This window comes from Dipteris shenzhenensis, chromosome 1, assembly GCF_047967505.1.
Source record: "Dipteris shenzhenensis isolate YYH24624 ecotype China chromosome 1, Dip_SZ_1.0, whole genome shotgun sequence".
NCBI classification, from domain to species: domain Eukaryota; kingdom Viridiplantae; phylum Streptophyta; class Polypodiopsida; order Gleicheniales; family Dipteridaceae; genus Dipteris; species Dipteris shenzhenensis.
In genome coordinates, this window is record NC_141596.1 from 55,354,755 (window position 1) to 55,493,972 (window position 139,218).

At 41.1% G+C, this 139,218-nt stretch overlaps 3 protein-coding genes across 5 annotated transcripts; 2 read left to right on the plus strand and 1 right to left on the minus strand.

Annotated features, from left to right (window-relative positions):
- The first annotated feature begins 16,122 nt into the window (after window positions 1–16,122).
- LOC147906062 (uncharacterized) lies at window positions 16,123–18,023 on the plus strand. The gene is made up of 4 exons (XM_087376373.1): window positions 16,123–16,378; window positions 16,672–16,953; window positions 17,046–17,109; window positions 17,211–18,023. The coding sequence occupies exons 2-4, from the start codon at window positions 16,814–16,816 to the stop codon at window positions 17,472–17,474; spliced, it is 468 nt and encodes a 155-aa protein (XP_087232499.1). The 5' UTR covers window positions 16,123–16,378; window positions 16,672–16,813; the 3' UTR covers window positions 17,475–18,023.
- A 34,739-nt stretch (window positions 18,024–52,762) lies between these two features.
- Window positions 52,763–100,174, plus strand: LOC147906063 (uncharacterized). 2 transcript variants are annotated; one of them, XM_087376382.1, is made up of 11 exons: window positions 52,941–54,040; window positions 54,841–54,935; window positions 55,200–55,321; window positions 57,976–58,085; window positions 58,711–59,427; window positions 60,150–60,398; window positions 63,912–64,069; window positions 78,105–78,184; window positions 90,393–90,540; window positions 99,194–99,340; window positions 99,476–100,174. In XM_087376382.1, the coding sequence occupies exons 1-11, from the start codon at window positions 53,776–53,778 to the stop codon at window positions 99,506–99,508; spliced, it is 2,124 nt and encodes a 707-aa protein (XP_087232508.1). In that variant the 5' UTR covers window positions 52,941–53,775; the 3' UTR covers window positions 99,509–100,174. The 2 variants fall into 2 exon arrangements, 1 of the variants encoding a protein (XP_087232508.1); XR_015541242.1 differs by lacking the exons at window positions 99,194–99,340; window positions 99,476–100,174 and having other exon boundaries at window positions 52,763–54,040; window positions 63,912–64,064; window positions 90,393–90,422.
- Window positions 100,175–114,442: 14,268 nt separating this feature from the next.
- LOC147906064 (Glycosyl hydrolase superfamily protein) lies at window positions 114,443–121,083 on the minus strand. 2 transcript variants are annotated; one of them, XM_087376393.1, is made up of 9 exons: window positions 120,518–121,083; window positions 120,359–120,432; window positions 120,178–120,258; window positions 119,855–119,936; window positions 119,492–119,592; window positions 119,235–119,322; window positions 118,344–118,740; window positions 117,942–118,187; window positions 114,443–114,698 (listed from the first exon to the last, which is right to left on the minus strand). In XM_087376393.1, exons 1-8 carry the CDS (start codon window positions 120,764–120,766, stop codon window positions 117,943–117,945), a joined length of 1,317 nt encoding a protein of 438 aa, XP_087232519.1. In that variant the 5' UTR covers window positions 120,767–121,083; the 3' UTR covers window positions 114,443–114,698; window position 117,942. The 2 variants fall into 2 exon arrangements, with proteins under 2 accessions (XP_087232519.1, XP_087232522.1); XM_087376396.1 differs by lacking the exon at window positions 114,443–114,698 and adding an exon at window positions 114,842–114,912.
- Between the last annotated feature and the right edge of the window lie 18,135 nt (window positions 121,084–139,218).

Consider the following 139,218-nt stretch of genomic DNA (forward strand, 5'->3'; position numbering starts at 1 on the left):
TCGTTTTGATTTGTTTTGTGTAGTTGTATGTTGAAGATGATTCCTTCCTTGCAAGGTCTGGTGGGAGTAGGGAGAGAGGTCTTGGCCAGCTTGCTAGACTCTCTCACTATATCAAGATGCTCTCTTCTGCAAAAATATTAATTTATCACTGGAATTTTAAGCAAGGATGGAAAGATAGCTATTTAATTCTTCAAAGATTTGTCAGAGTTTTTGGGAGGTGATCAAATCAACCAGTAGAAGGACAAGATAATTCTTGTAAAAAAAATCTATACTTACAATATTTTTGGTTACTATCCTGGCAAGATCTATTCTAGGGCAAGATATTATCTTACTTACACTGCCTATGCCCTTGAAAGTGGCATTAGAAGCCCTCTCAACTTGGATGTTCATGGAAAACACAATCTTCTTAGGTTTAGAGAGCCAGCTTTGGCACATGAATCCATTTAACATGAAGAAGACAATCCAATTCAACAGTAAGAGAGGAAGCATTCAAAAGATGAAAAGGTAGAGGTGCAAGGTAGTCCCCTTGATGAGGTTTTAAAAGATGTCACCAATTAAACTTGCAAGGAGGGACTTGACTCTTAACTAGAGAAAAATTAGTTAAGTACAGTGCAAAACTTGCATCATAGAGTCACTATTTTGACTATAGTGAGTGTACATTGTATTGTTAGTAAGTTTTCAAACTATTGCAAAGTGTAGCTACTGATTTTGAATCCTATATCATCAATGACCATTGATAGTAGTTGTATTGAATTTCAAACACTTGCATCATATAGCCATTGATTCAGTCTAGGGACTTAAATGTACAGGTATTGAATTTGCAAATTTTGCATAAGGTAGTCACACTCTATTGAATTGTACATTGTACATTTTGTTACAAAGTTTTTAAACTCTATCTATCCACTTGTGCTTCACAAAAGTCTTTAAATGTCTCCATTCGCATGTCTTTGTGCAACCGTTGAGTTATCTAGGATTTTCCTTCTTCTTTCTTTTTGGGCCATCTTGAATGCTAGTTTGACTTGTGATGTCGTCACATTTTTCTTACATTGCAACCTTTGTAGCATACCTCGATAGAACCATTAGAAAACTTCTTTGAGTTTGTTTGCCTTCTATGCTCCTCCGAAATGTTGTGTATGTCGGAAAAATGTATTTCATGCTGTGTAATGAGACTTATCCATTCCTTGAGTGGACCAAATTGCAAGGCATCCATATTTTTTGACAGAATATAGAAGATGGTTGTAAATAAGAATGCATTTGCAATAAACAAGAAGTCACATTGTGTTGTTAGAAGATAGTATAAGGAAATGCCAATAAGAAAAGAATGAAATTTTATTGCCATGTAATGTTGTAAGCTATCCAAGCTTCTTTCATTGATTTTCCAAAAGTCTTGAGTTCCTGTTCCAATGCACGGTGGTCATACTTGGTCCAAGTCTATTTGTCAAAAAGTATGAAAAGCTTGTCTAAGGATTTCCATACTTCTACTGTAATAGTTCATGCAATTTTGTATGCTTTATGATCTTTGATTGCATTGTGTACGTGCCTCCAAATCCATACTACACTCTTAAAACACGACTTGATTGTTGTCTGCCTAGTTTTCTTTTGCTCTATGATGGCTGTGATAAAAACCTTCTAGATTTCTCTCCACCAATAGATGGCTTGATGGGCACTTTCATTCCATTTTTTGATTTTTAAAGATCGCTTGTGATATGAATATATCCTCCATGGCGACCAATGTCCGACAATATATTTTCCATTGCTTGAAGTGCCTCCTTCCTACTCTTTTTAGGATGAAGCTTCCACGCAAAACTAATGTGTAACTTTTCAATGATCCGACATAAAGCGTGTAATGTGCATATACGTACATTGCATAAGGGGATATCAAGAATGGCTTTGAAATTTGGGTCAACCTTATCTCTGTTAGGTGCTTTCCTCCACCATTTAAGATCCATGATATGTTGGCTCCTTGTAGTAAAGGCATGGATATTTTGAATTACCTCCTTTGCCTATGTTGAACATACACTTGAGGATCTTAAGGTCACCTGTTGTATGCCAATCAACTTGAAAATCACCTTTGCCATCAATGTGTAGATATCCTCCTTGAACTTGATCTTTAATCATTGCAGGTATTTCTGTGTGGCGGAATATCCAATCAAGAGTTTGGTGGTCCTCTTTCTTAACCTACCATTGAAAATGCAATTGAAGAACCAAACATTAATAAATAAATTATACTTCTCAAAAACCACTTTCAATCCAAGTGTGTGCTTACCTCAAATGCACTTAGCCACCAAATGTTCTTTTTTGATTGCACATTGAAGTGTTTTGCGTTTGCTATTTTAATTGAGGGATCAACAGCTCGATTCATTAGAGTGATGGTCACTCATTCAATCTTTTTCTCCTTGACAATTTCACATTTGTCCAGCTTTATAACAAATTTCACAAGTCCTTGGCACTCTTCAAATGTCATACCATAAAACTCAACCATTCTCCTTTGCATGTGTTGAAGATTGACAAAAATATTTTTTAAAGAATTATATACAGTGGTTCCCTTGTAACTTTCATACACTCCTCCAATATGCATACAATTTCCAATATAATCACCTACTTGTTGGTTGAGTAGGCCTCTTAATTTCCACACTTCTGCAGGCTTTGGTGAGAGCACACATTTTATTTTCTGATCTTTCAAGGTTGTTGATATTGCATTGAAAATGGAAGTGTAATCTTTTCCTCTCACTTTACTCTCATTGAGTGCCCCTTGGATTATGTTCACATCAACTTTGATGCTATCTACAAACTACTGCACAACATTGTGTTTGATTGCTTTAAACTTTTTCTCCTCTGGCATACTTTTTGCAATTATAGCTGATAGTAAACCTTTCATTTGTTTTACTGGAGGGGCATTCAGATCAACATTGCTCAAGAATTTTCCTACAACAAACACAAACAAAAGAGTTGTTCTAAGCTCAATTACCATTATCATCGAGTAAGCATTGTCTTTGTGTTGCATTCAAAATCATAAAAGCAAAAGGAAACTTACCTTGCTTCCTAAACTCTATGCTTGCATCCTCTACTGCCAACTTTTAGTTTTGCAAGGTTGTGATTTGAGTCTATCTCCTAAGGGTGTGGCTTTTGTTCTGGATTTCCTCAACATCTCCTTTGTCTTTGTGTGTTCTTCAGTTTCTTTCTATATTTGCTCTTTCAATTTAGAGCTTTTTGATAGCTGTTACAATTTCATTGCCATCTCTTGTTGGTATAGGCCTTTGTACATTTTCACATGAGCAGATTGAGTTTTGACATATCCAAGTAGGCCCTTATGCCATCACCCACAAACTTCAATAGAGTTGTTGTCGGATTGAAAAATGGAGGAATAGACTTTTTGATTGGACATTTTGGGTAAATGCCTCCATCACACCATAAATTGATATGCTATAAGCCTTCTATCCTCATGTTCTCTCTTTGCGCGCGCACCTACTTGAAGACCCTTCTGTCATTTTTTCATAGGTGCATACTCTTCTTCTAAATCAATATGGAGATGGTAAAGTCTCTTCTTGTTGGATTGTTCTTCATTGGCATGGTTGCATGTTGCCATTTTTTTGAGCAATGTTATCCCATTGCTTCACACCCTTGTCAGCTTTTTATTAAACAAAGTGTTAGCAATGGTCTTTTTTCCACAAAAAATTCATCTTAATCTTATGTGGGGATGTTTATAAATTGGAAAAGAAAAGATCCTTAAAGGTTAGTTATGAAATTTTGACCACGAAATCTTGCAGCCTACATAAGTGAACAACGACAAGTCCATGCCTACCACCATAAGTTCATGTTTATCTTTCGTGTGGATGTTTTAAATTTTGAAAAACAAAAATTCTTAAACATGAATTATGGGATCATGGCATGGAAATCTACTGCTTGCATGAGTCAGAACTGGGTGAGATCCCCTGTAAAGAGAGTATATGATAGGATCCTTTAATGGCAGTTCATTTTTGTAGATTTTGGAGCAAAAAAAAAAGAGGAAATTGCAAATTTCTTACAAGTACCCAAAATGAGTTCCCTTTTTCCCTAATGTACACCTTTAGTATTGAGACGAGGTGGCAAATACATGATTCTCTCTTTTGTGTCCATGTTAATTGCAATCCCATGTTTAGAGATTATGTGTCCAAAGACAACTCCATGTATGATTTCAAGTGGTTCACGGATTTGTTATAGTCTTTACATTTTATCAATACTTCCTCAATTGGTCTACCTACTTGAATGCCTAGATAAGTCATCTCCAAAAAGACTTCTTTGATTTCATTGAGGGATGCCTTGTGTACGTGACCCAATCTAACGTGGTCAAGGCATTGCATTACTTGAATGGCATGAATTTCTTTGTAAATATTCAAAATTCCAATGCAAACACTACCTTTGCTTGATCTTCTAGGGCTACTTGCACTGTATTGTGACCACTAATCCTATCCAAGAATCTGTAAACTATTAGTTCTACTACCGTTTCGAAGATCATTTCTTTTATCTATAGGGGATAGTAATCTCTGACTATGGTAGCATTTACATCTTTGAGATTCACACATATTCTTAGCTTCTTTTTCTTCTTAGATACAATGCAAGTCTGGGACATAGAATCAGCCTCTAACAATTTATGTTGCTCTTCACATACCACAATCCCATATCTTGGGTTTGTCTATCATTAGCACTTGGAGAATTGCCAAGTCATTTTTGTGGCTTTGACTTTCCGATGTGGCATTGCTAGCATTTGTTGCCAAACTCTACACCAGAACTTTCAATTATACCCTCTTTTGGATAAATTGCCGATCCAATGTTGGTCATGAATATTGGGACAATTGAATTTGTGTCCTCATCCCAAAGCAATGGCTCTAGCTACATGATTTGTACATCCAGTTTTGGCAGCATAGACTATATAGGCTTGCCATTGTCATTTGTGGGAAAACACTTGTTTATAATTATTGATGTCACTCTAGTGTCACTTTGTATAGGCTTAAGTTCCTTCATGGTCATAGAATGCACGTCTGTCACATGGCTATGGTAGATGTGGTAGCATCAATATGTTGGGGTATGCCTTCAATTGGACACTGAACCAACCAGTAGGACATAAGTAAAATCTTTATCCCTGGAGTAAAGGGCAAGCCACTGAGAGAATGCTGGAATTTTTAGACCAAAAACATTGAACCTGGCATGTACTGGGGGGTCTAGACAAGCAGTTTGACCGTGTGTTTTGAAGGCTTGGTTTACACCTTATAATGAGGTGGAATTGCTACATATAGGTGGCCCACTTGACATGCTCAAGTTGCCAATGCAACTCTTGAGTGTTCAGATATTTCAAAGGCTGATTGATCAGTAAAAGGGTAACGACCTCTTTACCAAGTGCATGCTGCTGGACCATTACTGTCTTCCAAAGGGGAGAATCACAATTCATGAAGCCCTTGCCTTGTTCTAAAAAATATCTTCCATGTGTCATCATCCTTGATCTTGACTTGATGGTATCCACTTTTGAGTTGAAGATGCTAGCTCCTTGCAATTGATCCAAGAGATCATCATTCTTGGAAAGAGATATACTAACCATAATGTGCACTTTGATGAAAACACTCATTGAAAGATGCTCTCCTGAACCCAAATTGATGGATTGAATAGAAGAATAGGCAAGAAATGCAACACTATTACTTAAGAAAGGGAATGGAGGGAGGAAAACCTCAATATAGGCTAGAACTCAACTATGGGTGGCAACCTAGGTGAACACAGACGAGTTATACACCACAATGACTCATCTATTATAGTAGGATCTCTAAGGATGACATAGCCAAATAGTAGAATAGCTCCAATACATAAAAACCTAGGGGATATGAATAAAAGATGGCAATGTTGCCTTATTAAAATTGCAAGTACTATGAAATCATGGACCCAATGATGGATCCACATCAGGATGATAAGGCCATCTCATACCAATATGTAGAGGATGGCATGTGAAGAACTTTGAGTGAGTCCAATAACTCAGCTCTTGTACGACCATCCACAATGGAAAAAGATTAACCATGTGCTTTATGTTGCAAGGGTATGGTCACATTTCATATGTCAGTCCTATCACCAAACTTTATAGACATGTCTTCAACGTCTCCTTCTATTGTGGGATGCTTTCTACATATTAAATTCATCCTTTGAGAATTTCCCATGGTGTAGGAGAGTTTCTTAGTAGGATTCCATTCAAGGATGATACTAGGCAACTAACTAACATGGCTAAGGTAACTCTTCGAGTTGGTGCTATGTACACTAGGGTCCATCACCCTTTGGTTGGGTGGAGGGGTTCAAGCACTATTTCTATGCTTGGTGGTAGTAGTTCCTTGGCATCCTCCTCTACTTTTCTATCTTACCTTAAACTATACTTGTTCTCTTTTCACCATTGTCTTAATGCTTGGTATTTGTCTTTCTTTGGTTTAGCATTTGGGTGGGCTTCACCTTCACCTTTCAACTCAATGTTAGGAGTTTATGTTCTTACTCTTTTCTAATTTCTTGGGGATGGTTGAATGGAGAAGAAAAGGGATGATTTAATAAAATTGAGATGATAAGTACTTTAGGGGTAGTGGTAACAAATAGTAGGGGGGGATAAGGACTAGTAGACTTGTCATAAGGAATACTAGGAGGGGGATCAGAAATAGTTGAGTGATAAGGAATAGTAGGAGGGGGATCAGAAATAGTTGAGTGATAAGGAATAGTATAGTCATGATGAGGAATAGTAGGAGGAGGTAAAGGAATAGTAGAGTGGTGATGAGGATTAGTAGAGAGGTGGTAAGGGATAGTAGGGGGGGATGAGGACGAGTAGAGAGTTGATAAGGATTAGTAGATTGTTAGATTGGTTGTAAGGAATACAAGGTAGGGGATAAGGATTTGTGCAGAGGGCGGCAAGGAATTTAAGGAAGGGAACAAGGAATTTCAGAAGGGTGTTAAGTGATCATAAGGATTTGTGGTTGGTATACAACATCTCTCATCAGCTCTAATTTGTGATGGGTGTGTTGAAATCTTGTGGTTGGTATGCAACATCCCTAATCAACTCTAAATTTTGATGGGTGTGTTGAAATCCCAAGGTGGTCACTATGTAAAAATCTGCTCAGTTCAAACTTCTGAGTCTATTCATCGAGTCAGCCTAGAGATACCTATAGTGAGCATATCATTGTTGCATGCACAACTAAGGTTGTTTATACATGATCCTTAGTTAGTAAACACCCTAAGCTTGCCAGCCCCAGCTCCCTTCATGTTCTACTTATACATCAAAGAATTTCACACAAGGCATGTTAGATGAGAGGCTATAAGTGCCATGCCCCCATCCATCGAATGATCATCCACCAAGCCATACCATGTGGAAAATTTCATCTGTCTCATAAACACATGCACCTTATCCATTTAGTGCCATGTCCCCATCCATCGAATGACCATCCAGGTCATACAATGTGGTTTTATTCAAAAATTTCCTCCATCTCATAAACACGTGCATCTTATCCTCAACTAAGCATCTGTTTGTGGAGACAGAGAGCTCTTAGGCCACATTGTCTTGCAAAGTTGTTACTTTGAGGGGGTTGCTGCCTCATAGCTTGGGAGGGAGACCTATTGAGCATCTTCTGTGGAGATTGAGGTAGCACACATGCCACACTCTTGAAAAGGGATGCATTGTAGAAAGAGAAGGGGCTAGTGCCTTGTAACTTGGAAGGGCAACCCAAATGATTGATTACCAAATAAGAAGGTTTGTGTTAACCATAGAGGTCATGAGAACTGGCCTTGTTTCCAAAAAAAGTGTGAGAATCAGCATGAGAATTCTATGCTCTTGAGAAGAAACAACCACAGGAATCAAGAGACTCAAACTATGGCCTCAAAGCTGGGGAAACAATAGTAGTTGCTTTGTTACATTTAGGAGTCCAAGTTAATAGATGAAGCTCCACCTACTTAGGGTCCATAATTACGAAGGCAACCCAAAAGAGAAGCTAATTAAAGGAAATCAAGACCAATCATTAGCTAGTAACGAGCAGCTCAATTAAATTATAGAACTTTATGGGAAAGTTTAGCTGTAAGCGTGGAGCTACACTTTATGAATGCAAGAAATGGCAATTGAGTTCACTTCACAAAGATGAGGACTGAAGAGCTATGAGTCATAAGTATGGTTGGACCTCTAAGGCTCCATGTGCAGTGAAAGAGATACACATCAAATGTATTTGACTTCAAAAATTAGTGGGAATCCAAAGATCTATTTGGTGAGTCAATTAAGGCTTTTAATGCCTTCATGCATTCCTTATACGGATCACTTAAATTAGCATAAGATCTTTCATGCCATACCACATGCACCATATTGATCACATCACATGGCACCTTATGTTTGTTCATAGTATTTTTTAAAATTCATTTTAACTGCAAAACATTCTTTTTAATCGTTTCTAAGAGTATTGAAATCCACTAAATAAAAAGTTGATAAAATATGGCTTAAATAATATAGAAAAAATATTAAGTGAAAGCGATTCACAGAGGTTGTTAGAATGGTTATGGGCATATTTGACTCAATGATGGAAGGAATAGCATCATGTTACTCAGATGTTTTCTTTGAAGACATAAATATTTGTGGAATGGATTCTAGTGCTCAAACAATTAAGGTGGAGACTATGACATCTTCTTTTGTTAATTATTCTTGCCTTTCTCTAACCAGCATGTGAAGATGGAATGATTAGCATAGAATGCTTTTATCTCTATATTCTCTATCCACTAGCAAGTAACTATGCATCTTGTATTGCATATCTAATGTCGTATTGTAGATGGCATTTGTGCCAGTTCTTGCAATGAATCTTTGCTAGAACATTGCATAGGATAAGAAAGTTACTCTAACTACAAGATCTTTTAACAACTTGGCTATGGCTTGGGATCATGTGCTTGAGAAGAGATCCATATACACAATCATAAGGGAGGTGCATATCTCTTGGAATAGGGTTGCAAACTTCTTGGAAAGGTGAAGGTAGAAGGGAAGAATATCCAACAAACTTCAAAAAGACATCGAGCCAAAGCAACTCTACTAGCTCTATGGAGAGGCCTAATCAACATAGATGGATTTCAAGTATTACGCATGTTTGGAGGAATTGTAAAACATATGAGCTGTGTTATCTTTGGATTCATCGTTTTATGATGACTTCACATGCCTTCCATGACTATGCCTTTGTTTTGATAGATTTTGTTGTTCTTATGATCCTCAAGATGCCATAAACCATCATCTCCTCCAATCAAGACAAGAAAATCGCCAAAAATTTAAAAAAAAAGCAAGCCTAGGAGACTTTCAGGTACTTACCAACGTGGTTGTTTGCGTCATTTTGTGATTATGAGTTGCTCGATGTAGCATGCATAAACTACTTAGAAATGAACCAGATTGATAATAATGATGAGGTTTGTCATGGAGTGCATTTTTTGGGATGATCAAAAGAATATTTTGAATTAGCTCCATGGCTATCACCAAAATCAAAGAATGGATCTTTATTACATTAGCTAGAGGACTTACACCATTGCAAGTTTTTAAAGAGCACATTCTCTTGGTTAAGAGAAAGAAGGAAAAATATCTTGAATGTGCTTTAGGTTAATGACACATTCTAGTATCATCATCAATGATGTTGTTATTGTGTGCAACAAAAATGCGCTTCCACCTTTCTATATGTGGAAATAAATATTTCTCATGGAAGGGCTTACTTTGGACATCCAAACTCCATGGTAGTCGGAGATGCATCACAAGTATGGCAACAATGGCCTGCTCACTATGGGTGCCACATTTGAAACAAAAAAATACAAGGTAGGGCATTCTTTGCTTAATTCTACTTATTTCATGTTGTGCATTGATTTTGATTACTTATTATGTTTGATTTTGCTATAGTTCCACTTGCACTTCATTTTGATTTTGAATTCCCATTTCTATGGGATCTCCATTGCATTCGTCTCATTGTTTCCTCCTTTGTTATAAAGGATACAATTGCCTAGTTGACACAATTTTACAATCCTATTTTGGATCACAAGAAAATATGGGATTCCAACACTAATTTCTTTGCCCATTTTCACCACCAATTTCTATTTCATCCACCAATTTAATTGCCCATTTTGGCATTAGCCTCGATGATGTCCCTTCTTAGTCATGTTGACCATGGGATGCATAATTTGGCTAAGAATTTGTAGATTGCCTAGGGGATGCTCCCCCACTTTATTAATTAATCATACTCACACTATCTAGCATGTCATCAAATATTTCACATTTTGTGGATTTATGCAATTATGCATCTATTGTCAATGACTTGCTTGCTTACTCTTCCATCCATTCTTGCTAACCATGATGGCAAGTACCTTCTTTTACTTTCTCATTAAACACCACATTACAAGAAGCAAAAACATTATGTGAGTTACAAGATTGTACAACTTATGCGCTCCTTACCATACCCAACCATAATGCACTTGTCATTCTTATCAAGCTTGCCTCTCGTGTTGAAGCCAAAGATCTTGAGATGTTGAACACTTGACTTATGTCAAGTCGAAGCTTTTTCTAGTGCCATAGCATGTAAGGCATTAGTAAGGGAGTTGTTAAAAACTAAATTATTGTGCTTGTCAAGCATGTCTACATCAAGCTACTTGCACACTAAACAATGGTACAATTCTTCCTTTCTACTATGTTTTATTGTTGTGTCTTAGGCAATAGAAGTTCTATGCATATTCCCTACTATTTGCAAAACTCATTATGAGACATGTTGTGCTCCATTGTTGGATTGAAGCCATTTGATTTGACAACCTGATTGAGTTTCTACTTAGCCTTGAATATCCAAACCTTTCAAGACGTTTAGGCCTCTGCTTAGAGTAGAAAAATGCTTTTTTAGTGTAGTCATCAATAAATTTGACAAAGTATTTGCTATCATTGAGTGACGGTCTCTTAGCTCTTATGGCCTGATTCTTAGGAAAGGATGCTCTTTGTTGTTTGCCATAAAGGCATCCTTCACAAAAATCTCCCTCTTAATAGATGGGAATCCATTGACCATGTTCTCACATTCAAGAAATTGCATAGATTTAAGTGTGAAGTGTCCATAGCTCTAGTGCCAGAGTTGAGAGTGTGCAAGCCTGCATCCTCTCTATATAGGAGGTATGATTGGCAACTTTCCATTCTTAATCCATGTCCAATGGTTCCTTACTTGGGTAAAAAGATCCCCTTATTTTTATAAAAAAGAACTCTAATCTTCTCATCAACACATTGTAGAATCGGTAATAGATACATGGCAAGTCTTGTGACATAAAGCACATATTAAATGGACTTAAGCTAATTGTTTCAAAGCTGAATTTATATATCACTAGTCCCTCTGATTCAAAGTGAATGATTATGTCCAAGATAAACATTTGGAGCACTCTTGATGGTTATATAGAAAGTATCGGGAAAGGCAATTCTACGTGGGCTCATTCTTATAGAAAGGAATAGAAATACATGTCTTATGCATTACTACATATTTATATCCTACTGCATTACAATATCTCAACTTTGCGATGTTATCCAAATTAATATGATGCTCAACAAATCTCAACAAGAGATCGTTGGAAGACACAGTAGTCATATGAAGAGATAGTTGGAAGACACGCTACTCATATAAGTTTCAAGTTTCAAGTTCTAAGTACCTTTCGGTAGTTCCATACTATAACTCTTGAAAGGGTTTTATTTGTATGCTTTTTGTCACTTTGTGTAAAAGATACATCGTGTAGCTATAGAAGGTCAAATGAGCTACTTGGATGGGTGTTACAACAAACTATTCTTAACTCAAGCCCTTTTTAGAGAAGGCTAATGTTCTAAAATTGAGTACAAACTTGTTGATAAAGTAAGACGAGTATTGAATCCATGCTTTGCATGGGTAGAGATACACGACCATCCTCAACCACTCCCTACTTGAAGGTTGATGTTCCCTCAGCCAACCAGTAGAAAGCATTTGCTTCAGGGAGTCATGCTCCCATCGTTCAATCAGTTTCTTATGTGAATGGTCTGATAACTGGTTGTGGCTTAAGAGTAATGCAAGAGGTTGCAAGAGATCCACTTTGTGCATTGGAAGAGGACCATCATCTCAACATCAAGCATCAAGCGCTTTGTGCAAAAGCATGCATATGATCACTCCATTCAGCTCCTTTTGTAAATGTGACTCTATTCTTCTAGAGATTATACTATTAGTTTAGTGGAAAAGTTTCTAGTAATCCGGCAATGGTGGTTTATAAATTAAATGCCGCAAGGTAGGCCTCATTCTCCCCTACACCTTGAATGATTTCATGCTAGCTTCTTTAGTCAATGCTAGATTCAGGAATCCAATTTGGTTCTTTTGTCTACATCTAATGAAGGTCTCGTTTCTCTACTTTGCTGGAATCAAGGAAACATACTAACCAAAAATTAAATCAGAAATAGCCAAGGCTGAAACAAATGCATGTTTTAAACACTCGAAACCTTTTTTGGCACATGCATTGATCGTCGTCCTCTTTAAGATTTCATTTCGTTTTGATGTGCATTGTCAATTATTAGGAACTTGGATTGGCTTGTGAAATTTTGGCTGATTCTGAACCCAAGGCTTTGAGACCTTCCATCTCCTCCTTTCATTCTATGAACCTTCCATATCCTCCTTCCTCCCAAAGCTGCCTCTTGTCTTTCCACCTCCTCCCCACTCAAAGCTTGCCTCTTGTCTTTCCATCTCCTCCTAGCTCTCAAAGCCTCCATGCAGTAGCTCTATCTCAGGCTCTTGTTCTCTAAGCTGCCATATGTCCTCATTTTCTTTTCCTCGTGTCTATGGTTAATAGGTTAAAGACGAAGCAAAAAAACTAGGAATCCTAAAGTTAGATTAACTTTAAGTCTTAGCGACATTAGTTCTAGAATTTATGTCCATATTGATAATCCTATAGAGTGAAGGTATTGCAATGCCATAGAATTTGAGTATCATCCTTTAGATTTGGGTATTTATGATGACATTTAAGCATATATGGGATGTGCAAAACACCATGATGACACAACTAGATAGAATGATGAATTGCATGAATCTAATTATGGTCCAACCTTGGAAATGAAAAAAACATTGATTGCATTCCAATTTGTTTATTGGATTTTTAAACTCTTCACTATTTAAAGACAATTATGATTAGATATTTAGCTACTATCATACTATCTAAAGCATGAATGACAAAATTGCATAAATTAATGCTCACATACTTTTAGTCCAAGCTTGGAAATGAAAACAACATTGATTGCATAGTAATCTATTATTTACTTCTTGAACTCTTCATTGTTTTAAGATAATTATGATTAGATATTTAGCTACCATCATATTATGAAAGCACTCACTAGAATCATGCATGGCTTAATCTTCCACTCAAATATAAACAATCCATTTCTCATAAGAATCTTCAACTTTTCTAATGAAAAAAACTAGAAGATAGAAAGAGGTTAATGTTAATATCTTACATCTATTTGATCTCAAGCAAGTAGCACATGGTTAATGTGCAACACAAACTTATGAATCATATACTACATCAAAATTAAAGAGCTAGAAATTGTTTTAAAGGGTCTTGTATCAAATGCATTTGCATAGATTTTCCTTTGATATGAGGTTGTAAACTAACAAACCAAACCAATACAAGATTAGACATTAGCAATAAGGACACCAATCAGAGATCGATAGATAGATAGATAGATAGAGAGAGAGAGAGAGAGAGAGAGAGAGAGAGAGAGAGAGAGAGAGAAGAAAGGTGGAGGCGAAAGAGGGCTATACAGAGTCACTTCAAGCAAGTGGCATCCAAGATGTAGTTTAGGGTACTTGCACATAATGTTAATTTTGGAAAGGGTTAGTATTGAGGGAAATAATTTTCCTTCCCAACATCTTACTTACTCCAAAACGTGGTATTTAGATGTCCAAAGACTTTTTATATATGTGGTGCAAAGAGCTTCTATCTTGGACTTTGAATTATTGACAAGATTTTTAGATAGCACATGTCAAGTTGACACTTTTTTGATATCTTTGTAAGATAGAAGGCCATGGATTTTACTAAATATCAATTGCCAATTACAAAATGTTCTTTTATAACATTCCCTTGGTTTGATTAACTAGGGAATCAATAATTTCATTCGTGCATACTTTAAGATTTTGAATAACTATAGTATTATTTTAATCTCAACCCCTTATTAGCAACACATGAAGGTGTTGAGGGGCCTATTTGATGTGGAAAGTCAATTATTGAGGGAGCCCTTCAAAAGCCTACCAATGCAAGTTGGCAACATAGTAATATATGTGCTTAGACCACGATCACTTATACTAGGCATTTGCTTCCCAACGTCTTACTTAATCCAAATGTGGGAACATAATTTATATATGTCTTGCAAAAACTTTCTATTTTGGACAAATATTGAAGCTCAATCACACACAAGATTTCTAGGTTTTGACGTCAAGTTAGCATGTCCTTGGTATCTTTCGAAGATTTTCTAAGATGTAGGATCATGGATTATAGTAAATGCCAATTGCCTCTACAAATGCTATTTCATAACATTTCCTTGGTCTTATTTAATTACGGGACCAATCATTTTCTTTGTACACACTCTAATATTTTTTGATGGTTTTTGAGTATTTTAATCTCAAACCCCTTATTAAGCAAGTGTTGAGGGGCCCTCCAAAAGCCTACATATGCAAGTTGGCAGCATAATATTGTGTGCATAGAGCACACGGTCTTGCAAATTCTTTTAAAAATTGGAAAGCCATAAGAGCATCTGCTCCCTCCAAGTAGGATTGGGCTCTTCCTATCCTTTGCACATGCACTTGCACTGCTTGTGTTAGTCTTTTTTAGCTTTCTAAAAGGGGTGCTTTAGATCTAGTATGAAACCCATGCTTCTTCCAATAGCTCTAGGTTAGTGAAGATTGGGAGTCCATAGGTAGCACAATGGGGATGTGGTGCATAGCCTAAAAGAAAGTTGCCTCCATTTTTTTTGGCACTTTCTACAATGTAATGATTGTATAGTATCAGGGAAGGTGAGCACGGGGTGAGCACCAATTAATAGTTTAGGAGATGCAAAGCTTGGATAGCTTTGCTTGGTGAGGCTTAGTGATGCGCTTATGAGACGGGTTGGATCTCCCCACCAAAATGGACAAACACTATTGGGTTTTGGAACTCGGATACAGCACATCAATGGGTGTGACCACCTTTGCGCTCGCAAGCTCCTCTAATGTGCAACTCCAACTTTGTATGTGTGCAAAGTGTACAATTTAGAAATTGCTATTAGTTCTTTATAAATATTGCCATGGCTTGACTCCCATTGCATGTGTGCACCTCTTCTCAACTTGTGCTGTTGAACTTCCTTTATCTCAGGTGAATTCAGCAAGCAAGTGTTGGTTAATCTTACTTACAAAGCCACATGCACCCAAAAATTACCTACTTTTGCTGGTGGAGGCCACAAGGTTGGAATAAAGCTCTTGGTGACCTTGAAAATTGTTAGGAAAGACTCTGGCAAAACGCGATGGGTGACCCATCTTGAAGTGGCTATTGACATTGTCCTATGGCGGTGCGGTGTTGGTGTAGCCTGGGAGAACAAAGGAGCCGATGAACATATGCGTTTGTTGTTGTGGCCAACAACCTCAGGCTTCAACCAGGGGTGCTCAACCCAATCGAGCCCTTGGAAGCAATTCAGGTAAATTTGGTAATGCATTCAACGTCAAGAGTAGTAGCAGATTCAGTAGGGCCACAAGTGCCGGTAGTAAGATTACTCACACTGGGTGGTGTTGTCAGCTGCCAATCGAATCGCAGGAACCATCTCCCGGAACACTTCCAACCCTCTCCCTTCAATATCGCAAACTTCGGTCACAGGAAAGCACCATAAAGCTTTTATCCCTATTAGCTAGGAGGTCCGCGTGCTGACGGATCTCTATCTTCCCAGACAACCGCAGGCATCAACGAGGGGTGCGCTCAACCCAAGGGGAGCTCGTGTAGTTTAAGGGAAGTCAACGCCAGGGAAAAGTTCTAAACCACGTGTGACACGTGGCGAGGGCTGATTGGAGAGGGGGCTATCAGATCTCCGACAGATTCCTCTTCTCCTCCATTGATTCTTGTTTTTGCCTCATCCTTTTTTTTCTGTGAGCTGGCCACCATCTTCATCTTCACAGCTTTGCATATTTTGTCCTTTGAATGTAACCAGCCTGCAGCAGGCCTCTAACAAAACAGGTTTTTGTAGATCAGTCCATTCCCTTTCTTGCCTCGATCTGCGTGCTACCGTCCTCGCAGCAGGCCTCTCCTTTAACCCCACGCTCCGCCTTCAGCTTTGAGCTGTTCCTCGTGGCCGTGCTCTCGCGAGATCTGTTGCTGGATTGGGCCTCTGAGGACGCAGGTATGTCTCCTACAGGATTTGTGCTGATGGATCGGAAGCTGAGAGAGAGAGAGAGAGAGAGAGAGAGAGAGAGAGAGAGAGAGCTCTTTGGCGATGGACAGTAGAGCTTTAGAAAGAGAGAGAGAGGGAGAGAGAGAGAGAGAGAGAGAGCGTCTTTGGCGGTGGACAGTGGAGCTTCAGAGAGAGAGAGAGAGAGACTTGTCTTTGTTTCTTTTGGTATTTCGGCCATGGACATCCACAGCTTTGACATGCGAAATTCGAGCTCTTCACGTTTTTGGTATTTGTTTCCACAGGGCTTTTCGAACTGTAAGCAGAGCACTGCCCCGGTTTCCATTTAGATTAGGCTGCCCATCTCTCAAACTGGATTCCTGCGTGAGAAACCTCGGGTTTGTGCAGCACGTCGCTGCCCTCAGCTCGAAGGAGCCTCGAGCAGAGATGAGTGACTGTGGAAATCTTAGAGCTGCGCTTCAAGCTGAAGTTTGCGAAGAAAAAGTAGTTTGCCCAAAACCTCGGAGGGTTGCGGTCGTGACTTTCTCCACACCTGAAGTTCTCAAGCCCGTCCGACAGCGACGAAGGTACTCGTCTCGTCCCTGACGTCCCTGTTATACTCTGCTCTACTACAGCCGATGGTTGATTTGAGTCTTACAGAACTTGGTTTGGTTCGCAGTATGTCCCCTGCGGGAGTGGAAGGTGAGGAGAGCCACGAGATCTTGGAGATTTTCCTCAGCAAGGTGCGCTTGATGCTATTGTGGAACGGCTCTTGGATGCGCTTTCCTCATCTTGCTCAGATCTGAGCTGCGCTCATCTTTGTTTTGCATTTCTGTGCTTCCAGAATTCATGCGCTGAGGCCTCAAGTTTTGGATGCTCTCCCCCTTACTTTTCCGGCTCACCTCCGAGTCGAACAGGCAATCCCCTTGTGCGGGATGCAGAGTTTTCTCATGTGAGGCGTCTTCCTTCTCCATCAGTGGCTCCTCAGCCCAAAGGGCCATCTTTTCGAGCAAGCCCATCTGTGAGGGTGGAGGGATTCGACTGCTCTGGGCGCGGATTCGAGTGTACAGGGCGAGATGCGCGGTGCCGAGTGCCCGCCTTTGCCTAAGGAGAGAAACTGACTACTACAAATTAACGTCAAGGCCATAACTGGTAAAGTGTGCAGTTTGGATACCTGTGGCCTTATTGTAGATTTATGTATCGAAGAGTGTGAAGCTGTTCTGTCATCTTTGTGGATCCAATCCCTTTACTTGATCTAACCTCAGAAAGACTGAGAGAGAGAATTTTTTTGTTGATCCTCTGTGACTGTAGCGTCTGTATAATTTATGATCTCTTCAGTTCATCTTCTCCCTAATCCTGGGTCCAAAGGCAGTGATCTAGCCCTCAGAGAGAATTTTTTTTGTTGAGCCTTTGTGAGTGTAGTGTCTGTCTAATTTATGATCTCTTCAGTTCATCTTCTCCCTAATTCTGGGTCCAAAAGCACTGGAAAACCTGAGCTCCAGACCCAAATTCTTACGGCCAATTCTTGTACAGATGTGAAGCTTTGTATGGATAACTACTTTTCAACATTTGCAGCAATTCCTGCGCCCCTTTGGGCTGCAGTTTGTAAAAGAGTTTGTCTCTTTGAAGGAAATCTAATATTATGTAGCTTTGTAAAGTCCTGAATTTTCAGTTATTTGAAAGTCTTACTGAAGTCAAACCTTCTGAAACTGTATCTGGTTTTGTTACTTGGGTTCAGCTTTTTCTGCAAAATTAAGAGCAGTGGGTTAGGATATACCCCCTTTATTTGGTTGGGATATTATACTCCCATTCTGTGGTAAGTGTGAAAAATGAGTTTCATATTGCCTTTATGGCTACCTACAATGACTTCCGGAGTAGGCTAGGACAGCCATAGGAACCATCATTGCTACAACCTTCTCTCTCTTGAAATATTCATTTGATGAGTGCATTAAAATCACATTAGGCAATGTTTTCCAATAGAGGACACACAAGGGGAGAATGGCTAAACCTGGATGTGGTAATATTGACTAGATTAGCTCATTAGGCAATGCACCCACATCCGAAATTGTAAGATTGGATAAGTTACATATAAATGCTTCACTCAAATTTGACTCTTGGAACACAATGCATGTGTAAAGAGCTATTGCTTAGTTGTATCTTTATGATTTTATATGTCTATCGTCGGACCTCATAAGATCCTTGTCTCTTCCATGGTGTCAAAATACAAGGGTTATGGGCTCTTTAGATTGTCTGGGCTCATTTCTCGCTTTGAGGTTTGATTAGCCCGAATAGCTTGAATGAAGAGAATTTGGACTACCTTTCGATTGCCTTCTCCTTCAGTGCTAGCCTTCTTCATGGCTGAGTGTGTCCATCTCTGGATTGCCGACAAAAACTCAGTACGAAGACTTTGTAAAAATGGATGCTCAAGTATGTGTGGGTGTGTGGGTTTGTATGTGTGAGTATATGTTTATACTATTGTTCAACCCCACTATTGGGTGCTGATGAGGTCAGTGGGGATGTTATAGTAGCTAGTCCTTGCTATGTGTGATGGAGTTTATGGTTTTCAACCTTATGAGCGACTATCATGAGATTAAAAGTGCACTGTATTGTGTTTTTAGAGGATGAGTTTGGGCATGTTCCTCGACTCATCTAGGTATAGGCTTTGAGGTTTGAACAACTCCCAATGTTGGAGGAGTGGTGCACTTGTAAGGGAGGTAGTACCTTAATTGGCTCAAGCAATAGATTGACGGAAAAAGGCGGTAGGAGAAAAAATGGTGGCTCCTTCTAGTCTCTTTGTGTAGAGGTGTCTATGTGGAAGTAATCCATGATTTGGGGGGGGGGGGGTGCCAATGTGCTATAAATTTCGAATAGCTCTACCATGGGACGTGATGTAACTCAAATTGTCTTCTTAAATGAGGTGAAATTTCCTTTTGAAGAGTTACTTGTACGAGGGTATTTTTTTGGGAAGGTCAAGGCAACTAGAATATGTGGAAAGCATCATTGGTTGTTTGAGGCACCCAGCATCAAAAGGCACAGACTAGAGTAGCTAGTAAGTCTCTCGCTAACCCCAACATGCTAATGGTGGACCTTGCAAAGTAGTGCCCACATATTGGGAGTGAGGTCAATTACAAAAATATTTGGCCTTCCAAAATATCAAGAACGTGAAAGCATCCTTCATTGCCAAAAGGAGCTATCATAATCTTGCTATTTGCATGTTGTTGTCTTCACCATTATGAATGTGCACAACTTGCATGTTGTTGTCTTCATCATTATGGGGTTGTGTTGGACATTACTACTTGAAAGCTCAGGATTCAAGGGAGCCTATTTATTGAATGGGAGGTTGGAGAAGGGACATGTATCTCGTAATCACAACATAGTCACAACATGGCATGGCCTTGGTAGTAATAAATACAAGAGTTTGATCTCGAATAATTTGGTATAAATGCAAAAGTGAAATATAGTGGAGGTGGTCCTTTTTTTTTTTTTGGGGGGGGGGGTTTCGGGGGCCTCTTTATGTTTTCCCTTTTTATGTTTCCTACTTGGGGAACAACACATCCCTGCCCTGCCTTCCCCAAAAAACCGATGGAAGGTAAAGATTTGTCTAAATTGAGTATTATAGGCCATAAAGAACTTGCCATAGTATATATTTCCCTAAAAGTTTAGATGAAAATATATGCATTATGGGTGGCCTAGCTGATACATCCAACATGTGAGGTCCAGCCGCATAAGAGAGGGGATTTGTGAAAGGTATGAGGGTTATAGATTTTACAAAAGCATTGCTCCATGTTGGCGTTAGTTTTTATTGCCATCTTTCCCATATTGCACTCTCATCCACGTGCAACCTCACATGCTAGACCACTACATCAGAGGACAATGCATATCTGTGCACATAGGGAAATGAACATTCGTCAAACCACTCTCTCTTGTTCATGCTATGAAAAAATGTGGAGAACAACCATTATGCTGATGTGGCAAATGTGAATTAATGGGTGGGTGCTCAATACAATTGCTCAAGAATTAAAAGGAAAGAATGTGAATTATCATTCCATTAAGTAGTAAACAAAAACCACATTAGGTCTTACAAATAGACTTCTTGTTTGCAGGATATCATGATTTGTGGCATCATCATTCAATGTGTGCATAAGGACATTAGCAAATGTTCGAGAGCCTCTAGAATCATCAAAAAGTTTGAGAGCCTAGTGTAGCCCATGTGCTTCAAATTTCGAAATCCCTCATGCAAATTCAAGAACTGCTTCATGCTTGATTTGTGCCTTGGGCTCAGAATCAAAATAGTTGGGAGACGTCGTGGCCACATGTACCTCTCCATCATTTATTCTACATGCGGGTTGCAGGGCGCAACATCTCGCCTGGACCTAGCTTGGACATGTCCTCGTCGTTCAAACCGTGGAGGGAGCTCAACGTTGATGGATGTCGGTTCTCTAGGCGAGCTAGTAATGGAGAAGATCGGAAGGGTGATGTAGTTGGTGTCAAAGGTGGGGCTCAAATAAGATGAGCCATCTTCTTCTTGGATCCAGTTTTATGGTCTAGGTCGGCAAGCTACATTGGTTGGCCTATGGGAGCTTGATGGATAGGTGCTTGGCTTTGCTATGAAGGCACTGAGAGGTTCCTGTTCCTCAGTCAACGAGAGGGCCAAGGGTAGATGGTGTTGATGTCAAGTGGGGCATCTATGTAAAGATGCCATTGGTCTTTCAACTACTCTCTCGTTGATGTGTACCACATCGAGATGGATAATCCCGAACTTGTGTTAAACCTGCTTTTGTTTATGATGTCCCTTAGTCCATATCTCATGTTGTCCTCTGTGGATCAAGAGTAGGTAGATCGATATGGATTGGTTTTCCATGAGCATGATTGCAAGGGGTTTCTCAAGGTGTCGGTAGCAGCTATAAGAAATAATATGGTAGGGTGTAGGATTACTAAAACAAGGAGGTAGGTGAGAAGAATGCACTTGATTTGAGATCACCTAGACCTCGATCTATATGGTCTTACCTAGGGTTGGGGTTGGATTCATGTGCACATGATGAATGTGAATGCTTTCCTTCTCAAAATGGGCCCTTAAAATATCGCAGGACGAGGTTAAGGCTCTAGATAGTCACCCACAACGATGCACAAAAGGTGTTGGGCCTCCATGATCTCCTATACCTCAAGGGGATTCTCGGTTTGCTCGAGTTGTTGAGGCCTAGGGGACTTGGCCTGCTTGAGTTCTGATTCATAGGATTCTTAGATACTGAGGTCATCATTCTGGTAGGAGAACTCCTTAGCCACCACAACAGTTTGTGTTGGGCCTTTGGTGGTATTAGTAGAGCTTGAGATGGGGCAATGTGCAAAAGGTCCCTGAGGAGATGGTGTTGCCACACAATGTTGAATCAAGATCTTGAGCTTTGCGCACCCGTGGCAACATTTGGATCCTCAAGGTTATTCTAATGAGGCATGTCCTAGGGTGTTTATCTGGGATTCGTAGAGAGTTGCTCATCCATGCCTAGAGCTCGATGAGCATCTTTCACTTGTCTGCCCACACTATTTGCAAAGTATTGAGTTGGGCTCTCAAGAGATCATGCACTTGAGTTAGAGCATCACATTAGGTGTCGATGGATGAGCCGCTACCTTAGCTTCAACCTGCTTGATGCCTTATTCTCAGGTTTGCATGACCTCAGCTTCAACTTGCTTAATGCACTTATTCTGAGGTTTGCAGAACCTCAATATTTTGCAATCTTGACTTCAAGTTGTTGCTACCAATTGTCATAAGCTGAGTGTTGCTCTTGTTGATCCTCACAATCCAAGCAAAGGCAAGTTAGCTCCTCAGTGAGCTCATTGAGTTTGAGCTCAAGCTTGGCTTCACAATGTTTGTCTCAGACATCGTAGAAGTGAAAAACTTGGACATGGACAGTCTTGGAGGCTTTCTGTCCATGCTTCTTGCATTTGGTTATTATTATGCGCTTAACTCAAAAAATGAGAATACTTTTGGCAGAACATTGGGGGGGGTCTTTGATTGGTATGTCAGTGATAGTCTACATTTCTATTGATTGTGTTGACTCATAAGGTAGAGCTGAAGATACTCTTGTGATGCAACAATCTCGGGCTCAGAGAGTGGAGTTGGGCCAATGTAGAACTATTTGTACACAAAACTCACACTAATAGACTTGTTTAGGCCTCGTTTTATGGAATTGTGGTTGAATGGGTGCTCTTTGTTGATCATGCTACTCAAGACTAACCTTAGGCTCTCGACTACTCCATTGGAGTTTTTGTTTTTTTCTTTAGCAGAGTTCGACAAGATGTTTGGGATGAGAGGAGTCCTTGAAATAGAGGGTTAGTTGGATGTTGAGGGTAGTGGAACAAGGGACCAATGAATTCCTTGACCAACTAGCTTTTGCTATAGCACACAAACATGTTGCTCCTAAGTGGATATGCCCATAGTGCATGCGCAAGTAGATTGTAACGTGATCTTGCTTTTCTTGGTTTGTGGTCTCATGGCCACAGGAGAGAGCGAGGGATAGTGTAAGCAATTTGTGGCATGATTGCTGACAACTTTAGAGCTACATGTGTGAGGGATTTACTAGTTGGGTACCTATTAGTGAGTGACAGTGGTATGTGGGGAACATCATAAAACTTCACTCTACTATCTTTAATTTCAGAATCACAAATTGGCTAGTTGGACTATACTATTAGTTCCATCAACTTGAATGGGCCATCAAGCTTCAAGTTTGGATTTTTGGGGCCACCTTGGGCATTATAGAGAAGAACTAACATCGCTTTGGTGAAGTGCTTCGGGACCATGTGGTGGCCATGCTGCACTTTGCATCAGCATTAAATCACTTGCAAGACCCATGTTGCTTATGCATGGAGTTCATGTGGTGGTAACCTTGTAGCCAGTGTGATAGGTCCAAAGAGATGCAGTTAATTGAACTCCCAATTAGTGTGGTTTCCATTCATCATTTTTGTAAAGATGGATTGCAAATTGCTTGGACTAGCCCATTGCAATTAGAATAAGAGGTGGTGGCGACTTGATGCCTAACCATGATCAAACCATAATTTCAAATACTTAGCTCATGAAGTGTGTGCCTTGATCAGACACCAAATTTGTAGATGATATGCTTGAAGATGAACTTTGTAATGCTATGGGGGGATGAGTTGTCTCAAAGGGCCTTGGACTTAAGCTCATTTCATGGCATAGTCGATGGCAACAATGATGTACTTCTTTTTGGTGGATTGGGCCACTCATTTGAAATGTCCCATAAAATCTAAGCTCCACCACCGGAACCCTTCCAATGACAAAGCTCGATTTCGAGTGACATATTGCCTTAGGGAAGAGGTCATCCACTCCTTTGACATTATATCATAGTTTATGATGAATCAATGGGCATCTTAGAAGAGGATGTTCCAACATAATTTGACTTGCAAGATTTTTCATGTAGGCAGCTTGGCTCCAAAATGGATGCTTCCTAGTCCTTGATGAGCACCACCATTTGTGCCTTGATCATACAACTAGGCTATACCAAGGGCCTCACACTACTAGGTGGTGCTATAGTTGCATTATCATTCCACTAGAATAGTAAATAGTGTAGTTCAAGTTCCACCTGGTTACACACATTGGCATCCCTAGACACGTCTACATGCACATGGAAGATGGTATGCCATCTAGGCTATTGAAGATGGTTGAAGAATTGGCATTGTGCTTGCTTGATCTTTGTTCAGCTCCAACTCAAGCCTTAAACCATTAGAACTTCATATCCTTTTTGGTAACCTCATATAGAGGTGTAGCTACTTGAGCAAAACTTTTGATGAACCTATGATAGTGGCTAATAAAACCAATAAATGAGCAGAGCTAATGTAAGTTGCTTTTCTCTCACATTCACAAGATTGCTTCAAGCTTGGACTGGTTAGTCATTATTTCTTCTTACGAGAAAAAATGAATAAGTAAGATGCCAAAATTGACACAAAAGAGGCATTTATGCATTAGTTATCGATTCCGATAAGATGTGGAAACTTGCCTACTAGAACTTACCATTCTATCTATGGGAGAAATCGACCTATTTTTTGGATAAAGGTTCTTCTGCTCAATAATTTGCTCAGCTCAATGGGCCTACTTGAGCTCAGTTGGTGACCGAATTCCAAAATCCAGGCTATGAAACCTCCTCACTTCAACACATAAAAGGATTATTCCTAGAGTATAGAGATCTATTTTCATGGGACTACATAGATCTTTGCAACATGCCATGTGAGATCTACCAATATCGAATTCCCTTGATAGCTAATGCAAAGGTGATACACCTAAAATGTTACCATATGAATTGAAATTGTGCCAAGCAAGTTAAAACCAAGCTAGATTAGTTGTTCAAAGATGGAGCTTCCTCTATTCCACTGATAGAATTGATTGGTTGTTTCCCATAGTCATGGTCTCGAAGAAGAATGACAAACTTTGGTGTGTGTGGATTGCTAGAAACTAAAAACTCTGAGTATATCGAGTCCATTCTTGATTTGGTTCACATATAGCATCTTAGACTAAGTATATATTTTTTAGATTTATTCATTTATAGATGTCTGTAATGGGTACAACTAAATCTCAATTGCTAAGGAGAAGTAGCAAAAGACAAGCCTTCAACACAAAATGGGGTGCCTATGCTTGCAAGGTCATGCCATTGGGATTACAAAATGCACCTTCTAAGCTCCAATGGTTTATGAATGATACCTTCAAGGATTATCTAACCAGACTCCTTGCTACCTATTTGGATGAATTTTTATGTTTATACAAATCAAAACAACTACTTACATTGTTTGAAGAAGGTCATCAATAGCTTTTGAAAAGTAGACATCTCACTAAACCCTACTTCTTGGACTCGAAGAGCCATTTGTTTCAATGTATGGGAAAAGTGTAACTATCGCAAAAGCTATGCTTGCCACTACATGAAAAAATGATGCTTTCTCCCTTGATCACCAGGGGCATGTTGTTGATTTCCAAGGCAAGCAATTGAAGTCATTCTACTTGTGATCAGCCTCACTTTTGGCTTCACTTATCTCCAGTTGTGTTTACTCATCATTTACCTGCATTTTGAAAAGTCAAAAACTGTGGCTTTTTTGGTTCGAAGTCGTAGAACTCACGCGATTTCCTTCTACCCTAATGGTATCTTTCGGTTTGGTTACCCTATGTTTCATGTGCTCAATTTTCTCTTCTTCTCTTACAAATGAAGAGTTGTGACAATTAATAATGTGCAAATGGGTTTTTGTAGTTTGCCTCTATGCTAATGGCACCTATGGGTTTGCTTATCCTATGCTTGGTCTGCTCAGCTTTCTCTCTCCTCTCGCTTGACATGGAGAATTGTGATAACTAGCAGTATGCTTTGTCTTTTACTCTGGGACATGGAGACTTGTTATAATGAAGAAAATGGAAATGGGTTCAGTTCATATCAGTAGATGGAATGTGTTGCTGTCGATTCACTTTGTAAAGAATAACCTTTTTTTATCAACAAATATAAACTTTTGCTTAGCTCTACTATTGCCCTTCTGGGAATCTTGTAATTAGCTTTTTGATTTAATATAAGAAACTTTTATTGAGCTACTACCCTTGTGGGAATCTTGTAATCGTCTTTTTGAATTAATACAAGGAAGATTTTTTTGAGAGGTTTCTCACTTTATAGTTGGTATCATTATAGAATTCTCTTTTCCTTATATTTAAACTCGCATGAGTTGAGAAAAACCCTTGTGATTAATTTGGAACATTTTTTTTTGGAGTTGTTTCTCATTTTATATTTTGTGTGACTATATAAACAACTTTTATTTATCTTTTTGTTTGCACTAGTTTAGAAGAATTAGTAACTATATGCTAAGCAAAAAATTTATAAATAAATTTGATTTCTTTAAGAAATTTGTTTTGACAGACCCATGGTATTGACTTTGGAAGTTGTGCTTGTAATAGTCATGAGGTATTCATCAGCCTATGCTTTGCTTATAATAGTCATGAGTATTCACAGTATATGCTTTCACAAGAGTGCCAAATTGATTGCAGCTCTTGGTTCACATTTGTTAGCTACGTGATGTGTATGCGTCCTTTGATAATCCATCTGTAGGTGCATCAATTTTCTATGAGCCAATAGCTGGGTTCATGATCTTTTCATTTTTGAGCTGATTTGACTCTATAGCTTTTGGGTTCTGAGCTCATCCTGCCATGTTTGTCTTTCTCTTCAAACTGCCAATTGTCAAAAGAAAAATGGAGAGAATTGAAAACTGTCATTTTGGAGCCTCCCTTTGATTTAGATGTACATCTTATGGACTGAGTTCTTTCTATCTTAAAGACATTGCTCTTGATTAGATTGCTTATTTCGCAGTATACCCATATTTGATTAAACTGTGTTAAAGTTACTTAGAGAATTACTTGCAAAAAAATGTTGACCATCAAGTAAATAATTTCATTCCATGTGGACTATGCCTTTTGGCAACTATATCTTGTTAATAGTGATTTGTTCATAGTGCTAACATACTTAGCAAAGAATAGTTTGTTTGCAGCACATATTTGATTGATGGCACACTCAAGAATATTGGAAGGTCTTGAGAATAGCAAGGATAAGGCCCTTTGGCATTCATTGTTTTTAGAAAACCTTCAGATGCTAGATAGAACGATGGTATTGGAATCTTTTAGGAAATTGAAATCTCAAACCTATTCATTCACTAGATTGGAAAGCTTATGGGAATGTTGACGCAATGGATGATAACGATCACAACATACAAAAACTTTCAAAAAAGTCACAGTGGTACCTATCCTTCAAATCCTCTCCTAAGCAAATCAAAAGGCATTGTTAGTATAGAGATGTTCCCACACAATCTTCTATTTTTTCCTCTTGAAAATGCTGGTGAGACAAGTAGATAGTGGGTACACTAGCTTCTAGAAGAAGAGTGCTTGTTGTGAGAACTGTTCACTCTAAGATTAGTGTTCCTCCTCACATGCTCATGCCTTAATTCAAGCTGCTTTTCCAGAGAAAACATTTACATACAAGCAGATTCGAGGCAAGTTTTATAAATTACATTGAAAGAGGAAGGAAATATAGTTTCTTCTCATTAAGCTCAGCATTAGATGAAAATAAATCGAGTTAGAAACCAAAGATACGAGAATGCTATTTTAGACACACCCTCATAATCATATGTTTAGAAGACAATTACAAGGGATAAGTGAGATTGTTGTTTCAACATGTCATTCTCTTATGAATACTACTACCATAGATTCTAATTTGGGTCCAAAATGGGTTTGTAAAAGATGTGCATCAAGCTTAAAATCTTCCCATGACTATTTGCGGCCTCAAAATTCACATTGAATGCCCCAATTGAATTGGTCCAAAGACTTAAATCAATCAAGGTGCGATTGGTTTCCATATGTATTCCATTTGTATAGATTCATGAGCTAAACTATGAGGACCAATATGGTCTACGTGGTATTGTGATTAATGTGATGGCACATGTTGAAAAAGCATAGAAAATTCTACCAAGTTTTTGGACAATGAGGCATGCCTTCTGGTTGGCATTAAGCAAAGACTTGCATGCAAGCATTCTTACATGAGTGGAGTTTTGTGACCAGTATTGACAATGAAGGCATTGTGTTATATAATTCAAACACCACTATACTTCAAAAATTAGCATAATTCTCAACAATGCCTAGGTTCAACATTCTAGTGATCTACAAGCAGTAGTCTAGAATGATATTCCTAGTCTACAAATAATCCAAGATGAAGCAATTCCAAGAAGTCTAGCAACAAATGAAGATGACCTTGGTGAAGCTTCCAAAGCGGACACTGCTACATGGACTATTTGCATCGCAGTAAGTTGTTGACCATAATGGCTCAATTATACATGTTGCACCATCCGAAGACTACTCGCCACTATGTTTATTTAAAGATGCCTTTTGTGAAGAAATGTCTTTTCCAACTTATTCTTCATTAAAAAAAAAACATACTCTTAGCTAAGAAGAGCTACCAAGAAATTGCAAAATGGAAACTTATTAATGAGTCAAAATAAGATTCAACCAAACGGCAAGCTACAAGGCCAACAGCTCCATGCAAAGGATATTTGAGGTGACAGAAACATCTAGAAGTTTCTCAAATTAAGGATTGGATATAAGGGTTTTAATGCATTGCGAACATCAAAAGATTACAAAGAGAAGTTGAAAATTTCACAATGATTCATGTGGTGAGAGATAATGGCCAAGCTTGATTGAGTGTTTGCAAAAGCTTAACCCTAACAATGTCACATTGAGAGTGAGCCAACATACTTGCGACATCTCTTTCAATACGAACCTATTACTATGGCCAAGTACTACATGCACTAGTTTAATGTAATCAAATAAGAATTGAAAAGGAATGACACAATTGTTGGTAAGCTCTTTGACTTCTCCTTGTCATAGACTTCTAGCCCAAGTATTTGTGGCAGCAAATGAAGTTCAATCATAGAGGCAACCAGCATAACCATGGTCTTTTATGGATCAAAGAAGCTCCTATTCTTCTAAATTCAGACACATCAACCATAATCATGTTTATTGACGAATACATATCTATTGATAATGACCTGTTACCCTCATCATTATGTGATGGCACAAACACATGATCATCACTGTGGCTGCAAGAAATTATGGAGAGAATGCAAATATGACTTTCCTAAGCCACCAATACACAAAACATGGATCTTAGAGACCCAATTGATCTAGACCTTGAGGAGACAAATTCTAAAACTCAGCTACTAGTAAAGACAATCAACAAACAAATCCATGATCTCAGTTGAGGCACAATGATTTTGTTCAACTAGTGATTGGTATCTCTTAAGATAGCAAAAGCTACATACATCCAAGCATTAACATACTCTATCAGCAAGCCAACTGTATTCATGGACAAAGAGCCGAAGGACATCTACACAAACAATTTCAACTAAAGCTTATCTTGTCTCTTGCATGCAAATATTGATATACATTTGACTTTGAATCCACATGTTGTAGCTGCATATTGCACTTCTTATATCACAAAAGTAGAGACCATAGAAAGCAGAGCACTAAAAGAAGCCTTTGACTATTGTATCAAAAATAACCTCAATACATTTGAGCAATTAATTATGAAGAAGAGAGAACATTGCTACAAAAATGCAAAGCATTTTTGCAAGCCTTGCATGACCATGATACAAATGTCTCCGTTAAAGATACCATCCAAAAGTATTCGGAGTGCCAAGCGGCATTAGAGGATCTCTTCCTGGTCGAATACACATCACAATACAAAACAACCAAAGGTAGACAAATGAAACTAAGAGGGGTCAAATCATATGCTTTGTGAACTTTCAACATAAGAACCATCTACAACTCCACCATGAAAATTGCTTACTATACCTACCATTTAGAGATTCTAAGGCTATTGTGTCTAGGTATAGCAGATGCCACGATGCTTACAAAGAGAACTTGAGCACTATCAAGCAAAAGAATGAGAAATTCACCAAATCAATTATTCCAAACACAGGAAGTAATGACATGATAGAATTAAGAAGTAATGGAACAAGCACAACATCAACCTATGACATTGCTCTTGACATTCTAGCACATTGTTATACAAATTTATCCCAAATGGGGATTATCATGCTGACATAATGAAGCTCAACTTCCAGTAGCACATGCTTCACGCGACAACATTTTGCTGCACAAGAGAGTGGAAGAAAGCAACAAAATACATATATTCCTAATCGATGGTGTTGGCACTGGTAAAAAATTTCTCTTGTAGATTATTGTGCAAGGGCTCACTTGTCACTACTCACAGATGGTCATGAGCGACACAAAAAGCCCCCTAGCATTACTTATGGCACATATATACAAAACTGATTTCAACATAGGTGCCACAACAACCCACTCAGCTTTACACCTTCCCTTGCTTTTGCTCAGAGCCCAACAAACCTCATAGGTAAAAAAATAGATAATCTTAGTATATTATACATAAATTTGAAGCTAGTCATATTTGATGAGGCATCGCTGATTGGGCAAAGAATGTTGAATATCATCGACACTAGAATATGCATACCTTAGTATTTGCATGGTTGAGTAATAGAGCAATAAAATTGAAATCCAAAACCCATACTTTGAAGGGACCATATGATGAAATCCTAATAAAAAATATCATAACATGAATCAAAGTCAACCTTCATAAATAACTGTCTTGGCTTATTTCTTTGGCATATTCAACCTCCTCCCACATTTTAATTATGGCATCCAAAATCTGTCTCCCTTTAGTGAAACCTTTATGCTTTTCTTGAATCCACAATTATATTTTGTCCTTTAACTGATTTAGCAAATATATTTTAGTTGTAGCTCAAGATAATCAAGGGTCCCTAATGATTAAAGAGGTCCTAGCCACCTTCCTAGAATAAGTTTTATCACTCCACAATTCCCGTGGATTGGTAACAAATTTAGCTATTGCTCTCATTCCAGTCCTTTAACAACTATAGTCCTAGCAAACTCTATAAGTTTTGTGAAACTCACGATCCATTCCATCAATTGCTAGGGTCTTACCATCTGCCATGGCATTAATAGTTTGTATGATTTTTTAAAGTAAGAGGCTTATCGATCTCTTGAGCCTCAAAAATGGACATGGCTTTGAGGTTTCAATAAATCTTTTTTGTCCCAACAATTCAACAAAATTCCTATATATTTTTAATCCTCATCTTGAATTTCAACTTCATTTAGTTTTGTACTTCCTAGACCTGTTCTTTCTTAAAATCAAGGCTGGTAAGCATTCCCTTATTGTTCTATCCACTTTGCCGATCCGCCAATCTCTCATATACTTTCTCGCCGAAGGACCACTCCATCTTAGTATGTGAATGGAATACAACTTTCTATTGTCCACATGTTAATCTATTTTGCAATTCTAACTTTGAATCCTTAACCTCTTGAATTGCAATAGTCATAGAAGAGGGTTGTAATGATGGTAACCCCTTACCATGCCTTGTGGCTTTAATCCCATTTGTTAAATTCCTCGCATTTGTTGCTATAATGGATAGATGCTTATTTACAATTTTTAGACATATGTTTATTTACAATTTTTAGACATATGCTTATTTACAAATTTTGGTTTTGGAAAGTTTTGGTTGAGGTGGGCTTAGCACTAGGAAATCTTTTGTGATGACTTTGAAATTCTCCTCTTGATTGCTTCAATTAGTTCAGTAATTATATTCTTTTTAAAGGTCGTGTCCTCATCTTCCTTTGCAACTAAAGGGAGATATTTAGGTGGGTCTTGAGTAGTTGCACTTACAGATGGACCAACATTAAACTCTTCAACATCAATTTGGTCCTATTTGAGCAAATATGGCTTTCTACCATACTGGCTTTTCCATTTGCATTTTACCTTTTCAAGGGAAAGATCAACATCTACTAATGAACTATGTATCCAATGAACATTCTCTCCATTGTTATCCTCTTCCTTCCCCTCTTGTAGTTGTGGTAAAGTCTAGAATCTATTTTTGAGTTTGATGGCATCATTGTTCCTATTTTTGGGTGTTCCTCTAAGTCTGTCATTATTAGTCTCTATTAGAGGAGATTAGAGTATTCCCACTCGTGACCTTTTCTAGATCCTTGTTAATGTGTGTTGTTCAAATTCTTTGTGCTAACCATAGCGACATAAGCATTGTTTTCATCAACATCATAGCTCAAAATTTACGCCTTATCTTATACAAGTCTCCACACTTGTTTGGCAATTTCTAGTCTCACTAACCTAAGCTTTGTTCTCACCTTTTTTTATGGATAATATTTGAGCAAATGCCCTATTCTAGCATAAAAGAGACAATAATTTGAGGAATTCCTTCACATGACAGGTTGGAATATAGCAAACTTTATTTTCATGGAATAGATAACAAGTGTTTGTAGTAGTTCCACACCTATTGGGATAGTTCTCCACACCTATTGGGATAGTTCTCCTTTTCTAGAACACACCGTCTCGAGCTTTCTTCTCATCGTTTTTAAAGAAATGCCCTATTCTAGCACAATAAATAAAAGAATTTAGGACATTCCTTTAGAGGATAGGTTGGAATATGGGAAATGTTGAATAGATGACAATTGTCTTAGTAATTCCTTATCTAGTTCCATCTTGACACATACTCGAGGATTCACCTAAGGATTAAGATAGGGCTCCTTTTGGAGTACTCTACTACCTAAAGACTGACACTATATTTCAGCTTGGCTACAAAGAGCTAGTGGAAAATCAAGCAATTCAACCCATATTGGGGCTTTGGTCGATTGAGATGCATTATAGAAAAATAGCAAAGACCATATTTTTAAGTAAGCAGTTGGTTTCGGATCATCAGTGGCTCCTAGCTCCTAGCTACATGAGCCATCTCATCTTCCATAGGTAGGAAAATAATATGCCATTTTCTAAGGAATCTAATATTGACAATGTGCATACCTTTCCTCATCCAAAATTTCTTTGGCCAACTCTCAATGTAAGTTGTTAAATCTGCACTTACCACGACTATATGCGACTCCTCAGTCATATTGAAGTTGAGCTACTGAGTTAGCTCTCAAACCAAGTGCTCAAAACCAAGCCCAATGATCGTGATCTTCAGCTTGATTAATTCTAATTCACTAGTCACATCTTTAGTGAATTGACCTAGATATAGATTTTATTGTTAGGCTAGGTTTCCATCCTTTATCTTCTACTTAAGGTTGGCAGTCACTTGGAATATGACGAACTAGCTTAGCATCTCGTATTAACAAAATCTAATGCTTGAAAATCTTGGGTCGTAACAAAAATGTACTTACAGAAATATCATGACTCCAATCACAAGCAAAGCGAAAATGTTTGCAAAGAGATATATCAGCATGCAAAAATTCACACACAATTATTGAATCTTTGAATATCATTTCATTCACTGCACACAAGGATGATATTCTATAAAGCAACAATCTCATGTCTATTGATATCTTTTCTCTCCAAGAAACAGGTACTACACAATCAACAATTTCTCTTTTGCAAAACTTCACTGCGCTATCTTTGTTTTTGGCAATCATGGAATTTGACTTCTATATAGACTGACACAACATATGATGAGCAGTGTAATAGTAGCAAATGCTGGTTTTTAGTTAATATGTGCCAACTTTGAGAATAACCCTTTAATAAGATTTTAAAAATTGGCTTATACAAGGCAACTAAAACGAGCCTGACTACTTCTTGAAGATGCTCTTGGATAGCTAGATACTACAAAGCCACTAGTCGTCCTTGGTGATCTTAGCATCAATCAACAAATCTCAATGCAAGGATACAACAACCTTGCAACACTCCTTTAGTGTGTATCATAATCCCAGATCATTGGTCATCCAACAACAACGTACCTATCAATGTTGGACCACATTTGGACCAATATCTACACACTTGGCATTCTAGTAGTAACCACTTTTTGTATTACCTTGAGAGCACATACATACTACTTCCAAATAACATAAACTAGACTCCTAAAAGAATAGCAATTTTTGCCAGCAAATATCTCCACTGACAAACCATCATAAATCCCCTTCACATGCACTAGCAAACCAATAGAAATCCCTTTCAAATGCACTCATCCTTATCAAACAATGCCTCCAATGGTCTCGGCTCATAGTAGAAGCATTGGTAACCAAGCTCTGTCTACAAACAAATTACTCAATATTTTTACTACCACATACATGCAGATAGCTCATCCCACAAAAAAGTAAGCAACCAAGAGACCTTTTTTGTTTGCATAATGCTTCAACAATAACTGGATAATAACAAGCAAATTATTGAGAACGATGTGATGACATTTCTTTGGTTAACTTGGCTCATTTATACTACCTTAAAGGCACATAGTGTATGATAGAGAATATCTTAAAGAACTACTCCCTGAATCAACAATGCATTCCCTTGGTAACCTTAAATGCAAAGGGCTAAAGTTTTGGTTGAGGAGGACGAGATTATTCTTTTGTTGTATGCAAATTAATACCTTGAACAATTCTTAAACACCCAAAGTGTTGATGCTTTGATATATCCATACACTACCTCTTTCTTCCCATTGGCTGCCCTCATGTAAGGCTATTGACAATTTGTTCGAAAGCTTTCATGTATAACATCACCTATTTTAGGTTTATTTAGCACATTTTAGGTGTATTCATGATGTAGGGATGTTTCTAATAATATTTTCTTTTTATGTCTCCACATAGGCGACCTGGGGGATACCTCAAGAGGCATGCAGCAACCATTTCTCAAGGTGTCAAGCATGAAGGAACAATATTTGGATGCACATGTCAATTTGTAGTATAGGCTACGCCACCACAACAATGAGGTTGGTAATTTTGCTATTAACTCTTTTTTCCTAATATTTTGTAGTCACATGTATAATTAGAATGAAATGTGTAAATAATAATATTACTCAGAAGTTTGAAATTTGAATTTTTGCACTTATTAGAATAGTATCTATTATTTCTATTTTCGCTTTCCTTAAGTGAATGTCATTAAGCCAAAGCTCCATAGTCTTTAGTCATTGTCAATTGTGATAATTCTCTAAGCTTAAATGCAATAAATTATAATAGCAAAACAAAGACATCAAAGCACATAAATTAGTATTTGTATTGTCACCTACAAAGATGCATGCTCATAAGACAACATCATGCACTCGTATGTACTTGTGGGTAGCAATTTTTATTTTACCATGTTAAACAAAGTAATTATTTTTTAAACAATACAATGAATGTTATAAAATGTTACCTCCTCTTGTAACATTGTTTAATGTTGTCTACGTAGGAAGCTCAAAACTATCTAGGGCACATGAAGGCCATGCATCTATCACAAAACAACAAGTGTTAGTTGATATACATACATTATTTGAATGGAATATAACAACTAATTTCCTGATATAGTGCAAGACTACACTTAGAGCAAGAAAGGCTCCAACTTGGTGGAGCACCGCCATGCTCAAGGTCATTCTTGTAAATATCCATACACTTTCTGACAATTGTGTCGATGGTATTGCTTCTATCCTCATGACTTTCACTTGGTGCTTGCAAAGATTATCTTGCTCCCCCATTCACATGTACAGCATGCCCATTCATAGTTCACATTAAAAATGCCATAGTAATGATAATAGGTCTAACTCTTGACATGGGCCTTATTGTGAGTATTATCCAAGAAAGAAACATTAGAGTTGGGAATAAGCTGAACCAACCTAACCACATTTTTCACAACTTGTTGAACTGCATAGACATGGATTTGCAGCTCATGTTGTTAAGTGCACCCGTAATGATTAGAAATCATGTATACTTTATAACACCTATACCCTATTGAATTGCAAATTCTGATGGAGAGGAGGTCTTATCGGAGAGCAACAAAGAAAGCGAGAACACCAAAATTGTGGGTGCTAACTCACCCAGATCAATGTAAGTTCTTATTATGTATGTATGGTACAAAGGGGTATATACTAGGCCATTGGCCTTTACCCCAACAACCTCCCACTTAAAGGCCAATGCGCCTTTAAAGGAGAAGATGGGCATCCTAATGTCATCCGACACCCATCAATACTCTGCAATGTGCAAACCGCTCTAAGAAAAGACTCTTTGTAAGAAGATTTGTAGGGTTCTCATCTGTATGAACCTTGACAAGCTTGATGCGCTGATGAAGTGATACTTCACATCAATATGCTTTGTCTTCGCATGGAAGACAGGATTCCGTGCCAACTGGATGGCACTCTGACTATCACAGTGCAAAACTGGAATCTCTCCTGCAATGCTCAAGTCTCCCACTAGACGAGTAAGCCATATAGCTTCCTTGCATGCCTCAGTGGCTGAAACATACTCTGCCTCAGTGGTAGACAAAGCCGTACATGGTTGCAAATGAGAGACCCATGAAACTGCACCTCCAATGAATGAGAAAACATATCCTGTAGTAGATCTCCTGGTGTCTACATTCCCTACAAAATTAGCATCTGCATATCCAACAACAGATGTGTCCTTCCTCCCAAAGAAAATGCACATGTTCTTTGTACCATTCAAGTATCTCACGATACCTTTCATTGCTTCCCAATGCTTCTTGCCAAGATTTGCCATATACCTGCTAACAGCTCCCACTGCAAAAGCAATATCTAGATGTGTAGCAACCATGGCATACATCAAGCTTCCTACTGCGGATGCATAAGGTATCTTTGCCATTTCAACCCGCTCCTCATCTGCTGTCCGCTTGGCTGAGTTTCACATATGGAGGCAACGGAGTACTTATGGACTTCCCCCTCTCCATATTGAAACGCTCAAGTACCTTGCTAATGTACTCTTTCTGTGACAAATGAAGGAGTTTCTTGTTCCTATCTCGAACAATCCTCATGCCAAGTATGTGACTGGCATCACCCAAATCCTTCATGTCAAAGGTCTCATGCAACCTTTTTTTCAAGGCATCCACATCCAAAGTAGATTCTCCAGCAATAAGCATGTCATCAACATATAAAATCAAAATAAGAAGGCTGCCATCTGATGCCTTCTTTGTGTAGAGGCAATGATCTGTCTCACTCCATGTGTACCCTTGGGATCGCATAAATGCATCAAACTTATGGTACCACTCCCTAGGAGCCTGCTTTAGCCCATAAGGACTTTTCTGAAGCTTGCATACCATCCGTTCTTTGCCCTGCACAACAAACCCCTCTGGCTAATGCATATAGATGTTCTCATGAAGATCTCCATGTAGAAAAGCTATTTTTACATCCATTTGGACAAGCTCCATGTCCTCTCTAGCAACCAATGCAAGCACTATATGAAGGGTAGTCATCTTCACCACTGGGGAAAAGATCTCATCAAAGTCAATACCCTTCTCTGGCTTAAAAGCATTGGCTACCAACCTTGCCTTATACTTAGGCAATGTATCTGCTGGAGACATCTTCAGCTTGTAAACCCATTTGCATGGCAATGCATGCTTTCCTTTGGGTAAATAAACCAAATCCCAAGTAGCATTCTTCATCAAAGAATCCATCTTTGACTGCATAGCCTTCTCCCACTTATGCTTGTCATTCCTAGACATAGCATCCTCAAAGCATGAAGGCTCACCATAATCTGTCAACATGACATAATCTAGAGATGGAGCATATCTCTGTGGAGGTCATAAGACTTTAGTGGAATGTCTCAACATTGCATAACCTGAGGTTGTCCACCTAGATGTGGCTCTCCCACCTCATGATCTATGGGCTGTCCATGCCCCATCATGTGGAACAGGTTGTGCATGCCTCTCATATGGTGGTTGTCCATCCTCTTGAAACACCACTCTGCGTATCTCAACAGTCTTTTTTGGCTTCTTGTACATCTTGTCCTCATTAAAGATAATATCATGGCTGCGTACTATCTTCCTGGCCTCTGGATCCCACAATCGATATCCCATCTCACCTGAATCACCATATCCAAGAAAAATGCACTTCCTTGACTTTGGATCAAGCTTGTTGCGTTTTTCCTTAGGGATATAAACATAAGCTTCACATCCAAATACACGAAGATGCCCATAAGATGGTGGCTTGCCTGACCAGACCTCTTCTGGCACTTTCCCATCTAGTGCCTTGCTAGGTGATCTTTTGATAAGATGTACTGCTGTCTTGATAGACTCATCCCAAAAGCCATGAGGTAGACCGGCATTAGAAAGCATGCTTATATTCCTTTCTTGAATAGTTATATTCATCTTCTCAGCAACCCCATTCTGAGAAGGATTCTCAGGAGTAGTCAACTTCCGCTTGATGCCACATAGCTCATAAAAATTCTTAAATGCATGAGAGGTATACTCTCCTCCGTTATCAGTGCGCAAGCATTTGAGCTTCTTGCCCGACTAATTTTCAGCAAATGCTAAGAACTTTTGAAATGCATCAAAGACATCACTCTTCTTCCAAAGAGGATAGACCTACACTTTCCGTGTAGCGTCATCAATGAAAGTAGCAAAGTAAGAAGCACCACCCAATGAGACAGTAGGCATAGGTCCACACACATCACTGTGAACCAACTCCAATGGTTCAAGCCTCTTCTTGCCCAAAGATTTTTTATGTGAAGACCGTGTTTGCTTCCCATACATGCAATGCTCACACATGCTAAAATCTGAAAAATTAAACACGGGAACATACTGCAAACCAAAAAGTATCTTCATTCCTGTCATGCTCATGTGTCCCAAACCGATGATGCCACAAAGAGATGGATGGCTAGTCGGTCACATTGATTACATTATCTCTTATGCCTGACACATGCATTGAGTACAACATTCCATGCTTGGAACCTCTAGCAATCACAAGTGACCCTTTGCTAATTTTCCATGTATTGTTGCCAAAAAACACAAGATAGCCATCATCATCAAGCTGTCCTGTACTTATCAAGCTCTTTTTCAAATTTGGAACATGCCTAACATTCTTGGGTACAAATGTAGAACCATTAGGAAGAAACAAGTGGATATCTCCCACTCCAACAATATCACATGGATAATCATTTCCAAGTCTCACGGTTTCTTTCCTTCCTGCATCATAAATGGTAAACCACTCCTTATGTGGAGTGACATGAAAAGATGCTCCTGAGTCTAATATCCAATTCTATGACAATGCATTATCACTAGTCACAAGAAAAGCATGCTCAAACATAGAGGCACAAAGAATGTCACCCTCATCACTATTGTTACTTATGGCATTCACTTCCTTTATATTGACCGTGGATTTCTCTTCCTTCTTGGGCTTCACATTAGCTTTGCCTTTGCCTTTATCGCTCTTCTATTTGTAGCAATCCTTTTTTAAATGGCCTTTCTTCCCACAATAGAAGCATTCCAAATCCTTTTTGGCATGAGATTTTCCTCTAGATTTGCTTCTAGACTTGCTTGTATTTCTGTCGTGGTATTTCCCCCTGGAATATGACCTCCCTCTCACATTGAGAGCACTTGAACTTTTAGTTCCAGCATTGTTCTTTCTATTTACCTCCTCAGTGAGAAGGCTACTCTCAACATCACTACTTGTCAGGCCTCCTGCACGTGCTGAATTGTGTATAGTAGTCCTAAAAGTGTCCCAACTTTCAGGGAGGGTGACCAATAAGAACATTGCCTTAACTGAGTCATCAAAGGCAATTTTTTGAGCTAAAGTTGACTAAAAGTTGTGTTAAACTCATTTAAATGGCTAGATGTGGAAGTCCCTTCTTCCATGCGAAGATCTATGAGTTTCTTCAGCCAATACACTTGACAAGCGGCACTCTGCTTCTCATGAAGATCATGCAACTTTGTCCACACCCCATAGGCACCACCTGCAGTATCTTTCACATTGAAATACACCGATTTTGAAAGTGTGAGCATGATCATGGAGCATGCAAGCTCATCCAATTCCTTCCACTCTTCATCATCTTTCCAATCCTCTGGCTTTATGCCTTTGCATTTTATAGGCTTTACTTGCTTCTTCTGCACCAGAACATTGTAGATTTGCTCCTTCCAATAGGAGAAGTTTGTGCCATCCAACTTCTCAATGTTAAACAATGCATTCTCTGATGCCGAAGCCATCACAATGGATGACAGAACAACAAGGATACACTGCGCCAATGTACCAAACTCAAGCCCAAAAAATAGCAACTGCAATGACAACAGCCACACTGTCACTGTCACAAATACATGTTCTGCTGTAAGTGACCTCAGGGCATCCCAAAACTAGCCAATAGCTTTTGCACAATAGCTTCGATGCAAAAAGTGTAAACAGAAGAAATGTAGCTTGTAAAAAACTCTACAACTTCTCAGTTTACAGCAAGTCCAAAATCCTTACAGATTTCCTTATATCTACTGTTGGAATCCACCACCTGCAAACTTTTACTGCTGTGATAATAGTCTGCAACAGTTTTGGCCTGTTTTGAACTGTCAATATCTTCCCAACCGTAACTTGGTTCCTTTGCTGTAAACACAAAAGTTGTAGACAACCAATAGATCTACAAACTTTTAGTTTATTGTAAGTCTAAATTCATTATGGATTTTTTGATATTCACTACTGAAAGCAACCCCCTGCTCACTTTTTCTAGCTGCTGTCAAAACTGTAAATCATGGGCATACTAGGCATCATAACTTTTTCTCTAAATCTCGAATTGAAACGCTTTCAAAAACAAGATTGTAGATTGTCCAAAAAACTAAAACTTCTTAGTTCAACTCAGAAGACAATTCCTCATGGATTCTCTGATATTCACTTCTGAATATAGCTACCTGCTCACTTTTTACCGCTATCACAAGACTACAAATTGCCAATCACCAACTTCTCCTGAAGCATTTGAGGCATAAACTCCAATGAAATAGCCCAACAATTCTGAAAATTGTTGTCCAAAAAATTCCCTTAGTGGGAAGAGTATTGCACTCACAAAAAATAATCCCTTCTTGGGATACAAGACAGCTTCAGAAAAAACACTGCTCACTTATGCTCACTTTCTCAGCTAAACAAAGGCTCAAAATGCATCAATTGTAAGCAGTCACTTTCAGCCAACCTTTGGCTTGATATGCATCAACTTGAAGGCATAAACCCAACTGAAATCTGAATGTACGAGCCGCCTTTGATCAACTGGAGTCCGCCACAAGCAAAAGACGTTTTTGCTTTCGGGCCCCAAAAAAGCAACTTCTAGTGGCTGGAATTGCAGAGCAGCAGGTCGTTTTTTACCGTAGATGGATAATATTCCTTCTCTCCCGCTCAAACAAGGTAATAGATTGCCGGAACAGTCGAGGCAACTTGATATATATGGCTGAAACAATAAAAACGAGCTAGTATATGTCAAAATACAGCTCCCAGGGGCAGCCCACGGGCAATAGGAGACTCCACGCAACAAGTTCGGGCTCTTGGCATAGCAGCACCGCAATGCTACACTCTCCTTGTTGGCTTCGCTCAACCAAGCTCTGATACCAGTTGATGGAGCGGAGGTCTTATCGGAGAAAAACAAAGAAAGGGAGAACACCAAAATTGTGGGTGCTAACTCACCCAGATCAAGGTAAGCTCTTATTATGTATGTATGGTACAAAGGGGTATATACTAGGCCATCTTTACCCCAACAAATTCCTCACTGCCACTATGTCATTTTTTAATCTTGGTAATGGAAGGAGTATCATATATGATTTTTGGCTTAGTAATGAAAGGGGTCTCCTATTAGATTTAGCCATAGCTTCTCCATGCATCATAAAAACCATTACAAAAATACTTCATAGCTTAAAGCACATCCTCAAATTAATTGTTTACATGATTTTTAAAATACTTTCACAACCCAACGTTAATTAGCTTAGAAATCAAGTATTATGCTTCATTCATGAGGAGCTCAATTGCATAGATAACTTGAAACACCATAATGATTCTTTATTTTCAAAATGTCAATGGTTAGATATGCATTTGTAGTTCAATATATCAATGTTTAGACATGGATTTGTAGTTTATTTTCAATTTGTCAATGGTTAGACCATCTTGTTAAGTGCGCACATGATAATTACAATGTCATTTTTTTGACTTGGTAATGGAAGGAGTCTCCTATTGGATTTAGCCAATAGCTTCTCCGTGCATCTAAAAATAGTTTAAAAAATATTCATAGCTTCAAGCACATCCACAAATTAATTGATTGCATGATTTTTGAAATGCCTTTCATAACCCAACATTAATTAGGTTAGAAATCAAGAACTACACTTGAATCATGAATATATTGAAGGTACATGGGATACTCTCATTGGTATATATCTAACTTGTTACCATTGGTTTTCTAAATTTTTTTGTTGTTAATTGGAATACAATTCTAGTTACCTACTTATTCCTTTGTGGATCTTGTGTGATGAAGCATTGATTCCACCAATAGGTCTTTTGGAAATTGTCTTACATATTCTCTAAATGTGTTGGCAACACAAAAAATCCACCCATCCAAAATCTAGCATTAAATTTTGGTTAATGCTATCAAATTTCTCACTATTAGCACATAATTCATGACAAAGTGATCCACAAACAATGCATGTGCAATAAAGGTTAAAACATAGAGGCATTGTATCTTAACAATATAATATTAATATTCATGTCGTGCCCTTACCTTACCTTCGCGCATGGAGGAGGAACCATGGAGTACCCTCTATCTACAAGTATTTCCTTGATTCAACAAAAACTGTCCACCCATAACTCAGAAAATACCTAGTTTTCATGTTTTGTCTCCTTTTTTATCGGGGAAAGGTATTTATAGAGAATACATTGGGGTTTTAGTTTCATTGCTACATGCATGTGAAGGGGTGCCCTTGAAGTCACACTCTAAGACTTTGCAAGCTAATATCTTTTCAACCAAAACCATAAATGGGGTCATGTAGTATATCAAATCAAATGAAATTTACACATTTATGGTACTTAATGCTTCTTCATCAGATTCCTAGATCTCTTGTCCTATATCATAACCTAGAAAACATCCACTCAACCTATGATTTGACATATGGTATGTTGTATGACATAGTTTACTACCTATAAACCATCTCAACTTAGGATTTGACATATGGCATGTTGCATGTTGTGCCTTGTATATAAATACTAGGTTAGGAGGATGCTTTATAGCTAATAAACTAAAACATTAACTATTATAAGAGATTTAAATTCAATGAACAAGACAATATCGTAAATGTGTAAAAATTATCATGCTATTTGATTTGATATTTACATAATTTTATTTTAAGTTGTAGTTGAAAAAGTATGAACTTATAAATTATTGGAGTAGCCTAATTGATGGTATGCCTCTCTTTCTAAGAATTTGTAGTTACTTGAAATCCATAGTCTTGGAATGAACTCCAAATCAGCTCATGTAAAATAACAAAGTAAAATCATATGTTTTCTCCTTGGATTACTAGATCTATGGTAATTTTTGATATTACATATGTTTAAACCATATTCTCAACCTTGTATTTGGAATTTGGCACATTGCAGGCTTATATATATATATATATATATATATATATATATACGAGGTTGAGAATATGGTAATTTTTTATATTACATGAGGTTGAGAATATGTTTAAAGCATATTCTCAACCTCGTATATATATAAATTACCATATATATACATATATACATATATATATATAGATAGAATAGAACAAGTGGATATTTTATGTGTTCTTTAGTGGATTCCTGCAACTCACATTCTATTCTTCGTTGGATCCCTCTATTATTATTAACCACTAAGATGAGGCACACCAACTTTTCTCTTAGCTAAGGCATTGTCACTTATGGGATTCTAAGAATATGTACTCACCTCATTGATTTTGCTAGTTTGAGGGTTGGTTTGGATTTTAATTTATGCGAAACTTAATAAAGAATGTGAAAACTATAATTTTTCTAATATTTTGTGGTCCATGGTTTACTATCATGCCAAGCTAAGGGCACACTGGCATTTCCTCACCTCAATCATTGATAGTAATAGTTTCCTAGGTTTATTAACAATGTGAGAGATCTTTGATATAAAGTAATTTGATCTTTTGCCTTACTAATGTGTGTGATGACTACAAGATTTTTTATTCATAGCATATTTTCAAATTGATGCTTCAAATAGCGTTGACGCCAATAATAGCCATCTTGAACTCTTCAAAATGATAAATTTATGACTTTGTTACATGAATTATCGTAAGTATTAAAGAAAACCGTTAGAGCAAGCTCCACACGGGAATACGGGATACACCATGCAATGCATGAAAAGCTCAAGAGTCAAAAAGAAAGGATTGGGGCTAATAGTGCCATCTCAATTTGGTAGTAACCTTCGAGGAAAAGGGAGAACCCCTCCAAACTCGAAGAAATACAATCCTCCTAGAAGAGGCTGCCCGTGAAGGGCCCTGCATGCTAGCCCATATGGCTATCAAAGTGTGAACCGTGTCACTCCAAATACCCATGAACACCTATGATGGGTGTATCTGGGTGTCATCCAAGGCCTCTGTGCATGTGGCTCTCCAAATGTGCCAAGAGGAAATGTTAGCCAAAATCTCCCAAGAGGTGTCCACTGAAACATGTGAAGCTCTGAAAGGAATATGTGGTACATCTTGAAGAGAGCAGGGCTCTATCACCTAACGTCGGATCAAGAGTGCCCAAGAAGAAGGCTCACCCTGATAAAACACCTGGGACCCAATAAGGAATAACCATGCGACCGAGCCCCAAGTCATGAAGAAAGGGGAAGCATGAAAAATGCTGAGTATCCGAGCAACTCCTTTCCAAACAATTCTCGCTTGATTGCAGTCCCAAAGGCAATGTCGCACTAACTCCTCGACAGAATGACAGCGAGGGCAAGTGGGATCAGCCCCAAATCGTGATCTCCACAGGTTCACTGCAATCTCTCCATGAATAGAAAGCCAAAAGAAAAAAGTGATCTTTCTATTTTTGAGGGATTTCCAGAGTCTCCTCCACAAATTCCTATGCAAATCTGCGGTGATGAAGAAGCTATCCCAATGGGGGGCTCTGGAGAAAATCCAACCTCTACTGCTTAGTTGAAATCTCCTGGCATTACCAACCGTGAAACAAAAGAAGGGAATCCCCCTCTCTCGGTGCCCATGATCTATCTACTTCGACTCTCATGGGTCCCACTACAAGCACCTGATAGGTGCACCTCCATATAACCACAACCTCCAGGATCCCAGGGCCAAGAGTAGAGGAGGTCTAAGTACCGCTGCAAGCCCGCTCCATGGTCCACAAAACTAGCAATCCTAACAAGTTGAAAGGCAACCTCTAGAAGAATATCATCCATGGATCGAGAGAGTATACCTCCATCCCCAACGTCAAAGACTAGAGCATATTTCCTGAGATCTCGAAGAGCGATCACCTGTAGAGGAACTGCTGTCCTCGAAAAAGCTCCCATCCAAGTGGTGGAAGTAATAGGCATCTCAACTGTCCATTCCACTTGGATGGCTGCATCTATATCTACTGAATCCTCCGTGCTACCCCTCTGAGGTGACTCACAAACTGAAGTCTTTGATCCTCAGGTAGCCTGATAAAAGCCTTCCAAGTGCCTACTGTGCAGGCGGGGCCGCTCTCCCATCTAGATCACTGCATATAATGGGAAGTGCTCAGTGGTCTGCCATGCTCATCCAATATACTATCGTTCTAAATGATCGACTGCCTATCAATCTCTTCAAGGGTAGAGGGCGGAACCCTTTGAAGAGTGTTCCTGAAGCTCCCCCAAGCTTTTAGGATGGCAGTCATGAGAGGAGAGGCAGGAGACCTGAGAGAGGCGAAAGTAAAAATCGAGCGAGGGCTGTCCACCCAATCATCTCCCAAGGTAGGTGTGCAAGCCTGAATGCGTCCAAAAAAGAAATCCTTCCAAGGTTCCTGCCCAGGCATGAGTCCCCTCACCACCACCTTACAAAGCAATGCCCTGCACTGCAAGTCTAGGTCAATGATATTAAGGTCCCCTTTCCATGTAGGGAGAATAATAGTCTCCCAGGCCACCCTCACTGCAACATCTGCCGTGCCATCAAGTCCACTCCATAAAAAATTCATGACTGGTCTAATGAGCTGAGTGATGCAATCCCTAGACCGGCACCAACAAGAACACACAAACCAGGTGGGGGCCAAGAGAACCTGGTTCACTACCACAACTCTAGAGGCAAGTTCGAGTTTGGCTGAGCTCCAAAAAAGGAGCTTTTTTCTTATACTTTCTAGTACTGGGGCAAACTACTGTGCTGCAGAGATGCCCAATCCTACCTGGCATCCCAAATATCTGACAGGAACACCCCTCTGAATCTACGAAAAGCCAATGTCAACTCCCCAACCTGGAGTGTCCTCATCACTGATCCAAAAACCTAAGGATTTATGCCAATTAATGTGTGCCCCTGCAGCTGAGCAAAAAATATCCAAGGCTGTCCGGAAAGAATCAAGTGACTGCGAAGAGGCCTCAATAAAAATAGCAGTGTCATCAACCAACTCACAGTCAAGAAGCTCCTGCTCGTGTCTCAAGGGCAATCTCAACCCATAAAGCTCAGCCTGAGATCTAAGGAAGATACTCATAGCTTATGCCACAAAAACAAAGAGGAAGGGGGCTAAAGGACATCCCTGACGAACTGATCTAGAAATCTGAAACCTGTCACCCCTTACCCCTCCAATCAAAACCTAGCTGTGGGCTGATCTGTAAAGGGAGGCCACCCCTCTAATCCATGTATCTGAAAATCCAAATCGTAAAAGAGTGCCCTCAAGAAAACCCCAATCTACTCTGTCATAGGCTTTCTCAAAGTCCAGGAATAGAACTGCCAGCCTTTGCCGGCTCTGCATAGCCCACTCTGTGGCTTCCCAAAAGGAAAAGGTATTATCAAATATGCTCCTGCCATGCACGAAGCCTGTTTGAGTATCATGGATGAGGTCTGGAATAAGGGGCTGCAATCGGATGCTGATCGCCTTGGCAAGGATTTTGTATAGAGTTCCCAAAAGAGTGATGGGTCTCCAATGAAATACAAAATTCATATTGCCTCCTTTCGGGATAAGGTGTATGAGTCCCTCGGTCAGTGATCAGGCATCTCACCCGAGTCCCAAATGCCCTGCAAGGCTGAAGTAATATGATCACCTATCATATCCCAAAAGGCTGTAAAAAAAGGAGTAAGGCCATCGGAACCAGGGCATTTGCCCTTATGAAGGACGGAGAGAGCACTCTTGAACTTTGTGTTGGAAAAGCGTGCATCAAGCGAGCATATCATCTCTGGTGTGACCAACACAGATAAACTCTGCCAAATTTCCTCTAGCCACATCTCTGGCCTGTGTGTCAGGATCTGCGGAAAGAAGAGAGGCATAGAAATCTGCCGCTAAGTGCATGATGGTATTCAGATGAGACTGCAAAACGCCGTCAGAGTCAATAAGCTGCCTGACACTCTCTCTACTATGTCTGGGACCAAGTGTAGAGAAAGAGTGTTTATTGACTCTCCCTCCCATCTGTATCCAAAAGGACTCCCGTGCATGGAAGGCATACTCTGCTCTCTAATCAAGCAAAGTCTGCAAGTGAGCCCTTACCGTAGCAAGGTGCTCCTATACCCAAGCATCTGATGGTCGTTTCTGCTCCTCCCTTTGCAAGGCTGCCAACTGTCGACGGATACCAATCTCTCGTCTGAGTACCTCACCTCGCCGAGCACTAGCAACGGAGTGATAAAAGTCGCTGATACTGGCAAGTGCTGTGGCCACATGTGAAGGACCGACCACCCCCCTACATGTGAGAAACCCAGATCTCCAAGACTGCCTCTGTGAGAGTCTCATCCGTGTATAAGGCATCGGAGATCCTGATACTGTGAGACCGTCCTCTCAGATGGGGCTCTGAGATGGACAAAACTATCGAAAAATTGTCAGAAGTGGAAACACCATGTGCAATGCAAACTATCCCCCCTCTATCAAGAGCCCAATCATCCACATAGAATCTGTCAATCCGAGTATGGATAGGCATCTGCACCCTATGTTTCGACCATGAAAACAAAAGTGACTGAGACTGAACATGAAAAGCATCATCTGACCAAACATCTCTGCCACTGAATCTGAACAAGAAGGCATCCCAAGTTGCTCTCGAGGGAATGAATACCTTCTCTGCCCCGTTGCTTATCAGAAGGTGCCTCAACCATGTTGAAGTTACCTCCAATAATCCACGAATTTGCAATGTCAGCCCACGAGAGCAACTCTTTCCAAAATAGAACACGGTCCCCTCTGTTGTTCGGAGCATAGAGGTTGAGGAAACCAACCTTACGTCCGTCAATCAGCAGTAAAACCAACTGGGCTCTAGAGGGGGTTATGGTACCATGTCCAATGATTAGAGGGAGAATGGAATCTGAAATTGATATGCATGTACCTCCTTTGGTTCCCAAGGCAGGAAGCCAAAAAGTTCGACCTGAAAGCAGCTTACCTGCAATCTCTCACATCCAATTTGTGTTCCTGAAGAAAAAGAATGTCTAGGGAACACCTGAAACACCTGGATGGAGCTGATTCCTAATCAATTGTCTGCGATGGCGATGAGGGACGCCGCCCAATCCCTGTATATTCCAAGTGGCTATCCTCATCGGCGGGAGGAAGCAAGTTAGAATACCTTACCCGACCTAGTGGCAAAAAAAGAACCCTCCACCGGAGCTGACCTCTTGCCATACACACGAGGTCCAAGGGGAGGAAAGTCCACAGGTGATGAGAGAGAGAAAGATCTCTCAAAAGGGATGCCGATAACTGGCTCTCCAAAAGTGGAAGGTACAAAATCATCATCTAGGAGGTCAGAGAGGTTCTCCAAATCAGAAAAGGAGTTCTGCTGAGCCAGTCCTGCGAAGGAGGTACGAAGGATTCCTATCGAAGCAAGGAGAGAATGTAAGATCCCCTTCCCTCTATCCATAGAAAGAGGCACCTGTACTGAGTCCTGATCAAGAAGTGTTGCGGATGAGGTGCCAACAACCTGGGCTACTGAGGAAGGTACAGCCTGATCCTAGGGTAGAGTCGAACAAGGCTCCTGAACACTAGTCTCCTCTCGAGGCTCCAAGGGGATAGCCTCCGAAGCGATGGAGGTGTGATCTGAAGTAGAGGGCCTAACCACGACTGGAACCCACCGTGGGCCAGAGGTGGTGCAGGGTGCAGGAGGGACTCGAGTAGCCTTAGGAGGGGGGGAGCCCATGTCTGAGGCGGTGCCTGTGGAGCGGTAGGTCCTGCTCTTGCTCTCTGTCATAAGCTAGTACGAGCTGGTTGCTTTCTTGGCCTCTTTTTCTTCTTTGGAAAATCTTTGGCGAAGTGCCCCGAGGATCTGCAAATCCTGCACTGGTCCTGCCGACCTGCAACCTCAAATCTCTAGCGGAAGCCATCGAGTCGCTGTAGCATGATGTGGTCATCTGAAATATTAGGGTCTTGGACAATGACCCTAACCCTGGGTACCCCATTCATCCTGACCGCCTCAATAGCCGAAGAGGGCTCGCTAGGAAGACGGGGGATCTCTACTACCACACAAAACCTCTCGCCAATAACTGAAAGAAGCCGATGATAAACTCAGGGGAGACCAAGGAACCTGATGAAAACAGAAACTCCCTGCTTGTCCTCTTTAACTGGGTCAAAGCCCAATTGAAAAGAGAAACAAAAAAATCCTCCTGTAGCCTAGAAATAGAAACCCAACCTGTTTTAGGTCTCTCGTGACATCCGGGGAATCTAGGCACACTTGAAAGAAATCCCGTCCCAACAACCGAACATCCTTAAGGTAGGGGGCGAGCTCTTGGGAAAGCGCCGCAAGCATCCAATCTCTAGCTTGTGACCTGGAGGAACGAGAGCCATGGATGCGTGCAAAGAGAGTCGTGGAACACTCATGCTCCAAATCCTTTTGCAACTGCTACAACTCGTCTTTTAAGAAAGTGACGGTTCTCACGGTCGGTATGGGCGGTAACGGATTGACTGAGTGGGAACCCATTCGTCAATCGAGGTGGGAAAGGCCGATTCAAACACAAAGAACGCCGTCCGCTTTCCTAAAGCCCAGGAGACCCCTAAAGGAGAATAGGGTACGCCAGATGAAGGGAGAGGGTGAAAGGAAGGTGGGAGAGAGAGGAATGAGCAAGGAGAGGAGTCAGCAAAGAGAGAGAGGAGGTAGCAAGAGTAGAGAAGGAAGGGAGACAAGGGAAGGATAGAGAAGAGGAGGAGTGGAGGAGAGAGGGGGAGGGGAGCAAAGAAAGAGCGAGGGGGGAGGGGGGGGAGGCAGGGGGAGCAGCAGCTAGGGGGGAGGAGGCAGTGCGCGGGGGGGACTGTAGTAGCGAGGGAGGGGAGTTGGGGGGGGAGGTGGGGGGAGGGGAAGCAAGGAGGGGAGGGAGGAGACAGGGGAGCAGCAAGTAGGGGGGAGGGGAGGGAGGAAACAGCACACGGGGGGGCTGTAATAGCGAGGGAGGGGAGTCGGGGGGGAGCAGCAATCCATTCGAGTGAAAATGTGTATTGATCGTGAAATTTATTAAGCTTAAAAAAGATTTTGGGTTTGGTTTCAAACGGATTTCAGCTAGCATTTGTTGACATACTTTATACTATTGATAATGATAAAGATAACAAGCACCATGCTTCTTCCCTAAATATATTTCTCTAAAGAAAACATCTAGAGATGATCACTTCATAGACTTTCCATGTCTTAGTTGGTCTTGTCGTTCCATGCAAGCTTGATGTTCTCCTCAAATTTATGGCATTATCTCTAGTCTTCCTACACAAATAGCATGAGTTCAGAAAGAGGCTGACCACCACTTTTTGAGTGAACTAGACTTCATCTGACAGACGAACCTTAACGTAGTTGGGGATATCCTGGCTTCTATCCCATAAGAGCGATGCTCTTTTAGGGCCAAACAACCTTCTCACTGAATCTGGAACCACCAAAACTTTGCCCAAAGCATTAGCGACTGCATCCAAACTAGACCCTAGCCAAGAAGGCATGGCAAGAAAATCCACCAACACAGGGAATTCCCTATACATAAATTCCTCGATGCTGAAACTAGGACTGCACGAGAAGATAGGCACCACTGCGCCAGAAAACATATGAGGGTTTTCCAAAATATCATTACGGAGTTCTTCAGAAACAGAGCAAACCAAAAAAAAAACCCTTACTCAGAGATCCAGCTTCAGTCGGGATCCTGCACTCTAGAGCCAGGAATTCCCTAAGTTCACTAAAGGTGGGTACTCGACCGATAAAGAACATGTAAACGCCTCCATTTGCCAACATCTAGAGTTCTTTCTTGATCGGATCAAATTCCACTCCGCATTCCACCATGTGACAGACTCCACTCTCTCGCATACCTGTTTAAGATGGGTGAGCCTCCCTTCTAGCCACGTCTGCGCATAGTAAGTCCCAAGCTTCGTCATGTGATAAAGGAGAGAAGTCACTACGTAGTTTCCTCGGCAGGGTCCCTGCATAAGACGGAGGCTTTTGAGATTCTTTCCTAGGCTCTGGGAGCCCTTCTTTGCCCTCATCTTGAACAGATCCATCGCCTATGGCCTTGCCCCGCACAGACTCCGAGAGAGGTTGGCATACCACCCCGCCAACCTCAATTAAGCCTCCGTTCATCAAATCGTCCTCGTCTGGATCTAGACAAGACTCCTCACACCTTCGCCTCTTCACACTTGTCGTGCATGCACATGCTGGAATGAATGGAAGATCAACTGCCCCTCAACTCTTTGTCACTTTATCCATAGTAATGACTATAGGTTGTAGTGGTTCTTCACGCCTTATTTAACTTCTATTGTAGAATGTGCTAAGGGTTTATGGGTTCAGGATGCATCCAACCCAAGTTTTGTATCTCCATCCATTGGGGGTCTCCCGTAAGCATATTCTCTCTATTTTTTGATTAGAGCTTCTAGTTTGAACTAAGAGGTTATTAGAGTCTATCCCCATGCACCCGAAACGCAAGAGGCTCCTAGCTCGAAATCATGGATAGCCAGTGCTCTTGGTCGTGCTGAACATCGGCTGAACACTAGATGCATGCTAATTTTGGTGAGCAACTCCCGGAGTGGGAGTTTCTGGGTGCCAAGTGGGTGGCCCTAGTTGCCTCTTGGAATGAATGGCTTTCTCAGATATCCAGATTCCAATCTTGATGCAATGGGTTGGTGGGTTCATGCATGGGGACTTGCTAATGGATAGAGATCAAGCAAGTATCGATCCTTGGTGCACGCCTCTATCGTTCAGCTTAGTGCATCAATTTCATTTCTGAACGGCTTCTCTTCCTAAATGGAATGACAATCCTATTTGAGCACTCTCCCTCTCTCAACTCTCTTAGGTTGGTGGGCTCAGACAGGGCTAGTAGCCAAGTCCCCTTTTCGTGGATGGAATCATGTATTGCTAGAGATGTGTCGTAACTGTGACGTGGGGTCCTCTTAGTTGTAGGAGATGATCATTCGTTAAGGGTGTTTATGGACTACACCCACTCATCCCACCCATGGTGCATTGAATGTATCTCGAACATGGGTGAGCAATCTTGCCTATCCATCATCTGTGGGAGCCCATGGTAGACACCTTAAGTCGTAGTGATGCACGCCCATGGTAGACACCCTAAATGTTTTTTATTGCTTCAGTTGCTTGGCTTAAGGATGGGTCAAACCATCCTCGGCTATCCTCCAAAAGGTGTTGTGAAGGATGCTCTCTATGTTGGCCAAATACGAGGGACGGGCCGGAACATTGACAAAAAAAGGGGTTGTATACAGGGATGCGCTGCCCACGTCATGGCCAACTCCGCCAACTGCTACATGATTGGATCTCCCTCCAACCACGACACCAATCACACTTTGGTTACATAAATTAGCAGCCTGTGACGAGCGTGAACCAAGAAGCCGGATGACCATCCACCAATTCTACTTTCTTCTCCATCGGCGGGTGGGGCGACGAATGAGCTTGTGACATATTTAGCAACGCCGATGTCGCGTTGGCCCTTGTGCATACATATAAACAGCAAGATCGATTTCTGCAAGCACGAACTTGAAGGCGCTGTGATCTTGAGGTCGCATGATTTGTACGGTGAAGGGGAAGCAAGGAAAAATCCAAAGTGTCGGATTGGACTTGGTTCAACAATGTCCAACGTGAGAAGGCGGAGGCGGTATATGTCGGAGCAGCAGAAAGGAGGAGGAGGAGGAGGAGAAGCAGCATCACCTGCGGCAGGAGCGAAAGAGAAGGAGAAGGAGAAGGAGAAGGAGAAGCCAGGAAGAAGGCGAAGGAGAAGCGAAATGATAGGAGAAGGAGAAGCAAAATGATAGCAGGAGGAGGAGGAGCTTCCCACGTCCAGTAACGGTGTCGAGTCTTCTAATAGCGAAATTCGAAGCATTGCTGGAAACGGATTCCGTCCAGTGCTCTCACTGTTCATGGGATGGGAGGATGATGGTGAAACCGCGACGCGAGAAGGCAACAGGAATCCGCAATTGAGAAGACAAAGAGGATCTCCTCAATTGGAAGGATCCGGCAAGCCGCCCCGCACCCCAGGGACGGCGAACGATTCCTTGCGCATTTGCCGGCACTACTGCTCCAAATCCCATGGCCTCTCCTGCCTTCGCAACAAGTCAATTCTCGCAAAATTTATTTCGCATCGCCGGCCTCCTCTACCCTCCATCTATCCAATTATCATCATCCATTTATGTGCCTTCACACATTACGGACAAACACATACACTAGCTCTGCCTGTTTACTAATCAAAAATTAGCTCGCTACTCCATGCTCACTTAAACTTCTCTGCACGAGACTGCATTCTTAGAGGTGCAATGGCGCTCGGCCTTATGATTGTACGTTTTCAGAGTTGAAAGGATTAGGCTTCTCAAGGTCTCCTTGGCAGCGAGTTTTGATCGATCTCAGAATGAGTGGCAAGATGACTGTCCGGACATGCCGTTCTACTGAACGGAACGCGGGCATACTATGCATAATACGTTGTCCTACTCATGTTGGGGGACAGCAACAGACGGTTCGAAATGAATCACCACTAGTTTCTGGAATTAGTTCCACTGAAGTTTCGTCCTGAGCTTCCATGGCACATCTTCGGGGACGCTCTTTGGGTTCAATCCAGATTCTTGAAGAAGTGTGCTTGAATCAATGGTGTGGAAGACAGATACGGAAAAAAGGAAAGAAGCTACCCTTGTGGCCTGAAAATGTTTCAAATAGAAATATTATCGTATGCATGAAAATGAACGAAGACAGGAATCAACTTCTAGAATGGACACTTACAAGATTGGCCCAGCCAGGAGACACAGTCACGGTTATCCACGTTGTCAAAAATGGCACATCAAAGTCAGGTCAGCAAGAATCCACGTCTCTTTATAAGCATCTCCTTGTGATGTGTCCCGTTTATTAATGCCAATATTATCAGAAGAGAGCACACGTTGTAAACTTGGATGAACGATAGACCCTGCCCAAACAAACGTGGGCAGCCAGATAGGCGAGTTTATCCATGCCAAGCAATCCTATTATTTTACCAAACGGAGATGGAATTGTTGTATAAACTAGGTAGTCAAGTTCACAGGATTTGCTTACATGACTTCTGTTGAATAATCTCATGCTTCATATTAATGGCAAATTGCAAACTAGGGGTTCAAAAATCTTTCAAGTTCAGTCAAGCTTCTGAGTGTCTAAAATGAACCTAGGTCCTAAGAAAAACTCAGAGATTAAAACTTGCTTATTTTTCTGAAAATACTGAGGCGCCAGGTGCTATGGAAGGTTGCTGCTATTATACTTCCCTCTGGTTTTCCAACTTTAGTTCGGAATCATGATCCACAGCTGGCTACTGGTTAATTTATGGTGCAGCTTTTCTTTCCAGAGTATCCTACATTGTAAATGGCTAGATTCAGAGTAAAAGAAAACTGTTTTAGGTCAAAGAAAGTACTTTGTTTGAGAATGACACCACATTTCATCTTTGAGAACTTATTCACGATTCACATTCAAAAGTACACACACTTATCTGTATGTTACTTTATTTGAGACCCACAACAAAAAGAACTTCCATGGTCCCAACCTGTGTGCTTGTAGGACCAGTCACCTTTTAACTTTCACATGTTGATTTCTGCTGCATATTAAAATCACACAATTGTGTGTGCAGAATCAGAAAACCAAAAGGAGCTCGCCACAAGAGGCATAGTCAATAAGATAAAGAAAACTTTTGCCACTCTTTCTATTCAACTCGAGTTGTCAAAGGTAATGATTTTCAGGCTTTGATAATTTCTGAACAATACAACTTTGTATGTTACAGGTGAAGTAGTAATTCTATACTCTGCGCCCTTTTTTAGAGTACGTACCTCAAGAAAGCTTCTGTTTAGTTAGGAGGGTGACCCTCAAACACAAACACAGCGTTTTTGGAGGCTAAGGCCATACTGTCTCTGTGGTCTTAAGGTTTTAGGCCTTGAACGAAGTTATCAACTTACCATTGATTTCTAACTAAACGTGGCTCACCAATTGCAGGTCAATCTAACAGTGCAATTATTTGAAGGTGATCATATTGCCCATGCAATTGTGGAGGTAGCCCATGAGATGAAAGCATCGTCCATTGTGCTTGGCAAGACAAGATTCCTTCCTGTTTCATGGTCAGTTTAAGTCTTTGCGATGCTGCATAACACTTTTTAAATGCTCAAGAAAAGAATTCTCTCATTAGATGGTGAAGAAATACATTAACAAAAGAATGGCAGAAAGCTGACTCAAACATCATGCGGAGCATGAAGAACTGATGGCATCAAAGGACTATGCAAAACTAATGGCATCAAAGGACCATGCAAAAACTGAAATAGCCAAGGCGGGGGACTGAAAATTCCAAATCTATCCAGAAGGGCATTCTAAAAAGAATGGGCTGTTTCTCCGTTCTCTGAGAAAAAACCTCCTCCTTGTCGAAACCCATCTAGTCCAGATGGCCATCAAAGTGCCATATGTTGTGGCCAAGGTCTGGGCTGGGTGAACTTGCATCCTATCAACTGTGTCCGTACACTCATACACTCATTTTTCTTTCATGGACATACTTAGTATCTTTTCTATTTTTCAGCTGATGTTTATTTATTTCTTTTGCATATACTTGCTGAGCACACATGTGATTACTTTCTTACAGGACTTACACTTCCATCTGGACACGTTCTACAAATCCAATGCATTGGTCTTCATCAGCTCAATGATATCACTTTATCCATGGTCTTTACACCATGAGAATTTATCATCTTAACATGGTAACGGCACCTTTCTGCAAAAGGATTAGCCACAGCTGATACTTTGTATGTGTACGCAGTCACACCACGATGACGAGATGATGGAAGCTAGTGCATGGATTGAACTCTGCTACATGGAGTTATTTCACTATCCATAGGGTTGTCCAAGTCCTTATGACTTGCCGATGATCAACTGGATCACCCTCCATCTTTTAGCATGCCTCATGACATTAGAATTTTATACCCTTTAGTTCCTAGATGCATACATACTGGCTTTGGGGTGAGCCATGGTGCACGTAGGCAGTAATGCTGACTCTTACGAGCACAGTATGAGATTACATAAGGTTAAACCAGTGAGAGGGATGTAATCTCCAGAACCAATAATCTTTGAGTGTAAATATTTTTACCATGAGCACTCACATAGACATTAGATATACACCACGAGCCATACCTCAAGAGTTGGCTCTGATACCAACTGACACGACCCCAGCACTCCTGAAACCTTTGATCTGCAAGCAAACACAAGAACACACCAAATGTGAGGATTCTGAGCAGGCTGCTCACCACCCAACCATGACATCTAAGGGATGCGATCCGAATCGGGAGATGTCCCCTCCGAGCCACGAGCTGAGCTACTAGCACTAACTCCCAACCAGATCCTGACCAGCCTGGTGTCCCATACCACCAGATGGTGCCTAGAGGCCTTGGATCTACTGTCGGCTCAATCCAGGATTAGACCTAGCACCTGGGAACGAGACTCGCTCCCATCGGCTCATGAAAACTGAACCTTTGGGCCCCGTATATAAACTCAGGCCCAATGCGCCAAAAAGAGCGAAGACCTCTAACTGGTTCGTACCCTTGCCACTCAACCCGAGAATCAAGCCTGCCTAGCCCTAAGCCCTCCCAGGATACCTGAGCTAGTCTTGTGTACCCCAGTATACGTCAGATACCAATCCGTGCACATGACACTTCCATACTCTCCAAGAGGGCATCCGTCCACCACCTATGCGATTGCTTATGGCTTCTCCTCATTTGGGGGCCTTACAAGTGCATATCTACACTAGGTGGATGTCAAGAGGGTGACATTGATTTATAAAATCATTTGCACAAGTAATGTGTACATTAAATGGGTTATTTTCAAACCACTCATTTTTTGAAAGTCATATGCTTAAGCACGACCATCCAAATACTATTAGTGATATCTCTTGTCTTAAATTAAAAACGAGGTATTACAATTATAAGAAAGACGAGGCGCTGTACATCTGATATCTCGTCTGAAATAAAAAATGAGGCATTACAATTATTTGTGATATCACGTCTTAAATAAAAATGAGGAAATTTCAATTATAAGCAAGACAAGGCGCTGTACCATCTGAAGTAGAAGCGTTAGAATGATAAATTACAGCATGCATGTGGGGCTCCCCCCTGCAGTCAACAGTGCCTCATTGGAACAACCTCCTCCACCACTGCAAGGACATAGTCTCTGTCATCCTATATAAAATGACCCTGCTGCTATGATTCCCCTTTGTCTGTGACAAAATTGCTGACCGAGTTCCTTTTCTTTTCTTTTACAATCTTCTTTGGACACTTCGCAATAAAATGACTAAATTGCTGGCCATAATTGCATTTGCCCTGCTTGAATTTTGAATTACAAAACAAGCACCTTATACCGGGCAGTCAAAATGACAAATAAGTAGCGTGAAATTATAGCTAGCATATTCTTGATAGATCCAAGGCAACTCCACTGGCTCCTTCAAATATGATGAGAAAAAGACACATATTTCAAAGGCATGTAGAAGGAGGACGTGGATATTGAATTTATTCAGCTCACGATTATTCTTCCTTATTTTAATCTTCTTATTCAAATATAAGGTGAGCCTTGATTTGAGTTAATTTTGAAAAAATTGAGGAGGCTTAATGATTGATGTGCTTGTCTCACAGATCCTATATGCCTTTGCCTTATATTAAAGCACTTCTTTTACTTGTTTCTTCTTTCAAACACTTTCTAATAGCTTAATGATGTTCAACATTGTTATGGCATGAAATAGGTACCTACATTCTCTTGGAAAATATTGTGTCCAAAACTTATCTCCTCATTGCAAGGTGATTGTCGTGCGTAAGCAGAAAGTGATCCTAAAAAGAAATGGTGCTACACAAGGTAATTTCATTAGATGCCATTATGAATTCATCATTTTACAATTAGAGTAACCTACATATTGGATTCCATGTAATTTCACATATTTCTTGGTTTGAGCTTTCTAAAAGGTTTTGAACAAGAATTGGCATAAGTTGTTGACTTGCAAGTAGAATGCATTTTATTTCTACTTAATTCAATGCAATTGAAAGTATAAGAAGGAAATTAAACTATAATTAAATGCATGAATTGTTGACTTGCAAGTAGAATGAATTTTATTCAATGCAATTAAACTTTGTATTTGCTCTGAATAGAGAAATTTATCTTTTAGAGTGCTTATACAATTTACTTATGTTAAAAAAGAAAGGAAAAATGATTGACAAGAGAACATATGGGAAAGATCATAATGCCAATTGAATTCTTCTCAAACCTTCAATAAAAGTTTACATAACCAAATCTACTGCGGGGCAATGAGATCCTATTCTTTATCTTTCTTGAAACAAATTAATGACTATGAAAGGTCAAGTAATCTCTTGCATGGAAGAGAAGAGAGAAAATAATAATTCAAATTACCTTCATTACGAGGAAAAAGTAATCTCTTTCATGTTGATTAACCATTCAAGTGAATATCAATTGTAAATGCCTTCAGGTAAAATCCAAACTCTCAGAGAGTTTCTCAAGCCACAGCACTTGTTGGAAGAACAAATTACTGAATCTCAGAGTTCTGGAAGCTCATTCTCATCCAAAAATTCTTTGTGGACATCATATTCTAATTCTGAAGCAGAAACAATATTACATGAATACATAAAGGATTCACAAATACCAAAGGTAATAACAGATGCGAGCTCTGGCAGTGACTCGTCGTATTTTTCTGACAGTTCTGGTCAAGGTACACCAAAGAGCGTGCTATGCATGAGGGGGAGTTTCAGTTGCTTAAAAAAAGAAAGGTTTTTGGGAGATGATGTTAATTTGGAGCATCCAAAACCCTTACTGTCAAGAAATAAGACAAGGATTGCAAATGGAAGACTTGCATGTGTGTGTGGAAATTTGAACCTGGCAACCTCCTTGACAGAAAGCAATTCGATTCTTATGGAAATAACAGAAGAGGAAGAGGAACGACTACTACGGGGTACACCTCTCTCAGTGCAGAGAATGAAGGAAGCAGATTTGCATGCATTGTCTTCTTTAAAGAGCATTGAGAATTCAATTTGCACTAGTTCCTGCCACATTTTGGTGCCGGAAAATATGTGCCGACAAGAATGCTCTGCTACACCCGTGTTGGAAAGCGAACCACAGCAAACAGGAAATTTTGGGAAGAGATTTTCGTATGATGACCTGAAAGTAGCAACATGTAATTTCTCAGCTGGTAAGTCCTGCTTTGACAAAATTTCTCGTTTTTCTTAGAATATCTATCCTATCTGAAATTGTCCTCCCAGAAGTGACATGGAAACATTTCAAAACTAAGAATACCAGAATTATTGAGAATATGGATGCATTGCATAACTAACAATGGCAGATTTGTCTCAATCAATATCGGTGAAAGGCTCTCTCTCTCTCTCTCTCTCTCTCTCTCTCTCTCTCTCTTTCTTTCTCTTTTTCTGGATAAGTATGCCTGTGCCATATGTGAATCAAGTTATGTAAGTTTGCACATTGCAGAGCCCAGACTGTACTTGTCCATGCTTGGTGTCCATGCTTGGTGCAAGCATGTGCTTATATGCATATCTCTACCCTTTTATAAAATAACTACATCGTTGATATGATTTTTTTGAATCATGATGACAAAAGATAGCTTGCAACATATTCTTTTCACAAGAACACATGGAGTAATGTTACTGAAAAATACTTAGCAGTTTCAAATGGGCATGTAACCTATTAAACAGATTTATTTTTCTGTTTTAAGATCTCTTCAGCTTCAATATGAGTATATTTCAACTTCATGAACACGCTCGAAGTGCAGCATTTACAGTAATTGTCTTGAATTCAAAAGGAGTCAACAAAGAAGGCTGTTTGACCTTTGATGTTTCTCATCAATATCTCTGAAAATAAGACATCTTCTAGGCACTCTAACCTCTATTGCTTGCTCTTCAGATAGACGTGTGGGTACTGGTGGCTTTAGCAATGTATACATGGGTATGCTGCCAAAAGAAGGCTTGGTTGCTGTAAAGATTTTGGCATCAAGTACTGAAGCAGAAAAAGAGTTTATTATGGAGATCACAGCAATGGCTGGAATACGGCATAAGAATCTAGTACTATACATAGGATTTTGTTCAGAAGGTGTGAATCGTCTTCTGGTTTTTAGCTACTTACCCAATGGAAATCTTCAACAGAATATTCATGGTACGTGTGAGATTCCTCCTTCAATAATAAAATTCACTCCTTTCACCCTTGCTTGAAACTCAATTGGCCTCGTCTCCATTATCTATCTCTAGTTTGATCATAAAACATAATACCCTATCAGAACATGATCTTCACTTGCTTGAATCATATAATTTCACTAGAAGCTAGAAAGGAAAAGGAAAGGAAACGTTAATTGTATTTTGGAGGTTTCTTTTGCTAATGGACAAAAGACACAAGGAACCCATATATTGAATTCATTGGAGTCATGTACGATGTAAAATTAGATATAAATATTGAGCCCTTTGGGAGGATTATGAGGAGCATAGAGCAATCTGACAAACCATGCTAGTGGCAGGTAGTTCCTATGGCCTAAGATGAACCACAGCACTAATAATATACACTTTTGATACTGTGTATAATGTCTGAGAATCATGCCTGACTTGAGGGTCACTATTACATTCATAACTGTCGAGCCTCAAGCACATCATATATGCAATAGTATCAAGCTGGCAATGAGCTCCATGAGGAAGGCCATGCTGGAGGGATTATAATTATTCAAAACATTGGAGTGAAACCTAACCCGTATACAACTAATGAGGTGGTTCCCTAGGGAGAATTGTGAGGAACGTATAAACAACCTGACAAGCAAGTAACCATTCTGGTGGGGGTTCATTCCCTATCTGCCTTGAGATGAACTAGGGAATCCGTAGTACACACCTTTCATAGTGTGTAGCAAGTCTGTCCAATTGTGAATTAAACCTTGTATTTGTAGAATGTTGTGATGAAAAAGGGAGAAGCACCAGAGTAAGGAAAACACTCATATTGCAAGGTTGCATAACGTCACATGAGAATACAATGCATTGCATCCATCCTGAGTGATGGTCCTACCATGTATTGTAAGGCTCCTAATTTCTATCAAACCGATCTAAGAGAGTCTCCTTCATGCCATTATTCTTTAACTAAGCTACCTTGCACAATGTAATTTGTGATCCATAACCCACAGATGCACCTCCATCTGCTACAAAGAAGGAAAAGACTATGTTGATGCATTTACAAGGAAGCTGTTTCCAAGAGTGTCTATTATCTCATCTATGATGCCCTAGGATAACCAAATTGACATCACATGGCTGTTCATGCAAGATGTAGTGCTTCGTGTGTTCCTCCAGATAACCTAATATATTGGGCATCGTGAGAGGATCTTGTGCAACAATGGCATCTCCTAGCCACCAGCCACTGGTTCCTCTGTATGGAGATAGCCAGAAGGAGGAGATCTTTTGCAATAGGAAAGGGGGCATCATCCTTGTGTCGAGGATCTGCTAGAAAGCAAGGTGGAGAGGGGTGGATACTAAGTCCTAGAAATGTCCAGGGCATTTTTGTCCTAGTAATCTTAATAGCTCTACATTTGCAAAGCTAGCTCCAAGCACCTCATGATAGCATGGAAGACATTGTGGACACCAATGATTGGTCTCTTTGCAACTTGGCTTCTTCTAGGTCACATAGGAATGGGCTTGGGATTATTGGCTCTAGAAAGTTGGTGGTCATACAAAGAACCTCTTAAGGGTATGCATGCAGTTAGAGGTTAGTCCTCATCATCCCTTATCCGCTAGGGCTATGTCACTGTTGACATGGTCATTGTGCTTTGCAAGTACTAGCGCACAATAGTGGGAGGAAACTCTGTCCATCAGGCTCAACTTCGTTCAACTCTAATCAGTCCCACTCATATTGCTTTACCAAATCAAGAACAGGTTGGTTGTTGATCCCTAAGCTTCTCCCATGTGCCCTATGCCCTATCCCCCTCCTTGAGTATCCACTGAGCATTTGTTGTTGGCAGCCACGTCAACAAAGCCCATCGATTATGTTCCTCTAACCAAATCTGTGTGATGATCTGTTTAACCTCCTCCTGGTAATTTTTTTGAGATTTCAGGGTTGAAGATCACTTAATTCCAGCCAATTTTCCCTTTTACATCGAACTCATTGGAGCTTTGATCGCTTGAACACAATTTCCCTTAACGGTCATCTCGGGTAGGAAATCTTATATCTTCCGACAAAGGAGTTTCTCTAAGTTGGGCAAGTAGATGACTCCCGTTCTACGGACTCCGTTAAAACTGAAGGATCAACCTATGGGGCTGTTACTTGCCATGATCATAGAAACCATGCATGCTCCAATGCATCATTGTCCAGCTCATGGAGAGATATGAGGGAGATTCTTGACCTGCTAGACTTCAAGGGTGGTTTTGGTTTCAAGGGACAAAAGTCTGCATCTAGGGTGCAGCATACTAAACACATGAGCAGGTGTAACTCTTGTTGGATAAGAGCAAGCTATCAATTTTGAGGTGACGACTCCAAACAACCCAGCCACATTATCCAGGGCTAGACTTTTGGACGCCCTAAGCAAGGTGCCCTAAGCAAGGTGTCCTGTTGGTCTAGTCGCATTGTAAGCATTAAACACCCCCTCAGGACCTCTCTTTTGTAAACACGAGCTTGTAATAAGCTGAGTGTCCGTGCACAACCCAAAGGGTGTTGGTTGTAGGACCCAACCACGTCCTTAGATGATGAATCATTTCATCCTGTAGAAGGTTGTTGAACAAAGATGGGCTCTACACCTCACCACAGAAAGTGGACAACATGAATCCAAACATAGGGTGGTCTGAGCTTTCGACTGTCATGACCGCTCAAATTTCTTCGACTAGACTAAGAGAAAGGTGAACTCCACCAAGGCAGGGGGGTATTTTGCTGGAAATCCATGTAGTTTGTAAGTTCCAGGCTCCAGCTGTCAAAAATTTGATGAGGAAGAAGAACACACTATTTTTTATCCAGGGAGAGGTGGGGAGATGGGAACCCTGTGGTATTTGGGGAGGAGGGATGGTAGTTTAAGGAAGAGGAGATAAGGGGAGGGGTGTGGGGTAGAGGGTAGTGGGTGGTTGGAGTCTCAGCCTTCGTATTATGAGGTGGTAAAGAAGGAGAGGATTCGTAGGGTAGTTTGGGTCTGGCACAACTCTCTCTAGGGGCAGAGGGGGGGCTGAGCAGCATCAACCAAAGGGAAGGTTAGGATTCGTGATCCAAGAGTTCAAGTTGAGGTAAGAGGGAGGGATTCCGTGTTTCCCTTTTGAGCTCAAGCATATATGCCATTGGGGCTCTCTTATTGTGTTGTACAATTGGATCTCATAGAAATTTTCAGAGGTTCAATGATTTTTCTCAGAATTCCTATTCCCCACCTGTCTCGCTACTATGATCATGTTCATTTATCATTGTACAAAAGCATATAAACTATGCAATTCCCTTTTGATCTTTCTGAAACGTCCTTCCTAAAATGTGAAAGTGAGTTTTCAAAAGTTTTGCCATGGTTTTCTCCTTCGTAAATTGCTGTATATAATCCAAACGCTGATCTATGTATTCAAAAGAGAGACCATTATAAAGTTTAGATACTTCAAATGGGTACTTACGTGTTGTTCCAAGTTTAAAAACATTGAGTGTCAAAATATATTTGATCAAACCAAGATAGCTTTGGTTCAGGTAACTTCAGACCTCCATTGACCTGGAAACAAAGGCGAAAGGTGGCCATCGGTGCTGCAAAAGGATTGGAATATTTGCATTTTGGTTTGCCACGGCAGATTATCCACCGTGATGTGAAGAGTTCCAATATCCTTCTTACCGAATACTTTGATGGTCAGGTATCAGCCTTATGACTCTCCTTGATTCAGCTTGTTTTCGTATTAACCCCGTAGTCCTCAGTGCACATGACAAAAGATTTACTGGTTGTCCTTGTATCTCAATCATTATACATGCACACATTTGTTCGTATGGTTGAATTTTGGTCTAACTAACTGCACAGCGCATGAAAACACCTGAGATAGGATGCTTTCTGCAAGAAAAATTCAGTCATGCTTCTCTATAAGTACCAATCCATTGTAACTCACGTGCCCATACATGGTATTCCAAAGTGCACTTGTAAATGATGCTGCAAATGAGAATACATGAACAACAACAGGCTGTGCATCAAACTCATATTACATTTCTGTCTTCTGTACCAGTAGCAATCATTTCATCCTCTGAAGGGATCTTTAAACCTGCATTAGCCATTCTGAAATTCTGCAACCATGTTTAGTTTGCAATGGTACTCTCTGAGAGGGGATATTTCCTCAAGTCTGGCACATACCAGACACTTCTGATGGACTGAGCATCCTTAATACCTGTGTGTTGCCCCATTGGCACATCATGTTGCTTCTGTTGACAGGATGGATTCCAGGAAATAGTGTTTTGGCTGCAAATGCTTCCCCACCTGCATTATCCTTCCCCAACATAATTATGTTAGAAAATTGAAGTCCCACCATAGAGGGCATCCTGCAGTGGAAGACTGATAGATGGGCTCAGGAATTACACGCGGAAGTGTTTCACTATAGAATCAATGCTTCATCAAGTGTGTGTACACAACATTCATGTGTATGTACAGACTAGCAGATAGACTGTGCTCAGAGACAAATATAGAAGTAACACTTTATATTTCTGTTCGTCCACAAACTGAACAAGATACAATACCAAAAGGTTCTCCTACTAAATGCCTAGCACCTCTAGATCCCTAAGCCTGCGTGCTCCACTGAGCGTATGTAGACTCTTTCCAAAGGATCTCTCCACCTTGCTGTCCAGAACCTCAGCCTACGTGGGCTGCCACTCAAGCTCAGTCTGCAGCTCCTTTAGGTTCACCTTCACCTCCTGTGGATAGGCCCAAGGGTCCCCTTCTTGCTGCTCCTGTCTACTCTCTTGCTGCTCCTGTCTACTTTCAGAGGGCTGTTCCAGATGATGAATAATGAGGCCTTGGGGCCTGCCTTTTATAGGGCAAGGATGCCCCTCAGAATGACCGACCCAGAGGGGGTTTGTACCAACCCCTCTGCCCGACCTTGTCTCTGCCCCCCACCGACTGTGTGGGGCTCTCAACACCAGGGCTTTTGGCCCTCTATTCCATGCAGAGGCCCAGTCCCTAGATCTGCTCCAACCAGCGCAACCAGCCATGTATATGGCCACCCTGCTTCTGCCTATCCCTGCCACGTAGGCGCATCTCAGATCTGTTGGTCCTGCCTCTTGCAAGGCCTTGTACTGGTTCTGAACACCTCGCCACAGCTCCGTACTGCCAGCGCCATGCCTCTGTACTGTCCGTACCATGGCTGACATCAGTGCCTCTTGTTCCAGGCCTGTTTCTTTGTGCAATCTTGGCTCCAGCCAGTTCTTGATGGCCAGGTACTTTCTCCCTTGTGCTGCCCACATGGCAGCCCCATGCTTCTCTTCTCTCTTTGTCCCCCCCCGCCGATGCTCTCCTCATATTGGGCTCACAAGTAGGGAGGTGACCATTCATATTCCAACAAATTACTCACCCCCTACTCCTGTGAAGTATACGTTTTAGCTCCTCAAAGGAGGTGGGATATTGGGAGCACCTCTCAATAAGATCCTCAAAGAGCTCACAAATAAGCCATAGACCAGTGAGTATGATGGAGATCGCTTGAATCCTTTGTGCATATTGCATCTTGAATTGGAGCATCTGCTTCTAAAAGGCAAGTAGCTTATAACTCAGTAGATGTTTCCAATATAACAGAATTTCCTTGGTTTCAGACCCACAGTACGAACTGTTGGTCTTGGGGTGTCAGAAAGACTTACGACCGGAGTAAGTTAAGTGTCTATCGGGACGGTCTTTGGAGAGATGTGGTGAAATATGTGCCATTGCCCATTTTAGAAGGTGTATGGGTACATGCTGCCAGAGACTTCATTACAGGCTCCTCAGTCCATCCTTGCCATTATGTGGAAAACAAGCTTTTGACTAGCTGTTGCTGCCATTGCCCATTTTAGAGGTGTTTGGATTGTTACAGGTGGCAGGCCTCATCATTGCTCTACTTGGCTTGGTTATGAGGTCAAGTATTCCACTTCAGGGTATGGGACCTCGACAATGTTTAGACAGGGACGCCTTGGTTTTTGATGTTCACTCTGGGGACAGGTTATAGAGGTCCAAGGATGACGATATTGTTGTGGATGTTGTGTTTGAGTCTGTCAGGTTTTGGGTCATGTGGAGCAGTGTTTCTTGACTTGAGGTTTGTATCTAGACCCTAGCCTGGATCACATTTCCTTGGGTTTGTGGAGGATTTGGCTCTATGGATTTGTCCCCATAAGTATTTGTAGTGGGACCCTGGGGAATGTGTGAGAAGGGGAGAGAGCAACAGTGAGAGCAAGAAACAGGAGAGTGAGAGAGCTGAAAACGTAGTTGCAATTAGATGATAGAGTTACAACTGAATGGAGTGATAGGTTTTGTCTAAGTGACAAAACCTTATCCTTCACTAACCATAGTTAGTGAACTAACTGTGGTTAGGGGGAAAAACTTCTAAGTGAGGGAAAAGTGCCCCTAACCTACTTATTACATTACATTGGTCACTGCTAAATTATATCAATAATTCTAACACCCCCCTGCAGTGCCAATGTCATGTACAAGGAAAAGATCAATCACCAAAAGGAGATAAGTTCAGGGCACTGCGAAATGCCTCAAACTTTTCACGTGGAAGTGCTTTGGTGAAAATGTCTGCAACATTGTCATGTGTATAGATCATGCTGATCTCTCCTGCATGCAACTTCTCTCTGATGTAGTGATAATGAACCTCAATGTGCTTCGTGCGAGCATGAAACACAGGATTCTTTGCTACTGCAATAGCACTATGACTATCAGTGAGAATTGGAGAAGGACCCTCCAATGAAAGATGAAGATCAGCAAATAAACGACGCAGCCAAACACATCCTACTGTCACTGTGAAAGCTGCCCTGTACTCAGCTTCACATGAAGAGGTAGCCACTGTAGATTGTTTCTTGCTCAACCAAGAAATACAAGCTTTGCCCAAAAAGAAACAATTGCCACTTGTGGATTGCCTAGTGTCATAATCTCCAGCCCAATCTGAGTCACTGTAGGCATGCATCTGCAAGTCACCCCCCCTGGGAAACAAAAAGCGAAAAGACTTGGTACCTTGCAAATAACGGAAGATGCATTTTACAGCCTGCCAATGCATAGTCTTTGGGCTGTGCATATATCTGCTCACCTGAGAAACTGCAAACTGAATATCAGGTCATGTATTGCAGAGATAAATGAGGCATCCAACAGCCTGACTGTAGAGTGTGACATCAAATGATTCACCTGCTTCATGCATTGTAAGCTTCAGCCCCGGCTCCATGGGAGTAGCTATGGGCTTACAATCCTGCATGTTGAATCTGTCCAAGAGTTTTTGCACATACTTGGATTGAGACATACCGATGCCACTTTGCTCGAGTGAACTGGATCCCCAAATAAAAGTGTAGCAGCCCCGAATTTGACATGTCAAAAGTGGTCTGCAATTCAGCTTTAAAATCTGCAATATTATCTTCATTTGACCCTGTGAGCAATAAGTCATCTACATAAAGAATGATGACTAAAATATCCCCCCCATCCTTCTTGATGTAGAGGGTGCTTTCAGTTGGACTGTTGTGCAGCCCCTTGCTGGTCATAAAGGCATGAATCTTTGCATACCATGTACGTGGGGCCTGTTTCAGCCCATACAAAGCTTTATTCAGCTTGCATACCTAAAGTGCATTTCCTGAAATTTCAAAGCCTGGAGGTTGTTTGACATAAACCTCTTCCAACAAGTCTCCATTAAGGAAGGCTGTTTCAGCCCATACAAAGCTTTATTCAGCTTGCATACCTAAAGTGCATTTCCTGAAATTTCAAAGCCTGGAGGTTGTTTGACATAAACCTCTTCCAACAAGTCTCCATTAAGGAAGGCTGTTTTTATGTCCAACTAATGAACATTCCACTGAAAATTTATAGCCATTGCTATGACTGACCGGATGGTTGTCATTCTGGATGTAGGAGCAAAAGTCTCCTCATAGTCTATGCCCTTTTTCTGAGCATATCCTTTTGCGACTAGCCTTGCCTTGTACCTGTCAATGGTGCCATCTGGCTTTCTTTTAACTTTGAAAACCCACCGTGTACCTATGGCATGCTTACCTGGTGGCAAATCTACAACTTCCCATGTCTGATTTTTCTTAATGGACTGCAACTCATCGTGCATGGCATTCATCCAATGCACATTATCCTGTGCCTCTTCAAATGTCTCAGGTTCCTCTTCATCAAGAAGAGCACCTGCATAAGGTGATTCAACTGAAAGAGCACCTCCCCCATGCCTTATTGCACTCCGAGTTCTGCTAGGTAATGGAGCATGAATTTTACTCTCCCTGAGAGTCTGTAACAGCCAATTTGGGACTGTTTTTGCTGCATGTATATCTGCAATTTCTTGCTGAACAACCTCTTCCACGGCTTGTGGAGGTGGTATGACATCCTGTGGGTGAATCGGAGCATGTGGAGGTATCTGAAAATTCTGATTTTCATCAGATATATCAGCAGGGGAACCCAAGGCAATGGGTAGTAATTCCTCAAAGACATCACTGGAAGAAGAAGGCATATCAAATTCAGCTTGAGTGTGAGCTGAATTTTCTGAAAATATTACATCTCTACTGACAATGATCTTGCGTGTGACAGGATTGTAGAGACGGCACCCCTTGCTTTCTGCACTGTACCCAACAAAAATGCATTTGATTGCCTTATCAGACAACTTATGCCGAAACTCAATAGGTACATGAGCATAAGCAAGGCATCCAAAGACACGAAAATGATCCACAGAAGGCTTTCTCCCTTGCCAAACTTCATAGGGAGTCTTGGTCTTCAAAGCTTTTGTGGGTGCCCGATTTAAAACATAATTGGCACACATGAGACCTTCAAGCCAAAATTTGTGAGGCAATTTTTTGCTTTTCAGCATACATCTATCCATCTCCATAAGAGTATGATTTTTTCTCTCAGCTTTCCCATTTTGCTGAGGAGTTAGCCTCACTGTAAGCTGATGTACAATGCCCTTGTCTTTCAAAAAAGCATCAAAATCTGCAGACAAGTACTCCCCTCCTCTATCTGTGCGTAATGTCTGTATCTTGAGTCTGGATTCATTCTCAATCATGGCTGCAAAGTGTTTGAAGACCATAAACACTTCTGATTTGCGTTTCAGCCCATAAACCCAAGTGTAGTTGGAGTAGTCATCTATAAAAGTGACAAAGTAAAGATGACCACCCAATGATGGAGTCCTCATGGGACCACAGACATCACTATGTATAAGCTGTAATTTTCGAACAGCTTTAACTGATCCATCCTTCTTAAAAGGAGATCTATGCATTTTACCAAGAATGCACCCTTCACAGGCATGTGGAGGAGGTGTTTCAAGGGGAGGCAATGCATCAACCATGGCATGTTTTTGAAGCGTCATCAAGTTGCCATAATGCATGTGTCCATATCTCGCATGCCATAACTCCGCATTCTGCATAGCAGTAGTAGGAGTGGAAACTGTAAGAGCATGTGCTGGTCTTTTCTCATACATGTCAAGCTGAAAAAGACCACGCAACAGAGTGCCAGACAATCTCAAGGCATAGTCATGCTCTTTATCATGGACTGCACACTTGTCATCTTCAAAAATGACCTGAAATCCAGCTCTGTTAAGAGTGGACACTGAAAGTAGATTTTTTGTGATACCAGGCACATACAAGACATCAGAAATTCTGAATGTTGAGCCATCAATGGCTGTAAGTAACTTCTCCTGTGCCACGGACTGAATAGGAGGAGTTGTTGGCACATGTGACCTTTTTACCAACAGGTGGTGGACGCAGAGATGTGAGAAGACACTTCGTGGAAGTGATATGCTTTGAGGCACCGCTGTCAAAATACCATGTATTATGTGTCTCATTGACACTGAAAGCTGATGCATCCTTGGAAGAATCATAACTGCATGTCAGAAAAGCATAAGTGTCATCATTACAAGTGGCTGTACTATCCCGAGCAGCCAACTGAGAGTCTGAAATGCAAGACAAGAAGGCATAGTCGTGCTCCGTAAAGTTGGTTGTAGCTTGCTCATTGTCAGATGCAGGAGGAGCTGAATCTGAGACAGCCATACCGGAGCTGTTTTTCTTTTCTTTTGCAAGCCTTTTCTTGCATTCTCCAATGTAGTGACCTGGCTTTTTGCAGTAATGACATATTCCCTTCTTCTTGGGCTTACCTGCATCACCCTTAGCCTTTTGAGAAGGCTGTCCTGAACCACTGCAAGGCTGATTTGCTGAAGTCTTTGCCTGTCCCTTTACTTTAGGCTTGAATTTTGAGAGCATGGCATGTTCACCTGCTCGTGAAGCCATGTTTTTCCTGGTCTGCTCTTCTTGCAGCAGAAGTCCTATCAACTCGTGAAAAGTGAGAGGATTTGCACCCCCCCTCAACGACAAATTCAGCGAGGTATGAAAGTTGAGATAAGACTCAGAAGAGAATTCAGAGAAGTGGTAATCATCTCTGAATCATGAATGATCTCATCAATATTCAGCAACTGCTCTCGTAAATCCTGTAGCTTTGTGAGGTGCACTGACATGGAGTCGCCCTCTTCCATATGTGTATGAGACAATTTTCTTTTCAAAAAAGACATCCTGGCATCATTCCGAGCTGCATACATGCTCTCCAAAATATCCCATGCTGCCTTTGAGGTCTTACACGACCGGATATGTGAAATGATGAATCTTTTCACTGAAAGAGAAATACACGACAAAGCTAAAGCATCACGTGAATCCCATCTCTTCTGCTCTGGAGTGGTAGGTATAACTGCACCAATAACTTGTGCTGCAGCTGTACCCTGTGCACGACCTCTGTCTCCTCCTTGTTGGGGAGGGGTATTAGGTGCCACATTTGCTGGCCGGAACTCATCCCCACTTACATAGTCCCACAAATTACGAGAAATCAGAATATTGCATTCCATAAAACTCTAGAGGGAGTAGTTGGTACCATCCAGCTTGTCCTCTTGTGTAAGACCACTGAAACCGAAATCATTCTGATTTTGCTAGGCCATGTCTGAAAAAGAAAATACAGCAAATGCAAATCTGAATTCTTTTGCTGGGAGTGGAGTGCACAAATCCCAAAAAAACACAGCCAAACACTGGCTAAAAATGCAACTCAAATCTCTGTAATGTCTCTATCAGAAATGTGCCAGAGCATGCAATCTTTCCCAAAACCTGCCAAAAGCGCTTCAAAGCACTCATAGAAAGGCAGTGTGAACTGAAACCTATCAAATTGCTCTCCCAACACAAAAGCCCCAATTTGTGGCTTGAAATTGCAACCAAAAAGGGGCAAATTTACTAAAAGCCCCAAATCTGCAATTTCTGAACAAAAGCTCCAAATTTCAGACTAGATTTGCAAATCTGTCTGCAAAAGCCCCAAATTTCGAGTTGAAATTGAGCCAAATTTCACCCAAATAGCTATTCTGCTGCAAGCCCCAATTTCTTGGCCAATCCTTGCAATTTTCTTGCAATGTGTGCCAAAATTTTTACAAAAGCTCCAAAATTGTAATGTGTCTACCAAAGCTCCAAATGTGTTCCCAAAAACACAGCCAAACAATGGTTGTATACACAAGAGCTTGACAAAAAAACTTTCCAATATCCTCCTGCAAAGCAAATCCTGCAAATGTGACTTTCCAAGCCCACCTTCAAACTGTACATCAGTCCGGTTGTACGGATCTGTCAGCGATGTACGGTCGAAATCCGTACACCTGTACGAACGAGCTGGTACGGATGGTCGACACGTGCAGGTACAGACGAGTGGTGTACGGAATTGTACGGTGAAGATACCTACGGAACAAATAGTACGGCGCATGTACGTACGGGGGCTGCAGGTTGTACGGCGCCTATGTACGAAACAGAGCTGCAGGCTGTACGGCGACGAGCTGTACAGCCGTATGGTGATGCAGGCGCTGATACGGCGACGCAGGTGTAGTACGTGCTGTACTGCCGTACGGTGATGCAGGAGGTGCTGTTCGGAATCAGTGCAGGAGCTGGTACGGGCATTGCAGGTACAGTACGGACTGTATGGAATCAGTCTGTACAGATCTGTACGGACGATACGGTGAGCTGGCATGGAGCTTCTAGGCTGGAGCTGGAGGACAAGGAGCAGGGAGCAGGATCAACCTGCTCTGATACCAAATGTGAGAAGGGGAGAGAGCAACAGTGAGAGCAAGAAACAGGAGAGTGAGAGAGCTGAAAACGTAGTTGCAATTAGATGATAGAGTTACAACTGAAATAGGTTTTGTCAAAGTGACAAAACCTTATCCTTCACTAACCATAGTTAGTGAACTAACTGTGGTTAGGGGGAAAAACCTCTAAGTGAGGGAAAAGTGCCCCTAACCTACTTATTACATTACATTGGTCACTGCTAAATTATAGCAATAATTCTAATAGAATGCGGGTGGAATGATGCAGAAAATTGAGAGAATAGCATCCCTTTCTTCTGCTACACAGTTAGTAAAGCCAGGAGGTCTTAGCTCGGCCTTGAGGAATGGAATCCCACCAGGGATCCTCCTTGGAAGAAAATTTCAGATTTCTTGACTTGGAGGAATCCTTTTGGAAGAGACTCTGGAAATCCCTCATTAATAGAAAAACCATTGTGTTCTTTTGGCTTTCTATTCATGGAGGGATTGCAGTGAACCTATGGAGGTCTAGGTTTGGGGCAGCCCCTACTTGCCCTAGTTGCCTTTCTGCCGAGGAGTCCATTCAGCATTGTCTCTGGGATTGTAGACACGCAAGGTTTATTTGGAAGGGCATTGCTAGTCTTTTGAGAGCTTTTGTTCTCTTCCTCTTCTTCATGACCTTGGGTTGAGAGCTTGGCTCTCTCTTTTAGGGCCTTGTGTCTTTTATGAGAGGCATGCTCTTCTTGGGTTCAATGACATTTAGGTGCATCATGCTCTCTGGATTATGTTTCCCACTTTCCTTACAGACCCGCATATGCCTCGGTGGATACATTTTGGGAGATTTTAGCGAGCATTTCAGCATGGCATATTTAGAGATCCAAATGCATAGAGGCTCTAGATGGCTCCCGGATCCACCCTTAACTCACTTTGGTAGGTATTTGGACAGACACTGTACACATTTTAATGGCCTTTTTCTTGGAGTCCTCTGTAGGGTTGAGATGGAACTTTTAGCCCCAATCTTGGTGTTTTTCTAGCCCTTTTTGATGAGTAGGTTGTTTTCCCACTTAGGATATTTTGTTTCTCATGCTTTGAATGATGTATTTTTTCCACGAGCATTGCTCTTAGGGTATATTTTGTACTTAATAGATACCTTTTCATTGACAAGAAAGAAGGTGTATGGGTACATACTACCATGGATTTCATTACATTGCTGCCCTCAATCACATCGTTTATACCTTATGGGTTCAAAGGTTTTTCACGCAAAACAAAGTCTACATATAGTATCTTATAAAATGGAATAGCCTACTAGAAGATGAAAAGCCCGAGCATCCAAGGAACAACATGCAAGATAACCCCCATCTTTTGGCACATTGATAGTCAGCCCTCTTTTTTTAGCACACCAACAGCTTGTTTTGTTGAGGGTAAATTTGTTTGGAAAGGATGGCTGCAACAAGGGGGGAAAATAAGCTAAGTTTAGCATTGTCATACTAGGGAGTGGATGGAAAAAGGGCGGTTGTGACCATATAAACCTTGTTGGAATTATCGCCATAATTCATGGCGGTGACCAATGTGTAGTCAATAATTGAGTTAGGGGCACTTTTCCCTCATTAGAGGCTTTCCCCCCTAACCAGAGTTAGGATCCCTAACTACGGTTAGTGGATAGGTTTAGGTTTTGTCACTTGGACAAAACCTTCACCTCTTGTATGTTTTGGCTATTGCTTCTATTCTGTGTTTGTGGCTTGCTCTCTCTCTCTCCTCTTTTGTTCACATTTGGTATCAAAGCCTGCTTGCTCCCGGATTTGATGTCCATTGCTCATCGTTAAGCCTGCCTCTGCCCCTTGACCTAGAGTCCATTGTCAAGCTCATCGTATAGCTGCTGCTTCCTGTCTGTACACTCGTTCTTACACCATGCCGTACATCGCCCATACAGTTAGAGCTGTCCGTACAATGTATGTCGCCTGAACAATTATATTTGGTACAGCGCCTGTACACTTGCCTACGTAGGTAGTCCATACTGTGTAGAGATTTTCGTACTTGCAAGTAGCGTCGTACACATGTTCTGCATAGTGAACAAGTGACAAGTAGTGGGTTTGGGCATAGAGGACATATTTGGTGGGATTTGACCTGGGATGTCGTATAACGAGCATGCATATCTGTGCCAAATCTTTGGGTCCGTGATGGGAATGGGCTGTTTTCCCGCTGATAGGAGTCCCCAGCCGATAGTCGGGTCTCCCCCTCAAAAGGATCCGATCACCTCATCAATCCTTCGAGTGAGAAAAGTCCGCTTCTTATGTCGTGTCATCTGACGTGAGATGTGATGCACCTTAGATGAGCTCGCGTGTGAGGTGAGCTCTCATCTCCTTACACATCATTGTACCAGGGGTTCTGAGGCATCTTCCCAGCTGGGGCATGTGTGGGTCGAGTCGTTAGGGAAAGATATGATGGCAACCTCGTGTACCACTGAAGCCAAAGTGGAGAGAGAGAGAGAGAGAGAGAGAGAGAGAGAGAGAGAGAGAGTCATATTAATGTCCGCGGGAGGCCTCACGGGCCTATGGGACAAAATGCAAAATGTCAAAAAAAAAAATCAAGAAAAGTACTTTATTAAGTATGAATAAAAACCACAGAGCAAGCTCAAGTGTGGGAGTACATCATGTGAAGCATGAGAAAAAACAGCTCAGAATGAGCAAACAAAAATCCTAGGTGGCGGCTGAAAATGCCACCTCATCCCTGAAGGAGAGTCAGAGAAGAAAGGAGAACCCTTCCAGACTCCGAGAAAAGCAACCCTCTTAGCAGTAGCAGTCCTGGAGGTTCCTTGTATGTTCGCCCAAATGGCCATCAAAGTGTGTATAGTATTTGCCCAGATATTGGCCATAGTCTGAGAAGGGTGAACCTGGGAGTCCTCCAAAGCCTCTGTACATCTGGCTCTCCAAATATGCCATGCTGTAATACTAGCCAGAATCTCCCAAGATGTGTCTACAGAAGCATGGGGAGCTCTGAATGGAGTGCACATGGCATCTCATCCCGAGCTTATTATAGCATACATCTAAATTCTAGTCCTATCATAAAATGGCTTTCATGACATCATTTTAAGGCTGAGGGTCTTTAGGTTTAGATTTGAAATCTCTAATTAATGCCAATCCATCTCTGTAGAGTGCCCATTTTCCAGCTCTGCATCAATCCTTCACTTTGGTAAGTTCGATATTCCTTTGTTTGAGCTGACTTGAAGTGAGTTCCTTAGATATTTGTATCCGTGTACCCTTCAGCTTGTTTGTCTGGCGGAGAATCTTTACTCTTTCTGTCCTCTCATTGAAATGAACTTGTGTTGTTTTTCCTTTTTAGTGATACAACTAATATCATTTGCATCCCATTCAACTTTTACAACCTCCTTCTTTAGGCATGTGATTCTCTCTTCTTCATTGTATCCTTCATCATCATCAAAGCAACCAATGTAATCTTCTGACAGCCCCCCAATGCGTAGTATTTTCTTAGTATGCACTCTGGCTTCCTGCTCTTTCACTTCCATGTAAAGATCTTCTTTGTCGATTTTGTTGTTGGCCACATTGGCCATCTCTTGTTTGGCTGAACTTACATGAGCGGTGATCATCTCTTTGACGAGGATGAGCACTTTCCAAGTAAAGTCTTTCGAGTGTCCGAGCGAAGGGGAAAAAAAAGCTTCCAACTATGTAAAAATATGGCAAAAATAGATTGGAACAAAACATTGTTTCACTTAGAAATATGCAAAGTATTATAGCAATGCCTATTTAATACACAAATCTTTACATGAATCTTTGGGAATGGTGAGTAACATAATGGGATGGCTTTTGAAGAAACCCACATGTAGAGTAGACTTTTCTATGAAAATTTCCTTTTGATCCTTCTTTCAACTTTTACTTAATAGGGGATGACATTAAAAACCCTCTCTCAACCTAGCCTCATGAAAGGGTTTCTCCAAACTTAACCTCATTGAAGCAAGCCATCAAGGTAGTTTTGCTAGCGAAACTCCTTTGAAGTAGGTCTTCCAAGGTAGTTTCGCTTGTGAAACTACCATGGACAACACTTTTGAAAGTGGCATAACTTTCACATCCAATGTCCAAATATAGTCATTCAACCACTCAAATTGATCGAAAAACTTCATTTGAGCACATGTATGGGGTTATATTTTGGAAAATCTTGAATAGATAGTATTAAATACTACATGTATTTTACGAGAGTGATACGCATCATAAAAAAGAAACTCATACATGCCACCAAGGGCTGATGCAAAAGGGCGCGCTAGGGCCCTTTTCAGAAAACTAAGCTAAACAGAACTCCTAGCTCGGACTCAGAACTCAAGCTCAAATTCTCCAATTGAGCTGAAGCTCAAGCTAGGGCCCGGTATCAAGATCCGGTGCCTGGTATCAGAGCATCCCTCCTGTGGGCCGTGAAGATGTCGCGGATCTGTATCTATCGAGTAGTCTTGCGTGGCAGTGGTGGACGCGATCGTCTCGATCTGAGGACCCGACGGGCTATATCTATTGTGATCCCATGCCTCTAGCGGTCCCCTCTGAGGAGGGCAGCAATGGGTCGTATCTCAAGGGCGCGCGGTTTGGCAGCTATGCGCATCATGTGTGGTCATCGGTGGCTGAGCCATGCTGTCCTCGTATTAGCTATCTTCTACTCCTCGATCCCACTATGTCCTGGGGCTGACTCAAATGTATAAAAATCCATGACTTGCCTCTAGGTAGGGTCTCCCCCTACAACTTGTGACCCATCTGGTGTCTGCCGTGCTCGAAGCTGCCTCAGTAAGGTCTCCCTGTGTCAGCGCATCTCCATCAAGTAGAGCCCTATGCACACCTAGTCCTAGAAATGTATCACAGAGAGAGACACAGAGAGAGAGAGAGAGAGAGAGAGAGAGAGAGAGAGAGAGTAGGCTAGGGCAATGAAACCTAAGGGCTTATGACTTTGAAAAAATGTGATACAATGAGCCATAATCGTAAGGATACCAATACACCAAGAGAAAATCTTTGAGCCCATGGAGAAGAGAAGATGGAGGCTGGTAGTAGTGTGATGATCATCTGGAGGGTGGCGGATAGGTCAAGCCTAAGAGGGGGTGGTGAGGTATGTCTTTTCCATGTCCTAACATGTACTGTGAGTCAAATATTGGTTATGAGTAGTTTGAGTTTGTGTGGGCCTGGCTGGTGTCCCATTGAGAGTCTTGATGTCCCTAGACAATGACATGTCCAAGATTTGTTGTTGGCACCCTCGCTTTGTCTCTGTAGAACATACTTGGGGCAATGTGCTGCGTTCCGTCAGGATGCTTCAATGATTGTACCCCATATGGAATGGGTATACTCTCTGTTTCTGGTGTTTGGTCTCCTCTATGATGGCTTTGGGAGTGAAAATGTGGTCTATTGTGGATCGGTCTCTGAAGCCTGCTTGTCCAATCGCCCACATTTCTGCTATCTTAGTGTACTCGGAGAGAGAGAGAGAGAGAGAGAGAGAGAGAGAGAGAGAGAGTATATAGAAATATATTTTCTTATGAAGGCTTACTAGACATTATTTACTCTCTAACTAGAATTGGAACGAGAGAATATGTCATCAATAAGTTGCTTGAAGCCCAGCCATTCTTTGTTTGTAGGATTCTTGACGTCAAATTGTGAATTCTAAAAAGGGATACTTGATGATATCTTTGTTGCAGGTATCTGATTTTGGACTCGCTAAATTGAGCCTTGAAGGTGGTACAGAGATACCCTGCAGTGGAATTGTGGGGACATTTGGGTATGTCCTCTGTTTTACAGCATTATACTCTCACATAGTATTTAAACATCAATCATGTTTTTTTTTTTTTGCATAGAAACATGCTATATTATAATATTTACATATCATCTTTTATACATCTTCAGAATCTCCAGAAAAGCTTTCATAAAGAAAGCTCCAGCACAGCATCTAGAGAAGACAAAAAACAAAGTAACAGATAGTAGTCACTCCTCTTTAGCCTTGGAGGAGCTGGGGAACTTGAGACTTTTAACACTTCAGCTTCCTTGGTAGCAGAGAGTTCTTTGGTACTGATTGCTTGTAATCTGGTTGATTACAAAATTGTTTTACAGTTGGCAAGCTGTATAAACAGAAAATTCGGTACACACACATAATGCCCTCAGGAAAAGTGAGTATCATCAAATAAGAATGTTCAAAATAAGCCTTTTGCATTAGCAATGGATGGAAGTAGCATTGAATTTGGGGCTGGCTCTTCCAAGAGTACAAACCAGTGATATTTGAGAGCAAGGCTCTTGTACCAGCTAAAGCTGCTCAAATGAATTAGACTTATATGCAATGGTGTATGCTCTGATAGTAATTGATCTTGCTAGATATTGTTGCAGACCATAAACTCCAGGCATATGTATGTATGCTCAAGATCAGCAGGTTGTTCGTTCGGGCTTTACCATCCACAATTATCATGGCTTGCATTCATGCAATCAAAAGATCAGTTGACATGCATATCTATCTACCACCTTGATCACAAAGGGAAGGAGGTTGTAGCTAGAGGTCGACACATCTGCAAGAAACTTCTCATCAATGCAACTCAGCTGTTGCACATGCATTTTCTGGTATATCAGCAGATGTTAGACCCCATAATTCCCTCCATTTCATCCCTTCTCAGTGCCATCCAGTGGTTTGTATAGCTTCCAATGCTTTGTGAGGTATCCTGCTGGCATCCATCTTCTCAACTTTGTTGAGAGACACAATGAATTGGCATAATGCTTCCCTCTCAAGAGGTGGGATGTTGGAGAGGGGGGCGGGGCATAGCAGGATGGGGTAGGGTGTTTGAGTCTTAATCCCCAATTCCCCTATGAGGAATCCTTTGTGTAAAGTTTCTATTCTGTTCTAGTAGGTCCTAGGCTAGGCCTAGAGAGCAGAGGAGCCCATGCTGAACACCCATAAAGTATCACTGTTTGTACAAGCATGGTGGAGAGAGAGAGAGAGAGAGAGAGAGAGAGAGAGAGAGAAAGAAAGAAATTCTATTAACATCCACTGGAGACCAAAAGGTCTATGTGACAGCAAGAAACCCTCTAGTACATCTGCTTTAGGGAGGGCACATGGCAGCTGCCAAGGAGTGCAAAAGCAACCCACATTATTTAGAGTACCTACATAATAGTCTGAAAGAGTAAACAGCCATACATCAGTTTAAGACTGAGAGTCTTTTGGTTTTGATTTGAACTCTCTAATTAGGGCTACGCCTTCACAGTAAACTGCCCATTTTCCATCTTTTTTGGCAGCCCTGACTTTAGCTAATTCAGTTGCCTTATTCTTGAGTTGAGCTTGTGTAAGCTCCTCTGCTATCCATACTTTGGTACCCTTGAACTTGTAAGATAGTCGAAGAAGCTTGATCCGCATATCTTTTGACTTCAGTGTAAGGATTGCATGACCTTTATAGTGCATTATAGAAGCTGGCCTGGAGTCATCATCATCCTGCTCATCATCATCCACCCATTCAATGTTGGGCAAGCTTGCTTTGATCTTTGTCAATATTTCTCTATATGTGTCCTCCTCTTTGTACCAATCTTCTGGGAGTTCCCCTATTCTAATCTTCAGCGCATTATCACATCTAGCTTCGTGTTCCTTAATCTCTACTTGAATATCAGACTAACTTGCTTTGGTGTTCACTTCTACAATCACTTCCTTCTTAGCAGTTTGTACTTCAATGTGAACAGGATCTTTGACTGTAGAGACTAGCTGCTGGGTAGGGGGGGAATCCTTACAAGATTTTACAGCCTCATCAATTACTGCTTGCTTACAAGGCCCTTCCAGAATGTGATATCAAGCCTTTACTTCTGCCAGTTCCAATCGTAGCTCTCTCACTGCCTGCTGCTGCAGATAAAAAATCTGATCCTATTGCCCAAGGATGGGTCGTTTTGAGCCGCCTTGTTGGTAATTCTGTGCATATGGAGAGGGTGTCATGGCTACAACTGTAGAGTACCAAGTCGTGATGGAGGTTGGAGTTGAGGGGGACTTGGAGGAGAGGGTAGGCCAGTCCATAATTGGTTGTCTGTTGAACCCCCTAGCTTAAGCTAACCCCCGGGTTGGGTTGGGGGTTTAGCCCAACTCCGGGTTAGGGTTAGTTTGTTTGCTGCTAGCCGAGGTAACTGCTGGCTGAGGCAAAGGGATGATGGGTGGCGGGCTGCTGACAGGCGATGGGCTCTACGGACGGGAGGGAGAGGTATTGATGGGAGGACTAGGTACAGACGGGAGGACTAAGTATGGATAGAGAGGTACGGGCTAGGTACGGACGGAGAGGTATGGGCTAGGTACGGAGTGCTATATGGAGAGAGGGAGCAGGGCTTGCACAGACCGAGAGAGAGAGAGAGAGAGAGAGTTTTTGCAGAGCAAAATAGACCATGAGACTAAATACATGCATGAAAAAATAAGCGGAGAGCCTAAATGCTTCTCCTGCTCGCTAGATTAAAACGTGAATGAACAAAGAAGAAATATGTTATTGTGTGGTGCAATGTAACTTGGATAAGCTGTGAGGTGAGTTGTGTCCTCCTTATTTATTGAATGGACATATATGTATCCAACTGATTTTTTCTTTGGATGCATCTCCCAATGGATGTTGAGTATGCTGAGTGGGAGTATGGTATGCCTACAATTCTGCAGCATGTTGTGATGTATTGATGTTGTCCTATGATGGTATGTCTCTGAAAAAGATCGTGGGTGTCAAGATGCCGCCAATGTCTTGGACTCATTGATGCAGAGCCCTTGTGTTGGATGACTTGGAGACGATCCAAGAGATCTCACCCACGTGTAGGATAGCTGAAGTGGTATGTGTTTTGATAGATGAGGCATTGCAAGCACCTTTGGGAGAGAGGCTTCAGCTTGTGAGAGTTCTCTTTTAGCCAGGATGTTCATATTGTTCTAGAGGTAGACGACTTCCCTAGATTGCAAGCCAATCTTTCTGAGTTGGACAGTAACTTTGATAGGGCCTTGGTTCATGTGAGACTTCACCAATGACACGGTGGACTGTAGCATACTCATAATGGTGGGTGTTGAGGTATCATTCTTGAGGTATGCCTATTTTGGCATTGTTGAGTATATTGAGACTAGAGGGTGGCACCTCTCAATGGCATGTGTAGGCTTGTTTGAGTGGGTAGTTTCATCTTTATAGACACCTGCTTTCAGATTTTTTTAACTATGGCTTTGCCATAAGAGTCACTTGGCCTGGTGCATAAACGATTCGAACAGGGTGAGTGATGCTTATTAGGACATATAATCTCCTCTTCAAATGAATTCTTTTTGCAGAGAGCACAACTTATGAGTCATTTTTATTAGGGTATGTCTTTGCGAGTGGCATCAAGTCCCTCATTCCCTTTTTTTTTTTGGGGAGACAAAAAAGTATTTGTAATATATATTGATCAAACGATATACATTCATGGCCAAGTGTACAGTCTTAGTAAGAATTTTCCAGATCCTGACAAAAAGCTAGGTAGCAAACATAGAAGACTTCAATCTGAGTCTGACTCAGATTTGTAGTAGATACTTCCTTTGAACTGACATTCTTCATTAAACACTTTGAGATGCTCCTGCTCATGATCACGTATCTCCGAGAAGACCGGTCTAGATCACAGTCATAAATCTTCTTGACACGAAGAGATGGAAGATATCTTCTTGAATCCCAGGACAATGCCTACATTTACCATCCCCTTTTCCAATCCTCAGCCCCCTCAAGTTGATCCAAAACGCTTTGTGCAAGATAAGCCAGAGTAGAGTAGACATCTTCTCAGGAATTGATTTTGTCCACGTGTAAAAAAAATCTCCTCTTCTAGCATTGAGAGGAGTCGGAGGTATTCCATCTAGCATTCAGGATAGGAATCATGTCACCTATGTCCTCAAAAGGGGTAGGCACAAGAAGCAAATGAGGTGTGAGGATCCAACTAAACTCTAAGGAGTAATTTAGAATTGACCGCCCTTGTGTTGGATGTCCCCATCCCAAAGAGATAATCAATCAGTGACAAAATGAGCTTGCTGGTTCGTAAATCTGAATTCCCTTTTGATTTCAAGCATAGTTTTCCATCTGAAGTGTTCACTGAGCCACAGTTGTCCCAACGATTGCAGACTCTTGGGGATCTTAGCGAGGGCTACACCCGAGCTAGGACCAATCACTTGGGGAGCCGTTTGCTGGTGCAGCACTGAGACGGGACATCACTTGGCTTATGAGTTCTCGAGACAGGATCCTGTCTTTTTCATCACGCAGGCCACCTGGGCATACATGTACAGCTTCCCTTGGCATCTGACAGAGACAGATGCAGGAGCGATGCCTCGGCACCCAGTTTGGGAGATCATAGGGAGCATTGCAGGCTGGCATATCTGGACTTCCAGATGCGCGCAGACTGTAGGAGATCAGACCTCTTCTGCTACCCAGACCCTCGCAGCCATTTGGAACACGATCGTTCACACGCTCAAGGGTCAGTGGGATCAGATTTAGGGAGAGTCCTAGGCAGGGAAGGAAAAGAGACGACGTTTCCTTCGCGACTGGGACCACTGAGAGTTGTTCTTCCAGCACTCTACTCAGAGTCTTCAGTGGCACTACGCCCCTCCACCGTGGCTGTTTGTCCACTCTCCGATGATTATGCCCTGAGAGGCTTGTATTTAGCATTTTGATTCCTCAGGCTAAATCCGTTTTGTGATTGCAGCCGTTGGCCTTTAGGCCTTCTTGCCTTTAGGCCTTCTTGTACTCTCGATTTCAAGTAATATAACTAGCACTACTTTTTGCGCAAAAAAAAAAGAAAGATGACATGCCCTGATGAAGTCTTCATTGTCTAGGATAGCATTCCTGTTTATTGAAGAGGACCAGATGGGTTGAGTCGCATAAATGAGTCTTTCCTTGAGAACTTGAGCTGTGTCTTAATTGACTCAAGAACAGCCCATAGGGATTTCCACAAGGGGCTTCCCTTTGAAAAACAAAAACGGGCTAAACACTGCAGGTAGAACTGGGGACAGGTCTGACGTGTTTGACGTTTCTGGCTAACAGCATCGCCCAGTCAAGATCAGGATTTAGAAGGGCTTTTATTATCCACATTGCGGCAAGTTTAGTTGCAGCATGTTTGATGTCCACTACCCCAAGGTCCCCTTCACGCGTACGTGTGGAACAGAATTTCCATCTGACTTTTGCAATCCTGTTTGAGCCTCCCCAAAGGAAGGACCTGCATTTGGAAATCAGGTTATCAAGCCCAGCTTGGCTCGGATGCCAACAAGAGAGGTAAAAAATAGTGAGATCAGATAAAGGCAATGGTTGAGCACCATTCGTCTCCCTGCCAGGTTGGCATGGAAACCTCTCCACTTCTCGAGTTTGGAGCTGAATCTACTTAGAACCATTCCCACTGGTCCTTCATGGACACGTTGAAACCCATGGGAATGCCTAACAATCTAAAAACAGTTCCTTTAGGGATCAATTGACATCCCAGGAGTTCTAGGTCCTCTTGTAGCTTCCCACTAAGTGTGTAGTATCCAGTTTGACACTCTAGAACTTCATGAACATCTTGGGGGGAGTTCCTAGGCGTGAGATTCACTGCCAAAGGATTTGTAGAACTCAAGAGGAAAATTGTCTTCTCCCAGGGTTTTGCCGTCCTTCATAACTAGAACAGCTTCCTTGAGTTCCTTCAGAGCAAGGGGGGCCTCCAAACTGTGCAGATCAAGTCCATTGACAACTCCCTGCTTAGCTGAGTGACACCTGGTTCTTGCCTGCACCACATCCTCATTTGACTGCATAGTGCTTGACAATAGCTTCCTAAAACGACTGCATATAAAATCATTATTTTCATTATGTGATTATGCCCATCTGCTTTCACTAACTTCAAGCAAAGGAATTTCCTCAGCTGCTCTTTTCCTGCCAATGAGCTTGAAAGTTTCTTTGGTTGGTCTATCTAACTTGCCTGCCCACCATCTTTTGGTATACAATCTAGCTGCCGTGTACTTTATGTGTTCAAGTATGACTAGCTCATTCTTGACGAGCGTAGCTCAGTCTGAGCTTGAAGATCTCCACTGCATGCCTGTGCCTCCAAGTTATCTAGTCACTCTTTGACAGCATCCATTCTCTTGCTGCACACCTTGTCTCTGAGTTTTCTGGCATGTTTTAAGACTTTTTGAGTTTCTAACACATTCCTTATCCAAAAATCTGCAACTGATTCATCAGTGCATCTAGGGGCAGTCCAAAGCTCTTTGACTTTGCGTTGCACCGTTCCTAGCTTGAAAAGGCTGGGGTCAGACTTAAACCAAGAAGAGGACCTGCTTCCTGAGCCAAAACCACACGTAACCAATAACAGCTTGTGATAAAAAATTGAGAGGGTAGAAAAATATGTACCTCCGGATTTAGAGGTGCTCTGAAGAAGACTGTGAGAGAGGTAGGCTCTGTCCAGCCTGGTTTCTCTTCTTAAATCTCCTATTTGTCTGTTAGACTAAGTTAGGTCCCCGGCACAGTTCAAGTCTACCAATTGTAGCGATTCTTTAAGATCGCTCCATGCGTGGAGCTCAGAACCTCTTAGAACAATGCCTTTTCCAAGCCATCTGTCCATTTTGCTTTCTACCATATTAAAATTCCCTAAGATCACTACATCTTCATAGAAACAGGTTAGGGACTGCCAAGTTTTACCTCTGTCTTGACAGCTCGTTGGGACATAAACCGAAACTGTCGTAAATCTAATTACCTTGAGGAGGCATTTCAAAGCAATCCATCTGTCGTCTATATCAACAACAACATCTAGCATGCTCTGAGAGTAGTGAGAGAATATTCCAATGCACTCCCTCCTCTGCCTTCTTCATGAGAATTGGCAAACCAAGTTCTCCTCTTGTCAATACACCTTGGTCTTGCTTCTAAATGTAGCTCCTGTAGTTTTGACCTCTTGCAAAGCAAGAAAGGTAGGGGAAAGAGAGTTTTCTCTCAGCCATGTGGCTAGAATACCTGCCCTGTTGGGGTCAGTGAGACCACAAATGTTCTTTTGCCCGCCCTGGTGTTTGGGCTACTTGCACCAGCAGTTGGACCTTTAGCTGTAGATAATCTCCTCTTACTATGCGCCGTAACAGTTGGTTTACCCCAACAATATTTTTATCAGCTTGAGGTGGTAGAGGTAGATCTTTCTCAGAGTCGTCAAAATCTTCAGTCAACATATCATCACTCTTGTTGACTTCCTCTTCGAAATCCTTGGCCCAGTATTGTTGTGGTTCATGCTTGGGAATGAGTTGAAAGTTTGCTTCCGGAAGTGGCTCTGCCAATGCCTCGTACGCATTCTTCATGGGAATATCAGGTACTAGAGTAGACTTAGGCTGAGTACTCTTGTCACCTTTCATTTTCGATGGGCTAGCTGGGCGCTCAGGAGCTTCAGGGTGTTTAGGAATCCATTTCTCCCTGGGAACCTGTGGGGGTTCAGTGTTCAAGGGGCTTGGTTTTCTTCAAGGGGGTTCAGTGTTTAGGAATCCATTTCTCCCTGGGAACCTGTGGGCTTGGTTTTCTTCAAGGGGCAGTTTTTTACAGTGTGATCCGACAAACCACACAAAAGCATGAATTGGGTAAATTCTTGTAAAGAAATTTGTGCTCCCTAACGACACCACCTCTGCAGTTAAGGATTACTATAGTCTCTGGAAGGCCTTCTGCTAGATCTAATTGAACACATACTTGAGGATTCCCCCTAGGATTAATAAATAGATCATGCTCAACGCTCACCACCTCTCCTAGACTGTTGCAAAGCGACGTGGCTTGGTTGCAAAGAGAGAAAGGTAAGTCAAGCACTCCACCCAGACCGGTAGAATAGGGGACCTAGGATTATCAGGGTTGAAGGAAGGCGTCCATCTATCAAGAGAAAGAGTTTGATTATGGACTGTCCATAGCCCATGATGCAGAACTCTCAATGCAAAATCACCTCTTTCAAACAAAAAGATAAAATACCCTCGTCTAAGGAAACTAACATTGGTAAGTATTATCCCTCTACGACTCGAGTTGGTGCAAAACTAGTCCTCAAGGAAAGCAACAAGTGGACGAGGGCCATGCAGGAATCCAACTAGTGCATGAGACACTAGCCATTCAACAGATTCTTCAAGAAGGCCTTCGTCTATTTGGGCAAAGACTTTTTACTTGTTCCAGAAGGCGACCTCTCTCGAAAGCTCTGGGCTCGGATTTTGAAACTTCGTGGAGCTTCAAGTGCTCATTCTCCAAGCGCTGGGCTATTGAGGTTCGGGGAGTCTAGGTTTCCTCTATGGGTAGTCTTGGGTGGCGCCGTGGTCAGACACGAGTTTCTTGGCCTTATTTAAGTTAATGCATTATTCCCAAGGAAGAACCTTCGAACGAGGAAGTTCCTTTGCCATCCCAATTCATGGTGCTTTCCACTCCGGAACATCGACTGCTAGCCACGCTCAACAAACTTCAGCATCCGACGCCTCGTACGCAGGGGCTCTTCAACAGAGCATAGGGGGCTTCTTCTCAGCTCCCTTCAGGCAAAGACACAACTTTCTGGAAACTCCCGAACAAGCGGGAATACAAGAGGAGGAACACGGATCCCAGACCCACCTTGCGAAGTCGGCCCAAGAGAATCATATGTTTCTTGCAAATGTAAGATTGATAGGTAAGTCTATAGTTTTGACACCCAACCACCATTGTATAACAAGGGGTTTGATTGCAACTCTTTCATGATGGTCTCAAACTTGGACATCACATGGACATGTGACACCATGCCTCTAAAAATTGCCAATTGTTGGCAAAGACCAAACTCCTATCTGAGAATCTCATGCCTTCTCGTACTTGCGTTGAATGGTAGAAGTCACTAATATCAGAAAGGGCTGCTGATACATGTGAAGGGGACGGCACTCCACGAGACACCCAAATCTGCAAAACTGCCTCAGTGAGGTCCTTCTCTGCATAGAAGGTATCTAGAATCTTGATACTGGCAGAGCGACCCCTCCTATGGGGCTCGAAATTCATCAAAGCCACTGGAAAGTGGCTTGAGGTAGAAACCCCAAGAGAAATGCATACCGAATCACCTCTATCCAAAGCCCAATTGTCAACATAAAATGCCATTTGCGGCTGCAAATCATGATGAATAAACATAGCAACTCCTGAAAAAAAAGGCAACATCAAAGCTCAACCTGCACTGCACCAGGCTGAGATGAGCCAATATACATGTTAAAAGCAATCACTTGCTCATCATTTGAAATAGGTGTAGGAGAAGAGGCAGGACTATTTGAAGGCATGGCTGCCATATGCGATAAATAGGGCGGATCCGTGCGAACCACTGCAGACCAGAGCCTGCCAACCCAAAATCATCAGCTACAAGAGCCTCCTTAGAATTGGATGCAGTCTAGTCTCCGTCCAATTTCTAATAGGCATTGCTCTTGGCTTAATTACTTTTTTAGGCTGCTGCCAATCACAAGAAGGGCTTTCTCTCCCACTGTTATTTTATCCCCCATCCTAGAAGGTGTTGTAGGCATTTTGGCCTTACCCTTTTCAGTAACCTTAGGTGGGGATGCGGCCCCTGAACCACGAGTTCTTTGGATGACAGCAGGCCGTTGCATAGGTATCATTGGGTTGTGCAGCTGCATGGGAAGGTTTCAAGAAAAGCTGGGGGCACTTGGATTGCATATGCTGAAATTTTCCACACTCAAAACAAGACCTATTTTGAAGGTATACCTGTCATATCCACCTGTAGAGCCACATGTGGTGGGGGAGTGGGCTTATCAGTATCCCATAACACACAAGAACGATTAACATTCCCAAATGAGCATGGGGGACAAATTACTTTTCCCAATGCCTCTGCTAGGAACGGCAAGGCAGGCTTCAATACAGTGGTAGGTCCACCCAGGCAGGGCATTTGTGCAGAATGAAACTCGGATAATCCTTAGTAGGCATCCAAGGATATACATGCACCAACTAATTCCCAAAAAACAAAGGGGATTTCTCCATTAACTGTTGCTTATATTGAGCATCTATGAAGACACCTCATAAAAACCTTTGGTAATCTTGTAACAACATGCAACATAGCATCCCTTAAGGAGAGATTTCAGCCATTGTGACATCTGCTGCATCAGCCATCCTTCCGGGAAAGAACAATAAAAAAGCTTTCTGAGCCAAGCTCATGACTGGAGCATATAAAACTTTACCCGGAATAGAGACATGAAACTTTGGCACGGGCTCATCTCCCAATGCTTGATTAATTTCAGAAAATCCTTTATGTGAAGCGTCTAAAAAAGGTTGCAGATCAGATTGGCACATTGCTGCAGACCTCTTGCAACTAGAACCTGACAATGCTCAAGGTCGCCCCTTTTGTATTGAACAGTGTCCATTTGCAGCCAAGACCCAGCGCACAGCTAAAGATGGGATTATGGGCAACAAAGAAAGCCAGAAAACACAAAGGAAAGAGACCTATGAACGTAGGTATTTGGAAAAGCTAGAGCTGGAAAAAAACCAGTGTTTATGGAGAGGGAAAAAACCAATAAAATAACAGGACTCACAGCAACCTATATACACTTTTTTTTGGTTGGGGTGAAATCCATATGTATTATAGTACAAGAAACTATGAAACTGTCCCCCAAAAAAGAGAGGACAAGTAGTTACAACATAAAAGATCTCATTATAGGACCCAAAAGCAGGATATTCCAGATCCCATGCATATAGGCAGTCAAAGAATGATTGCCGTAGAGAAGCGCTGAAGAAATGATACTTAGACAAGGCAGGGTCACCGAAGACTCTATGATTACTGTCCTTCCATAGAGTCCATAGTGCCCAAAAACGGTTCACTCGCATGCCTGCGCACACACACATGCACACACGCACATGCGCATAGTAACCTACACTAACACACATAGTGGGCCCCAGAAAGTGTATGTTCTATATAGAACATTGTGTGTTTTATATATACATCGACTGTGTGTGTGACTGTATGTTTTATATAAAACATAGTGTGTTTTATGTATGCTACATGCACACACACACGTATGTATATTTATGTGTTTTATATTTTAGATATATAAGTTAAACTCGTTTCTAGGAGAAACTCCTTTAATAATCATGAAATGTTTCTCTTTGAGGTCTTGAAATGCATTTCTACAATGTTTTTGGTGATTATGTCTGATGCACTAAGGACAGAACTGGCAAGGAGAGAATGTTGACAGCATGAAGGAGCAAATGCATGCTTAGTAAGATATTGATTGCTACATTGAGAACAAGACATTGTCAACTTCCAAGTGTAGAGTTAAAGCACAAGGATGCAGATGATTGAGGAACATACCTAGGTCACTTGGTGTTCGTGCACTGGCCTTTGTTATTGTTTGATATTATTTTAAAGATGCTACTACAACTGATCAAAAGTGCTCAGACCAGTAGTCCATATGGATCCCAAACCAAATTATGAAAATCCTCCTCCTAACAGAAAAAAAAATACAGTAGAAGTCTTTGAAGAAGATTTCAATTGATGCAAGGAAAAGTTGGTGGAAATGGAAGAGAAATATGAGTACTTGTCTCTAAACAAGAATGCTGCTAGCTAAGCAGCATGAACAATTATACAGGGTATATGTACAAAAGGATGAGATTATTGTGAAAAAGGAGAAGCATCATTTTGTCATAAGACAAAAGCTAACTATCACTGTTGATCATGGCATGTCAATGGCATTAATGATGGCATGGACATGTCGATGGCATTGATGATGCCAAAAATTCGAAGAAAATTCTCTCACAATACTCTTCATGTGTAGGTATTATTTATGTCAAATAACAAGACTTGCATCCAGGACTGTCAGTGTCACGACCATTTACGACCATTCTCCCTCCCTTCCTCTGCTAGTTTCCAAGAATTGTTGCTCCTCCTTGATTTGCAATGAAAAGGTTTCTTCCTTTGTAGAGTTCTATTGTAAATAGCTTGACAAAATGCAAGAGTTAGCTTGATAATATGCAGAAGTTATTAAGAGGTCGCTTATTTTGACTTTAATGGCAATATAATGATGATGCAAAACACAGGTACTTGGCTCCTGAGTATCTGCTTCATGGCAATGTTAACACGAAGACTGATGTGTTTTCCTTTGGAGTGGTGCTTTTGGAGATAATCTCAGGAAGACCTGCAATTGATCCCAGTCTCCCAGAGGAAGAAAAAAGCCTTGTTCAGTGGGTAAGCCACATACAACTACCTTAATATTTTGGAATGCGAGAGCTTTTATGACTTTCTTATGCCTGTCATTTATAAAATCATCACAAAATGGTGGTGGATCATATTAAAGGATACTTGCATGATGGTTTACATCCTGCACAACATGGTTTTGTTTCTCGCAGGCATATCACTGATAATATCGCAAATGCTTATGTTGGACTTGAGTATGCCAAATACACAGAGCAGGATGTTCTTTTACTACAAGTTGATATTGCCAAGGCTTTTGATACTGTTCAATGGGACTTCATCTCTTAGACAATGAATGCTTTGGGATTTTGGTAGAAATTGCAGCATATCATATACTAGCTTTATAGTGACAATCAAGCTGCTTGCATTCTTTCTAGGGATGTCTCTGAAGCATGGACTCTTCATTGTTCGGTGTGTCAAGGCTGTCCACTTAGTGCGCTCCTGTATGCTATAGCCACACGCCCCATGCTTCAGTATATGGATCATCTCATAGCTACGGATAAGCTACATGGTTTGAAAATTCATAATAGTAAACCATTGCTTGCTCAAGCTTATGCAGATGATTCTTTTTTCACTCCTCATAATAGAGAGCAAGATCTTTCTGAGCTAATGCAAGCTCTTTCTTTACATGGTTTAGCTGCTGGGCTTCATGTAAATTTTCAGAAATCAAAATTGTTGCCTTTGCATTCCAAGGAATGGCACTCTCTTTTATGGCCTGGAGAAATCATCCTAACAACTCAATTGGTTCGTCATCTTGGCTATCCTTTGAGTTGGACACTTTTTCCTCATCAACAATCTGATTGGATTCTCACAGCTCTCAAGAAAAAGCTGGAGTACTGGAAATTGGCAACTTAGCCTCTGCATGTTCGTCTTCGAATTGTGCAATCTATTTTGATGGTGTATATTCAATTCTACTTGCCTCTTATTATGTTTAGCAAGGCTGATCTTGCCTCTTTTATGTCTGAGGTTTTGGAAATCTTCTAGTATTCTTGCCATGGCAAAAAAATCTTGTGTTTGTTTCAGGTACAGCAGCTTTGTTCTCCAAAGATGCATGGAGGTCTTAATATTCTCAATATCCATCCGCACATTCTTGCCCATAAGGGGAAACTCATGCTGCAGTTTTTGCAAGATTCTCAACCATGGGCCGCCATGATTCATCATTCACTCTTGCATGTTGAATCTCCAGCTTTAATTCATTGGCAGCTTTCCCAGTGGGAGTTTCTTTTTGATTCTGTGACAGGCAAAATCCCTGGCTGTCCTTTGGTTTCCCATTTGTTAATGGATTGGAGTATACATTGGTCTAGAGTGTTCGCCCTTCCTTTGGCATTGTAGGAGCCTCGACGTTCGTATTTTTTGAGTCTCAAGGGGATTCGTTTGGTTCAGGATGTTGTTGATGATGCTGGATTTTCCCTTACTTTTCCTTTGGCCGCTGCCAAATTTGGCCTTGGAATGCATTATCGTCCACTTTGGCAAAGATTACTTTCATGCTCCAACCTTTTCAGCTGGTTCCTCCATTGCATACAGGATCGTCTTCAAGACTGGACACTTTCTTCTATGGGCTTGTCATGCCGTCCTCTGCAGTTTGCACATATTACTGTCTCTTCTCTTTATAAAGTTCTACTTCCTGCACCATTTATCTCACAAAAGACAAATCAGCTTTGGCATCTTAATCGTCCTATGAAATGGTGGCGGAAACGTTTGAGACAGATTTGGCATTCTAAGATTCCTCTCCGTCAGCAGGTTTTCTTGTGGAGAGTTTTGTTGGGTGTTCTTCCTCATGGACAGCTCTTGGCATGACTACATATTGCTTCCTCTATTTGTCGCAGATGTCTGGCTCTGAGAGAGACTATGCCTTATTTCTTTTGGCATTGTCCTCCCTCTTGTGCTTTCTTGGACTTCCTTGGGCAAATTTTGAGAGCTCGGTTTCCCGTGATTGCTTTTGGCAAGTTCTTTTGGATTTTTGGTGTACATTCACCCAGACAAGAGTTTGATTTCTTTTTTGTTTGGGTTCAGTACTGGGCACTTTGGACTCTCTAGAAGGATCGCAATCATATGGTCTTTGTGCCTGTTTTTTCCAATTTCTCTTTCTTTAGACACTCTTTGCAGCAATCGCTTTTTGATTGCAATCTCGTGTCTTTGATCATGATGTATATTTGTCCTACAGTGAGATTTTCTCTTGATGTATTATAGCTCTCCCTTTCTGGGATAGCTTTTTTTGTAATATAACGACTCAAATATTCCACAAAAAAATTGTGTGTGTATGTAGACAGGAACTGTAAAGTCTTTGGTGATCCCATCTTTTCCTTGTTTGACTTTTTTAAGCATTCTCTGCAGCAATCCTACTTTGATTGCTTGCAGACGCGCTACATAGATCATGATGTATATCTAGCATACACTGAGATTTTCAATTGATGTAATTTCGGCTGCCTCGTTTTGAGGTTGCTACTCTTGTAATATAATCAATCAAAAGTTTTCACTAAAAAAAAAAGTGTGTGCGTGTGTGTGTGTGTATAGATAGATAGATAGATAGATAGATAAAGAGAGAGAGAGAGAGAGAGAGAGAGAGAGAAGAGAGATGACTTATATGCATAGTGCATACTATATAGTGTTTGGTAGCTGGAGTCAAATTCTAGAAACATAGCACACTAGATGCAGCACACATGGCATAAAATTTACACTTGAAGATGATAGATCATAATAATCATGATTCATTAAACATTTTTAGAAATTAAGTTTAGACCTTCAATGAAACTTGAAAGTTTTAAGAAATAGACATATACTTCAAAGTTCAAAGTTCAAAGTTCACAAGCCACAAGTGACAGGTTACGAGTCATAGAAATAGACATAATATAGACTAAAATGAAGTGGTATTGTCTTCACAAGTAGTCATAGCTTTGAATGAAGAGAATGTGGACTACTTTCTTTTACGAGCCTTATCATTTAGCCTTTCTCACAGATGTGGGGCTGCACTTCACCTTCGGAGTGTTGACAAAAACTCGGTACAAAGACCTTTGTGGATGCTCAAGTATGTGAGCGGTGTGGATATGTATGCGTGAGATCATATGTTTATACTATGATCTAAACCCACCATGATGTCGATGGAGATGTCATAGTAGTTAGCCCTGCTATGTGTGATGGACTTTATGGTTCTTCAATCTTGTGAGTGACTGTGATTGAAACACCTTTTATGTCATCCTCGAGTTGCTTTAGTACACAATCATCACTGCACTGTTTGCCTCCTCCAAGGCCTTCTCTGCGTATGATAGCCTTTCCTTGAGGCCGACCATAACTTGGAATGTGCCTTCATTGTGGTGTAGGCTGTACTTTGCACCCTTGAGCGCCTCATTTTCTAAATCAGTGCTGACACGACAACTTCCAATTTCACCCTGACCTTTGCTAGCATATCTATTTCACCTTGTGAAGTTTTCATCCATGTTGCGGCTTGCTAATATTGCAATAAATGTTTCTATGGGCTGACTTTGTCCTTCACCTCTGGAGTGCTGATAGAAACTTGGTACGAAGACCTTTGTATAAATGAATGCTCAAGTATGTGTGGGTGTGTGGATATGTACGTATGAGAGCATATGTTTATACTGTGGTCTAAACTCACTGTTGGCTGTTGATGACGTCCGTGGGGATGCCATAGTAGCTATCCCTTCTATGCGTGATGGAGTTTATGGTTTTCAATCTTGTGAGTGATTGTCATGAGATTGAAACTGCACATTGTGTTGTCTTTTTAGAGAATGAGTTTGGGCATATTCTTGGATTCATCTAGATATATGTTCCCGCCATATTAGCAGACATGCAAGTTCTACCTTGTGAAGTTTTTGTCCATGTTGTGGCTTGCTGGTATTGCAATAAATTATTTCTAACTTAAGTGGTGCATTGCCCTATCGGCTAGTTTGTCTAAGCATTTTTTTCTTAGAAAGTCTCGTTCGGGAGACTAAAATGAAATGGTGTTGCCTTCACAAGCAATCGGAGCTTGATTGAAGAGAATGTGAACTACTTTTTTTATTAGTCTTATCCTTTAATGCTAGCCTTTGTCACGGCTTAGTCTACCCTTAACCTCTGGAGGTCTAACAGAGACTCAGTACAAGACCTTTGTATAAATGGATGCTCAAGTATGTGTGGGTGTGTGGATATGCATGTATGAGAGCATGTGTGTATACTATGGTCTAAACCAACCGTTAGGCACCAATGACGTCGGTGGGGATAGTTAGTCCTTGCTATGCATGACAGAGCTTGTGGTTCTTGTGAGTGACTGTCATGAATTGAAACTGCACTATGTGTTGTATTTTTAGAGGATGAGTTTGGGCATGTTCCTGGATATATTTTCCTGCCGTATTAGCCGAGATGTAAATTTCACCTTGTGAAGTTTCCATGTTGTGTCTTGTTGATATTGCAATGAATTCTTTCTATCTTTATTGGTGCATTGCCCTATCAGCTAGTTTGTCTAAGCATTTTTTGCTTAGAAAGGATCATTTGGGAGAGACTAATATGAAATGGTATTGTCTTCGCAAGCAGTCCTAGCTTGAATGAAGAGAATGTGGGCTATAGCCCAATTGTTTGATCAGCCTTCTCCTTAAGTGCTAGCCTTTGTCACAACTCAATTTTCCCTTCACCCCCGAAGTGCAGAAGCTCGGTACGAATTAATGGCCACAGTCAGCCACATCATGCTCACAAAATGTGGGAGAAGAGTTGACCCGGCTTATACTTGCTTTAGGTTCCCAATCACCAAGTCCTATTTATTTGGTAGGTTGTATAGTCTCTTATAAATAGAAGTGGTGTGAGTACAGCTAAGGGAGAAGGTATGTTTTTTGTGGAGTGTGTGAGAGCCAAGGCTTGAAAGACAAGAGTAGAGAGCAAAGAGACAATGAAGGCCATGGTAAGAGGGTGCGCTGTTGCCAAGGCTAGTTGAGGCTGGGTGACAGGTATAGGTTTCCGTTGGTTATTTGTCTGGGCTATGCAGAGTGGGCAGAGGCTAGCAGTTTTACTCTTGGACTTCGAGAAAGCCTATGACAGAGTAGATTGGAATTTTCTTGAGGGCAGTCTTCTACGGTTTGGATTCTCAGATGCTTGGATCAGAGGTGTGGCCTCCCTTTACAGATCAGCCCACAGCCAGGTTTTGATTGGAGGGGTAAGGGGTGACAGGTTTCAGATTTCCAGATCAGTTCATCAGGGATGCCCTTTAGCCCCCTTCCTCTTTCTTTTTGTGGCAGAAGCTATGAGTATCTTCCTTAGATCTCAGGCTGAGCTTTTTGGGTTGAGACTGCCCTTGAGACAGGAGCAGGAGCTTTTTGACTGTGAGTTGGCTGATGACACTGCTATTTTTATTCAGGTCTCCTTGCAGTCACTTGATTCTTTCCGGACAGCCTTGGATATTTTTTGCTCAGCTGCAAGGGCACACATTAACTGGCATAAATCCTTTGTCTTTTGGATCAGTGATGAGGACACTCCAGGCTAGGGTGGTGACATTGGTTTCTCCTGGATTCAGAGGGGTGTTCCTATCAGATATTTGGGATGCCAGGTAGGATTGGACATCTCTCCAGCACAGCAGTTTGCCCTAGTACTAGAAAGTATAAGGAAAAAGCTCCTATTCTGGAGCTCTGCCAAACTCGACCTTGCATCTAGAGTTGTGGTAGTGAACGGGGTTCTCTTGGCCACCTCCTGGTTCGTGTGTTCTTGCTGGTGCCGGTCTAGGGATTGCATCACTCAGCTCATCAGACCAGTCAGGAATTTTTTATGGAGTGGACTTGATGGCACAGCAGATGTTGCAGCAAGGGTGGCCTGGGAGACTGTTATTCTCCCTACATGTGAAGGGGGCCTTAATGTCATTGACCCAGACTTGCAGGGCAGGGCATTGCTTTGTAAGGTGGTGGTGAGGGGACTCATGCCTGGGCAGGAACCTTGGAAGGATTTCTTTTTTGGACGCATTCAGGCTTGCACACCAACCTTGGGAGATGATTGGGTGGACAGCCCTCGCTGGATTTTCACATCAGCCCCTCTCAGATCTCCTGCCTCTCCTCTCATGACTGCCATCCTGAAAGCTTGGGGGAGCTTCAGGAACACTCTTCGAAGGATTCCACCTTCTACCGTCGAAGAGATTGATAGGCAGCCGATCATTTGGAATGATAGTATTCTTGACGAGCATGCCAGACCACTGGGCACTTCCCATTACATGCAGTGGTCTAAATGAGAGGGAGGCCCCACCTACACAGTAGGGACTTGGAAATCTTTTATCAGGCTACCTGTGGATCAGAGACTGCAGTCCGTGAGTCACCTCAGAGGGGTAGCACGCAGGATTCAGCAGATAGATGCAGCCATCCCGATGGAATGGACAGTTGAGCTACCTACTACTTCCACCACTTGGATGGGAGCTTTTTCGCGGACATCAGTTCCTTTACAGGTGATCGCTCTCCGAGGTCTTGGGGAAGACGCACTGGTCTTTGATGTTGGGGATGGAGGTTTACTTTCTACATCCAAGGATGGCATTCTTCTTGAGGTTGCCTTTCAGCCTGTTAGGATTGCTGGTTTTATGGACCATGGAGCGGGCTTGCAGTGGTACTTAGACCCCGACCCTCTGCTCTTGGCCTTGGGTTCCTGGAGGTTGTGGTTATATGGAGGTGCACCTATCAGGTGCTTGCAATGGGACCCAGGAGAGTGGGAATGGATAGATCATGGGCACCGAGAGAGGGGGATTCCCTTTTTTCGTTTCACGGTTGGTAATGCCAGGAGGTTTCAGCTGAACAGTAGGGGTTGGATTCCTTCCAGAGCCCCCCATTGGGAAAGCTTCTTCATCACCGCAGATTTGCGTAGAAATTTCTGGAGGAGGCTCTGGAAATCCCTCAGAAATAGAAAGATCACTCTTTTCTTCTGGCTTTCTATTCATGGAGGGATTGCAGTGAACCTGTGGAGATCACGTTTTGGGGCTGATCCCACTTGTCCTCGATGTCATTCTGCAGAGGAGTCAGTGCGACATTGCCTTTGGGACTGCAATCAGGCGAGGACTGTTTGGAAAGGGGTTGCTCGGATACTCAGCATCTTTCACACATCCCCTTTCTTCATGACTTGGGGCTCGGTTGCATGGTTATCTCTTACCGGGCCCCAGGTGTTTTATGAGGGTGAGCCTTCTTCTTGGGCACTCTCGGTCCGCCGGCAGGTGATAGAGCCCTGCTCTCTACAAGATGTACCACTTACTCCCTTCAGAGCTTCTCATGTTTCAGTGGACACCTCTTGGGAGATTTTGGCTAGCATTTCATCTTAGCACATTTGGAGAGCCAGATGTACGGAGGCCTTGGATGGCACCCAGATACACCCATTACAGGTGTTCACGGGTATTTGGACTGACACGGTTCACACTTTGATAGCCATATGGGCTAGCATGCAGGGTTCTTCACGGGCAGCCTCTTCTAGAAGGACTATTTTTCTTCGAGTTTGGAGGGGTTCTCCCTTTTTCTCGGAGGTTTCTACCGGATTGAGATGGCACTATCAGCCTCAATCCTTTCTTTATGGCTCTTGAGCTTTTCGTGCATTGCATGATGTATCCCGTATGGAGCTTCCTCTAACGGTTTTTCTTTAATACTTAATAGAAGTCTTTTTTTGCCCAAAAAATATATATATATATACAATCGAGATAACCTATGGATCTTACGTGTATATTCCTTTATAGAGGATTGAAGTAGGATATCAAGGGAAGCCTGTAGCAATACTTTATCATTTGGTTTCATCCAGTGCAGCTTTTTTGGCAGACAAAATAGTGTGTTTCGTTACTTGTATCAAATAAATGTTTATCCTTCTGTCATAGTGCTTAGCTGTGCACACATTTATTGCACTAAAGCATTTAACTACTACTCCCCCCCCCCCCTCCCTCTTCCTCCTCTTTCTCTTTCCCTTCCTCTTCTTGGGTTTGTATTGGTAGCTTATGCTTTAGGAATAATGCAATAAGATTGTTTGGCTCCTTCAATTCTTCTGCTGTTTTATTACATTCTATACTTAACATTGTGATCATATCTGAATTTGTGGTTCACGTTTGTGTGTTCCTTATTTGAATGTTCTTAAATTAAGGCCTCGTAATTTTAGCCATTTCAATGTAGCTTTTAAAAATTGGAATTGTGCTTTTCTTACAAAAGAGACACATGTGCATATGGGTGTGTACATGTTACCCTGTCACATTACACAATGTGATGATGCAGCTTACATTTTTTGTGCCCGTGCGTGTGCGTGTGTGTTGCAATGGAAGGGGCGTGCAAGGGTGCGGGGGGGGGGGGAGATAGTTACTAGGATCGTTGTTCCCTTCATAACGGACAAATAATGTCTTACAAATAATGAGACTAGGATGTCTTAGTGGGGAATGCCAGGCATACGGAATGGCTAGAGAACATCTAGGGAATGTTCCATAGACTGTTCCATAGGGACTAGTCATTGAATGACAATTTTCAGCTTCCTTTTTGTGCCCAACTTGATGCTAACTATATCTGCAAGAAGGTACTTCCATATATCTGAATCTGTTGTATGGTTTTCAAAGCATTTAATAGATGGAACTTTTCTCTGGATACATAGGTATTTGTCTGAGTAGATGTGATTACTATGTTTTTTAATTAAAACGAGAGAGATCTTCTGTCTAAGCCAACCGGAAAGGTTTGCACAGGCTAGGTACCTTGAAAAACAAAAATCAACATACAAGTTGGTGGACAAACAGATGACAGACGTAAATGCAGCCCAATTGGAGCTCATGATGCAGGCTGCATTTGAATGCATTAAAGTCCTTCCAGAAGACCGTCCAGATATGACAAAGGTACATCACAGCCCTTGCAAAAATCTTCTTTTACGACACCAAGAAGCCCCTTGCTGCTTGCTGATAGATAACATGTTAAGGAAATGGCACTTCTTCATTTATCTCTGGTAAAGAGGGTTGTTATATGATTTGCAGGTAGTGAAACTACTTGATTACTACCAAGAATGAAGAGACCATGGCAACTCCGCCATTTTTCTAGTGGCACCTTGAATACATCCTTTTCACATGTGCGTGCAATTTCTGCATAACTTAAAGATGACAAAATGCCTATAGAGGTAATTCCATTGTTATACAGACAGTTGGGAGCAAGTTTCATAAATGCCAGAAAGGCCAAATATATCTGTTGTCAGAATATGGTTACACAGTTGAGGATCTGTGCCACATGTACAAAATATTGATTACAGTTGGAATTTCAGAGGCTGGGCAAGTTTCTTTGCGTGTATTTCCTGTTCTTATCGGAAAAAGCCTTTTGTTTACAAATGGAAAGGGGAGCAGGGTAAAGAACATGTGGCCAAGAACAGGGATGCATGACGTAGCCAAGGCACCATGAGTATTGGCCAAGGCTGTGGAGAAATATGTAAAGAGCATAATTGCAGGCAAGAAAAGCTTGACAAGACATTGACTTTTGCAAAAATTAAATTAATTGATAGGTGGTTGATGGATAATGAATGACATGGATGGTTTGAATCATGATGATAACCAATTAAGTTCTAGACACATCGGCCATAGGATTGTTTCAAATATGGCAATGATCAATAGAATTGCAACTCCTGATGTGGATGACCACCATCGAGGTAGCCTCAAAAGTTGTCTACTCTCAAAATAATGATGCAATCCAAGGGATGATTTAATCAAAGATTACATATCAGGAGCCTTTCTATCTAAGAAAAAGGTGGCCCTAAATACTTTTATTGCAATACTAACCAATGAATGACATCTGCAACTGAGTGGATCTCTTTCATACTAAGTATGATCATCTAGGCTCCTGTAAAGCCAGCGGAGGGGCCAAAACCCTTGAACAATGCATGCTCTCAGCCCTCAGGGCATGCCATTCTAAATGTGAGAGGATATGTTACCAGTTCATCAACATGTTGGAGACCAGCGGGCAACCTTTAATCTTACCATCAATACAATCTAACAGAAAATCCCAGTGAGTGGGTTGCCAGTATCCAAAGACAGGAGCGGAGGGTTCTAAAAGCAAATGGCACATCAAGGCAGCGCAAGGCTAAGAACCCTACATGAATTGCAGCATCATTTTTACTTCATGAGCAACAATATGCACATGAATATTTGGAATATTCCGACCCCCATGCATCTTTGGCGAACAGAGATGCTGCACCGAAAGCAATCTCAAACTTTTCTTGCCATGTTTAGAGCACCAGAAGGTTTCCATAACTATAGACATGAAAGAAGTAAGATCTCCCTTGCTTAACATAATCAAAAGCCATCAAAATGGATTGAATAATCCGTAGTCTGACCACACACACACACACATTTTTTTAATGAAATCTTTGATTGATTATATTATATGAGTAGCAACCTCAAAATAAGGTGCTACAATTACATCAACTGAAAATTTCAGCATATGCCAAAAAGACCTCATGATTTATGCAGCGGGTCTGCAAGCAATCAAAGAAAGATTGCTGCAGAGAATGCCCCTCCCTCCCCCCCACACACACACATACACAATGCTTACTTAAAATAACCTTTAGTATATTTATTATTGGCTATAATGGATAAAATCCACCTAAGATTTTGCCTAGCCTTTACTTCACAGTCTAAATTCTATACATTAAAAAATCAACAAATGATGCATTTTAACCTATAAAACCGACTATCTATACAAGTATAACATTTATTTTATCGAGTTAAAGAAAATTTAGGCATGGGGGGTGTGTGTGTGTGTGCATGCCCACATGTGCATTCACGCATGTGTATGCACATGTGCAAGCCCAATACAAATATCCACGAAAGTCATTGGTTCTACCTTGTCTTTTAGTCTTAAACTCTTTGTGTATATAAGTGAACCTCACAAAAAATAAATATACCCTATTAATCTAAAACAAGATGGGATTATGCATTGTAAAGGCTTGGAGCAACAGCTCAAGTAGTTTGGGCATGTTCTTGCCTGAGTAATTGTGGGCGTTTAAGTCCCATGGGCATGACCTTGCTTTGTCGACTATTGACCTACACTATGCCCTATCCCTCGGCTCTTCCCCCCACACTTTCAATAATAAATAAATCTTCTGATAGTCATCCATTGATGATTTGAGCATCCCTAGAACCATAAGCAAACAAAAAATGATGTTCCTAGGGACACAATTGAGTGGAAGAATAAAACATTGTCATGGTCTACATGGTCAGCCTCATTGGATATAGTATAAGGGGTTGGAAACAAAACAAATGGATGAATATGATGAACCCTATCCAAGGTATAAATTGCTCCCCTTAGAATAGCAATACTTATTGAGCTAAGTTGGTATACAATGCCACTAGTCTTTGCTATTGATCGCTTTTGTGACTGGACAAAGTTAACAAATTCATAGGTCATCAACTTATAAAACATAATCTCTCTCTCTCTCTTTTTGGGGGGGTTGAACCTTGCTCCAATTTGATGTCTCACTTTCATTTTTCCAAGATGGAACCCTTCTTTCTTTTCCTTTGGCTGCTGCAAAGTATGGTCTTGGCATGCATTATTGTCCTATATGGCACAGTATTACTCATGTGCTTAAGATTTTCACCCAATACTGCTACTAGAGATTGAAGATCGGCTTCGGGATTGGACTCTTCATTCGCTAGTTCATATGCCGTCCTTTGATGTTGTCCCACATTACTGTATCTTCTTTATATAAAATTCTTTTGCCCTTGCCTTGGGTTTCACATGGGGCAAATAATATTTAGCAAATGAATTGTCCTGCAAAAAGGTAGCAAAAGATATTGCGGATGATTTGGAATTCAAAAATTCCCCTTCGACAACCAATTTTCTTGTGGAGAGCAGCTTTTGGCATGTAGACATATTGCTATGGATGTTTGCTACAGATGTTTAGCTTCACAAGAATCAGTGCCTCATCTTCTTTGGCATTGCTTCCACATCAAGATTTCTTAGGCTTCCTTTGGTAGCTTTTGAGAACAAGATTTACAAATGCTTCTTTTGAGAAGTTTTTTAGGCTTTTTGAGATTCACCCACCTAGACAGGAGTTGATTTATTTTTCACTTGGATTCATTACTAGGGATTCTGGACTCTATGGAAAGACAGAAATCATAGTGTCTTTGGTGATCCTACTTTCTCTTTTTTCAGGCACTCTTTGCAGCAATCTCTCTACGATTGTTTGCAAAATCATTACATAGACTCTGATGTATACTTGTCATATATTGAGATCTTCTCTTGATATATATTGCCACATCCCATTTTGGGATAGTTACTCTGTAATATAAAGCATCAAAATTTTCACCCAAAAAAAAAAGTGTGTGTGTGTGTGTGTGTGATAAGGATTGTTCCTCCAAGATTTTTTTAAAAGGCTTGCACTATAAGAGGCAAAGTGAAAATATTTGCTAGGCGAAAAATGTGGATGGTACTTGGACAATCTCTTGGGCAGACCTTGCTTAGGCATGTGTTGGCCACCATGCTAAACAATTTAGTAAGGATGTTTCTTCGTCGTATCCCACAATGTCCATGTTAGTCCAATCTTGTCTTCTCATCAGGCTTTGCAAATTGAAGTTCTTTTCAAGGATAATGAATGGAAAGTTGCCATAAGATCATGTGGCAAATGGAAATATCTAGGTTGGGACGATCTCACTCTGGAGTTCTTCCTACAATGTTGGGTTGCCATTTCGCCCACACTTTTATACATGATTAATCATGCTTGGGAAACCCATCAAATGTCAACATATTGGAAAAAAGAGTTGATTAAATTATTTCCTAAGAAGCATTTGCATGATTCATTTGCAGATTGGAGGTCCATCACACTCATGCTTCGCATTTGCAAGCTGATTGTTAAGATGATATTGAGATGTATCAAATGTTTCTTGCATCAAGGCCCAATATGGGCTCATTCCCCACAGACATATTACAAACAATATTGAATATGCAAAGTACACTGAACAGGAAGTTCTCTTATTGCAAGTGGACTACTAAAGCATTTGATACAGTACAATGGGATTCCATCTCATTGACCATGTGATCACTGGGATTCGGGAAACAAATGTAGCGTATCATTTATTTGTTGTATCAAGATACTAAAGCTACTGGCATCTTATTTGGTGAGCTTACTCATGAAAGGACTCTCTCTTGTTCAATATGTCAAGGCTACCCTCTTAGTGCTTTGTTATATGCGATAGCTACTCATCCAATGCTTCAATACATGGATCACTTAGTCACTACTGGAGGTGCATTTTGCATGGGTTAGAGATACATGGAAGAAGATTACTAATTGTGCAAGCTTATGCTAATGATTCTTTCTTCACTCAGAATACTGGGAGTGATCCTTCTTGCCTTATACATTCTTTATATGGTCGGATAGAGGCCTGCAATTGAATTTCTAAAAGTCTAAGCTTCTCCCATTGCAAGTGAAAGATTGGCATCATGTTTTATGGACTAGGGAGATTGTTTTACCTATGTAGTTTCTGTGTCATCTTGGTTACCCTTTGGGGTGGATTGTTACTCACTACCAACAAGTGGACTTGGTGCTCACTGATCTAAAAATGAAGTTGGAATGTTGGAAGTTGGCTACATGGCCATTATATGTTCTACTATTATGGAGCTTTTTTGGAGGTCACATCATGGACATAAAGCTCTCAAGCTACTTTCTGTTATCATCTTTGCTCACCAAAGATGCATGGAGATGATTATCCTAAATATTCGTGTGCACATTCTAGCACATAGGGGAAAATGATGCTTCATTTTATCCAGAGGGTGATCGACCATGGGTGTATATGATCCAACACTTGCTTTTGCATTTGTTAACGAATGTATTTAGTCATTGGGATTTTCTCCTAGGACACATTCATGGTAGGATCAAGGAATGTAGTTTTGTCATTCATGTGCTTTCTAACTAGAAGCAATACTGGCTCATCTGAAATGGAATGGTAGGGATGCTCTTGATGAAAACTCTTTGTGTGCTAAGTGCCTATATTATTCAAAGGTATTTGCACATCCATTGGCCTTCTAGGAGCCTCATCACACTTATTTTATTTTCTCATGGGTGATGTATTTGATGATGCTCGTGTCGTGTTATCTTTCCTACTGTAGTCAAGCAGTTTGGCGTGGGTCATCATTATAGACCCCTATGGAACCTATTGTCATAGAAGTGTCATGACTTTTAGCTAGTACCTCATCTTGACATTATATATTGTCTCAAGGACTAGGCCTTTCACTTGGATGATCCTACTTGTCATTCATTGTTGTTGGTGGATGTCACAGTTGTGCAAATTTGTTTAAGGTTTTGTTGCCTGCTCCTTGGGTTTCTTCTCATGCAAATCACATCTGGCTAAGAACTTGTACTTCTCGGTGGTAGAGAAAAATGATGTAGCAAATTTGGTCTTAGAAACTCCTCCTTCATCAATAGATTTTCTTACGGCGAGTTTGGTTTGGGGTTCTTCCTTTTTTTGGATAGATCTTGGCTCACCAATATATTGCTCCGGATATTTGTCATCGATGTCTACAGGATTCTATGCCTCATCTATTTTGGTCATGACTTCTTGTTTTTTCTACAACAACATATACATATAAAGACACACTCTATAGTTTGGTATTCACCTTGTCAAGTAGGGGTATGCTTTTTTATTTACTTGGGTATACTATTGGGAACTAAAGATAATATGAAAGGACAAAAACACTAGGGTCTTGGGTGATCCGTCCCTTGCCACATATCTCTTCTTTTGGTCATCTTTATTCTTTGAGCTTCTGTATGTCCGAGATCTCGATTATCTTGATTTATTATCGTATAATGATATATTTTGGTGTTGTAGCAACATGTCCCCTCCTTGGGGATTGATTTTTCTAAATATATATTTTTCTAAAAAATTTAAGCATGCACAGATGTGTGATTTGTGAAATTCTTTTTTGTGGCTCTTTAACCATGGTGACACTGGTGCAAGAGGCCATACCAGGGTTTTTGTAAACACACATCCACTATAGAGTCCAAAGGCAAGTAGGGAGTCAAGGGGCTTTAGGATGAGACTCATTCTACATGAAACGAGTCATTTGACCCCAAGATATGTAATTAATTGAGTTTGAAATGGATGATTAGAAGTCATTTCACATGTGTTTCTCGGGGGGTGGGAGTGGTACTTTTAAGTCAAGGGTCTTGTGTAAATGGTAGGATTAGAAAGGTGATAGGGGGCACGGATGAATTTGGAGGATATGTGATCTTTGAAAAGGTTGTGATCAGAAAGAAGATAGCTTGTGTGTCTTCGTTCTTTGACCCCTGCTTATATATCTAGCAAAAAGTGTAACATATCCCTGTTAAAATAAAATTTGCTTACATTTTGGTGGAGACGTGGCATTTTGCACGGCTGCGCATCGAGAAGCATGGAATTTTTTAATTATGGTTGGAGAAGCATCCAAGAAAAACATTTTTTGGGTACATAAGCGAGGATATCAGAATGCATGAAAACAACATAGGTCTTAATGCATGGTAGATGGGAAAATTTTGATGTGTATGTGGTGATGATCATGCCTTAGAGTCGATCCCCATGGACCAATCCCCTACACTGGACTAATGATTTCAATTAGTGTAACAAGTCCCCATGCCTATAACCACCAACTCGCCTTGTGAAAGTTGGACAATAAAAGCTGAAGAAGATGAGCGAGGCCAAAGGGTGCCCTTGGGCACCCAAAAACTCCCACTCTGGGAGTATCGAGCCCAAAAAAGGAAGGCTTCATCGATGCTCACTAGTAAAACAATGCTACTAGTACATGAGCATGGAGATCTTTGTCTCGCCATGGGGCCTTGGCTCTTTGGTGGTGGCAAGAGCAAGTCTCCAAAGACAATATGTATACATCTATTCTCGTATTACACTCAGAGGCAAAAAAAAAACACCGATGAATTCTTGCCACATGGTAGGTTGGAGGAGAATGCTTAGGAAATGCTACCACCTGCTACCCTTGGACTCTTGGGCTAGCACTAACTCTTGAATAATTGGATTACCACCCTTCTCTTTGACTGCTTGAAACATCAATATTGGAATGGAGCATTATTTTGAATGATTGGGGTGCTTCAGCGTTGATGTCCCCGATTGCCTTATGATAGATTTAGGGGTTTTTGGTTTTGTCCCTAGTAGTAGATGCAGTGGGACCCAACATCACCAGAGCTCTTTTTTGACATCGAGAACACCCTTGGATGTTTATAATCATGTGTATAAACATTTGTTTATAAATACACCTCTAATGTACATGAGCATGTGTACGGCGTGGTGGCTAGAGCTTACAAAGTTCAGAAGCAGGTCTTGGGTTCAATCATGGATGTTCATAACTCTTTTGCACTTTTCTATACTCAGATTTTCTAGCAATTGGCGATATGGGTCCTAGAGTATTCAAAACTTGGAATACGATAAAAATAACACCCCTAGATTTATCCCCAGGCCAATGCAGCTATAAGGTTTAGAACAAAGTGTTCCTTAGCATCCTACAACATATAATTATTCTGTTCCAGCATTTGGTGTGGTAGTGGTATGTTCAATCTACTCACCTATTATAAGTATGGCAACCATATTGTGCTGGTATCGTGGAGTTGAAGCACCATCTTGTAGTTCCTTCCAAGATGCAGGTGTGAAATGTCTCCAAAGCAACGTAGATGTAGGTAGTGTGAAGCCAGGTCTACCATATGTTAATCCATCTACTCTTTGCATTTCTAGCAAGCAGAAGAAGGCTAGTAGAAGTAGAATACACACCAAGAGATCACGCTGCCTCGTGCAACCCACACACACACACTCACAAATGAACATACACACACACACACACAAAGCTGGTAGGAAGTAGTACATTGTGGCCTGGTAGAGTAGTTCCTCACCAAGAAAAGGGAAGTGTATAATGTGAAGAATGACTTTGTAACATTGTAGTAGAACCTATGCCATAGAGAAGCAGTACGTCTCTCAAATGAGTTTTTTCATAGAAAGTTTAAAAAACCTAACAAGTGATGGTAGGAGAATTGCACTAATGCCATTCTCCACAATATCATAAAGAACTACTTGAGAGCTGGTAGATGGAGCGGTCGACTCCTTATTACGGCTTGAGAAGATTAAGGCCACTAGATATAATGGTCATGGTAAGATGCTTATGAGCAAGCATGACTAGAACAAGGCAAAGTCATTAGGCCTAAGTGTTCCAAAATGAGGGGAGAAGTGGGGGAGTTTGTCTCCATGATAAGTAATGCGATCTTGAAGGCCACTGAAAAGCATGACTTCTTCAAAGAAAAGACGAGTAAAAATCAAAGGAACGAACCATTGAGGGGCAATACAAGTGTCTAATCTTCCTGGCCCAGTTCTAAAAGCAGAGATGATCTACATGCTAGAGGCAATCGCCCATATCATGGAAGCAAGCAATGAAATATGAAGAAGATAATTACAAACAATGCGGATGAACATTGACTTGAGCTTTGCACCTAAACAGGCTCCATCGATCAACCATCCATTGGCTGTGTGCTCTCAATGATAACAAGTAACATAGGGAGGCAATCTAGAGGATGTAATCAAGGCACAAAGTTGGATGGCATCCATCCTTTGGAATTCTATGTCTTGCTCAAGCTTTTGATTAGCCTTGATGCTCCTTGAGCCGTGTGCAAGCTGCTTGAATGAGAATGTTTGTAAAAGCCTTATTCCTTCTTGTTGCTTTCTAATTTATCCTTGTCTTTTGGAGTGCCTAACTATTGAAGATAAGCAATTCTTTCTCAAGGGAACATGTCTCTTTTATATCCTCCCGCCTACAAGTAGATAGGAAATGTGGTGCCCCTCATGATCACCAATTCACAATCTCAAACTTTGTGTAAGCTGCCAGTAAAATATCTCAAACTTTGGGCACAATATCTAAAGTGATGCCTTGTGGGATAGACAAGATCCTAAAGGATTTGTTTCGATGATTGTTCATTAACTAGTCATTCGTTCCCACATTTGTTCATTAACTACTACTGCCGCTGCCCTTTGTGGGCAGAGAATCCTCTCTCTCCATATTACTACTAGATGTATTTGGTTAGCACTCTCCTTGGATATTGTGGTCCAAGAAGATTAATGGAGGGACTTCAATACCCCACTATTGGTACCTCTTAGCTAAACCTTGTGCCATTGCACTAGCGTCATGAAGGTAACCAATAGAATTTCTTGATAAGTGTCATGCCCATTCTCCCTAGGCCAAAGCTACCATAGTTTTTCCATGATGATTTTCATTTTTTCTTTTCATTTATGTTCCATCATGAGGGTAGGGCACAATGGTCATATGCATGGTGTGAATATGCCAATGCACGGTGGTCCTAGATATAAATCATTCGGGTCTACCATTAAAGAGTGCCAGGTATGGAATCCTTCCAATCTTACCTTTGCCCAAAGATAAGGGAAAATTGCCAAAATAATTGCAAGGGTCATCAAAGTGTGCTAAACTCAAGGAATATAAGTGTCCCCATGTGTGTGTGTGTGTGTGTGTGTGTTTAGATTAAAAAGTCCCATCAATAATTGAGCCATACAATTAATTCCATCAATTGGATAAAAAGTTGAAAAAGGAAAAATATTTGAGACATCTAAGTTGAAAAATGCAGCAACTTGAGTTTTAAATTTTCAATCAAACTTAAGAAGTTTTAATAATATTGAGTTTGATAAACATAACATTGAAAAAAGACACCAAATTTTCAAGCAGTCTAGGTTTCAAGGAGGTCGGGGTTCACTCACTGGTCACCATCCAAACAAACTAGGTGTTAGAACATCATAGTTACATTTGGGTAGACATGTAATGCTTGTTTTCCCTGGCTTGTTATCGCTTTACCTAGGAATATAGAAAACCATATGGATTCTTAGATAACTAAAAAAAATTTAAGCCACAAGTGAAGTTTAAGTCTTAAGTGGAGTAAGGAGCAAATGCTTGATTTCACAGGGGTACATAAAAGAATAATTCATAGTTGGGAAAGTATACATGTGTGTGTGTGTGTGCACGCGTGTGTGTGTGCACACGTGTGTGTGTAAAGAGATAAGTGTTTGTGTGTGAGAGATATATTTACTAATCAATATATATATATATATATATATATATATATATATATATATATATATATATATATATATATATATTTTTTTTTTTTCTATTTATTTATTTATTGTTATTATTTTATTTTATTTTTGTTGCCCACCCCTAACCTAGAGGGTAAGAGCACATGGTCGAGAGTAAGCTGACCATGTGGAACTCACTCCCCACCTACTGATAACAAGTGAATAAAAGTGGATGTGTATGATAAGTGTCAAAATGAAAAACTGATGCCAATGGTAAATGCGTAAACCACTTTTGCAAAATAGATATAAATAGTAAAAAATAAGGCGTATCACAAAATGACTAGGGATTATCTGTGCTAAAGAATTATCCAATGGATGTGAATTAATTGTATGGCACTAGCCTTTGGTCATGCTAAAGATTTATCCAATGGATGTGAATTTATTGTATGGCACTAGCCCGACCAAAGGCTAGTTGGGAAATCGAAGTGTGTGTTTAGATTAAAAAGTCCATCAATAATTGAGCCATACAATTAATTCCATCAATTGGATAAACATATAAGGAAAAAATGTTCCAAACAATTAAGTTGAAAAATGCAACAGTTCGACTTTACAAAAATTTTGATCAAAATTAAGAATTTTTAATAATATTGAATTTGATCAACATAATATTTAAAAAAGACGTCGAATCCTCAAGCAGTCCAGGTTCTGAGGTCAGAGTCCACTTACCTACCACCATTCAAACAAACTAGGTGTTGGAACATCATAGTTACATTTGGGTAGACATGTAATGCTTGTTTTCCCCGACTTCTTATTGCTTTACCTAGAAATATAGACAACCGTATGGATTCTTAGATAACTGAAAAAAATTTAAGCCACAAATGAAGTTTAAGTTACAAGTGGAGAAAGGAGCGAATGAGTGATTTCACGGGGGTACATAAAAGAATAATTCATAGTTGGAGTAAGGATTGGCACCTCCACCTTGGAGGTTTCCATTTGATGCACCAGAGCACCATTTGCACTTACCCAATCAAATGATGCCACCTACACCTCTGCAACATGCAGAGAGCTCCTGCAGCTTGTCAGAAGCCACCCTTAGCTCCCTGTAGCTCATCAAACGGTTCATTTAATGTAGATCTTTGTTGTTCACGCGGATTTAATTAAAACTTGACTTTAGTGATGCATGAATAACCTTGTATGCACTGGCTCTAATAATGTTAGGGCATCTGAGACTGTACCATTGTGAGGCCACCCGGTACTATGTAGCATACAGCATAGCTAGCCTCATTATTTAATGCCTCAAAGATTGCAAGGCAATAGGCTCCATGAGACCCGCTACTCTGTTCCCCCACGCATTGAAGTGTGTGTCTTAGACTCTGCACCGTGTCTCCTATTCTATGAGACTTGCAACTACAATAATCAGCGATTAGTCCTGACATGTGTCCCAAGCTTGTGCATTGGGAGGAAGGTGATGAGGATGCGGCTGAGCAGTGGCTCCACAATGGTAAAAGGCATTTATTAACTACATCACTTGGGAAAAAATTGTATTCTTTAGGCATATTGTGAAAATATTTATTGCTTTGGCATTTGAATCATCATTAGTGGCCTTGGAATGCCCTAAAATGAAATTTGATTTGGAGAACTTTGGAGCCTTGGAAGTCTTTAGAGGCAGTTCCCAAAGCTCAATGAGTCAATGAAAGCGTGTGCATCTTGTTCATAGCAAGTATTACGTGGATTTGCTATTGAACAAAGAAGGTAGGTACTTGGTATACGTATGCTCTTACCTTGTCACGACACCCACGAGCTAAATTGATAGCCAATCATTTTTTCCTTCATGTAATGATTTACAATGCTCAACTATGGAAGACTAGGTAGTGTTTATAGAGGTGTCCTCCCCATAAATGAAGGTCGCCCAAGGAATGAAGGGTCACTTTGCCTTTTCATTACCCATTCCTTTGCCCGAAAAATTAAGGGACACTTGCTAATTTCTCATATCCCACAACCCTCGTGCACACATTATTATTTTTTAATCCATAAGCAAGGGTTAATTACATGCTATTGATCAATTAGCTACCCTTTGTGGTTGAGTGAATTCAGCACAAATAAAGGTCCTACGTGAACTGACTTATGATATGAATTTTATGGGGTTACTTTAATGCTTTTGTCCCCCCTTGTTTCCCGGCCACCAGCAACCTTATGACTCATTAAATGCCATTTACAAAAAACATTTTATTGGAACTGGTTATAAAGAATATCCTTTCTTGACCATAACTAAGCAACGAGCTTTTTGACTCATTAAGTGCTATGCAAAAGGTTGGCTTTTCAAGTACATCCATTCTTGAACTTAATTGTTAGTAGGAAGGTGTGTGTGTGTGTGTGCGCGCACGCATGAGCCCATGTGTATACACACAAGGATGAGGATGTTGCAAGTATTTTGCAAAGCTGGTATGCTTGGAGGTTCTAGTTTGAGAAAATACAGAGCTCTTGGATGAGGCATGACAATTCAATAGCTACTACAATGGCTGCATTAAGGGGGGGATCCATCGATGAAGGCTTACCTCCTAGGCTAAGCCTAGAGATCAACCTAGTTAGGAGTGGGGTGAGAGCTAGAGATGAGGCAACAAGAGCACGCGCGCGCGCACACACACACACACACACACATGCATTTGCATAATTTCTCATAACCACACTATCGACTAAGGAAATGGAGATCGAAACACATTAAATGAAATCATCTTTATCGCCTTACCAATTTGGCATTTTCTTCATATAATGTACCTATCTTTTAAAAGGATGCCTCACCTATTTTATGGATGATTCCTCTTAAGCAATTTAATACAATAGCCACATTCATTTGGTGTGGGTAGTGTGCATATGATAAGAAACAATCACGAAAAAATATTTTATACAAGGCCAATTAACAATGGAGACATTGCCAACAAGCATTAACAACAAGGCTCCCATGGCACAACAAGTTGCTTCCTCCGACATAGATTGGATAGACCTAATTGAAGCCTTGGACCACTGTGCATCTCCATCTGCAGCTCTCCAACTAAATACAAGGAACTCAGAGAAAAGGTGCACGAGAGAGCTAACATTATGGAAGACTGTTTTATTGATTTCTTGGTGCAGAGCATGCAGACAGCCTTGAATATCTACAAGAGTTGTGAGGAAACTCTAATGGCAACTTCCACTAACCTTGCTCTCACAAAACTCAAAGCCAATGATGTTCACCTACAACAAGTAGCTCAAGCCAACTGCACTGCATCCCTGGCATCAAGGAAGCAGCTCACGTTCCTCCAAAGTGAGCTTGTCGCAGAGAAGGCTCGAGCTGATAGGCTGGAAAGGTGTTGTGCAGAAATCAATGAAAGCTTGGAGATGTACAAGACTAACAGTGAGGGGGGCCATGGCACTTAGCAGAGCATCAAATCAAAGCCCTAGATACAGACCTGCAAGAACAACATGAACGATGTTTATAGCTACATCATCGCTGCCGCCTTAAGAGGAACCAAAAATCGAGAGCGAGCGGGAAGAAGAGTATGACCGAGTCCCGTGGGCATTGTAAACTTAAGCACACATGACCTAGAGCCATGCACAATAGAGAAGACTTTTCACTTCCACCTTAATATCCTTAGAATAGCCTCTACTTAATACCACTTAGACCTCACTAATCCCCTCCCACCTAGCTATATTTTGGATATTCTTTGCTGCCACTCCACTCATGCCAACCCCATTCTAGCCATGGCATTTTTTAGTAGACATCTACAATTTCAAAATGATGTCAACATCAAGCTCCTCCTTCTACACCCAATCATACTCAATTTTAGGAGCTAGTGTCATATCATACAAGAGTCTTCCTTTTTTTCCTACCAACGAAGAAATATTAGAACTAGCCAACCTACAGTCCACATTCTGTGGCCGAAGGCCTTAGGTGGTTGTGGGAATGCGGACGTACGGAGGCTGAGCGAACGAGGGCTTCCCTCATTCAAAACAATGTCACACAATATCATCCCTCCGGAATCCTCAATTTGCACTATAAAGTGTTGGCGACCATGCAACATATGCTTGAAGAAGGATTTAGCCATTTTAAAACTGAGCATGTGGCCTACCCCACACACCTAAATGAGGAGGAATTTGATACCGCTATAGCTATTTTGAATTCTATTGCACATCCCAACACCATCCATCTGCGACATCCCTCCTCCAACATTAACCACCCTCCTGCTTCTCCCCTAAAGACTTATCTCAAATTTTTTGCCCAATCCATTCACTCTACCCCACCCACTTCTTTCGCATCAACAAAGCCCTCTACCTCACATCCCTCCACAAGCACCAACATAGGTTCAATAGATGCTCCTGCAAGACAAGGTGATGATCAAACACCTGTTGAGTATACCCCCGCACAACTCCAAACAATTTTTACGAGACTGGCCCTATTTTCGGGTGAGCCCCTTCCATAGCAACAACCACTGGACAAACTGGCCCACTTTCCCATCAATGGGAATGATAAAACAACAGAAGATAGTCCTCTCGCAGATTCCCAGTGTTACCACCGCCATTCGGAGATATTACAGATTAAAGTCTGTGATAAGGCAAGCTCCGAAGCATTGATCTGAAGGTGGTCATTATAATTGGAGGTCTGTGCCTTCATTACATTCATTGAGAAGGCCTTCCACCCCTGGTAAGCTTCTTCCAACAAAAAGGAGATAAGAGGCAGAGATAAAGACCCAGATCCCACAAGCTGTGCTCATCTCACCGATGCTGATGTTGGAATCCACCCAGCTTGGCAGATTTAAGCAACCCAAATTTTGAAAGATGTACTTCAACGCTAGCTAGGACCGCAGGGTTCACCCCACGTACATGCCCCTCCCTTGATGTCGGAAGTGGAGCTTCTTCCAGCAATTGCAAGCGATTTTTCTCGCTTCAATTTTTCGAAGGTAGCTATCTCGTATGCACTTATATATCATATGGAGCAGTTCATGGAGACATTCACCAGGGCCTTGACCCTACGGTGGTAACCTCAATACATATTTTCTATCTCCTTATCATTTTTCCAAGAGCGCATCGCCACCATCAAAGAATGCTAGGTGAATATACGACATGAACTGATTTTTGATCCAACGCCGGTTCCACATATTGCCAGATGGTACGAATCTACGTCCGGATCCACAATCTACACAAGCATCACATTCAAACCTTCGAAGACATGCATGACACGCGTTTTTAAAAGCTGCACCATCCGTTTTGCAAAATATCACAACTGCTCAACCAACACTCCATCGTTCAAATCGCACAGTCTTCTGAATGGCTCCACCGTAATTGAGGATGGATCAACATGAGGAAGGCAGGCATGTAAACCACCTTGGTCAACAGTGCCATGTTTGCGCCTTCCCATGTAATCATGTGTATGCGCCCAAGGATTTTGTTAGGAATTGCCTTGGAGACATATCGGCCCAAGAAGATTATAAAAACTAGGAACAGTAGAATAGAGAGGGTAGGAAGAGAAGGCAAGCATCGGATCGGCCCTCCCTTCAAAAGGTGCTATGTATAAAAGGCCAAAAGTTTGACTTTGATCTTCTGTTGTCGTTTGCAAGTTTGATGGAATACAAGCTCCGCTTTTCTTCATGAGTTGTCTTTTCTTCTTTCAACATCTTGCCTTTACTAAATGCCACTCATCCCCCTTTTCCCTTCTCTTATCTCTTGACTCCCCTCTCTTTCCCTCTTCCCCTCTCCCTTCTCCCCCTTCCTCTCTAGTCGATTCACCATTGCAACAACTGCGGAAGCCACTTGGGTGACACATGTGGATTGTTTGTGCTTGCATTGCTCTCACGAGTAGTAGCTTAGAGGAGGAGGCTCCATCAGTATTCTTCCAAGATCCCCATGACATATGAGTCATGGCTAGAGACTACACAGTTTATGGTGTTCTTTTTAGCTCCTCAAAATGTTTAAGCTATTTGTTCCTGAGAAATCTTCTTTTCTTGTTCCTTACCACCATATGTATGCTCTAGCTTTGTACTCCTTTTTGGTAGTATTTGTTGTTTTCCATGCATTATTTGTTCATAGCAATTGTTACAAGGCATGCCTATGCTCCTCCCCTTGCTTTTTTGTGAAGCATTTATGGGCTGTTTGAAGCTTCTTACAATATTGCTATCATTCATTTATTCATTGCTTGGCATGTAGCAGGCGTCTGACAATGTGATATTATTGTTTCTAGTCCCGCTCATGGATATGCACCATTTTATAATCCATTCTTAAACGGCGGGTGCTGTAGGTTTCTGTTTTTCTGCAACAAACCTTGTTCATTTTTAGTCCTAGCAATATTGCTGTGTGGTCAGATTCCAAAGTAGCCTTGAGATATTCCATTATATGTCTTTCTTATGATCACATAGTCGATCACACTTGACCCTTGGGGAGTTTTGCATGTATAGTCTTATGCGTCCTTGAAAAAGGGATTGTAATTACATATTTGCAGTCGTCTTACGTGAGAGAGTCTCCCCATGTGGGGGATTTCTTGTGTCCTCTTTCCAACCCCTCCTTTTCGTCTTCCATTTCTTCCATAGGGGGGTCTCTCCCCTCCATTGTGAAGATGCCTTGCTTTTAGCCTATTCATGCAGTGAAAACCCTTGCCAAAATAACACAATGGTCTTTAGAGGACCTGCTATATCCTCTCCCAAATGCATGAGGGTCTTCCCGAGATCTTTGGTGGTTGTTTTTGTAGATGGGTGATTGAGGGGGTGCATAGTATCATGCTGTTAGACAGATGCTCCCTTCTTTTGCCACTATCTCTAACCACATATACTCTTATTTATGTGGTCTTCTTAGATGCTCTCTGTGATTTTTCCCAATGCCACGTTGATGTAGCATTCCCACTGAATCCATGTCTTCCTATGTGATTTTTTGGCATTCCATTTTGATGTTTTTATAAAACCATGTACTTTTGGGGCTTCACTCCCTTTATGCTCCCATGTCTCCAAAGCTATGAAAATGTATGTCTCTAATATTTCCTCTTCCAATGTAATGGCCTTCTAACATGCTGTTAGACACATGCTCCCTTCTTTTGCCACTATCTCTAACCACATCTACTCTTATTTATGTGGTCTTCTTAGACGCTCTTAGTGGTTTTTCCCAATGCCACGTTGATGTAGCATTCTGAATCAATGTCTTCCTATGTGATTTTTTGGCATTCCATTTTGATGTTTTTATAAAACCGTGTACTTTTGGGGCTTCACTCCCTTTATGCTCCCATGTCTCCAAAGCTATGAAAATGTATGTCTCTAATATTTCCTCTTCCAATGTGATGGCCTTCTCGAAGGACCATACTCCCATGTTCCATAGTTTAATCGGGAGGGTCTCAAATCCCTATGTGTGCTTCCCTCCGCTGTTGTCTCTTTCTGTAATGATAGCTTTTCCATCTCTCATGAATGAATTCTTTCCCTCCTGTTTTGCATTTCTTAGTACCTCAACCTCCAACTTCTTTTGGCAGTATTGGCTCCTTGTAAGTTCCTCCTTTTACAGATATTTAGTGCCCCTTGAGGTGTTGCTTATGGTTCAACACTCTAAAGTGGGACCATGTGTTTTGGAATTTGACAATTATTTATCTTGGCTTGCACTCTTAAGGCATCCCATCACTTTATTGCTAAGATGTGCATTGTCTTTTGGAAAACCTCAGTACCCCCACTCGGGGGTTCAGGACCTCTCTCTACTCCCTTTGTTCTCTTCGTGGGTGAAGGTTAGCTCATCCATTTTGCTCAATTGTGGGATCTCTTTCTCAAATCTGATTGTCCATACCACCTTTAAATCACAATAGGGAGCATTCTAGGAACTAGACACAGACCCCACCTTTTGATTTATAGCAGATCTGAGAAATTCAAGCATGGAGCAAGGCAATGGAGAACCTAATGCTGCAAGTTCAACTATAAATATTCCAGGGCTGTACATCCAAAATTTTCATTATCAAGGTCCTGAGAAAAGGTCCCGCTGATATTGTTCAAGAGGCTTTACCTACACTCGGGGGATTTAAGATTGTGTAAAACTAATTCCAGGAAGCTGCCGCATCAATACAGTAAATCCTGATGAGAACTTTTCCAGGAACCATGTGCCATGGGAAGAGCATATTCTCTGTCCCCAACTTGCGCAAAAGGGACAATGAGCAAACCATATTTTATCCTTAACAATTTTTCATTATGGTTGTAAAGCTAATGTTGCTCATAGAAGTCGTTGTACAAGTAATATGCAATTCAACAATAATTGGAAAACCAACAAAGTAGTTTTGCAGGAGAGAAGTAGCATAACAACATCAGCCATTCCAGTCATAAGCATCACATAAAACCACATTTTAAATTTTCCATTGTATTATAATTTTTCCTAATGAGTATGTACAGTATACATCACCATATAACAGCAATAGATTTGTTACCTTACAGCAGATCAAAAAAATATTCCAAGCCTTGCCCAATCTCCCAGATTGAGATGCCAGTACCCCAAGTGCTTGCCTCTTCCAATCTCAAAGCTAATGACTTCAAGGATGGGTAGTACACAATATGTTTCTTTTTCCCATCTAAGTATTCAAAATAATGTTCCTTAGCTTCATCATGCCACATCATTGTAGGCTTATGCTTTTTCAAAAGAGAGATATACTGATGCCCAATAATTGGCCCTCCACCTACAGTAGAGGGAAGTAAAAGTGTTAATATCTTTAATTCAAAATACTAGCAAAAATATAGTGCATATGTCCAAAATCTCAAGCGCTACAAGTCAACACACATAGCTTATATGGTCCTGCTGTCAACAAAAGGATGTAGAAGACAGAATTTCTAACCCTGAGGAAGAGAAAAATCGTTCCCATAGAAATTAAGACCCATAAGGATCTTTGGTGCCAGATTCTCTTCTTCCATATCATCTTCATAAGTTGTGTCTTCACTCTCCCTGTTACCTTTACCTGCAAATATATTTCCAAGCAACAAATGCAAACATACCCTTATCCATGGAAAGGGAGCATTTGGACCAGGATGGTAGGGATTTGAGAAGTCGTACGTCATTAGAGAAAATCCATCAATAGAATTGCCCAGCATAGCCATATCAGCAGCAGTAAATTGACTGGCATCCTTTTTCTTAGATGGTGGAGGGATCACAAATATGAGCTGCATATTATATCGTGGTCTTGGCAGTTCAACTCTGTGAAGAACAAACCCAAGCTCACGCACAAAATGTAGAGCCTGCAAGGAATAATTCATAACAAGTTCAACACTGGAAAAACATTTAGTACAGACAAACACATATAGCAAGTTGCTGAATATTAGGTACCTTTGAGATGCATAGCAGCAAGCTGCAATTATTATTGACCCTAGCCTTCTATGATGAATTCTTTTCTGTGTTATTTCAATTCTCTTCCAAAGAGGAAGTCGTAGGGCCCAGGCTTGGCATTCATACAATACAAATTTCTGGAGCAACATGGAGATAAGACACTCTTACCTCCAAACAAAGTTTAACTTTCTACGGTTGTTTAGAAAGCTCAAAGCGAGCCACCTAATACAAACAAGCATTTCAGATGTGTCTGAGGGGGGGAGGGCGGGGGGAGGGGGGGGGGGGGGCTCTAAAAAACACGACGTGAAAGACATCAAATACGCAATAGTGAAGCTCAATAAACTTTAGAATTACAGTAGCACCAATCTTCTGGCATGAAATATTGTACAATTTGAACATCACAAACCTTCTGACGAAGGATAGGATTATCCAGAATGCCATTCGCAGCCCATGCACTCCATGCCTCGAGAACAATACCATCAAACTGCATTGTCCTGCATTCCAAAAGCACTGCAGGTTGGATATATAATACATACTAGCCAAAGTCCTCATCAATCGATTATGCCAGATCTGTTTACATAGACCTAATTGTGAAGACATCATTATGGACTTGGAGTTTTCCAATATCATCAACAAAGAGACTGAACGATTTAGGTCACATACTTGCATTCAGAGGATATAATGTTCATGGCACGCTTTGTTTCATCCTTCTGTACAAGCATGGTGTCCATTGCCCATCCTTCTAATGTGACACGAGGCAAAATCTGGACAATGAAACACAGGTGTATTGAGATGCTTAAGAGCAGTTCCCATTGTTTGATGAGGCAAAATGCATGCGGCTTTAAAATAGGATGAAGCCATATGGAAGAGTAGACGAAGGCTCTGAATGGTTGATGAAGAATAGAATGTGTGTGTGTGTGTGTACAACGAGCTTGCAGGATTAATGATACAAGATCGACGAAGTTCAGATCATCCTCTAACTTACGCGACTTACGACCATTTAATTAAGAGCTTAGGAAAGATTACCCGTGGTCGTCCTTTGATCCGAACACTCTCAATCCAATTCTGATCAACATCGTGCCTTCCATGCAGTTGCAGATTTTCTCCACTAAAAATTCCAACCGGCATCAATTATGCACAATCAACATAACGAGAAGGATGGCACTGCTTAAGAGAAGGTTAGTAGATGACTAAAGAAGATGCCCGCTAAGGGTCATGAGCTATGAACACAAGAACATGGAAAAAAAAGATACAGCTGCAAGACAGTAAATGCAAGATCGATGCCCCTGCAGCGTGTATTTAAAAGTTCAAATTTGTGCAGCTAATACGCGAACTGGGACAGCTCGCACCATTTTAACTGGTACCAAACAGGTGACACATGGGTAAACTTTTCACGAAATATTTTGGCCATCTCGTAGCCTTTCGAATTCCTGCATAAAGAGCAAGATATAATAAGTCCCTGTGTTCCCCTTCTTTGCTTTCAATATTTGGCAAGCTCTTCCAAAGTTAAACAGTGTGATCAGCATGAACCATGGGGTGACGTAGGCCAGGACCGAAGCATTGATGTGTCTTTTCGTTCTGTCGATACGAGGACTTCCAAATTCCTGTCGAAAATTCATTCATTAGTATCCGCAAGTGGGCAACACTCCCTCAAGCGCAAGAAAGCACTTCAGAAAGGTTGGCACTCACAGAGAGAACGTCTTTGTAGGAGAGGTCGGACGTGAGAAGTCCTCTACTGTAAACAGACCAGTCTTGCGGATCGGAAGAATGTTTAAAGTATAAAATGGCTGCAAAGAGGGAGACGGTAAGGAGCAGAGATGCAGGCAAAAAGTAGCGCAAGGGGGAGGGCGAAGGGTAGCGGGGCGTGGGGGGCTTGATGGGCTTGAACTTGGGTTTGCCGTCGTTGGAGTGGCGACGCTGGGAGGTTCTGGGCGCCATAGCCAAAGCTTGATTTCTTCTTGAAGATTATCTAAATCTCTATGCAAACAATCAGGAAGCCTGGGAGGTTCTGGGCGCCATAGCCAAAGCTTGATTTCTTCTTGAAGATCATCTAAATCTCTATGCAATCAATCAGGAAGCCTGGGAGGTTCTGGGCGCCATAGCCAAAGCTTGATTTCTTCTTGAAGATCAGGAATGATTATATATGCCTCTCCATCTCTATGCAATCAAACACCAAGCCTACTACTTCTTGGTCGTCGTCTTTCTCGGATTTGGAGCTGTAATTGATTCTTGCTTTGCATGGCAATTTGCCACTCTTCAAATCAGCACTCCTGCCCCTTCTTGCTCCTCATCTTAGATTTAGTATCAATCTCATTGTGGTTCTACTTAGTACGTAGAGGAAGCAAAAATTTGGAGTACTTATTGCCACCTTTATCCCTCTCAAATGCTTGGAAGATTACTCTCTTATGCATAATGGTTTAGTAGACTTTTGAATGCCTTAAATAGTAACCATGGGTTTCAAGCTTACTTTTCTATGCTATTGAATGCAAGGAAATTTATCATGTCTCGGCAAAGCTATCATCCAATGGGAGCAAGCATAGAAAATCGATTGGGAAGGGGGATAAGCACTCAAAAATGGAAAATGTATTTAGCACGTGTATGTGTTCATTATTTGGACATATGTGAGTGAGTGCATCTCTATGTATGTGTGCTTGTGGTGTTGCTATACATGTGTTTCTATGCATGTGCATTCTATGTTTACGTGTGTGCATATGTGTGTGTGCATGCATGTGCACAATTATGCATGTGTTTACATGCATAGGTGACTCTTGTTTCTATCATTTTACAAATATTTGGCGAACTTAGCTCCAAATCATGCATCCTCCATCCTACTTGTGCAATTGATTGCACTTTGATCATCATGAAAGAGGAACCTATCCTGAGTTGAGCAACACCATGCAGGCCATGTTGTAGCATCAAGCTCAGATCCAAGATATGGGATTAGGCTGAGGGACTCAGTCTTGACCAATCAGGAGCTCCTCACCTAGATGCTTGCCAAGTTCACCAAACCTGGCAATCTAGTGATCACCCTTCACATTACAGCCTCTCTATTGCATTTAATGCGCTTTGAGATTCAAATGATTTATCCCTCATGACGATTTGGCAGTGCTTGTGGCTGAAGTTTCTTTTCAATTGAGTGCTTCTATGTATGAGGTCATGTTAATCACTATTGCAATGTCGAATGCCATTGTGACCATAGTCGACTATAACAAGAAAGCTATCATTCTCTCATGAAATTCATCAAGATCACTCGCCAAAACTAAAATTCAGACTCAGCATTAAAGACCGCTAAAGCATGTTGCATCATGAGGAAGAAGAGAAAATATAGGATGCATTGTTAGAGCACTGCAGTTTTAAGCAGCTTCAAAGAGTATTATTTTGCGACAAAGATCGATGGTATTGAGAGCATCACCTTAGTGGTGGCTCGAAGCGAATAAGCAATAAGTGATATAAGTAATGTAAGATGTGAGTGAGATTTCATCCATCCACAATCAATAACCTCAAGCCTTACATAATAACTTTTATAAATGTTCCACATGATTTAAAGTTCGATTTAAAGACGTGCATATATCGAAGTGCCTAATGATTGAAAACCAATTGGAATGGTTCTCAAGAAATGAGGATTCCATGGTTGGCTCTATGTTTCAAAAAAAACAAAGAGCTTCTTAGGTTTCAGACCATGCTTCCCATGTCCTACTTGTTGAGATATTGAGCTCCACTCGTGATATGCCAGGGTGACCGTTGTGCATTTATGTCACCGACTTGTTAGCTGCAGATGTGGTTGATACGCCGCCCACGAATAATAGATGGATGACAGCTATCCTTATCTACTCTAGTTCGTGGCTCAGTTAGTATGCCACCTTAGTTAGCTGAGTTTGGTTTGAGACCCACATATAGGGTTCTTCTATTTCTTTGTACTTGAGTTCTTTTGGCTTTCACAACTAAGAAGAGGAAAACTGTTTTCAGCCTCCACCTTTGTGTGTATTCCCCCATTGTGTATGTGAGAAAGCCGCAAGTGAGACTCCTTCCCTCTCTCCCACTATCTTTACATGGTATCAGAGCCTTGTTCATGGTAAGGAGCTCAAGAAAGCAAACCAAGTTCGCGGTGTCCTGGTAAGAGGACCAGTGTTGCTTTCCCTTTTTGAGTTTGGGAGCAAATCTCTGCAGGTAGCACAGCCGGAAGTGCAAGAGTGCACTGTCTCAGATTGAGACACCCTTCACGGTGTGGCGAGAGGGCAGTATATGTTGCGGGTAAGGGCAAAGCCCTTGGTGACTTTATTTTTTTGATTCGAGGCCATTTTGGGGCCCGTTTTGAAATCGGAAGTTCTTCGCAAGCACTCAGAAAAAGGCCTTATTTTTGTTGTACGACCACTACTCTGCTAGTCGGGGAAAAGTTGTTGCAGAAATTGCATCGTATGCCTGTGTGCAGAGATATTGGGAGTTGCAGAATCATCCTTGTTTCCTGTTGATGCAAAATCGTCACTAGGAAGTGACTGTGTGGTTAAATACCACTTTCATCAGTTTTGCAGATCTGCCCGGGTGAGGCAAAAGCTGTGTTTTTTGCAGTGACAGAATATTTTGCAGTGTTCTGTAATGGCGTCTGATTCTCTTTCACAGATTGTCACTGAAAAGCTTGACAAGAATAACTTCCAAGCATGGAAGTTTAGAATGATGAATTTTCTTATGGGAAAAGGCTATTGGTAGTTCATTACAGGAAATGAAGAAGAACCAGTTCTTCCTAATGTTCCCAATCAACAGGAAATGCAGGCATTTAAAGGATGGCATGAGAGAGCCAGAAAAGTTATGTACTGGCTGTCTATCAGTATTTCAGATTCTATGATTGTGCATATTCAGGATGCAAGTACGCCAAAGGAGGCATGGGATACCTTGGCAAAAATGTACAGCACAAATACGCAAGCCAGGAAAATGCAGCTCAAGGAGGAGTTGCACAATGTGCAGAGAGAAAATATGAGCATTAATGACTACCACATGAAGGTGAAGAAAATTGCAGATGCACTTGCTTCCATTGGGTCTCCAGTGGAAGATGATGATCTAGTTTCTGTGACCTTGAATGGTCTAGGAAAGGATTATGCACAGTTCTGGACATCCATTGCCGTCCGTGAAAAATTTCCTGATTTTGAAGAGTTGTTTGCTCTTCTAATTTCTGAAGAGCAGAGAAATGGGGGTGCATCTTCTTCAGGAGGAACTTCAAAAGAAACTGTCTTCTACTCAAATGCTGGAAGAGGTAGAGGCAGAGGTAGAGGAGGCCGATCTGGAGGCCATGGTAGAAATCAGAATATGCAGCAAACTCAAGAAAACCAGTGCTATGGAGGAGGACGTGGTAACTCTAGAGGCAGGGGGAGCCAAAGAGGTCGTGGTGGATGGCAGAGAGGTCAAAATGTAAACATCAATGTTGAATGCTACTATTGCAGCAAGGAAATTATGCATCTTCTAGTAGATAGGGTGATGACAAAAATGAGCATCTATTTATGGCGCAGCACATGACCAATTCTGTGACAAGTGCAGAAGAACGAAATGATGTGTGGTATGTTGACTCAGGTGCGTCAAACCACATGACAGGTCATGCAGAATGGATGCAGGATGCAAGGAAAATGGAAAAACTAGGATTTGTGGAGACTGGTGATGATACTGCACATCCTATTGTGCAGATTGGTAAAATGTTTTTCTCTATGCAGGATGGGAAAAAGAAATACCTGTCTGATGTATTTCATGTCCCGAATATCACCAAGAACCTGGTTTCTGTTGGTCAAATGGTTGAGTAGGGCTTGCAGGTCAGATTTAATCCTCATGGATGCTTTGTTAAGGATATGAAAAATAACGGTCACTTGATAGCAAAAGGAAAGAAGAAGGGCAGGATGTTTACATTGGATGCGGACATGCCTGAATTGAGTGCAGCAATGTTTGCACATGGGACTGGTGTTGTTGCAGATATTAATATCTGGCATAAACGCATTGGTCATGTTAATGTACAGCGACTTAAATCAATGCAAGCCCAAAATATTGTTGCAGGATTGCCTAAATTCAAGGTTGCAGAAATGCATAAGGTATGTGAAGCCTGTCAATTTGGAAAACAGGCAAGGAAACCATTTCCTAGGCATGCTCAAGAGAGTAAGAAGCCATCGGAATTAATCCACTCTGATGTGTGGACTACTAAAGCTGCATCTATTGGAGGCTGTCATTATTTTGTCACTTTTATTGATGACTACAGCAGAAAAGTTTGGGTGCATTTTATGCAAAAGAAAAGTGAAGTGTTTTGGCATTTCAAAGCTTTTAAAGCTATGGCTGAAAAAGAAACAGGCCTGCAAATAAAATGCCTAAGGTCAGATGGAGGGGGAGAGTACCTCTCAAATGAGTTTGCAACATTCCTGCAGGAGCATGGCATAAAGCAGCAATATTCATGCAGTCATACCCCACAGCAAAATGGACTTAGAGAAAGGAAAAATAGGCATATTGGAGAGGTATCTCGGGCCATGCTAAATGAAAAAGACCTACCAGATTATTATTGGGCTGAAGCAGTTGCTACAGCACTTTACATAATGAACAGGACTCCCACTGTAGCAATACATGGCATGACGCCAGCGGAGATGTATACTGGTAGGAAACCAGATATTTTTCATTTGAAAATTTTTTGTTGCATTGCCTATGTTCATGTGCCAGATGAGTTGAGGTCCAAGTTGGATCCAAAAGCTGAGAAGTGCATCTTTATTGGTTATTCTCTGTAGCAGAAAGGGTATAGATGCTATAACCCTTCTACTCGTAAGTTTACAGTGAGCAGAGATGTTGTTTTTGATGAGATGAGCACCTGGTATAAACCAGTAAATGTGATGATTGATGTAGATGCACAAAATGGTAATGCTGCATAGAATTCACAGCAGCAATCACAAAATATTAGTGGACCTGTAGTGTCCTCTAGCAATGGTTCACATACTTTGCCATGGATAGGCAGATTGAGATCAAGAGAATCTCCTCAAAGCAATGCAGATAGTGGTACGCAGGTATCACAAAAAGGAAAAGAGAAGGTAGATCCGCCCATGTTTGATGTGAATGCAGGTCACTCTTATGTGGATGGTGAATCCCGTGGCTCAGAACAGAGCATTGATGATGAGTTGGGGATTCCTTCTGTTGTTACACCTGGAGTAAGGAAGACTAGGGATGTTTTGAGAGCACCTAGAAGTGAGCCTATTTTGCACAGGTCTACCAGAGCTAGATATCCTGTGGATAGGCTGAAATATGATGGATTTACAGCCATTCACTATGCCTATATGGTCAAAGTGATATAGGAACCAGAACCCACGTCTTTTGAGCAAGCCATGGGAAAGGAAAAATGGGAGAAAGCCATGGATGAAGAAATGGATGCCTTGGAAGCAAATGCTACATGGGAATTGGTGCCTTTACCTGAAGACAAGAATGCAATTGGCTGTAAGTGGGTTTATAAGGTAAAGCACAATACAGATGGTTCTGTGAACAGATGCAAGGCAAGGTTAGTTGTCAAGGGGTATGCACAGACATATGGCATTGATTATGAAGAAACATTCAATCCGGTTGCAAGGATGGCAATCGTAAGAGCAGTCATTGCTATGGCTGCATCAAAGGGATGGTCTTTACATCAAATGGATGTAAAGAATGCCTTCTTGCATGGTGATTTGCAAGAAAAGGTCTTTATGGAGCAGCCACCAGGTTATGTTCATGCTATTCATCCTGAGTTTGTTTGCAGGTTGAAGACAGCCTTGTATGGCTTGAAGCAAGCGCCTAGAGCATGGTCTGACAAGATAGGACAGTATCTTGTCACTATTGGCTTTCAGATTTCCAAGGCAGATTTCTCACTCTATGTGAGAAAAATAGAGAAAGGTATTATGCTGCTTGTCATTTATGTTGATGATTTGATCATCACAAGTAGGATATCCTTCATGTGAAAATGCTATTAAAGCAGAAGTTTGAGATGAAGGATTTGGGAGAGCTACGTTATTTCTTGGGCATTGAGGTGATTAGATCACCAAGTGGGATACAACTCTTGCAGAGGCAGTATGGATTGGACATGCTGTCCAAATATGGGATGATAGGTTGTAAGCCTATTTCAGTTCCTTTGGAGCAGAATTTGGAGCAGAATGTGAAGCTGAGCGCAGATGCAGGTGAGCTTCTAGAAGACCCTACTATGTACAGACGCATAGTAGGAAGTTTGATTTATATGACTATTACTAGGCCAGATTTGAGCTATGCTGTTGGATTGGTAAGTCAGTTTATGCAGGCTCCAAGGAAACCGCATTTGGATGCGGCTAGACGCATATTCTGGTATGTGAAGTCCACATTGTAGTATGGACTACATTATGAGGCTGGGGTTTAGATATAGTTGCATGGATACACTGATGCTGATTGGGCTGGTAGAATTTCAAATAGACGATCTACCAATGGATATGTGTTCTCTTTTGGGAGTGTTGCAATCACTTGGAGCAGCAAGAAATAGCCTACAGTTGCCTTGTCGAGCACAAAGGCTGAGTACAGGGGTGCAGCAATGGCTGCATGTGAGGTAGCTTGGTTGCATAAGCTACTTTATGATATGCATCAGATGGGCCAGTTGTCATTTATTGTGACAACATGAGCAGTATACACTTGACAAATAACCTAGTCTATCATGCTAGAACAAAGCACATTGAGGTGCATTATCACTATGTGCGGGAGAAGGTTTTACTAGGTCTTATTGATCTAGTTTATGTTAGCATAGAGGATCAGGTAGCTGACATATTCATGAAGGCATTGGGCACAGAGAAGCTGCACAAGTTCAGAGACCTGCTTGGTGTGCAGAAATTGGGATTGAGCTCGAGGGGGAGTGTTGAGATATCGAGCTCCACTCGTGATATGCCAGGGTGACCGTTGTGCATTTATGTCACCGACTTGTTAGCTGCGGATGCAGTTGATACACCACCTAGGAATAATAGCTGGATGACAGCTATCCTTATCTACTCTAGCTCGTGGCTCAGTTAGTATGCCACCTTAGTTAGCTGAGTTTGGTTTGAGACCCACATATGGGGTTCTTCTATTTCTTTGTACTTGAGTTCTTTTGGCTTTCACAACTAAGAAGAGGAAAACTGTTTTCAGCCTCCACCTTTGTGTGTATTCCCCCATTGTGTATGTGAGAAAGCCGCAAGTGAGACTCCTTCCCTCTCTCCCACTATCTTTACACTACTTTTATGCTTCTATCACTGGTGGAGTTGAGCAACAACATGGTATAGTTAAGCAACACTGTTAGGTTGTGGATTCAATATCGCATATTATGATTCCTTCTCTCTCAAAGAATACCACTCACACAAGATAGTGTATGCACGTACTTGCAAATCATCAACTGAAAATAATCTACGAGACTAAGGCTACAAGATGTATGAGAAAGAGAACCTCTCGACACTTCAATTTATCACGACCAAAACGACTCAAAGCATCAAATAATGGACCTCCTGCTCACACTGACTAGTTTTGTTGTAGGTTTACAAGACTTTGACTCTCTACCGACCCTATACACTCTACTATCAGCTGCTAGAGCTCATGAAGAGCTAGACTCAATACACAAGCTCAAGGTCTTCGACAAAAGGACCGAGACCTACTGTGCCAAGCATACTTGTAGCAAACCACCATCACGACCACCGACTTGAATCTCGATGACCTCCACATACTGATCAACTGCCATGCATCTTGAGTTCTAGAAAGGTCGCCATACACCATATAATCCACGTAGCTCTCCATTCAAACTGCCAATCACCATGCACGCCTTGCATGGTCCAATAACAAGGCTCTCAAACAACAAACGTGATCAATGGAGGTGTAAAAACAAACACCCTCCTCAAACCTTAGTCTGCCACTAAGTCACCCCATGAGGACGACCATGGAATCATAGAATTCCTTCAAACACCACACTACCAAGGCCATTTCTAAAATTCAAAGAGTAGAGAGAAGGTCCCAATTTATTGATGAAAATTTTCCAAAACCAAGTCTATTCGGTTAGAAGGTTGCTGGGAAGAATGGAGGGAGAGGGAAGGGGGCTAAATGGAGGCTCAAAGGGAAGAGGGGGGTGGAGCTGAGGGATGCAAGGGGGGGAGCAGCAACCAAACAAACATAATAATTAATTGTACCTTTCAAATTGTTTGAATCTTGTTAATCAAATGCAATTCCTAAATCAATTCCTGAATTGTAATACAATTGAGACACAAAATTATGAATCTGTCCCAACAAATCCCACTCAAAACCAATGCCAAAATGAAAGATACAAAATTTTGAAATTTCTCACCCCCATTAGGCACCCATCACTTGTACACACACACGCACACACACACACACACCCACACACACGCACACATACAAAGACTCTCTCTCTCTCTCTCTCTCTCTCTCTCTCTCTCACACACACACACACACATTCTCTCTCACTCTCTCTCTCTCTCTCTCTCTCTCTCTCTCTCTCTCTCTCTCTCTTCCCTCCTCTCTCTTTGTCCTCTCTCTCTCTATAAATTTTAATATATATATATATATATATATCCTCGCATGTCAAGTGTAAGCATTTACTACCCTCTTCGTGTCAGCAACATGTCATTGCAAGTAATCTAGCAGCCTTGTGTGTAACACATAGCATAGGACTGCGGCAAATCGCGCAACATTTGGCCCACTCACACACACATAAACAATATATATATATATATATATAATATTATATATAAGTAAAGACACATGCGCACTCTCTCTCTATCTCTCTCTCTCTCTCTCTCTCTCTCTCTCTCTCTCTCTCTCTCTTTCTCTTTATTTATATATAATATTATATATATTTATATATATTATTTGTGTGTGTGTGTGTGTAGAAGACATTACAACACCCCTTTCCATAGTGAAGAGAAGACAATTTAGAGTAGGAATGAGAAATTTTTTATTGACAAAGTTTAAAACAAATAGAAAATCCACTATGAATGAAGTAGCATTACTAGAGGGTGAACATTTTTGAAAAAAGGAAATGAGAGGAGTTGAGCTTTGATAAGTCGTTGGCAGTATCATCTTTATTGAAGAGGGGAATCTGCCTACCTGTTGCCACCATCCAACAAGAAAAACGTGGTGAGAACCTGCTTAAACCTTGGTTGGGAAGACAGGTGTCATAAACACCCCTCCCTTGTTATCGGGGTCACAATAAAAATAGAAGCTTAACCACAAACTTAAGTAGCTCAATGTAAATTTGTGATTGAAAGAGGATGATCTTTTTAGGGAAGGGTGTAGAATAGAATGAGTTAATATGGAGGGGAATTTTTAAAGGGAGGGTAAAAGGGTTTGTGAGTTTGATAAGTGGGTGTGTGAGGGTTTTCTAATGCAGAAAAAAGGGGGTTTAGAATAGAACAATTAACATGAGAATTACCAAGTAATCATTGAGATGAGTTTAAAGAAAGAAAAATTCAATTTTAATCATTAGAACATAGGGGAGGGTATGTAAGCTTTAGAAATTTTAACATTAATAAATAAAAACTCAAAGAGCAAAAAATAAACTTTAAATAAATTATTCGGATAAGGTACTATAAATAAAGATTTAATAAGGAGAGTAAATAATTGGGAAGAGAGTAGAAAGGAGAATTTTTAGAGTAGAAAGTAAAAAAGGGGGATAAGGGGTAAGGGTTTAGTTATGGAAAAAACCCATGGAGAAAGAGATAAGGGGGACAAGGGGTAAGGGTTTAGAGAAATTAGGATGTGTGGTTGAAAAAGTGAATAGGGAAACTAAAAAAGAAAAAACAATTTCAATTTTTCTTTTAAAAAAAGGGGAAGAGGAACGGGATAGGGGAATGATTCTTAAACCAAAGGAGGGGGAAGGGGAATAAACTACATATTAAACTAAAAATTGAATGTTTACCAAGAGGTTTAAGAGCTAGGTTAGTATAAGAGTTACTTTAAAGTTTTTTAATTAACCATATATAAGACAATGGTAATAATATAGAAGTCTATTTTAAAAAGGAATTAAGGGAAACACATAATAGTTTTAGGGTATAAGAGAGGGGGAGGTACATCAAATTTGTAATGAGTGAGGGGGAGGTATATAAAGGTATTGTGATAAACTTCATCTATGAAAAAGCAAGATATAATAATTGTAAGGTAAGAGAGAGGTAGTTGTAAGCTTCGATAATGTATTGTGGGAAAAGGGGTGTTAAATAAAAGGAACCATGCACAATATACTTAAAAGAGGGACCAAAAAGTAGTGTGACCTGGGAGTCCATAAGGCAAGAGACGGTTGGGGGAGAGAGATCGGCGAGAGATCGACCAATAGCCTTAAAGATTAATAATGTTGGACCTTGGAGAGCTCCAGTTATTAGGCAAGGTGGCAGCAAGTTTGAGGTAGAGAGAGTCGTAGGTAGTTACATGGAGACAGAGAGCGTGGTTGGTAGAGCGTAGACAGCGAAGGTCTAGAGAGGTTTCGGACGGCAGACCACCGGGGGGGAACAACATGTACGAGTTCATGGGAGGTAAAGATGTGAGGGAGTAAAGGAGGCAGGGGCCGTGAGAGAGTAAAGGAGGCAAGCAACTGGTCAGCGATGTGCAGAAGTTGGCGTAAGCCAACAGAAATCATGGGTGGGGGGATTTAGAACAGTGAGGGTAGGCAGAGAGGAACCAAGAGTAGTAAGGGATTAGGGAGCTAAAAGCATAGGCACGAGATAGATGCACAGTACAAGTGAGCGGCTGAGGCAATGGGAAAGGAGGTGGGGAGCAAGGTCAATTGAATAGAGGGGAGTTTCGTCAGTAGGGGGAGTCGGGCTAGCAAAGAGTTGTGGTCAGTCGGGCATTGTGGTTAGTCAGGCTAGCAGAGAGTTAGGGGGGTCATAAATTGGGGATTTGTGAAGGGAATTATAGGAAAAATAGGGGAAATAGGAGAGGGATAATAACAATTAGGAAATAATTAGAGATGATATGAAAAAGGGAAACTTCGGAAAGAAAACAGGGGACCGTACCAAATAATAAAGGAGAAAAAGGGGGGGTTGTTAGAAAGATACTTAAGAAATTTTAGGGAAAATTAGGAAAGATTAGAATTAATACTTGGTAGAGGGGATGAATAGGTAAAATAGGGGGGTTTTGGGGAAAGAGAAAGAGGGGGTTTTGGGAGAGAAATGAAGAGACAATAGAGAGAGAGAGAGAGAGAGAGAAAGAGAGAGAGAGAGAGAGAGAGAAAGAGAGAGAGAGAGAGAGAGAGAGAGAGAGAGAGAGAGAGAGAGAGAGAGAGAATAGGAAAAATAAGGGAGATTGAGAAAAGATGCGGAGAAAATTAGAGACAAATTAAGGGAAAAATAAGGGAGTTTAAGGGAAAAGAAACTAGGGAAATTAAGGGGAAATAGAGAAAAATTAGAGGAGTGTGGTTACACTAGGGAGTAAATAAGGGAGTTTAAGGGAAAAGAAACTAGGGAAATTAAGGGGAAATAGAGAAAAATTAGAGGAGTGTGGTTACGCTAGGGAGTAAAAAAGGACAAAATAGGATTATGAAAAATTAGGAGAAAACTATGAAAAGTTAAGAACTAATTAGGGGGAATGTAATGAACTAGAGTAGGGGAAAAGGGAGGGGATAAGTTTAGAAAGAGAGGGTTTTAATGAAAAAAAGGGGGGAAGGAGGATAGAGAGAGTTGAGGGGAAATTATTGAGGGCGGGAGAGGGGACAGGTAGCTTAAAAAGGGTTGTCAAAGGATTTATAAAGGAAAGAAGAGTAATTTGCAAGGTCAAAGAATAAAATGAGAATTGTGTGTGTGTGTGTGTGTGTGTGTGTGTGTGTGTGTGTGTTGCTTGTTTGTACCTGTCCATTCTATCACTCCGTACTTCTTCATACTTTTTTATGTTCTCTTCGTACTCCCTTGGGCTTCTACTGTATTTATGTTCCTTCTCTCCCTCTGCTACAATGGCAGATTTCCCTTAGGACAAGACCTTTCACAAAGAAAGATCACTTCAAAGAAAAAAGCAAAAGCAGGTAATGAGTTAGGATGACCCTCTACATGCCTTTGCAGAGGCTCAGCTGGTATATGAAGTAATGCATGAGGGCTTTGAGGATACAAGGAAAGGTTGGAATGATCCGGCTCCTACCACAGGTATCATGATTGAGGTAGATTATATTTTCGACCCCGTGAAGGATTATGCCAAACGTGCTATCATTAGTTTCTTTTCGGGATAGATGCCTGTTGCTGCAGATGTTGCTAATTGGTTGACTAAAACCTTGGGTGGTTGCTATGTCAAGAAAGTGCATTATGCAGCGAGGGGTCTTTTTGAAGTGATAATGGCTGATGAGACATCTTTGAAGAATGAACTCTTTGTTGTTCGGTTCGTCAGGGCTGCCCCCTTAGTGCCTTACTGTATGCTATTTCTACTCATCCTATGCTGCAATACATTGATCATCTAGTGGCTATAGATTCTCTCCATGGTTTGGAACTAGATGAAAATTGTAGCATGGTTGCTCCGACCTATGCTGATGATTCTTTTTTTACTCCAAGGAATACTCCACCTGATCTTTTTGCTTTGATGCAAGCCCTTTTAGTTTATGGTTTAGCAGCTGGCCTTCATGTTAACTTTCAAAATTCTAAGCTGCTCCCATTGCATCTTAAAGACTGGCACGGTCTCTTATGGCCAGGGGAGATTATCCCACCCACTCAGTTAGTTCGACACCTTGGTTATCTCCTAGGCTGGGGACTTACTCATTGATAGCATATTGATTGGGTTCCAATCAAGCTTTGGAGAAAGCTTGAATATTGGAAACTGGCAACCTGGCCTTTACATGTTCGCCTCCGAATAGTGCAGTCCATACTTGTGGCATACATTCAATTCTATTTGCCTTTGATCATGTTCACCAAGGCAGATCTTGATTCCTTTATGTCTGTCATTATGGAGATCTTTTGGCATTTCAAACATGGCAGAAAAAGTCTCAGACTGTTTTTGATGCATCGAATTTGTTCCCCTAAAATGGAGGTTTGAATATCACTAATATCCAGGTGCACATCCTTGCTCACAGGGGGAAAATGTTGCTGCAATTTTTGAAAGGTGATCAGCCCTGGGATCTCATGATTCAATCTCTAGTCACACACATCAGTACTCCTACTTTTGGTCGTTGGCAACCCACTCGTGGGATTTCTTGTTTGGATGCATTGATGGCACTTTGCATGGCTGCCCTATGGTCTCACTTTGGACTTTATGGATAGACTCCAATTCTAAAGTTTTTATTGATCCCAATTTTTCTTTGTTTGCTTTCTTTAAGCGTTCTCTACAGCAATCTTTCTTTGATTGCTTGCAGACTCACCAAATAGATCAGGATGTGTATTTGGCTTATACTGAGATCTTCAGTTGATGTATTTTCTAGCACCTCTTTTCTGAGGTGACTATTCTTGTAATATAATCAATCAAAGTTTTCACCCCAAAAATGTGCATGCATGCGTGCGTGCATGTCTCTCTCTCTCTCTCTCTCTCTCTCTCTCTCTCTCTCTCTCTCTCTCTCTCTCTCTCTCTCTCTCTCTCTCTCTCTCTCTCTCTCTCTCTCTATGTGTATATATGTCTCTATATATATATATATTTATTTATTTATATAAAAGAATATAAATATAAATATTTGTTTAGAAAAACCTCCCCTCTCTTTCTCTCTCTCCTTCTCCCTCTACCTCTCTCTCTCTTTCTCCACTGGGCCTTAGGCCCTCTTTGTTGTTCTCTCTCTCTCTCTCTCTCTCTCTCTCTCTGGTGGTGTGGTGATGTGATATGCCCACGCTACCTCTATTCCACTCGCTACCCTCTACCACTTGCACAGGCTAAGTCTGTGATGCCATGTGTCATCGTCTTGCCATCCTAACTGATGCGGGCTCAGCTAGGCAGACTTGGACATGTGGGCACACGACGCTCGTGGATTCGCTGCTCTATGTCCATTTGCCACCACTTGTCACTACTTTGCCCTAGCTGACAGCTATTCTATAAGAGCCTCTGTGCACTCAACCGGGAGTATGTGCTTTGCCTGTTGTGCCCGTGTGTGTTGTCACGTCGCCTTCTACCTCGTTGTCCCCTTCACCTTGCCATGTGGCATTCCTTCCACCTCATTGTTCATCTTTCACAATCTACTCGGTTTGCTACGTGGTGTTTTTCCCCCTTTCTACACCGAACCTCCCGCGAGTCCCCACGAACCTCCGTGAGCCCTCCGAACCTCCACATACTTGCCAGTTTTCAAAATCTCAAGCCCTTGTTAGCCAACCTCGCACAAAAGGTGCATCCGCCCCTGAAATCCAAAAGATCAAATGTGTTGCTATTGGTTCAATTTCTAAATAGCAGCCTTTTATATCAACATATATGAACTTTTTCTCTATTTTTACTGTCATTCTAGGAATCTTGTAGATAGCTTTTTTGAATTAATACAAGCAAGACTGGTTCAGCTGTTGCTCTTTTGTGAATCTTGTAATCATATTTTTACATTATACATGAAAGCTTTTTTTGAGACATTTCTCAGTTTGCAATTGGTATCAATAAAGAATTTTCTTTTGCTTATGTTTAAATTAGTCTCAATTGAGGAAAATACTTGTGATTAATTTAGAATAAAACATTTTGTATGATCATATAGATGATTCTTGTTCATCTTTGGAGTCACATGACTTATGAAAACTTAATAAGTATGTTTTGAGGGAAAATGTTGTAAATAAAGTTGATTTCTTAAGCAAAATTATTTTGAAAGGCTGATGGTATTGAGTCTCCAAGCTATGTTTGTAATGGTGATGACATATTCAGTCCGCTTTTCTTATCACAATAATGCCAAATTAATTGTGCCTTCTGTTTTGTTGGCTCTACCATGTATATGTGTTCTTTGATAATTGATCCATGGGTACATTAATTGTCTATTAAGCTTTTGATGCTGGGAGCCAATAATTGGATTCATGAGCTTTTCATTTTTTAGCTGCTTTAATTTAACATCTTCTTTGATTTTTTAGCTCATCCTACTCTCTTTGTGTTCTTCTTCAACCTGTTAATTGTTGGAAGACAAATAGAGAGAATTGTTGACTATCAATTTTTGGAGTGTCACTTCAATTGAGTGTACATCTTATCTATTGAGTTCTTTCTATGTTGATGACTTGCTCTTAATTGGATTAATTGTTTCTCTCTATGCATATTTGACTAAATTGTGCCGAAGCTACTTGGACAATTGCTTGCCAAAAATGCTGACCCTCGAGCAAGTAATTTCTTTCCGAGTAGACTATGCCTTTTGGCAGCTATATCCTCCTAATAAGGATTTGTGCTTAGTACTAGCACACTTAGCAAAGAATATTTTGTCTGCAATACATATTCAATCGATGTCACACTCAACAATATTGGAAGGCCTTGAGCATGGCAACAATAAGAGCCTTTGTTTATGGCATTCAATCTACTTAGAAGACGTTCAAGCATTAGACAAAGAAATATTCTTGGAAAGAGTTGCATGCATCTTTCTCCAAATTGGAAACTCAAATGTGCTCATTCATCAAATTGGTAGCCTTGTCAGAGAATTGATGCAATGGACAATAATGATCAGAACACACATATAGATTCAAAAAGGCCATAGTGTCATCTTTCCTTTGAATCTTCCTGGAAGAGAAGCAAAAGGCATTGTGGTTATGAATATGTTCCCACATAGTCATGAATGTGTCAAAAGAGGAAAGAAGTAGAGTGTCCACCTGCTAAGACCATGCATAAGACAAAACAAAATCGAGTGAGAAACCAAAGATATGTGAATGCTATGTTGGACACACCCTCAAACACTTGCTCTTGTTATGGAAAATGTATGTTTAGAAAACAATTACAACATATCATTTTCTTATTAATAGTGCTACCATAGACTCTAATTCAAATCCAAAAAGAGTTTGGAAAAGATGTGCACCGAGCTTAAATGATCGACTCCTCCCACAAATATTTGCAGCCTCAAGATTCATAGTGAATGCCTCAATTGAATCAGTTTGAAGGCTCAACCCTATTGATATCCAATTGGTTTCCATACATATTCCATTTGCACATATTCATGAGCTGAACCATGAGGGGCAATATGGTCTCCATGGCAGCGTAATTAATGTGATGGAATATCTTGAGAAAGTGCAAAAAATCATGCCAAGGTTTTTGGACAATGAGGCATGTCTTCTAGTTGGCATTAAGCAAAGGCTCACATACAAGCATTCTTATATGAGCGACATTGTGCAACCGCTATTGACAATGAAAGCACAATTATTGAATTGGCTTGTACTTAGCCTGAGGTAGATTGAAAATCCCTTCTCAAAATTTCTCAATCCAATCTGATGATCCTACTTCTCATCAATCTAATTGCAATTTTTTGAACTCTTACTTACCCATTCTATGCCTCTTCATGTTCTACCACTCTGTGTGAGGAACTGAACCCACTAGACATCTAATGGATAAATTTCCCCCACCTTATGCCACCTCAAGCATGGACTCCCTATATCCATAGACAATCAAAGAGTGGAGAAGGAGTAGGGAATCAATGGCGGTGCCAACTCTCAAGAGGAAACCCAAAAACCAACAACTTGGCATCGGTTTGCAATCATCAATAGATGGGGGAGGTGGCACATACGTGGCTTATTCCTATTGGAAAATTTGGTGATGCAATTGGCATGGCAGGCACGAGTAGGAGTGTGTGGCATGGGAGAGATACAAGTGGGATCCATGCCCTTAGATGATCTAAGGGCTCTTATGAGGTGCTCCTCACGAGCCCATAGATGAAGCATAATCCAATCGACCTAATCAAATGGATGCAAATGTATGTGTCACCAATCCGTGCCACTTAATTACTAGTCGCCTTCGTAACTACCAGAGTGTTTGACTAGGATAACAATTTTGCCAACCCCAGCCATTAATGGTATAGGGAAATGGGCCGAGGAGGACTTTCATAGGAGGAAAGTCTTTAAAATATGGCGAAATTATGAGGACTTTTGGGGCAAAAAGTCTGATTACAGTTCATTCCTCAATGTGGTGGCTAGTTTAATTATGGGTTGGTTAGTTTAGTTTGAATTGTGTGTCTTTACTAGTTGAATTTGATTGTGGATTGACTAGTTTAATTAGAATCTAGTAGGTTGAAATTTGGGGGCCAATAAAATGGCTTGATTGGACAGTGAAGATTTAATCTCTATCGACCTTGGACCTTTACAATTCTAGGACCCTAATGGACCTAGGCATGTGGTACTTGCCTCAACCCCCAAGCCCTTAGCTCTCCATGCTAAAACTCCATTAACGACGAGTAGGTGCTCAATTTAAATAAGAGTTACATACCCATACTGGGCGTCGGGTGTTGCCAAGCATTCAGAGTCTCTCCTGCTCGTTCTTGTACATTGGGGCTTGGACAATTCTAAGAAGATATTAGATTTTAGAGAAGGTATGCTCTATGTTAGACTTTTCTGAGTCTCAGCTATAGGATTACGAGTCCTTATGTGATTTTCTTCACCATAGGGATTATGAGCTATTATGTGTTTTTACTATCTTAGTTCTCAACAATAGGGATTATAATTGTTGTATATGGAGCCTGATCTTTTTTCAGAGTTTGTTTTAGCCGTACTTTGGATCCAGGCATGTCTATATCCATTCTAAGAAGGGGGGGTAGGGGGGGGCAATGCCCACTCAAAGACCATCATCAGGGGGGTTACAAGGGGGGCCAACAAAGCCAAAAATACATGAAAATTGTAAGATAAGGGTGTGGCTCACATAGCAGGAGAACAGTGGATATACATCCTGTATCTTGTATCTTCATGCTTGCTAAATAAGAAAAATATAGGATTGGTTGTTTCTTCGTGGATGTAGCCCACATTGGGTGAACCACGTACATCAGGGCGTTTTTTGGCAACTTTCAATTTCGGTGTTTCTCTCTCTCTTCCATTCTGTGCACTTTCTGTTTTAAGTATTTTACGCATTTTGCTTCTCTCATTGTTGATCCATTATCATGTTGTTCTTGTGCCGTTCAAGATTAGGCTTGGCTAAATTAGGGCTTGGTTGATTCTAACAAAATACGTTTGTAAATGTCCCTCTTTCATAGAATTACTATTGTGCTTAAGTCTTTGTATATGGAAGGAGTACTTAGGCCATATATGGTGTAATGTAGTAGCTATAGAAACCATGGTAAAATCAACCATTAAGCTATCAGTAGTATGCCAAAGAAAAAGTGGTAAACCAACTAACCACACAAACTTGAGTGGGAGTTTGAGTGGGAGTCTAAGTGTACGCATGAAGATTACATTCACTAGAAATGCTTAGCTTGCAGAAAACCACCAATTGTGATGCTTTGATAGGAAATGTTAGATTACTAAGTGTGCGAAATTGGTGCAAAAGATATTGCATATCAATTGAAAAAAGACCTCGCGAACCGTCTAGGCTTAGTTAAGCATAGATGTGAA

Excerpts from the sequence above, each read along its gene's own strand:
- LOC147906062 (XM_087376373.1), top strand. The coding sequence starts at position 16,814 with ATGAGTGACTGTGGAAATCTTAGAGCTGCGCTTCAAGCTGAAGTTTGC. Across the intron at positions 16,954-17,045 it reads CCCGTCCGACAGCGACGAAG|TATGTCCCCTGCGGGAGTGG; the intron begins GTACTCGTCTCG and ends TTTGGTTCGCAG. Across the intron at positions 17,110-17,210 it reads TGGAGATTTTCCTCAGCAAG|AATTCATGCGCTGAGGCCTC; the intron begins GTGCGCTTGATG and ends CTGTGCTTCCAG.
- LOC147906064 (XM_087376393.1), bottom strand. The coding sequence starts at position 120,766 with ATGGCGCCCAGAACCTCCCAGCGTCGCCACTCCAACGACGGCAAACCC. Across the intron at positions 119,323-119,491 it reads ATTATATCCTCTGAATGCAA|GACAATGCAGTTTGATGGTA; the intron begins GTATGTGACCTA and ends TTTGGAATGCAG. Across the intron at positions 118,741-119,234 it reads ATCCTATCCTTCGTCAGAAG|GCTCTACATTTTGTGCGTGA; the intron begins GTTTGTGATGTT and ends TATTCCTTGCAG.
- LOC147906063 (XM_087376382.1), top strand. The coding sequence starts at position 53,776 with ATGGCACATCTTCGGGGACGCTCTTTGGGTTCAATCCAGATTCTTGAA. Across the intron at positions 64,070-78,104 it reads CCGAATACTTTGATGGTCAG|GTATCTGATTTTGGACTCGC; the intron begins GTATCAGCCTTA and ends TCTTTGTTGCAG. Across the intron at positions 99,341-99,475 it reads ACCGTCCAGATATGACAAAG|GTAGTGAAACTACTTGATTA; the intron begins GTACATCACAGC and ends TATGATTTGCAG.